Raw genomic sequence first — 144179 nt, forward strand, 5'->3', positions numbered from 1 at the left:
GGACTGTAGAAGTCATTAACTTTGGAAGGGACTTAAACTACTGGGAGGTCTGAATGTTCACCATTTCAGAAACTTAACTTTTCCACTTGCATTACAGAAGCGAGATTGCACAGTGTATCAGTGTCTATCTTCATCTGTCGTGTTGTGATAGATAAATTATCATGCTGAACTCTGTATTACTTCGAGCTGGCAAATATTTCGTGTATAGGATTCACAAAATGGACTTAGCTTTTTGTGCGTCTTTGATGACTATTTAGTTCGGAAATTCTGCTACCATTCTTTTTACGCACTTAATGCAGCTTCATTGAAATTTAATAAGGCTATTTTTCTGACTGCATTTTGATTGGCAATCGTAGGACCACTTTCCGTTTGTCTGAAATGGCTTACTTGAATAAATATTATTCAATATCATTCTCTAGTGTCGCCTACAACAATTTCAGACGCTACAATAGAACCCTTTTTATTAAGTATTCGTTTTTTGTTATTTTATTAATTCACTATTCTATCCAATGCATAGACCTTTTGACTGGAGGATCACAGTTGCATGTTATTACTAACAGCGAAAAAACTGCTGGGCATGAAAGCAGACGTGTACGTCTTGACCCCACGACTTCATCAAGCCTTTCTTTTTAAACAGAGTCATGCATAGTCCAGATACCTAAGCTTCAAGTAACCACAGATAAAATATCAGTTGGTCCATGTATTTATGCTGTAGTACGTCTCCCCATCGCATATCACACTTGCTCGATGAGATTTTTATGTCGGAGGAACGGGCAAGTCAGTCCATTCGCCGAATATCCTCTCGTTCGCGGAACTCCTCTACCGACGGTGTTTGCTGCGGACGCGAATTGTTATCCATAAAAATTAAGTCAGGGCCGATTGTAATTTTTGAAGAAACGCACTTGGGGAAGCAATACAGTGTCACAATGGCGTTGACCGATGAGTGATCAGTGTTCGAAGATTAGGGGTGTCAGGACGCCCATGCAAAATTATGTCTCCACACTAAGTAACACCTGGACTACTAAAACTATCCGTTTGACAATGCTGGACGCACCTTCATATGGAGACGTCTGAGAACACGTAATGCACCCGAGAACATTGTTGAACATTATCCTTTTGGTTGTGCTGGTGTTATTGCATGTTGTTGTTGTGGTCTTCAGTCCCGAGACTGGTTTGATGCAGCTCTCCATGCTACTCTATCCTGTGCAAGCTTCTTCATCTCCCAGTACCTACTGCAACCTACATCCTTCTGAATCTGCTTAGTGTACTGATCTCTTGGTCTCCCTCTACGATTTTTACCCTCCACGCTGCCCTCTAACGCTAAATTTGTGATCCCTTGATGCCTCAAAACATGTCCTACCAACTGATCCCTTCTTCTAGTCAAGTTGTGCCACAAACTTCTCTTCTCCCCAATCCTATTCAATACCTCCTCATTAGTTACGTGATCGACCCACCTTATCTTCAGCATTCTTCTGTAGCACCGCATTTCAAAAGCTTCTATTCTCTTCTTGTCCAAACTGGTTATCGTCCATGTTTCACTTCCACACATGGCTACACTCCATACAAATACTTTCACAAACGACTTCCTGACACTTAAATCTATACTCGATATTAACAAATTTCTCTTCTTCAGAAACGATTTCCTTGCCATTGCCAGTCTACATTTTATATCCTCTCTACTTCGACAGTCATCAGTTATTTTACTCCCTAAATAGTAAAACTCCTTTACTACTTTAAGCGTCTCATTTCTTAATCTAATCCCCTCAGCATCACCCGATTTAATTTGACTACATTCCATTATCCTCGTTTTGCTTTTGTTGATGTTCATCTTATATCTTCCTTTCAAGACACTGTCCATTCCGTTCAACTGCTCTTCCAAGTCCTTTGCTATCTCTGACAGAATTACAATGTCATCGGCGAACCTCAAAGTTTTTCTTCTTCTCCATAAATTTTAATACCTACTCCGAATTTTTCTTTTGTTTCCTTTACTGCTTGCTCAATATACAGATTGAATAACATCGGTGAGAGGCTACAACCCTGTCTCACTCCTTTCCCAACCACTGCTTCCCTTTCATGCCCCTCGACTCTTATAACTGCCATCTGGTTTCTGTACAAATTGTAAATAGCCTTTCGCTCCCTGTATTTTACCCCTGCCACCTTCAGAATTTGAAAGAGAGTATTCCAGTTAACGTTGTCAAAAGCTTTCTCTAAGTCTACAAATGCTAGAAACGTAGGTTTGCCTTTTCTTAATCTTTCTTCTAAGATAAGTCGTAAGGTTAGTATTGCCTCACGTGTTCCAACATTTCTACGGAATCCAAACTGATCTTCCCCGAGGTCCGCTTCTACCAGTTTTTCCATTCGTCTGTAAAGAATTCGCGTTAGTATTTTGCAGCTGTGACTTATTAAACTGATAGTTCGGTAATTTTCACATCTGTCAACACCTGCTTTCTTTGGGATCGGAATTATTATATTCTTCTTGAAGTTTGTGGGTATTTCGCCTGTCTCATACATTTTGCTCACCAGATGGTAGAGTTTTGTCATGACTGGCTCTCCCAAGGTAATCAGTAATTCTAATGGAATGTTGTCTACTCCCGGGGCCTTGTTTCGACTCAGGTCTTTCAGTGCTTTCAGTTATTGCATGGGGAGACATAATTTTCTTCGGTAATGCTGACCTCCAAATCTTTGAACACGCTACACTCAACGTTTAACGTCAGTGTTACACTGTATTCCTTTGTCATGTGCGTATTTTCAGGGGTGCATTCGGCCCTGTGGTTATTTTTATGGATGACAAAGCGCGACCGTATCGAATAGTGAATGTGGAGGAGCTTTTGGGGAGAGAGAATATTCGGCGAAGGGACTGACCCTGCCGTTCCCACGACTTAAATGCCATCGAGCACGTTTGGAATGTGTGGTGGAGACGTACATGCACCAACAACTATCGTGTAGTTTCAACCGTGCTGATCGAAGAATGGAGCACCGTACCACAAATACTCCTTACCAAACTTGTAGCCAGGTAAATGACGTTTCAGAGCATATTCAGTGCCATCCGTGGCTATCACACATCCTTTTAAGAACCATGACCCATCTTTCGTGATGTCCAGTTTCACTCTCCTTGTTATTGCTAGCGTAACAACTAATATATTGATAAATGGATGAGATAAAATATGTTGCTACGAAAGGAGCCCTGAAATACCTTTTAGGGAAGCTGTGCTGTGACTTTCTTTGGATCATTAATTTTCAACAAAACAAAATATATTATTTTCTTATTATTCTGGATCTGGCTCTCTATAAAGGGAACATTGTTTCGTTACTGTAGCTCGCTGTAAACTTCAACATTTATTTCTTACTTTACAGTTATTGAAAAGGTTTCCGAAAATTATTTAGCTATCAGTGCTGATGTTATAGTACGCAATGTTTGTTCAACATCAAAATTTTGAAGTTGATTTTTGTTAACATTAAAACACCAATAAGTACCACGACTAACACGAAAACAAGAGACTATTATCAGAGAAAAAATGTTCTTACTGTAATGTTTGCCAGACCAGAACTACGCACAGCAGGATTTCCTTTATGTCGTGAAGGTAAATTAACTTTTTGCACTGTTAATAACATAACATCATCCGCAGCCCGCGTCCACTTGTAAAACACATCATAAAATCTGCTGCTCTGTCCTGCAATCCGAAAGTTGAAAGAAATAATTTTAGTTTACTATTACCTGACCGCTTCTTTACGGTATGATTGATTTCATTTAATGCAGTTTGAATGCCCCTCAGCGGTTCATTTCTTCGTAGCGCAGCTCTGCACCACGCATAATATTTAAATAGCTGAAAATGTCTTAAAAGGATGGGATAAAATACCCGGCAAGCTTATTAGAAATCATATTGCAAGTTTTCACTAAGTAACTCTATTCAAAACATATTAAATTCTTACACACCTTTACAAATCAATGCCTAATGGCGTCCTTCTCTCAGTCTTGACAAAAGAATGCTACACAAGCATACGATATAGCGTCAAAGGCTCTTCCTACCCACGTAACTCCAAAACGACGACAGAGAAATTAATGCTCGGTCACTACTATTTATACTCTGTTTAATACATTTACATCTTTGTTTGATAATAAGTATCGTCTGAGGCGGTTCCAGTACTCGCCGACACAGATATCATCATTAAAAAATCGATACATAATTCTATACAAGTACAAACAGAAGACGAAAAGAGGCACAATGACAAGAGAGACATAAAGTGAGGTGGCAAACAAAGCAACAGCTTAATCTTCACTGAGGAAGCCCGCTAACAGATACGGAATAAATTGGTACAGAGATTCTGTCTAAAAATGAAAACTGTTTCTGCAGGCAATAATATTTATACATGCACGTAATGCTATAGTTATGAGAATTTTATTTTATTTAAAGTAACTAAGAGAGCATTTCAACATGAATTAACTTTGAAGTGTATTGCTACCCTCCACATCAAACACAGTGACTCAATAAAGTAAATACAATATTTGTATAATCCCTTAACATTGCTGAATAGAGGTATTATTTCAGTCTTGGTTTCAAACTGATATTCATTTATGCCTAATGTTGGATAGAAAAACTCCTGCCATAACTTCTCAGAGGAGAAAATGTGATTGAAGAAGCGTGCACTTCAACTTCCCATCAGATCTGTGTCCTAACCACTACTCAGATTTGTGCAGCTATTGTAAAAGAAGACACGCCAAGAGTGATTATGATGAGAAAAGTGATGATGATTATTATGATTACAGTGAGGAAAAAGAAGAATAAAATAATTACAATAAGGAAGATGACATTTATGACTGGAAAACAGTCTCCAACAACTCCCCCCCCCCCCCCCCAGCACGTATCATCTGGAATGATCTGGAAGAATTGGTAGGGTAATTAGTTTTGAGGCAGTCTTCGAAAGCGGCAGGCAATAATTCACTAGATAATGAAATAATTTCTGTTGAAGAGAAAGTTCGTGAAAAACCAATTATTGTTTGAAGTTGCAGAAAATAATGTGAAAGACTCAATGGTAAGCTGCATATGAGAACATTAAATCTTACTTAGAGAAATGAAGAATGTATTTTTTACACTGAACTGCTTCTGCATCATTATGACAAAGTGACTGATTGATACATTAAGGACACACTGTTGATATTATATATGATTAGCTCACAAAATACAGTTCATTGCCATTCCGATTTTAACAGGAATATGCAGCAGTAGAAGCTTGGTTGTGTAATGGAGATACCTCAAATATTAATTCAAATCGTAAGAATTTACTTTTTGCAATAGATCATACTCTGTTGCGGATGAAAACTAAATTAATTTTATTCCATTTCACGAGACAGCATTAAAATATCAAAGTTCACTGTGAAAATGTTTTGCAATAGGATTTCTGTTTATAGTTTTTCTTGTTTTCTTTTCATTCCCCCTGTGACATATTATAACGGTGCAGCAATTGTAGAAATAATTTGTGAAAACACATGAGAGATGAAATTTAATTACAAGGCAGTACAGCATTTGCCGAGGTCGAACGTTATGCAGTGTGTGTTTGTAACGCCATTTTACGCAAATATCTCTGACTTTCAAGTGAAGGTTTCGGAAATAATTCATATCTTTCAACTTGGTGCCATTTCATCGAAGTGACTACCTTATTTTAGTACTATGCCAATGAAATACGGAAGTATGTGTGCGTACACAGTATCAGAGGTAAACACACTGATGGGGAAAGATCACAATGCCAATAAATAATTAATGTACAGTAATGAAATTTCGGCAGCATGTTTGTCTAGGTAACATATTTAAGTGATTAACATTGCAGGATCACAGGTTCATATAGGTCCGAAATAAGTCATGACGAATGTGAAATTCTGATACAATAATATCAGGTGTAATTGCCAGAATGTTGAATGCAAGCTTGCAAGAGTGCACGCCACGCATTGTGTTGTAGAGGTGCCAGATGTCATTTTGAGGAACGGAGTTCTATGCCTGTTGCACATGATTGGTCAGTACAGGGATGGTGTGATGATGCTGGTGTGAATGGTGTGGGTGATTATGTGAGTATTTAGAAAACCACAGATACCCTAAATCTCAGTGGGTGTATGGGGACGCGACCAGTTGTTCTCCTGAAAAGAGTGTATTGTGTCAACTGCCGCATTCACTCAGTTCTCCCATACACTCGTTGTCTATTAAGCCAATTGCTGAGTATGGAACTGCTGCATTCACTCAGTTCCCCCAAACATTCGTTATTTGGTAAGCCCATTGCTGAGTAGGGATAAAGACATTTGGGTGCACTTAGGTCAGACTGTACATGGTGAGCAGAATTATCTCACCTATTTTCAATTTTGTTAGGCATCGTGCATTCTGAGGAACCAATGAAGTCGTTTTCTATCTATCCACAAGCTCACACAGTTATTCTCATGAGTAGCGTCAGGTGCCACGCGATATGTACCTTATTAAGTGCCCATGTCATAATTTAACCGTCTCCTTGAACTCAGAAAACAAGTCTTCTGATTATGGACATCGAAGTGTTCTTTGATGATGCCACTTTGTCTTTTCATCTTTAATATCACGAACGAGTGAAGAAACAAAGTTTCGTTACAGGTTCAGTAAACATTCTCCAGGAAATGACCAGATATCTTTTTAAACTGTGTTTCACCTCTGCCTGGTCAGACCCCACTCATTCTTTTCTTCAAATAATCAGCTAGTAAGAACCTTGCTTAAGTGGTACTTTGAAGCCGCTCTAGGCTGCTGACGACATTTTAAAATTAGTGGATAGGACTTGTCCTGCCTTGCCTCTGTTCGATATTTGTTTAAAACTCATTTACCATTTTATGTTTTTCATTTAAACTATTTGCACACATCGCCGTAATTTCTGAGCACATCTTCTTTGCAAAATGATCGTGCATGAACTCCGTGTACAATACATTTACGGAATTCTATTTTCTATATATTATATTCATGATAAACATTACGATATGAAATTTTTAAAGTGAATACAATACTCATAGAAAGTAAAAAAAATATGTTACTGATATATCACTGTTTGTTGTCTTTACAACCTGGTAGCAGTTCTTAATGTCTATGGGGCTATCTTCAACAATTCCTCTGCAGTATAGAAAGAAATGTTAAGGGGCTCCGGAAAGGCTCAAAATCATGAAAAGTTCAATTTTTACTTTTTTGCGTTTTCTGAATCTGCAGACTATTACCTTTTAATAGATATATAATTTATTCAATTCGTACCACGTTCCATGAATTCAACCAACAACACCCCTTTGGCATCCCAAAACACCGTTGCCATCAGTTTTCTGGCAGAAAAATCTTGCGAGGCTTTTCTTGGTTTGGTAGGCGAATTTGAATGTGCCCACATCTTTGATTGTTCTTTTGTCTCAGGGTTCACGTACTTAATCCAGGTTTCGTCACCGGTCACGATTCTGTTTAACAATGGTTCTCCTTCGTCCTCATAACGTGACAGAAAGTCTAATGCAGAGGCCATTCTTTGAGTTTTGTGGTGGTCGGTAAGAATTTTGGGCACCCATCATGCACAGAACTTACGGTAACCCAATCTTGCTGTCACTATCTCGTACAAGAGAGTCTTAGAAATCTGTGGAAAACCAGTAGACAACTCCGACATTGAGAAACGTCGATTTTCACGAACTATTGCATCAACTGTCTGAACGAGTTCGTCAGTCACCAATGATGGTCTACCACTCCTCTCTTCATCATGAACGTTTTCTCGTCCACTTTTAAATAAACGTACCCATTCACGGACAACTCCTTCACTCATAACTCTTTGTCCGTACACGGCACAAAGCTCATGATGAATAGCTGCTGCAGAATATCCTTTGGCTGTAAAAAACCTTATGACAGCACACACTTCACATTTGGCGGGGTTTTCTATTGCAGCACACATTTCAAACTGCCACAAAAACTAAACTAGCGCAGGTACGACGTTCACTCGACCACCGCTTGATGCCGACTGACCTGTTGAGTGCGTGAACGCACAGATGGCGTCGCTACTCCCCCCACAACCCGCACTGTGACCAATCGGAGGTTACTTTCTGAACCGCCCTCGTATGAATGTTTTATGGGCGAATCGGATGTGAATGAAATATTTGATATGTCGGTTCTCAAAGGAATTTTTTCAAACTGTGTAAGATGTATTCATTGTAGTGAAGTTGGTCTGGAACTCTCCATAATAAAGCACGTAGGACTTGCTAGTGAAGTACAACTGAAATGTGATACGTGTTCATACATGACCACCTTTTGGAACAGTGTTGCAGTAACTGCAACTGAAGAAAATGGTAGCAAAATCTACGAACACAACAACGAGCGATGCTTGCTTTAGACAAGGAACGCCTTCGGACTGCAGACAGGGCTGTAAAGAGTTTAGAAATACAAGCAAGAGTAAACAAGAGGAGGAACAAGAGGAAGCTGGAGGAGGAGTTTGCAGAGGATGAAGATAATCCATCCTATGGACCTGGAATGCACTAAAAAGTTAATCCAATTTTTGTCGCTCGATTCCCAAAACTTTTATTTTCTCATACTAATTACATGTTTTCTAAGGATCTTCCAAACATATTTGTTTCAAACTTTCAGTAAATGTTACACAGTACCTTCTGCATAATTTAACACAGTCTTTTTCCAAAAAACTGTATATTTTTGAATACATAAATAAAAAATTGCAAAAAAAGTTGTGAATTTTCATTAAATTGAAAAAAAATCATCTTTAATAACCGAACTAAAATTTTGTAAAATCCCTGTGTTAAGTTGTAGCCCATATTCCAATAAATAATCTGTAAAAAGTTCAACTTCCTACCTCAAATGCTTTGTGGGGAAAGATGTAATTTATAAGCGTTATTTTAACATTGCAAGTATAGGGCGTTCCGGAGCCCCTTAAGGAGAAATAACTTCAAACTACATTTGTAAGCTCTTCTGTTGTCTGTCAGGAATTTTATTTACTTGGGCAGATTACCAAAGACTTTTTCACTTCCTCCTGCCCTAAATTTTGATTCACTGGATGGAAAGAAACGATCATCCGCAAAATAAATGAACGTGAAGACTTCGTTTACTGATTAATTTGCTGGAAATACTTGGAACAAGAAGATATTTTACCAAAAATTAGTTTGGGGGGGTATCGTCAGACATACTGAAACTAACATAAGTCTAACAAGTATAGAAATTAGAATGTCTATCAGTCCGACAAAATTTACAGCAAAAAAGTCATCTACATGAGTAATAAAAGGAATCCGCTAAATGTCGGTTACACGATAAATCACGTAAATCTAAATACATAGCGATTACAATTACGAACAACTTCAGTTGTAACGATATCACAGATAATGTTTTGGGCAAAGCAAACCAACGACTGTGGCTCTTTGTCAGAACACTCAGAAAACGCAATAGGTCTACTGAACACACTGCTTAGACCGCATTTGTCCGACCTCTTCTGGAGTACTGCCGAGCAATGTGGGATCCATATCAGATAGGATCACCAGAAGACATCGAAAAAGTTCGAAGAAAGACAGCTCGTTTTGTAATATCGCGAAATAGTGGAGAGAGCTCCAAGGATATAATAGGCGAATTGGTGCAGAAGTCATTAAAACAAAGGCGTTTTTGGCTGTGGCAGGATCTGCTCATGAAATTTCAATCGTCAACTTTCTCCTTAGAGTATGAAATAATTTTGTAGGAGCCCACCTACAGAGGGAGGAATGATCACCAAAACAGAATAAGAATAGAGCTAGTAGAGAAATATTTAATTCTTTTTTTTTTTTCAATGAGCTGTTCGAGAGTGGAATGATAGAGAAATAGCTTGAAGGTGGTTTAATGAACCCTCTGCCAGGCACTTAAACTGTGAATTGCAAACTAATAATGTTGATGAAGATGCAGAGGTAGAACAATTTTAGTCATGTTCTCGTGCGATTTTGAACACTGTTCTACTTCTACATTGTTTTTTCCAGACTGTCTATTGTCTGTTACTGTTCCTATATTTTCATCTGCCTTCCAGAGTCTCGATTCCTTGTCTGTTTGTATCCCTGTATTTCCACATACTTCCTTCATTTTTTTACTCTTAAGCAGATAAATTTATAAATGACCTTTGTCTGTCAAATATTGTGTGAAGATTTTCTGCCGCTGGATATGAAATCTATACAGTTTGGACTTGTGTTACCGATAATGTGTGTGTGGGTATTCCAGTGACAATGGGCTCCATATCTATGTCACTGTTCTGGATTGTTAAGATAGTCCTTTCCACCCTGAACACCTTTTTTTTGAAAATGGTGAATAAAGTTGAATTCTCTGTATACTTGGGCATAGTAGACACTGGGAAAAATAATAAAAAAACTCTTCCATAAAAAATGTAGCGGGAAAACAACTAGCACCATCGTGAGGGTGAAGTTTTCTTTTACCAAAATTATTCTCTGACTTCCTGCTATTTGTTTGATATTATGAGCTACCTGAGGAACAGTTATGAATAAAAAATTATTCTTTCATTACTTTTATTTATTAGTTATTATAAAAATATTACATAGATTGCAAATCATATTCTGTGGCAAAATTAATAATAATTTTTATTTATTTATTTTGTAACACAAAGTCATGGTTCAGACTGCTTCACTTTTCGTGAAATAATTTGAAACAATCCTTTCCTTTTGCAAGACATAAGTACTGATTGCATTTTATGCACTTTGCCTTTGTTCTGGAACTGAAGCGCTCATACTGACATGTTCGTGGTGGCAAAATATCATCCACTGTCGGCCAGTGATCATACCCATCATATCGCCTGTCCAATCCTGGTTTCGGATGGGGTTTGTAAACTTTTGCCTTTGTGGAGGTGCTTAACGTATCCTCTAACGGTGTTTCAAACTCTTCAGCTCTCAATACTATAGTAGTTAAAGCTACGAGGCAGACTGTGACATCTTCTTCTTACTGTGTCGATCACTGGCTGAAATTTCTACAGTCTATTAGTTTTAGCCTCTTCAGATGGTTTTATACTACCAACAAAGTGCACATTATTCCTGAGCGCAAGGAACCGGTCTCTAGACATAGTGTCAGTAATAGCTGATAAAGAAATAGATTTCTTCCAGTACATGGGTAGCCTAGGATTCCTCACGCGCCCCATCATTAAATTTATCCCAAAAAAACACCTTCAGTTCATGAGCTGTAGTCCCTAGGGATTTCCCTGTCTTTGCAACACTATACATATTTGTATATTTCACTGCCTCTTCAGAAAACGTTTCACTGAAATATTAACAGAAATATTCAGCAGGAGTTCCAATTGGTGAAGGACTCTAGAGTTAAAAAGAACATATTTTAGTAAGAAAATGGGAATGATACACGAAATAGGTGACTCAGATCGCACCTCTTTGTCACTGACCTCAACAGCACTGTAATTAATGTTTGGTGGATGAAACGTCTGAACGAAATTTGATCTCCGAAAAGCAGTGGTCTGACACCTTCTGTGACACTGTGTGAACTCCTGCACTCTTCAGGAATTTCTTCGGCACTCAAATCATCATCAGACGAGTCGTCTGCCTGCTGAATATTTGAAGGAGAAGGAACAAACTCGTCGTTTTCATCTGACGAAATGCCACTCAAATCCGAATCCTCTAATACAGAACGGATTTGATTGTCTGATAAACCTGCGTACAATGACGGGAATGTGCATAAAAACTTTCCCATTCAAAACTGTATGAAAAGCAGTAATATAGGGAGGCCAATGACACAATCAACAACACCCACTCGAAGATAAAGTTACACAGTCAACACCTAAACCGCACAATCGTGCTAGTACAAATTTAACGCACAATTACTGTGCAAAGATATGAAGTTACTAATAATTATCAATATCACAACGTTGTACACACTATCACAAAAAACCGGATCCAGCAAAGCGCCGAAACAATTCAATTTAACTTAATTATGAGCTATTAATCAGGCACCGGCATAATGCTCACTTCTCGATCAACTTAAACATGTGCTGCAATCTGTTGGCGCCAAATGACAACATAAACATGAGAAACGCGTACCGCACAACCTGCACGATCGTTGCAGGTCGGTTGGTAGCAAGAAAGAGATTCAGTTTATCGTAAAAAAATAAAAACCGCACCCGCACGATCGTGTGGGTTCGGGTGGAAAGGGATACACCAAATATATCAAAACAATTTACACCAAAGGCCTCTGTCATTTATTTTATTTGTGTGTACATATTTTTTATTTAGCAATTACGCAAAGCATTCTGCATTCAAAGAAGATCAGAATTTGGAAAGAGAATTTAATCCTGAACCCTTCCCTCATAGAAAATACAGGTCTTATGCAAGTGGCTTTGGGTGACTGATGTCCTGTGAGTGTGAAACAGTCTGAAGAAAGACTAACCACTTTTTGTTTCATATACTAAAGTGAGTCTTTGGTTCATGCTATCCAATAACTGTTGGAATCTCGTCGTATAACAAATCTGTAATAGTTGATGTTTAATTCTTCTCACTAGGCACACAATGAACTGTAGGTGCTATGACATCCTCCAGGACACCTGGAGCAACTTTTGCCAATTGTGTAGACACGACGCCCTATGAAGTTCCCAGCTGGTCCGTAGTTGCAAACGTACAGCTGAGTTGTCCACCGACTTGTCTCATTGTAGACTGTGTAGCCACAGCCAATACGTTTTGTGTTGCCCCACACTACCTGTGAGTAGTGTCCCGTTCCTGCACTGAATCTGAAAGAAGATGATGATAATATTTATAATATTACACAAATTAATAAGTACGTTTTAGAGAAGATGAAGGGTGAATGAAGCAGAAATACTATGAAAGAATATGTAGGATGTCTACATAACAAGTTGAAAAAAGCAACTTGGCAAACGGAAGGGGGCAAGGTGTTTATAAAAAATACAATATCTTTTGAAGGTTATGTAGGTTGCTCTTTCATAAATCTTTTCATTTCTATAAAATATTTATAATCCCCCAATCAAATTTTTTATACTTATCTGGCAAATTGAATGCTAACAAATCATCTTGTTCTACAAATGTTGTAGATTTATCATTAGTACATCCCTGACATACAAAAATTATAAAATATTCTTCAGCTTTATTCAAATTATATAATTAGGCATATTATTTCTGATTAGAAAAGTTTTGAGACTGTATTTGATCTGTTAATCCACTTACACAAGAAAAACATGTAAAGGAGGGTGCTAACAAATTTCAGTTTTGTAATCAATGTGAAAGACACACATACACAACTATAACAGCGAAATTTTATTTTAGATAAATTAGCCTAATAAATATCATTAGCACAACTGAACAGTTCAACATAAATTTTTTTGCCTGATACTGTGATTTTTCTATGAACCTACTACGTTCTCATAGCTGGTGGAGAGGTGATTTTCTGATGTCCACCTCCCAGATGGCAGATAGGGAGATCCTCACTGGCTTGCCAGTGGGCATGAGTGAAATAAAAAAGCTCTGGTAGACCAAACTCACAATAACCTCTACAGTTAAGAATCAAAGTTGTAAATTGCCGCTTGCTCCATACAAGTTTGACTACCTTAGAACGTCAAACATAGAAGTAAATCTTGTAAGAAAAAATCCACCACTTCGCAATTGCTAAAGAAGACTGCACTTCACACATTGGGCAGTCACTTGAAAGGTAACTTAGGTGGGACAGAGCATCTGAAGACACCCAAGACTAGCAAAAGTTCTAAATTTAGACTCAAGACAGAACAGATAAACTACATAACGTTACACAGGATGAATTCCATTATACAATCAGGGAAACTCAAAATTTTGACAGATGAAATATATCGCAAAGGGTTCCTAAGAAGTGGACTTCAAAATCACAAGGAGAGAGAATTTAGAAGGAAATACTGGGAAAAAGAGTAATAATTTGGATGGAATTTGTGGTTAGACTAAAAATAACTAAATCTGTCACAGAATTTAAATTACAATCTCCAAAGCTATCAGCACTAACCACAAAAGCTGCAAATAAAATATAACACAACAAGAAATGTCCAGGCTCCAACTAACTATAAAAATAATAACAAATAACACAGAGAATATGTGAATGGACTTTGGGAGCTTTAAGCCCAGATGACAACAAACATATAAAAATCACACCAAAATTTTAATTGGTGATTTTAATTCCCAGTTCGAAAGGGGAAAGAAATATAGAGATGTAATAGGTAAATGGGCAGCACAAAGAAGAACAAATAGGAGTGGTACAAAACTAGTAGAAATCTGCAGAAACTATGACAGGATCTCAAAGTTAACATATTTCAAGAGAAGACCAAATAAGCTTAAAACTCTGAAACACCCAAGCTGGGAAAGACAGAATGGCAACTGGACCATGTCTGTAGGGATAAAAATTACCACAGAAAAATTTACAATGTGAAAGTTCTGAGGGGGACAGATACTGGCTCAAATCTTTATGTGATAAAATAAAAATTAATTCACCCATTGACAAATAAAAACTCCCACCCCATAAACTGGTAAATAACAAGGAATACAAAGAACAAACAAGTATTATAAAAATAACATATAATCTACAGGAAATGCTACCCCAGTCGAAACAAACAGCTGAACAAGTACCCCCAATAAATCAAAGGGAAAAAAAACATAACCAAGAAAATAATAAAAAGGATTAAACGAAAATATCAAAAAGATATATTACTAATGACAGAAACAAATTGGGAGAAAATGACTGAAGGAATTACTACAAAACATTTACCAGACACCAACAGGGATATGTCCTGCAACATTAATGTTAAAGGATAAAAATAATAAGATGGCACACAGCAATAGAAAAAATATATAAGTTTTAGCAGAAACATTTACAAAATTACTAAATTGCGAAGATCCCTCCAAAACTACTTCATATAAACACTTATTCCCCTATTAAACCACCAACAGAACATATAAATCCACCTACACTCCATGAAGTATACAAAATGTTGAAAGAGCACAACTACAAACCAAGCGGAAAAGTTCAAACATTTGTGGAACTTTGGAAACATGCAGCACAACCAGTGAAGATACCGTTGCATGAATGCATAGTGACAATCTGGAACAAAGAAGAACTACGAAAACACAGGAAAACAGCTGTAATCCATCCATTACACAGAAAAATACACAAATCTAGACAACTGCAGAGAAATTCCCTTTTGGGTATCCCATACGATGTATTGACAAGAATTCCATGCAGATCAACTTGAACTGGAACTAAGAGATTACCAAGCAAGTTTTAGACCCTGGAGAAGATTCTCCTGGGTCTAAATACTGCTTGGTACAATTAATTTGAAGTTGGTAATGGAATACCACAAAAGAAAAAAAAAGTTGTAACCTTTGCAGATTTCAAAAAAGCTTATGACTGTATCCATCCCAAATTGATAAAAATGATAAAATTAACAAACACTAAATCTGAAGTAAAGTTCAGATGGGAAATACCTGAGTCATTTGCAATTAAAACTAGGTTAAGTCATCGAGATGGTTTATAGCCATTACTTTACAACCGTGCTCATGAGTATGTGGTAAGAGAATGGTACAAGGACGATCCAAAAACATAAGAACTGGAACTAAAAAAGATCAAATGGACTTAAATTGCTTTGGCTTCACAGAAGACTTATTGTTACTAGCTAATAACATTCAAGAAGCCAGAGATCAAGTAACAAGACTACAAAATACTTCACAGACAGGAAAGGTTTCGAGGAGATAATGGGACCAGAGGGCTGGGGGAACCGAAATAGAGAAGGAAAATTGTTGCTGGAATTCTGCAAGAGGAATGGGCTGGCGATCGCAAATTCCTGGTACAAGAAGAGAAGTAGCCACAAAATAACTTGGTACAGTGGAGACTGGTCCCAAACTTCAGTAGTAGACTATGTACTAGTGGATAGGCAGATGATGAGCAGCCTCACAGATGTTAAGGTCATTCCATCTGAGGCCTTAGACAGTGACCATCGGCTGTTGGTAGCCACCCTGAGAGAGAGAAAAGATAGGAGGGCAACAGATATACAGGAGAAAAGGTTGAAGACATGGATGCTGAAAGAGGATGAACGGAGGACCCAGTACCAGACACTGATCAGGAAGATGCTGCCAAAGGAAGATCAGAGGACAGTGGAAGAATGGGGAGATTTTAAGAGGGCTCTAGTTGAGGCATCTGAGACTGTGTCCAGAAGAACTAGCACAAAGAGGAGAAGTAAGGAAACCCCATGGTGGAACAACATATGTAAAGAGGCAGTACTTCGAAAGAACAAAGCCTTCAGAGAATGGTTCCAGACCCGAACAGAGGAAGCTAGGGTAAAATATAAGGAACGCAAGAAAGCGGCACAGACCATAGTAAGGGCAGAGAAGAAGAAGTGGATGGAAAAATGGACAAGAATGTTAGAAGAGGACAGTGAAGGGAACAAAAAAGTACTTTACACCATGGTAAGAAATAAGAGGAACGACAGAAGCGAGTGCCTGAGGATCATGGATAATAATGGAAGAGTTGTGGAGGAAATGCATGAGCTCAAAAAGATTTGGAAGGAGTACTTTGAAGATCTGTTGAATGCCGCCAAGCGGGTAACTAACAGCGATGGAGAGCCAAAGGCAGCAGACGATTATAATAGTGGGGAAATTGATGATCTAACTTGGAATGAAGTGGAAGAAGCCATAAAGAGAATGAAAGGGGGCAAGGCACCAGGTTGGGACGAAGTAACAGTGGATATGATACGAGCAGCAGGAGAAGTAGGAACCCAGTGGCTATACAGAGTGCTGAGGGTGGTGTGGAAGGAGAACAGAATTCCTGAGGATTGGAAGAAAGGAATTATAGTCCCGATCTTCAAGAAAGGGGATAAAAGGAGATGTGAGAACTACAGAGGAATAACCCTGCTATGCCACTGTGGAAAAATCTATGAAAAGATCCTGGAGAAGAGAATAAGAAGCAGTATTGAAAGTAGACTGCAAGAGGAGCAGTATGGTTTCAGACCGGGAAGATCTACAACGGACCTCATATTTGCGGTAAGGCAACTGCAGGAAAGGCACTATGAGTACGGGAAGGACTTAATCATGGCCTTTTTAGATATTGAGAAGGCGTATGACAGTAACTGTAGGGACAAGCTCTGGGATGTGCTGAACGCAAAAGGGATAGATGAAGAGATAACACGAAAAGTCAGAAAAATGTATGAGGGAAGTGAGAGTTGTGTGAAAGTGGGGAGGGAACGTACTGCATGGTTCAAGCTGGAAAATGGGCTGCGACAGGGAAGTGCACTTTCGCCTTTATTGTTTATTATTGTTATGGATGAAATCCTACAGCAAGTATCAGATGCAATTGGAGATCATAAAATGAAAGCAGTGCTTTTTGCCGATGATCTGATGTTATGGGAAAATTGCGAGAAGGAGGTGCAAGAGCAGTTAGGTGTATGGGAGGCAACGGCAGCACAATATGGAATGCATTTCTCTGCAAAGAAAAGTGAAATAATTGTCACAACAAGGAAGAAGAATAGGCCAAATGTGGATATAACTTGTGGAGGGGAAAAACTACAAGTGGTAGAGAACTTCAAGTACCTGGGAAGCATGATTGAAAGCAAGAGGGAAACGCAATGGAAATAAATGAAAGGTGCAGAAAAGCAGGGCAGTTCTACAAATGCATTAGGGGGCTTATTTGGAGCAAGGAGGTGCCACAGAAATCCAAGGGAATTATATACCGAACCTACTTTGTCCCCATATTGGCATACGGAAGTGAGACATGGGTAATGCACAAAAGCAACAAAAGTAGAATACAGGCTAGTGAAATGAAGTTCCAGAGGAGCAGGTTGAGTCTAACAAGACGAGACAGATTGCGAAATGTGTATGTGAGGGAAAGACTAAAGGAGGAACCAGTACAGGACAGGATAGAAAAAGCAAGACTGCAGTGGTATGGACACATGAAGAGAATGGATGAGGGAAGAATTCCAAAGAGGATGTTTGATCTGCAACTGGAGGGGAAGAGGCCCAGAGGAAGACCAAGAGATAGGTGGGTGAAGGGAGTGAAGGAATGTGTGACGAGAAGAGGAGAGAGCTGGACGAAGGTGGAAGAGGGGGAATGGTGGAAAGACAGAACACGATGGAGAGGCTTGTGTTCCCGACAGACCCAGCCAGTGGCTGGAAACTGTCCAAGATGATGATGATGACAAAATACTTCACAAGAAATACGATTCCATATATCATTCGTAAAGACTGAGGTAATTGTAGCAGATCCATTAATAATCAACCACGTAACTGTAAATAATAAGAAAGTAAAAATAGTACAACAGTTTAACTACCTTGGACAAATTGTAATGTGCAACTTGGAAAAGAAACCTGCATGGAATGAAAGAACTAGTAAAATGATAAAAGCTCAAAAAGTAACATAATCCACATACAGTGAAAATGTCTGTCAACCAAAACTAAGTTAAAAAATTTACAAACGGCGGTTCAATTACAGATGAAGAATGAAAGAAGTGAAACTATTTTTAAAATCGCTCAGGAAAACATTTAAACTGATCATAACTACATAAGATAGGTTTTGTGAAGGCAGGTACAATATTAGGAAAAACAATATGCACGAAGCAGGGAATGAGATATCTCGATTATGAGATTTATTTAAGAATTAGGAGGGATACAAGCTTTAATTAAGCAAACAGTTCAGCATCTTACAAAATGTTGATTATACAGATATAGACGAAATGACATTTACATACTAACTAAGTAAATGGTAACATAGATGCAGGTTCAAAGTAACAGTGGAGAACACAAAACAGTGTGGAAATACCTTCAAGAGGATGTGAAACTGTGCATTAAGGATTTGGTAAAAAACGAATAAAAACAATATGAATATTACGGAAATAAAACAGAAATTTACGTTGGGTTGACGTTATAGTTCATCAGCATGTATTACAGTAACTAAGAGCAAAGATAATACAGTAAAACCATTCTAAGGTTTCTTTAAATTTTTGAATAGTTCACGAGACCTATCACTCCCACTTCGCTACTGAAAGGTAACGCCTCAGAACTTTTTATTCTGTTCTCAGCATCGGTTGATGTACTGCATGTCATGCATATTTCTTGGTCGGCTTGTATTGCATGTCATGCATTTTTCTTGATAGACTTCCAAGCTTCCCTAACGCAAATTGAAACCCTTTTTCGCTAGAGCGCTCCGAATTGTAGCGTGTAAAACGGCGGTATGTAATGTAACTATGTCGGTGCTTGAGACACAGCGTGTTGTTTCAAGTTTATAACTGTAGGAAACTGAATCGAAGAGTTCGTCCACGCATTGAGCACCCTCTTCTTCAAAATGACAATGCCAGACCGCACACGAGTGCTATGACATCTGCAAGAATCCAGTCTCTTGGGTTCACTGTCATCGGTCATCCTATATAACACTCGCAACTTGGCCTCATTAGATTTTCATACATTTCCAAGACGTAAAGAACAGGATTTGGCTTCGATAGTGATGTAGTAACGCAAGAAGGGTTAACGATGTAGCTCTGTCGACAAAGCTAAACATTCTACACTGACAGCATCAACCAACTCGTTGGAAGAGATTTGTTCGTCGCCGGAGTGACTATGTTGATAAACAAATTGGCAGAAGTGCAGAATAGAGGTGTAGGATGTTACTAAAGTTCTTTCTGTTTAAAAGGCCTTAAGAGTTTTCGCATAAAAAATTCGAAGGCGCTACTTTTCAGCACGCCCTTGTATATCACCAGTTTTGATTTGCAGCTGTGAGTGACGGTATTTTCATACTAAATTATTAAAAAGAGCTAAACGTTCTCCAGTGACCATTGGAACAATACGTGGTAGCAGCTACTACTGGATGCAGGGAAATAAACAAACTGGTCTCATAACAAGCCAACTGGAGAATATAATTGTAAGAGCATTAAAAAAGAAACACTGATAGATGAGACATACAATCAGACAAATGGATTCTGGATGAAGCAAGAAAACTCTCTATTGGCTTCCAAGAGATAAAAAGTCTTTTAGATGATGGTGAGAATATGATTACTGAAAAAATACAGCAGCAACATGAATGCATGTATTTTAAGATTTTAATGGAGTATAAGCTTAGAGCAGTGGTTCTCAACTTTTTTTTAGGCCATTATCCCTGAGTGCAATCAGACATTAACTAGTACCACTACCTTTCCACCTCCTTTCCCTCCCCCATATTATTACGAACTTAATCATCTAACTGTCGAATGAAGGACTTTCTTGGAACACTTTTATTTTTAAAACGATGAAAGATGAATGATATTTAGTTTTGTGTGTGCGGAGGGGGAGGGGGGGGGGTATGTTTGGAGGCTGTTAGTGTCAATGAAGGAGGAATTCATGGTGCATTGCAAGTGCTACCCACAGATTCTTCTGAGATAATGAAGCTAACTATCCACAGTGAAGGTAGACACTTGCTACAAAACATACTTCCCCTGCATTACTCCTCTCCATTGCAGCACTAGCTTGACCTACACACTGTAATCCTATTTAAAATCAAATAAAGTTCGGATGTGTGCAATATACTTATTGTTTGTGAATCACTTGATTGCTGTACTCCTTACTTCTGAACTGGCAAATGTTGGATGACTTCAGGATGTTAATGCTTTGTGTCTAACCAATCTAATAATAATAATACTGTGTACAGCCTTATGTAGTTACAGCTGTGTTGCGCTGTCAATAATTCGTTTAACTGTTTCAAAGCGAGTAACGGGCGACTTCTAGTACTATCTACAACTTGGAGAAGACATTTTCTTGAGGTATTTAGCATTTGTTACGTGTATGTCTCATTTTTATCATCAGCAATGTATGTGAAAAAGCACAAGTTATGTTCGTAATGGGTGGGCTTTGTGAGGAACCTGTAATCTCCACCCAATTAATGCTAATAACTGAGAAAAGTATTGACAACTTATATAATCAGTATATGATCTTTTGAAAATAATTTAGTTTTGTGACTGAAACAGAATTGAATTGTTTGGTTTTCAATCAACAGAAAATTTCATTTTACGCCTCAGGGAGTGATAACCCCCCAGGTTGGGAACCACTGGTGTAGAAGAACTGTCTGCCAAGTAGTCAATGTCACATGGATAATGATTGTTTGTCTCATAGATTTGATCTCTACTTAAGTGATCTTCGATGTCATGAGAAATCGTAGTGTTTCTGTCCTCTGCATTACATTCTGTCGGTTATCTGATGTATTCAATGTCCCACATAATCAAAGGTCTTAGTGATAAACTAAAATAACATAGCTACATAAGAGAAAACATTGCTTTCTTCAGAATCGATGACGCATTTTATAAACATAGTTTTACTTCCAAACAATATGCTGCGATGAATCAAGTAATTTTTTATAAGTCACTTAACTAAAGACGTAGTTCATTACTAGACAATATTTTAAGGAAGTTCTGTCAACAGACATTTTGCTAAGGATTTTTCTAATGTTATAATGTTAACCCAACGAGATGATAGAGTGAGTTCAAGTATTTGTTAAACTAGGCGTTACTTGAAATCAAAATACATAATTTCTAAGTGGCACTTAATTTGGATTACGTATTTCTCTTCCATTCATCTCTGAAATTTATGTTTCAGCAGTTCATTGAGCTCTGTCGGATCTGTAGATATAGATTAGTTTCATCAGGAAGGATGAGATACATTGTACTATTATATTTGTCTCCTCATTTGAAATGTTTATTAAATCATTGGTTATTTCATGTAAGTTTTGTATTATTTATTGACTTATTTTGTGAAAACTTACCTCTTGCTACTTCTGCTGGAAACACTGGAGTGTAGAAGTCTTGTCATCAGATCGTGCCCAGTTGTATCTGATGCACAGGCCAAGTACAGATGACTGGTTTTTTTAATGAGTATTATATGTGGTTTTCTACTCTTATATGTAGGTTAAAATAACTGAAATGTCTCACCATAACTGCATACACGTCATTCAATTTAATGTCATTCTTTGTTATTCAATCTCATATGTACACCTCTACACCTAATCTGGGGTCTGCATTTTATAGGAGTTGTTAATTTGGCAGTTAATTATGTTGCGTTACTTCGAAATAACCATTCATCTATGAATATCAGGTAGCTGTGTGAATATGCTGTTGTCGCCGTGTCTAACCGCTTTCCATAACATTGTGACTGCATTTTTAGGTCAGGTTAGGTTAGGTTAGAGTTATATGTATCTATAAGAACAAACGCAGATTATGATTAAAGTAGGTAGCAGCGTAAATAGATAACTTACTGATATTTGTTGACATTGTTTTTGCTGAAAGCTCTGACCTCATCATACCAAGCTTGAACCGCTGTCGACCACTCAGCTCCTCTTATTGGTCCTGTGGTGCTGGAGAGATAGATGTTTTGACCAACTTTAAACCTTTCTGAAACAAAACTTCAGAGTCAATAAATGCATGTTGAGAACGCTAACAGTGTGAAGATAGTGGTTACATCGAATTTAAGAGAACTAAGCGTGTGCTTCTAGTAATTAAAAATTTATACAGTTTCATTATTTCCAATTTGGATTACTTTTCTTATGAGCTTAGCAACGCTGTGTTCAAACAAAGGACACAATTTCATCTCTTGTACCACCACCACTTCTTTGTTATCCTATCCATTATTTTCCTAAATTGTCTTACTTCGGCTTTGGCGATTGGTCTATTATGTTGAAAGGGAGAGATCATGGATCAGTGGAATATTTTTATCTGATGGCGAGGCTTATAGTGAATGCTGTCCTCTTGCCACAAATCAGGGTCGTTTTGTTGAAATCAAAAATAATTAGTACTTGAGTGGAAGTCAAACTGCACAAATAATTGCGTTTATTGGTCAGTGAAACACACATGCACTCTCTACAAAGCCTAAAGTCCACTCATTACCAGTAATGTTCATTCATTGGTAGCTTCATTATTTGCTTTGCTGAAGTGATACGTCTTTCATAATTTTTTAACCATTGTCGCTTTTATAAGAATATCATTGTAAAAGTTTTTTTTAAGTTACCGCTACCAGTCACAAACTTTGTCAACTTGAAGACATTATGACTATTTTTCGACCGTGACTGTCTCAAGAAATATGTAAAGGTTTTTTTAAATAACCGCTACCAGTCACAAACTTTCTCAGCTTGAAGACATTTTGACTATTTTTCGACCGTGACTGTCTCAAGAAATATGTAAAGTTTTTTTTTTTAAATTACTACTACAAAGTTTGTGACTGGTAGCGGTAATTTAAAAAAAAAACCTTTACATATTTCTTGAGACAGTCACAGTCGAAAAACAGTCAAAATGGCTTCAAAGAATATCATTTCGCTATCACTCTGGACAGCATCAAGCTGATTGTTGCTGAAGTGATGTATAGTAATTTCCTGCCAAATATCAGCGTTATTATAAGCGGAGGACATCCTCGGATCACGGAAGAATGGGGAAGAAGATTGGCTGGGCGCTTTCCGAGGAAACGTCGAGCATTCACAGAAAACGAAACTGAAGCGCTGTCTTTGTAAATGTAAGTCCAGTTTGCTAACCACTGCTTCAGCCTCCTCGATCGGTAACTCACTTCGAGAACTCAGTGAAGCTCCATGAGCTGGAATCAAAACTTGCAGACATCGCCACCCAGAGTAAAAAAGTGGCTGGAGAATCTTTTACCAAGCCTTTATTACCTGCAGCAATGGTTCCTGAACGAATACGACAAACAGACTGGCAATAGGGAGTTCTCAGTGAGAGCTTGTGATAGACTGGGGAAGCAACGGATTCATTGTATTTTTATGAAGGCTCCGACTTCCCTCACCACGCGCGACCGGGTTGGCGTTTGTGGCTCTTCACTTAACGTTTCCAGCACTTCCGCTAACAGCTGGAACCAAAGGAAAGAGGTTCCTATACATTTTGTGCAGGTTTTGCTCCACAGCTTGAAAATAAATTGTATTATACAAAATGTGAAGCACCTTGAAGATGAGCCGGAAACTTAATTGGTTGAGAGGACATGTGATTGCAAAATCGAGCCATATTTTACAAAGAACTTGGTAGTATGAGTTCACTTATCAGTAGGACTCTGCGTGCAATCTGGCCTGGAAGCATGCACTGATTCGGTGGGGTAGATAGTCACAAAGCCGTTATGTTCTTCTCTGAGGCAAGCAAGCCTACAACTGATGAAACAGATCCTTGATGTTTCGGGTACTGACACTGGGCTGTAGTTGACCTCCGAGCTGGCCCCACACAGTATCTAGCAGGGACGTATTTGTCGTCCTTGCTAGCCATGGGAGTACCTCAACACCACTCAGACAGTTCAGAGAGGCATGTGCCATTAGTGGACGACCATTATGCTATTGAAAAATGGTGTCTCGATCCTGTAGCATCAGAACTAACATGTGACGAATCAGAGATCTGTGACGTACCTCTATGCCGCCAGAGTGCCCCCAACCACCACCAGACGTGACCTGAAGTTGTGCTCGTTGGCTCCCCACACCAAGACGCCAGGAGTAGCACTGGTGTCCCTTTAAAAAAACACTGGAGGAATGTAACATCTGCCCAGATCACAGGAGGACGTAGAAATATACATCGCTGAGAAACAACTGAGAGAGGAGAGAAGGAATCCCACTTCGGTTTCACACAGAGTACTCTCTAACACTGGACCCATATTTAATTTGCTTTTCTCGTGAATCTCTCGCCCAACAGAAAGTCTCAAGCGACTGGAAAAAAGTGGAAATGACTCCTGCATACAAAAGGTTAAAAGAACGGATCCGCACAATGTCAGGCCAAAATCTTTAAAACCGATTAGCTGAAGAATTCTTGAGTATATTTTAAGCTAGAATACAATAAATTTCGTGGGGCAGAAAAACCTTTGTCCAGAAATCAAGGCCGACCCGTGTGACCGAGCGGTTCTAGGCTCTTCAGTCTGGAACCGCGTGACCGCTACGGTCGGAGGTTCGAATCCTGCCTCGGGCTTGGATGTATGTGATGTCCTTAGGTTAGTTAGGTTTAAGTAGTTCTAAGTTCTAGGGGACTGATGACCTCAGATGTTAAGTCCCGTAGTGCTCAGAGCCATTTTGAACCAGAAATCAACACGTATATAGAAAGCGTCGCTCTTACGAAACTCAGCCTTTTCTCACAAGATATCATCGAGCGATGGATGAAGGGCAACAGGCAGATTCCCTATTTCTAGATTTCCGGAACGCGTTTGACACAGTACCCCACAGCAGACTATTACTGAAGGTCTGAGAATTCGAAATATGTTCGCAGATGTGTGAGTGGCTCGAAGAATCCTGGTGAAGAGTGCTCATCACAGCCAAGGGTATCATCAGGGGTGCCTCAGGGAAGTGAGACAGAAATATATACATATAGACGATCTGACAAACAGGGTGAGCAGCAAATTACGAGTGTTTGCTGATGCTGTTGTAGTATATGGAAAAGTATCGTCGACTGTAGCAGGATGCAGGGTGACTTAGACAGAATTTGTGTTTGATTTGGTGGGTGGCAGCACACTCGGAGTGCACAAAAATCTAAGTTAATGCAGATGAGGAGGGAAAACAATCCTGTAATGTTTTGAATAGTGTTGTGGTGTGCTGCTTGATATAGTCAAGTCGATTAAATAACTAGGTGTACCGCTGCACAGCGATACGAAGTGGAGTGAGGACGTAAGACTGGTAGGAGAGGGAAGGCGAATAGCCGGCTTCGGTATGTTGGGAGAGTTTCAGGAGAGTGTTGCTCAGCTATAAATTTAACATTAGTGCACTCTATTCTTGAGTACTGTTGGAGTGTTTGGCATCCCATCCAGGGCGGATTAAAGAAAGACATTGAAGCAAGTGGCAGTGGCAGAGTCGATCAACACGTGAGCATTATGGTGATACTCCGTGAACTCAAATGGAAATCTCTGGTCTTTTTTCGCGAAACACTGTTGAGAAAACTTAGATAATCAGCTTTTTCAACTGACTGCCGAACAATTCTGTTGCCACATTTCGTGTACCGACCGTGATGCAGAGTCATGGGTGGAGAAACATCTATGATAGATGGTGGAGCAGAGCTCGTATTGGTCAGAATAATCTGGAGTTCACCATTGTAAGTGTGGTTGCAGCGGTATGGCCGCTGGTTGCCACGTGATTGCCCGACATCCCATCTTGAAAACAACAGTTTCATAGACTTATAACAAGCTCTTTGTCAAAAATACAACTATCTTGAACTCACAGTGGGCGGCTTGAGTCGCACATTGGCCTACGTGAGTGCCGGAAGTACTGGTCTCAGCAAGCAGTTTCGCTGGCACAGTCGACTACGGGGAAAGCAGGCTACGGTGGCAGCATACTCCGTCAGCAAAGGAACTGCCAAGCCAGGGCCCTGGCCAAGGTGACCGCGGTTGTAGAGGTTCCTATAGTTACTTTAGTATTGACAGCTGTGACGGAAGTGGTAGGAAAAAGGCCGCACTGGACGCACGGTTGGGATTCAGCCAATCCCACAGCCCAGCGGTCATGTGCAGCCTGAGTTGCCAAATCTCAGTCCACAACACTTTCGCTTGTGCCTCAATTTAGTTGCAGTGAGTGAGCCTGTGTGGTTGCTACACGCTGTGTTTGTTTCGTTGCAGTTTAGGAGTTACCGTATTGTTTCTGTGACCGTTATTTGTTACGTCTTACTTAACATGTCGGAAGAAAGTACATCGAAAGTTATAAGTGGAATAGTTCGACGTCGTACTCGTGGACAGGGGATTGCTTTACGAGGACAGTGTAGAGAAATGGTTTGTTCGTTAAGAGCTTATTTTGAGAGTGAGAAACTTAATAGTGGCCCACTACTCTCTGTTATCAAGGTAGTGGACAGAACTGCAGCAGTCCCGAATATGAACAAAAGCACTGTCATACAAATTGGGAAGGAACTGTTTAAGACAGAAAAGAAAGTTGGAGAAGCATCCAAACTTGGTACACACAGGAAGACAGGTTCCATGGATAAGCGTGTTACAAATTTAGATTTATTTGCAGATGATGTAATTTGTCGACATGTTTACGATTATTATTGCATAAAGGAGCATTCCACAATCTCAAAGTTATTAGTGATACTTAAAGAATTAGGACTTTTTCAGGGCCGTTGAACATCGTTATTCACAGTTTTGAACAACGTAGGATTTCACTACAGACAATTTTGCGGCCATAAGCTATTGATGGAAAGGGAGGATATTGCTGCATGGCGATGCCGATTTTTAAGACAAAATATTTAGCAAAAATGTTAATGAAGTAGTTTGGCTCGATGAAATGTGGGTAAATTCTGGTCACGTAGATAATCAGGGGTGGACAGACAAGATGATTAAAGGAACAATGCAGATGCCATCTGCTAGGGGGGGGGGGGGGCACACTGATTCTGCTGCATACAGGCACCTCGCAAGGTTTCGTACCAAACTGTCTCCTTCTCTTTACATCGACGACGACAGGAGATTATCATGAACGTATGAACCACATTACATTCACAAAGTGGTTTGTAGAAGCTCTAATACCAAATCTAGATAAACCGTCAACAATTGTTTTAGACAATGCTCCATATCATTCAGTTGTTGTTGATAAAGCACCTACCATGGCAAAGCGAAAGGAGGAAATTGTTAATTAGCTTGAGCGTCGAAATGTAAATGTATCTGATAGCCTTAAGCATAAATTTCCACAAAGCGTAATTTCCAAAACATGAAATCGACGAAATGACAAAAAAATATGAGCATAAAATCGTCAGCCTGCCACCGTAGAATTGCCACTTCAACCCTATAGAGTTGATATGTGCTCAAACTAAAGGTTACCTTGCCAGAACAACCAAAATTTTACGCTCCCCTCAGTAGAAGCACGCACTAAAGAAGCTATTACTCACCATTACCTCTGAAGGCTGGAAGAAAGCCGTCAAACACACGCACAACATTATGGAAGGAGCCTGGCAGGATGAAGGAGCTTTGGAGACTTCAGTGGAAGATATGATTATCTCTTTAAATGACAATAGTGACACCGAAACTTCAAGTGTCTGTAATAGCGACGAGAGTGATGTCAGTGGAGTTTTACCATTATCCACATAGAGACGCAGCACAAACGGATTCAGCTACACATTTGGACTGCGCAGTTTGCACTTGTAAGTACTGGCATAACAAAATTAATTCACACTAAGTTTTGAAATTTTGAAATGGCCGCATTATGAAATATTAATTCCAAAGACAGTACATTTCTAGAATTCAGTCTGTGCATACTACAGTATACAAAATAATGTCTGCAATACATTGGCCGTTTTTGTATTGTTTTTGTTTCTCAGAATGGATGTTGCCCAATTTAAGATACTAAACACGCATTACTTTATTTTTTATTGTGTTGGAAATAAGATGCATATCAGAAATATATAAGGTCTTTACAAATATAGAGATCTATTGCCTATCGCTATCGTACGCGAGCAGACGATTGTGCGTCTTATTATTTACAGTCCTGTATCTAGCGTTAGAGGTCTTCGACACAGCTAAGGTTTGAAAGAGATGAAAATTTGATGTTTTCTTGACACTTCATTCGCATAATGTGTACACCTAACTTCAATAACAAAAAACTTTCACCCACGTTGAAAATTTGATAACGTCGTCGGAAAGTTGTTTCTTGAAAACTGTCGTTTTATTGCCTGCATAAACATTTTAAAAAACTAAAAATGTAACCATAACATATTGAAATTATTTCACAATGAATTACAGCCGGCTCCACATTTAAAGATCTAATAGTTAGCGTGTGTGAGTGAGTTGAATGAAACATGAGATTACGCGCGAGTTTCGTGGGAGACTTGGCAACTCTGTTCCTCGCTCACCTGTGCTACTTCCCAACTGCCAATCATACAGTAATTCTGAGTGCACTATAGGACCGACGAGCGCTCCGCTGCGCTGGCGAGCGTTTTAGAGCGCAGAGCGCCAAGGCGCGTGCGCAGGTGAGCTGTGGAGCTCCACATGAGCGGCAATATACAGAGTTCCAAAAGAACGAATAATTCCTGCTTTCATGTTAACGACAATGAATGGAAATAGAGCTCTTGCAATCGCTCTACTACGTCGATCCTGGAATGATTATTATTGGTGATGAATAGCCTTCTGCGACGAGTCATTTCGTACTTCACAAAAGGGTTTAAGATTGGCATTACCTGCAGGAAACGTCGAACAATCAACGCTCTATAACGATCATTGAAAGTGCAAGTAGTGGCCGTGTCAGCACTATAACGTGGTGATTAATTTTGTAGCACTTTTATAACTGTTTGCCGACTGGATGTCACTCTTAACTGAATGGATCGCATCCACATGATGACTGTAGTTACTTTTTGAGACTTAGTTGCCTCGACGGATTACAAAAAGTATCAACTGAAACTAGTGTAGTATGGTATTTTCTGTTGGGCATTCCTTCTCGTATCAACATACTGAATTGCTATGTCAGTCTCCACAAAAATTTACAAACGATCTCCACATAGCAACAGATGGATGATTATTGAAATCTCTTTAGCTAACTTTTTCATATTAACATTTAAAAGTGAGGTATTTTAAACCTTCTGGAGAAATGCTCACTTCTTGTGATTACACACTGAAATGAAGACATTACATATTTATTGTAAACAATCAATGTTGTGATGCATACCTATCGCAAAGAGCCGTAAATACTTCCACAAGGCAGCCATGTATTCGACATGTCAGTGGGGTCAACATTCCTCATTTTATATTTACCGAATCTCAAAACTTTCAGAAGGCTGTATTCCTCATTGACTGCCGCCCCTTTTAACGTGAGCAGATACTAAGAGGAACCGAGGAAAGCCTGATGAGAAACTCAAGCTCATCTCGTCGTGTCGCCTGATACATACGCCCTATAGCGTTTTGTTGCTGAAGCGATAAAATAGGCGCGGCCTAAGTTTTCTGTACGAGAAGATACATGATAGCTAGTAATTTAAAAAAATTATTAAAGGAGTTGTTTAGGTACATGTGTACCATCTGACGAACTGTGGGTATCTTAAAGAAATGTAGGTAAATTTGGAGAAAGGAAGATATTGAGAATCCTGTAACAGCAGCGACTGCAGGTGAAAAACGTATTATTTCTAGCCAATGGCATAAAACTGACTGATGGTGATGTCTGAGTCGATACAGAGAATGCAAAACACAGATTCGGAAAGGATGCAGACACATGAAGAACACTACGTGTCTGACGTCACTCATCACTGATCTGAGTAGTCTGTTATCACTCTTTCAGAGGAACCTGACTTCACCTTCACCTACTGATGGAACTCACCATCGATCCAGATGCAGAATAGTAGGCAGCTATAACTTGAGACACTTAAAACTGGTTAGGCTACAACTCCTGCTACACGGCCACAAACTCTTGTGAAGAGAGTAATAAATGCTACCTACTCACAACACAACGGACTAATCCTTCCATTTCACCGGAGGTAACATGACTCTTGGCTCAGGTGCGGGACGAACGTTAGCGAAATATACACACAAAGGCAACCAAGAGCACACTAAGAGTAACTGGCTGTAAATTAATTTTTAACCCAGAACAACTACTCTGAGTGCGTTTTAATTTCCTTGTTAAATTTCAATTGCTTATTAATAACAGAGTTGTTGATTTTATTACATGCAGTGCTCCATTGGCCACTTTACCTTAGTTTAATCTATTATCAACTTTCTAAAGTTGCTCGTTGGAAATTTGTATCCAGTGGTCTGAAAAATACAAATCGTTAAAATATCAATACTGGAAGTCTACCATATAAATTTTGCCGGTGTTGGCCCTATCAGTCTGTTCATCATACTCTAGTATTGGGTGAGGTTTTATTGCTGGTCGAATCCATACTTTTCTTAGTCTACGATTATGTAGTGCACAAAACGCCTAGCCGATTTTTATTTTCATTTATAAACTACGAGTTCAGCACACAGTGTACCCTTATCTTCTTAGCGCAACTGCCCACATCTAAGGAATGATTATAAAACGTACTCAGCAGACTGTCAATATAACTCATGATCACGAGAGATTAGTTGTGAAATTACCTGACATTATTCTTTCTGCTATTGGTTGTCATGACAACTTCTCTATTATAGTCGAGATTGATCTGACTCTTGTTTCAGAATTTCTCGCTCTATGTGTACGCTTTAAACTTTTTAAGAACTTTAGTAACACAATGCGAAAAGTTTTGCACGGGCAAAATAAAAGAGGAATATTCCCTATTACTCAAAGGAAATACTAAAACCGCACCACTTTTAAAACAGTACAAATGAAAACATGATTTGCGGTTATTTTCTGTATTATTGATAAGTAACTTAATTTAAAGAAAATATCAGTTCTAACAGCTAGTTCTAACGTTTTCTGGTACTTACCAACATCCCTGCAAGAGTCATGATCAAACGTGCACTGGTCAGCCCAACGCTGGGCAATCCTTGCCAATTCATCGTCCCACACCTGTAAAAAAAACACAGTTTTCCGCTTACAACCGTATTCACTTAGGTGAGCAAGTTCTGCAAGTGTAACAATCCAGTTGTTACAATTGGGAAGGGTTACCTAACTATATAGATAAGCTGTTCATAGACCATTGTTTTAAAATCACACTCTAGACGGTTGTGTGGGCGGTGTGTAAATCATGATACAAATGAGATCTCATTTCCGAAGTAGCACTGTTCGGTGTAACAACAAGCGATAATATAAGATAAACACATACAGATTTTACAAGTGTAACTTATTACTTTATTTCAAAATATTAATTCTATCAAGTAAAAATGAATCAGTTAATTAAGATAACTAAAGCTTTTTTTTATATTAGAAGCTATCTTTCCAATTAACTTGAAAAATGTTTGAGAGATATCATATTTATCAACACCAAGAGCTGCTGATGAATTTAACCTTTGGTTGCTGACGCTGCAGAATCATCATTATCAAACGACGTAAAATCATTTACATCATCGTGTACAGTACCATTCTTACTGTGGCGTCAACAAAACCAAAATTAAAGCCATCCTGCAACTTTTTATCTTGATTTCTGTATGTGTGTCCATTCCTTAACCTCGTGCGAGCATTCGCACGGGCCAAGCTAAAATAATAAAATTAGTTTTTTTTGTTTCATTTATGTTGATGCCACAGTAATAATGGTACCATGATGCTGATTGTGTGCTGGCTGATGAACAGTTCGAGTGAAACTGGTAGCGGCTAAAAGTTAGCTGCAACTGCAGCTGTTGGTCGTTCATTAACATAACTTCTTCAAAATACGCTGGTGTCCAAGATTAAAGCAACAAAAGGAAACTTTGTAAGGTTGCATTTATTTTGCCACAAAACAGTGTAAACAGGTGATAGTAAAGTAGAAAAATTCAAAGAATACGGAACCCAAACAACTGCAAGATGCACAACGGTAGTCAAAAATTTACTTCGTTTTTTCCACCTTAACGTATTTGCACACATGTTTCGACAGCTGATTAATGTGGTCTGTATGGGGTACGACCACCTCTGGCACCAATACGGGGCTGACAATGACGCGATATACTGTGAATGGTCGCATCAGTCTCATATTGAGGAACTGTTCACAGTGTCGGAGAATGGTTGGTGGATGCTGACGTGATACAAGCCGTCTCCCTAGTGCATACCAGACATTCTCTATGGGATTCAAATCGGGAGAGCGAGATTCCAAGAAAACATCAACTACTCGTGCTCTATGAGGTCGAGCATTATCGTCCACATCTACGATATATGGGCCCACAGCATCTCGCAAGAACCGCGAATGAGGTCCCTAGATCTCGTCACGATACCTGACAGCAATTAAACCATGCCGATTCACCCGTACAAATTCATGAAGACGGATTCAAGTGGTAAACATAATCCCTGCCAACAGCTTTAGGAATCCTCCTCGATCTCGGTCTCTTTCCATAATGTTTGGGCACCGAAATAGTGTTCCAAGTCCCTCCACATACGAATCCATCGAGAATCACTCCCCAGTCAACATTGACCCACTGCTCGACCGTTCAAGTGGCTTGTTGATGACTCCACTCTACATGTTCCCTTCTGTGAAGACGCATCAGAAGTAGACATACAGTATGTCTCCGACAGTAAAGGACACGCAGTCGAAACCTTCTGAAAATCGTTTGCGTCGGTACAACACGTCCAGTGGATGATCCTAGCTCACATGACAGATGCCGTGCAGTACTAAGGCGGTACTGTCGTACCCTTACAGCCAGGTAACTGTCTTCTCTTCCGAAGTCAAACGTGGTCGGCACAGACCTAGTCTACGGGCTACCGTTTCTGACTTTATAAACCGTCGCGACATCCGAGAAACAACAGAACGATTCACATTAAGCCGTCGGGTCTCATCAGTTTGCAACTGCCCTGCTTCCTTTCTTTCTACGGCCTGTAAGAGGTCCGAGCAGATGTAATTTCGATGTATTACTCATGCGCTGCCTGCGATATGCAAGGTATAAGAGAATCGCTGACCAGAGAGCAGTGTTGACTGAGTAGGAACTGTGTAGCTGTAGCAGTAAGTTGTTGCTAGTCTGGAGTCTGCTCTGGTCTGGTGTAGTGTGCCGTGTTAGCTGGGCCGGTTGCGGTGCAGCGATGCCGGAGCCTGAGTATTATTGTATAAGGTAAAAAGCAGCCTCGCGCATATCTAGTAATGTTATCTGAACTCCCGTGTAAATGTTTTAAAAATGTCCTAATAATAATCTTTGTCATATAAAGTAATTTTTGATAAGCATTCACTTCAATTTAAAGAATTTACTAATTTCTGCAATCCATGATCATCCCGATTCTTGCAAAAAAAAAATCTGTTGCTTCCTTTCATAAATGACCAATCTATCGGCCAGCATTGCATAGAGCTGTGCCGTAAAAATTTATTGTAAGAGCAGGTATATTCGGCGACTTTATTGAGATAAGAATTTTTCCGTTTTTTATTCAGAATGATCTTATAGGGCCATGACGCAGCACTGCTGTGGTCCAAAATTTACCAGGTTATTGAATTTAGTTTTTATTACGAGGTTTAGGAATTTTTCTGTTTCGAGCTTAGATTAAATGAGAAAAGGATTTTGTTGGTACATTAAATGGCAAACAACTTTTGTGTGGAAGTTAAATGTGAATGAATTTCTGTAAGGAGGTTATAAATTGGAACCAATTTTGTTCTGAGGTTACACTAAAATCAGAATCATATTCATATTATTATTTATTCAATTTTGTGGGGAGGTTACACTTGGCGACAACCGCCCAGGATCGTATTTCTTTGTGAATCTCTAATTTACTTAAATGTAGTTTGCATCTGGCGCAACGCATTTACTAATTTGTCACTTTTTCTTCCACAGATCATCGGCAATTATTGCTCTTTGTTGTAATTGTGTTTGTTCCATTTCGCTTTGTCTTTGTTTCATTTTGTGGTTAAATTTGATTTGTGAAAAATGCCGCGAAAAACTGTTAACAGTACATCGTGATGTGCAATGAGTGAAATAGTCGACTCGAATCATTTGACCGATAATACTTTCGACACTCAGTGTAATAATGATGATCCCCTAATCACAGATAATCAGTGCCTGCCGAACACTAGTATTGAGTCAAATCCTAATTATGGGCAAATAAATTCAATTATGTCCGCAGTAAATTTAACAATTGATGACGCAGCACGTTCCGATACAATGAACGCTGCCCAGTTTGACACACCCGGTTTGCAAAATTTGAATTGTGAACAGATAAATTTTTCTCACAAAGATGAACAATGTAGTCAAAATACGTCAGATTTATTTGGTTCCGAGGTAGTGACCCACAGTGCACATCCGATTGGCAAACCAATTCGAGAATCACAGAATGACCAAATGGTTACACAAAACATGACAATTGCAGGTATGCCATCAAACAGCACAGAGAATAGAGTAGGTAATTTTGGCATGGATCAAGTTGTAGCATTATTACTACAATTCAAGAAAGAACAAGGCGACAATCTCAAACAACTAAATGAAAAACTAGACAACAATTCCAAACAGTCGAATGATAAGCAAGATAACAATTTCAAACAACTTAATGAACAGAACAAACAACTTAGTGAACAGATTAGAGCCGTTGCCGCGTAATGCCATGATACTAAAGATCAATTACGTGAGGAAATTAAGGCTTGTGCTAGGAGCAGTAGTGAAGAAATCAGATCTGTGGCTCCAGAATTAAGGAATACGCAAGCAGCTACAACGAAATTACTTAGAGATGAAATTAGTGCAGTCGCTAAACAATGCTCTGAAAACGCAACACAGTTACGCGACGAGTTTAAATTAATGTCAGCAGAACTTTCACGCACACTGGATGCAAAAGTAGACGCGAAATTTGACCAACAGAACAGCCAAATTGACGAACGTTTTAATCACCACCTACAAAACAGTGAAACGCGTTACCGTAAATTTATACACGAGCAGAATAAAGTGAAGCAACAAGTCATGGAAACAATTACTGCACAGAGACAGGAAGATAAGCGTAAATTGTTTACGAAAGCACAAACATACGTAGACAACAATATTGCTACAGTATCAGACTAAATTAATGCTGTCAAACAGTTGAACACCGAATTACATGATGAAATCTCTGATCTTAAAACAAAAACAGACACACACACAGTAGACTTTCAGACAGTGACCCACAGACTTGAACAATTAGAACTAATACAGGATCCCGATGCCATCAAAGCAGACGTTAAGGAATTGAACAAAACCACACGTAAAATACAAAAACAAATTAATGCTTCTGATACTAAAAACGATGATCAGGTAAAAGCACTGACTGAAAAATATAATGAATTGGCCAGTCGTATTGACGTTATCGAAAGTAATAATGACACAAATCAGACGAAACGTCACCAGTTTCGTTAAATCAAACAACCGAATTCCAAAATTTACAGCAGACGATCAGTGAGATAGGTTGGTCTAATAATACATTACGTAGATGAAAAATATTTCAGCCTTTAACACATCATAGCACACGCCACTTTCCGAACATTTGTCAGACTCACACAGCCAGTATAATTTAGGTAATTTACAGAGAGTACATGAGTTAGATTCCGAACAGTCACAGACAAACAGATTATCATACAATCCTGAACCTGTTCAGACATACAGAGACGATAATTTTGATTACAAGCACTTTCTATCTGTGAGAAAATTTAAGGTATTTAATAATGACTGAACACAAATACACCCTTTGGACTGGATACGACAATTTACTTTTGAATTTTCACCGGCATTGCCTGTAACGCAGAAACTAAAATTTATTTGTAGCGCGTAATTGGCCTCAGGGGCTTCATTGCACTTCGATGAACATGTGCCGTAGCGTGCACAGGGCCCCAAGCTGTAGTAATGCTGTTTCATCTTTAGTTTTCTGCACTGCTGCCTTCTCTTCTACCATCCTTTATATCTGTCAGAACAGCTCTTCAACTATCGATCTATCTAGGATTAAGGATGAGTAAAGAAAACCTGATATGACAAATTTTACCGAAAGTGACAATTTTCATTAGACACTCCAGAACTACCAGCGTAATTTTAATGAGAGACAGAAGTGTAATCATCAGTATCGTCAAAATTATCGGCAACAGGAACCACATTTTGGTAACAATAGAGGCTTTTCCCTACAACAGCAACAAAACCAGCCGGTTAGCATACCTAACCAACAATGCAGTCTGCAAGGTCAACCAAGCTTTAATGTTTCGCCGCCTACACATATAGCGTCCGCTCCGCCAAATAGTAACGCACAACAACAAGGAAATCACTACATATAGAAAACACACCATTTCAACTCATATCGCAATGCACCGTATAGAAATGACTATCATGACAGACGGAAAAGCAATGAGCACAATTTTCAGCGTACGTTTAATAACAGTCGGTCTTGTCAGCAACAAAATCATCCGCAACAACAGATTATCATGAATGAACCAGACAGTAGATATCATCCCGAACGTAATACGTCAGGACGAAATAACAGAACAGTACAAATAGTCGAAATGCCACAGCATCCTCTCGCAGTACAGGTTGCATCTTCCAGCAACGTAAGCCGTACTTTTGACTCACAGAATCTTGTTCACGAAAATGTTATTAGTTTTGACGACATCCGATACACACTTTTGCATGAAACACAGAATCGCAACGTATGTAGACGACATTCTTATTGCAGAAGCTAACTGGTCTGAACACAATCTGATTCTTGAACAACTGTTACGAACTTTTCGTGCACAAGGACTCACAGTTAATCTCAGTAAATCGCACTTTGGCAAAACTTCTATAAAATTTCTTGGACATGTAATTTCAGCAGAAGCCAATGCGCCTGACCCGGAAAAACTTCAAGCTTTACGTGACATTACTGTTCCTACGACGAAGAAACAGCTACACAGCTTTTTGGCTTTAATTAACTTTTTTCGTAAATTTATTCATTACTCTGCCTTAGACACCCCTAGATTATGTCAATTGACAGGTAAAAACACTATTTGGTCCTGGGATAGCCAAGCAAATTCTGAATTTGTCAATCTAAAACAAGCTTTATTGAATGCACCACTTTTATCACATCCAGATGTTACTAGAAATTTTTCCATTGCCACCGACAGTTCTAACACCGCTTTAGGCGTACATATTTTTCAGGAAATTGAAGAAGAAGATTGTACAGTAATTAAAAACATCGCCTTTACGAGTCGCATTCTGTCACCTGCTGAACGCAATTATTCTGTCACAGAACTTGAAACATTATGTGTTGTATGGGCATTTACGAGATTTCGGCATTTTCTTCATGGAAGACATACGACCGTTTACACAGATCATAGAGCTATCCATTTTTTACTTTCCGCAAAATTTACACACGACTGATTAAGCAGATGGAAACTTTATTTACAGGAATTTAATTTTACAATTGTTCACATTCCCGGTACACAAAATATTGTAGCAGACGGACTATCCCGTTCTCTCAGCAACAATCAGGAAGACATCGCAACCAACTTCTGCCAAGCAAATTTTAGCGTCATGTATATTCAACAAGTTGCATTTGAAAATTTCATTTCGGCCTCATTACGAGACATAGCACAAGAGCAGAGTAAAGACAACGTATGGAAGGAAATTAAACACCTTTGGCAAGATAGGAATAATGTTACCATTAGAAACCATTACACTGTACGCAATAATATTCTGTTTCGCCGCTCTCACCCTGACAGCAACAATTGGTCGCTATGTATTCCTGACGAGGTCATTAACAAATTAATTTGGTATACTCATTTAAGTTACGCACATTACGGAGCCAGAAAATGTTTTCTTATACTGAGACAGAACTGTTATTTTGCCAACATGGAGAAACGTATTCGACGAGTTTTAGCGTCATGTAAAATCTGCCAGAAAGCTAAGTCAGATACGACTTCCCATATTTCTCTATTACATCCCATTGTACCTGTTAAATTGAGACACATGGCCGCTGTAGACATTTTTGGTCCGATTCCCAGAACTAATAGAGGTTTTTGCTACATCTTTGTCGCGGTTGAACTCACTTCAAAATTTGTTACCTTCACTCCTTTACGCAAAGATACTGCTAAATCTGTTTCGAATGCATTTGTAAAACATTTTTTATTCCATGTAGGGCATGTATTGAAAGTAATTTCCGACAATGGATCACAGTTTCGATCTGCTATATGGACACGTATGTTACGAGCTAGAAACATTTCTCTGATCTATATATCCAGGTACCATGCTTCTTCAAACCCTTGTGAACGACTAATGAAAGAAATTGGTAAACTGCCATAAAAAAATTCCATACCAAATGAATCTACTATGCTATCTCCGACTGTTATACTGAAAAATGTTGAACCACCTAACAAAATTAAAGAATTAGTACCCTTTCCTACATCTCGTCGACTACGACACCATGAAATAATCGACATTGCGCTGAACAACATCAAACGTTCCGCAGAGCGCCGGAGAAGACAGCAAAAACAGGTTTGTACACGCCGTGACTTTCACATTGGACAGAAGATACTAGTACGTACACACTATTTATCCAACAGAGGAAAGAATAGATGCAGTAAATTTGAGCTTCTATATGCAGGACCGTACAGAATTCGCAGCATTCCTCACTCCAATATAGTACACGTCGAAACTCTGAGAACCGGAAAAAGTAAAGGCAATCACCATGTCTCCAATATTAAACCCTTTATTGAATGAACATACTTTATGATTTATCACACTGTGATGCTATTTTCTGATTTTTATATGACCAATGATGTAATTATATTTATGTGACTACTTACTGAAGATTATCGTATTTTTTCTTGGCAAGTGCCCGGCAAGGTAAGGTTAGCAGGTCGCTTTTCTTGTCGCTACACATCAGACCGTGGACATTTTTCCAGATAAACTTACATATTTTTTGACCACTTATGCAATTATATTTATGTCACTACTTACTGATGATTATAATATTCTTCCTTGACATGTGCCCGGCAAGGTAAGGTTAGCAGGTCGCTTTTCTTGTCGTTACACATCAGACCGTGCACATTTTTTCAGATAAACTTACATATTTTATGACCAATTATGCAATTCTATCTAGTGACATATTAATTTTATCAATTTCTTTCTCCATTAAAGTCTTCAACTCTCGCCTCTATCAGCTACACAACATACGAGCTGAACACAAAGAAAGTCATTTCTTGTTGTTATATATCAGACCGTGCACATTTTCCATTTTTTCGTGTATGTATCATTGTTTTCCTGTTTTGTTTGTATGCACTACGAAATCTTTAAGATACAGCAAACACCAGTTGACTTTAACATTTTTCCTTATGATATATCAATATCTTGACTATTCCACACTCTTGGCTACTGCGTTATGAGACTGTGTGTACATCTTTGCACCTGAACACTGTCTATGTTTTTGACATAATATGTTTTTTGTCATGTTATGCTGTATTCTTAATCATATCACTAGAAACCAGTTTTTATTTAATAGGTATATGATTTAAATGCAAGATATTAATCCTTATTCATCATTTTCAGAAAGCAATAACGGGTAAAAGAAATAAATTAAACAAACCACTGTGGATTACTATGAAATGGGAATTTGACCTTCGGAATGAACGAAAGAAGGTGCAATACCTCGTCATGAAGAGTAAATGGATCAGAATTAACAAGCATTAACAAGACTATACTAAACACATCGTATGATAGCAGTCTTAACTAATTATTTTTCTTTCAGAATACGAGGCGATTGATGCAGGCTGTCAGACAGAACTAGACATCTTAGTTTTAGTGATGAAATATGCTAGAAATAAGAAACTCTATACTATGAATAGTTGTATGAAGTAAATGGAAATATGAATAATGAATAATGAAGTGCCTATTTTTTGCAGATGATAATAAATGGTGATGAATAGTTATATGAAGAATATGTTAATATGAATAATGAAGTTTTTCTTTGCAGGTGGTGATAGTGATGAATTTTATATGGGCCGCTTAACGCACCACTTTTAAGTTTTTCTTTGCAGATGAGAATAATGATGAAGTTTATATATTTACTATTAGTTAAGAGATGCTATGTAGTTATTTAAGTATTTGTTGCAGTTCGTTTTGACAGTATGTCTTATGTCGCATGGTATAATGACTGCATGTTTTGGAAAGGACAGCTAGAGTACATACATATTGAGTACACGTTTCATTACCTGTTAATTCGAAATTCACTACTTTTCAGATAATATGCGTTTCTTCTTTCAGCTCAATGATCCATTTTGTATTTTTTCCAGGAGAAGCTATTCATGAAAGTAATGTGCTATAAGCAATTAGTCATTAAACCTGTTCTAGTACTTGCATTTTTTCACCCATTTGTGTGTGTCATTCATGAATGTGATCACATATACTCTACTTGTTTCATAACCTTGCTACAGCTGACTCATGACGAATGACGTTACTAATCCTTATTTGCAGCAATAAGTCAAAAGCAAATATTTTTATGCTCCAGCAATTAATTATCGATCCCAACGCAATGCATTGCTAGCACAAAAAAAATGTATTACCAGTCCAAAATAATGCTACCAGTTTAAGAGAGTTCTGAGTAATACTGAATGATGATTTATAACCACAGACCTTGAGTAATAGTTACAGTGGTTACATTTTAAATATGTCCTATGTCACTTGAATGATGAGTTCTGAGTAATACTTAATGATGTTTTCTAACCACAGACCTTGAGTAATAGTTACAGTGTGTTACATTTTAAATATGTCCTATGTCACTTGAACAATGAGTTCTGAGTAATACTGAATGATGTTTTGTAACAATGTATAAATGCTATGCCAACAATTTCTGTAAATAATATTTTTGTTATACTCCATAAATGCTATGCCAATAATTAACTCTCATTTTGAATGATGACTTTTGAATAATAGTGAATAATGTTTTATAAAACTATATGAATACTTTGTAATTGGCCAATGAATGCCACTGTTTCTTATACTTTAAATTTGTCTTATGTCACTTACATGCTATTATATATGAATACCAGTAGCTTGATGCTACACTCATTAGCTCCTGTTTTGAATGATGACTCCTGATGGTTTGTAACTAGCCACTGAGTGCCAATGATTACTATAACTAGATGAATTATGTTAATGCTATGCCATTAATTAACTCTTGTTTTGAATGATGACTTCTGAACAACGCATAAAAATTTTTAGTTACTGGCCAATGAGTGCCAATGTTCACTGTAATCAGATGACTTATGAATAATATTCTATAATACTTCATACGTAGTACAGAAATGTTTAGTAACTAGGCTATGAGTGCCACCAATTACTCAAATCGTTTGATAGACTAGTGCAATTCTCAATGATGACTAGCATAAGACTTAATGTCCTTCACCTTCTGACCTAATTACCAGAAATTACTGCAATATCCGTTTGTCCTGTCCATCCTCATGATCATGGGGCACTATACTTGGTTTTTGCACTAATTCTACGTTGGTGAAAGAGTATGGATACTGCAAGAGTGTGGTGTTGACACATCATGCTGTCCACCACCTTGAACATTGGAGATGTTATTATGGTCCCCCTGTCTGGTGTACCTAATGTACTACCAAAATGATAACATTGAATATTAATACGACATTTCAGTGTCTTGGCTACATTGATTCATACTTCAGGGACGAGAACTTCAGATTGTCTCACTTGGTGTTGTGCTTCTGTAGAAAGATATGGACTTTCAGTGCAGCTACGTGCAACCTACTGTGCTACAACCATGATGCAATCCTTCCCTTTCCTATCCTAGTTCTTGTAAAATAGTAAAAATATATACAGTGCGTGTGCACTTTATGTCATTTGTTAATATGTTTTGTACTCATTGCGTATACTAGTTCTTGTAAAATGGTAAAAATAGATACAGTGCGTGTGCACTTTATGTCATTTGTTAATATGTATTGTAGTCATTGCGTATACTAGTTCTTGTAAAATGGTAGAAATATATACAGTGCGTGTGCACTTTATGTCATTTGTTAATATTTGTGTACTCATTGCGTATACATTTTGTCATTTCTTGATATGTTCTGTACTCAGTGCATGTGCACTCTATTTTATTTCATGTTCTGCACTTATATATATATGTACATACTCTGTGACTGTAAACTTAATTAATTAAGAAAAATTTGTTGCTCATTGCAAGTCCAATTGACTCACCATCGCTGGCAAATTTTTGCCCCCCCCCCCCCCCCAAGTGGAGGGTTATGTAAGAGGTCCGAGTAGATGTAATTTCGATGTATTGCTAATGCGCTGCCTGCGATATGCAAGGTATAAGAGAATCGCTAACCAGAGAGCAGTGTTGACTGAGTAGGAACTGTGTAGCTGTAGCAGTAAGTTGTTGCTAGTCTGGAGTCTGCTCTGGTCTGGTGTAGTGTGTCGTGTTGGCTGGGCCGGTCGCGGTGCAGCGATGCCGGAGCCTGAGTAGTATTGTACAAGGTAAAAAGCAGCTTCGTGCATATCTAGTAATGTTATCTGAACTCCCGTGTAAATGTTTTAAAAATGTCCTAATAATAATCTTTGTCATATAAAGTAATTTTTGATAAGCATTCATTTCAATTTAAAGAATTTACTAATTTCTCCAATCCATGATCATTCCGATTGTTGGAAAAAAAATCCGTTGCTTCCTTTCATAAATGACCAATCTATCGGCCAGCATTGCACAGAGCTGTGCCGTAAAAATTTATTGTAAGAGCAGGTATATTCGGCGACTTTATTGAGGTAAGAATATTTCCTTTTTTTATTCAGAATGATCTTACAGGGCCATGACGCAGCACTGCTGTGGTCCAAAATTTACCAGGTTATTGAATTTAGTTTTTATTACGAGGTTTAGGAATTTTTCTGTTTCGAGCTTACATTAAATGAGAAAAGGATTTTGTGGGTACATTAAATGGCAAACAACTTTTGTGTGAAAGTTAAATGTGAATGAATTTCTGTAAGGAGGTTATAAATGGGAACCAATTTTGTTCTGAGGTTATACTAAAATCAGAATATATTCATATTATTATTTATACAGTTTTGTGGGGAGGTTACAGGCCCTCCGTGGCAGAGAGTATGGTAGACATCTCCTCTTTGCCATACCGTACGGTCTATGATCGTGCACCCAGCCATTGTGGGTGTGGGGCTATCCGGCAAACACTACCTCGTTTCATAGGTGCCCTGACGTCATCGATGCAACGGTTGTCCGTTGACCGGAATGCCATTTTCTGAGCATGATTATATTGTGAATTAGACACAGGACGGGAAAATAGCGATTTGTTGCTTTAATTTTTGACACTAGCGTATTTACGAGCTGCAGGGTACCGCCTGCATAATATGTATTACGTGATTAAAATTAGCTGGCATTAATGTTGACTAGCAACAAGGAATATACTGATAATTCATCGTAAACGAATTGTACGGATTAATTTTCCATCATTAACTCAAATATTGTTAATGTATATCTTGATTCGTTGCACATCTCTGACGCTTATATTTCTTGATAGGTTCTATGCGTGAAAGAATGAGTGAAAGAACCAATCAGCGTACTTCCCTCTACTGCGTTTCCAGATTTAAAGAGGGATAGTACTCTCCCGTGGGTCTGGCAGTTGCTGCATTTTTCAACAGCCAACTAACGTGATTAGACTGCCCAGAACTGAAGTACTCCAGACCCGGATCAGCAGACGGTGGGTCATCTCCTGGTTATACACTACTGGCCATTAAATTTGCTACACCACGAAGATGATGTGCTACAGACTCGAAATTCAACCTACAGGAAGAAGATGCTGTGATATGCAAATGATAGCTTTTCAGAGCATTCACACAAGGCTGGCGCCGGTGGCGACACCTACAACGTGCTGACGTGAGGAAAGTTTCCAACCGATTTCTCATACACAAACAGCAGTTGTCTGGCGTTCCCTGCTGAAACGTTGTTGTGATGCCTCGTGCAAGGAGGAGAAATGCGTACCATCACGTTTCCGACTTTGATAAAGGTCGGATTTTAGCCTATCGCGATTGCGGTTTATCGTATGGCGATATTGCTGCTCGCGTTGGTCGAGATCCAATGACTGTTAGCTGAATATGGAATTGCTGGGTTCAGGAGGGTAATACGGAACGCCGTGCTGGATCCCAACGGCTTCGTATCACTAGCACTCGAGATGACAGGCATCTTATCCGCATGAATGTAACGGATCGTGCAGTCATGTCTCGATCCCTGAGTCAATAGATGGGGACCGTTGCAAGACAACAACCATCTGCGCGAACAGTTCGACGACATTTGCAGCAATATGGACTATCAGCTCGGAGACCATGGCTGCGGCTACCCTTGACGCTGCATCACAGACAGGAGTGCCTGCGATGGTGAACTCAACGACGAACCTGGGTGCACGAATGGCAACACGTCATTTTTTCGCATGAATCCATGTTTTGTTTACAGAATGATGATGGTCGCATCCGTGTTTGGCGACATCGTGGTGAACGCACATTGGAAGCGTGTATCCGTCATCGCCATACTGACGTATCACCCGGCGTGATGGTATGGGTGCTACTGGCTACACGTCTCGTTCATCTCTTGTTCGCATTGGCGGCACTTTGAACAGTGGACGTTACATTTCAGATGTGTTACGACCCGTGGGTCTACCCTTCATTCCATCCCTGCGAAACCCTACATTTCAGCAGGATAAGGCACGACCGCATGTACCACGTCCTGTACGGACCTTTCTGGATACAGAAACAGTTCCACTGGTGTCCTGGCCAGCACATTCTCCAGATCTCTGACCAATTGAAAACGACTGGTCAATGGTGGCTGAGCAACTGGTTCGTCACAATACGACAGTCACTACTACTGATTAATTGTAATATCGTGTTGAAGCTGCATGAGCAGCTGTACCTGTACACGCTACCCAAGCTCTCTCTGACTCAATGCCCAGGCGTATCAAGGCCGTTATTACGGCCAGAGGTGGTTGTTCTGGGTACTGATTTCTCAGTATCTATGCACCCAAACTGTGTGAAAATGTAATCACATGTCAGTTATTTTGTTTGTTTTGGTCATCAGTCTACTGACTGGTTTGATGCGGCCCGCCACGAATTCCTTTCCTGTGCTAACCTCTTCATCTCAGAGTAGCACTTGCAACCTACGTCCTCAGTTATTTGCTTGACGTATTCCAATCTCTTTCTTCCTCTACAGTTTTTGCCCTCTACAGCTCCCTCTAGTACCATGGAAGTCATTCCCTCATGTCTTAGCCGATGTCCTATCATCCTGTCCCTTCTCCTTATCAGTGTTTTCCACATATTCCTTTCCTCTCCGATTCTGCGTAGAACCTCCTCATTCCTTACCTTATCAGTCTACCTAATTTTCAACATTCGTCTATAGCACCACATCTCAAACGCTTCGATTCTCTTCTGTTCCGGTTTTCCCACAGTCCATGTTTCACTACCATACAATGCTGTACTCCAGACGTACATCCTCAGAAATTTCTTCCTCAAATTAAGGCCGGTATTTGATATTAGTAGATTTCTCTTGGCCAGAAATGCCTTTTTTGCCATAGCGAGTCTGCTTTTGATGTCCTCCTTGCTCCGTCCGTCATTGGTTATTTTACTGCCTAGGTAGTGGAATTCCTTAACTTCATTGACTTCGTGACCATCAATCCTGATGTTAAGTTTCTCGCTGTTCTCATTTCTACTACTTCTCATTACCTTCGTCTTCCTCCGATTTACTCTCAAACCATACTGTGTACTCATTAGACTGTTCATTCCGTTCAGCAGATCCTTTAATTCTTCTTCACTTTCAATAGCAATGTCATCAGCGAAACGTATTATTGATATCCTTTCACCTTGTATTTTAATTCCACTCCTGAACCTTTCTTTTATTTCCATCATTGCTTCCTCGATGTACAGATTGAAGAGTAGGGGTGAAAGGCTACAGCCTTGTCTTACACCCTTCTTAATACGAGCACTTCGTTCTTGATCGTCCACTCTTATTATTCCCTCTTGGTTGTTGTACATATTGTATATGACCCGTCTCTCCCTATAGCTTACCCCTACTTTTTTCAGAATCTCGAACAGCTTGCACCATTTTATATTGTCGAACGCTTTTTCCAGGTCGACAAATCCTATGAAAGTGTCTTGATTTTTCTTTAGCCTTGCTTCCATTATTAGCCGTAACGTCAGAATTGCCTCTCTCGTCCCTTTACTTTTCCTAAAGCCAAACTGATCGTCACCTAGCGCATTATCAATTTTCTTTTCCATTCTTCTGTATATTATTCTTGTAAGCAGCTTCGATGCATGAGCTGTTAAGCTGATTGTGCGATAATTCTCGCACTTGTCAGCTCTTGCCGTCTTCGGAATTGTGTGGATGATGCTTTTCCGAAAGTCAGATGGTATATCGCCAGACTCATATATTCTACACACCAACGTGAATAGTCGTTTTGTTGCCACTTCCCCCAATGATTTTAGAAGTTCTGATGGAATGTTATCGATCCCTTCTGCCTTATGTGACCGTAAGTCCTCCAAAGCTCTTTTAAATTCCGATTCTAATACTGGATCCCCTATCTCTTCTAAATCGACTCCTGTTTCTTCTTCTATCACATCAGACAAATCCTCACCCTCATAGAGGCTTTCAATGTATTCTTTCCACCTATCTGCTCTCCCCTCTGCATTTAACTGTAGAATTCCCGTTGCACTCGCCGTCGCTTTTAATGTCACCAAAGTTTGTTTTGACTTTCCTGTATGCTGAGTCTGTCCTTCCGACAACCATATCTTTTTCGATGTCTTCATATTTTTCCTGCAGCCATTTCGTCTTAGCTTCCCTGCACTTCCTATTTATTTCATTCCTCAGCGACTTGTATTTCTGTATTCCTGATTTTCCCGGAACATGTATGTACTTCCTCCTTTAATCAATCAACTGAAGTATTTCTTCTGTTACCCATGGTTTCTTCGCAGCTACCTTCTTTGTACCTATGTTTTCCTTCCCAACTTCTGTGATGGCCCTTTTTAGAGATGTCCATTTCTCTTCAACTGTACTGCCTACTGCGCTATTCCTTATTACTGTATCTATAGCGTTAGAGAACTTCAAACGTATCTCGTCATTCCTTAGTACTTCCGTATCCCACTTCTTTGCGTATTGATTCTTCCTGACTAATGTCTTGAACTTCAGCCTACTCTTCATCACTACTATATTGTGATCTGAGTCTATATCTGCTCCTGGGTACGCCTTACAATCCAGTATCTGATTTTGGAATCTCTGTCCGACCATGATGTAATCTAATTGAAATCTTCCCGTATCTCCCGGCCTTTTCCAAGTATATCTCCTCCTCTTGTGATTCTTGAACAGGGTGTTCGCTATTACTAGCTGAAACTTGTTATAGAACTCAATTAGTCTTTCTCCTCTTTCATTCCTTGTCCCAAGCCCATATTCTCCTGTAACCTTTTCTTCTACTCCTTCCCCTACAACTGCATTCCAGTCGCCCATGACTATTAGATTTTCGTCCCCCTTTACATACTGCATTACCCTTTCAATATCCTCATACACTTTCTCTATCTGTCCGTCTTCAGCTTGCGACATCGGCATGTATACCTGAACTATCGTTGTCGGTGTTGGTCTGCTGTCGATTCTGATTAGAACAACCCGGTCACTGATCTGTGCACAGTAACACACCCTCTGCCCTACCTTCCTACTCATAACGAATCCTACACCTGTTATACCATTTTCTGCTGCTGTTGATATTACCCGATACTCATCTGACCAGAAATCCTTGTCTTCCTTCCACTTCACTTCACTGACCCCTACTATATCTAGATTGAGCCTTTGTATTTCCCTTTTCAGATTTTCTTGTTTCCCTACCACGTTCAAGCTTCTGACATTCCACGCCCCGACTCGTAGAACGTTATCCTTTCGTTGATTATTCAATCTTTTTCTCATGGTAACCTCCCCCTTGGCAGTCCCCTCCCGGAGATCCGAATGGGGGACTATTCCGGAATCTTTTGCCAATGGAGAGATCATCATGACACTTCTTCAAATACAGGCCACATGTCCTGTGGATACACGTTAAGTGTCTTTAATGCAGTGGTTTCCATTGCCTTCTGCATCCTCATGTCGTTGATCATTGCTGATTCTTCCGCCTTTAGGGGCAATTTCTCACCCCTAGGACAAGAGAGTGTCCGGAACCTCTATCCGCTCCTCCGCCCTCTTTGACAAGGCCGTTGGCAGAATGAGGCTGACTTCTTATGCCGGAAGTCTTCCGCCGCCAATGCTAATTATTTATCAAAATTTAGGCAGTGGCGGGGATCGAACCCGAGACCGAAAACGTTTTGATTACGAATCAAAGACGATATCCCCAGACCACGGATATATATATAGTTACAATATAATATATTTGTCCAATACATACCCGTTTATCATCTGCATTTCTTCTTGGTGTAGCAATTTTAATGTCCAGTAGAGTAGTTGGCAGCTTTAGCCATTCCTATAACGGCGATTAGCGCCAGTTAGTGTTGTCACGCTACTACGGCCGTCACGAAAGTAGACACCTCAAGGTCACGCACGCTCCCTGCAGTCCGTCGGCGCTAAACGTTATGATTCGCCCTCTGATAGCCTTGTTGCCGCATATACACCGTTAAACTGAGACATAGATCAGGCCAGCTCAGTGTTCTGTGTTTACGTGTGATTTCAGTCTACCGTGGAACAGCGCACTGACGCGTGTCTAGTCGTGAGCAAAATGCACGAGCAAGGGCCCACGTGTATCGCTACTCGGATCAGTGTGCGTGAAGGGCGGGAAGACCTTCGGAAACAATCTAAAATTCTCTTATAGAATGTACTGAAGATTTTTTACAGGTCTGGCCAACAGTGAAGAAGGCAGGAATCATATGAAGTTTGCTCATGTTCATAAAATGACAACAAAACTTTGTGATATTACCAAATCGACTGTATTTCGTGTCGTGTAGCGACGCCGGTAGAATCTGTAGACGTGACAAGAAAAAAATATAAATGGAAACAGCTATTACGGAATTTGATGATTCTGACGAAAAGTTAGTATGTAAAACTATACTCCGATACTACGACAGGGGAGAGTATGCGACAGCTAGAAAAATATAAGGTTGAGAAATCACCATTCTTTGTCTTTCCCAATCACTTAGTTTTTGATTCAGAAAATATAATGATGGACAAAATATTTTAATGAAACAAGGAGACATTGCAGCAGGGGGAACGAAGTTTTGTGTAAAATGCACGTACTGCGTGCTTGAGATAACGGTCTGTCAGTATACTTCGATAAAACTTGAGTTTCACAAAACCAGATGCAAAAATATATTTTACTGGACTTCAACGGAGAGACTGGTGTGAAAGTACTTACAGTTACTTTTATATACCGTATATCGGCGACATTGGTGATAGGTGCAGTGACGAAGGGTCATTAAGAGCTGTAAATAAATTTTCGGGAAGTAGATTATATTCTCTGTCGTATTAAGGCGAGCCGTCGGAATTAAAATCCTGGCGGCGGCACGCAACTTATCGGGGGCTGTCGCACACGGAGTCTCTCGTAAAAGAAATGCTTTCATACGTGACACGGTACCATAATGATGTCTCAGATGTTACTAAAATTAATTTCATAGTTTTCTTAACAACTTTCTCGCTGGAAATTTCTACAAGGTGCAACAGAATGCGGATTCGTGATAGAGGTTCAAAATGGTTCAAATGGCTCTGAGCACTATGGAACTTAACATTTGAGGTGATCAGTCCCCTAGAACTTACAACTACTTTACCTAACTAACCTAAGGACATCAAACACATCCATGCCCGAGGCAGGATTTGAACATGCGACCGGAGCGATCGTGCGGTTCCAGACTGAAGCGCATAGAACCGCTCGGCCACACCGACCGGCGGCACTTAAAAGCTAATACTATATTGTTGTAATGACGCTCAGCAGAAGAGACGCCCTGCTCAACAGTTTAAGTTTGTGCGACGAGTACAAACCAGAGTGTTCATGTCGGCGGCCGGTGGCTGGGGTCCAGGCCGACCGCGGCGCTCCCTGCCGGCCGCCACCCTGTCGCGGAGTCTGTTGTGGGCTTCCACGACGGCCGTGGCGTCTGCTCCTGTGGTGCCGCTGTGTACCACTTTGTGGCAGGCGCTTCCATAACCCTGAAAATCGCCAGATGCACATCGTTTCATATTAAACTGGTATAATTTCACAATCGACTGTCGAAGTAAAGTCGATCGGTACATCTAGCAACAAATTGTGAATCTAATTTTTTTCTTGTATGTAAGACATATTTATCACAAGATCATAGCATTACTGATTATTTGCTGATTCCATAGAAGTAGTACAATCCTATCGAAACTGTATTTCACGACTCCTGCAAGAGATCCATATTTTGAGCTTTTAAGCCACTTCAGTTTGTAAGGTGTCCACATTTTCGGGCCTTAAAGGGTCATAACGACAATACCGAATAAAATCCCCAGCAAATAACGATATTATAGACAACAGGAAATAATTAGATCCATCTCATGTACGGAATAACAAACTATTTACCCTTTTAATGGCAGGGGCATGAATAATACACTACTGGCCATTAAAATTGCTACACCAAGAAGAAATGCAGATGATAAACGCGTAGTCATTGGACAAATATATTATACTAGAACTGACATGTGATTATATTTTCACGAAATTTGGGAGCATAGATCCTGAGAAATCAGTACCCAGAACAACCACCTCTGGCCGTAATAACGGCCCTGATACGCCTGAATGTTGAGGCAAACAGAGCTTGGATGGCGTGCACAGGTACAGCTGCCCATGCATCTTCAACACGATACCACAGTTCATCAAGAGTTGTGACTGGCGTATTGTGACGAGCCACCATTGACCATACGTTTTAAGTTGGTGAGAGATCTGGAGAATGTGCTGGCCAGGGCACCAGTTGAACATTATCTGTGTCCAGAAAGGTCCGTACAGGACCTGCAACATGCGGTCGTGCCTTATCCTGCTGAAATGTAGGGTTTCGCAGGGACTGAATGAAGGGTAGAGCCACGGGTCGTAACACATCTGAAATGTAACGTCCACTCTTCATAGTGCCGTCAATGTGAATAAGAGGTGACCGAGACGTGTAACCAATGGCACCCCATATCATCACGCTGGGCGATACGCCAGTATGGCGATGACGAATACACGCTTCCAATGTGCGTTCACCACGATGTCGCCAAACACGAATGCGACCATCATGATACTGTAAACAGAACCTGGATTCATCCGAAAAAATGACGTTTTGCGATTCTTGCACCCAAGTTCGTCGTTGAGTACACCATCGCAGGCGCTCCTGTCTGTGATGCAGCGTCAAAGGTAACCGCAGCCATTATTTCCGAGCTGATAGTCCACGCCGCTGCAGACGTCGTCGAACTGTACGTGAAGATGATTGTTGTCTTGTAAACGTCGTCATCTGTTGACTCAGGGATCGAGACGTGGCTGCACGATCCGTTAGAGCCATGCAGATATGATGCCTGTCATCTCGACTGCTAGTGATACGAGGCCGTTGGGACGCAGCACGGCGTTCCATATTACCCTCCTGAACCCACCCATTCCATATTCTGCTAACAGTCATTGGATCTCGACCAACGCGAGCAGGAATATCGCCATACGATAAACCGCAATCGCGATAGGCTAAAATCCGACCTTTATCAAAGTCGGAAACGTGATGGTACGCATTTCTCCTCCTTACACGAGGCATCACAACAACGTTTCACCAGGCAACGCCGGTCAACTGCTGTTTGTGTGTGAGAAATCGGTTGGAAACTTACCTTATGTCAGCACGTTGTAGGTGTCGCCACCGGCGCCAACCTTCTGTGAATGCTCTGAAAAGCTAATCATTTGCATTTCACAGCATCTTCTTCCTGTCGGTTAAATTTCGCATCTGTAGCACGTTATTTTCGTGGTGTAGCAATTTTAATGGCTAGTAGTGTATAACAAAGTGAACGCAGCTTGGACAGGGCAGGTGGCTAATGACATTGGAAAGACTCAATTAGCTTTAACAAAATGAAGCCCAGGTGCACTGCAGAAAGAAATAAGCGAAAATCAGTATAATACCTATCAGAATAAACACTGCCGATACGCAAGAAGTGGTCAGAGTACATTAACGAGTGGAGACCCGGGCAAGAAAAATAAGAATTTACCTTCAACGTGGGAGAAGTAGCCAGATGTGTGACCCAGTAGAATCAAGGTGGGTATGATAACGTCATATTAAAGCACTTTGAGAACTCAACCAAGCAACAGAGACAGAGAGAGCGGGCGCTCACGTCTAACGGCGGGCCACACACACCTGTGTGTGTGGTAAAAGCGCGATTCTGACTCTGGTTTACGTTTGCAAAGTGAGGGCGATACGCTTCACGTACCGTGGCGACAGACATAAGGCGATAGTTGAATATTTCTGCGGGAATCTTCTCTGGCTGAATTTTGGCCACGTCGCTTCAACCCAGAGCGAGTGTGCAATTGCCATTAATTTCGATTAGGGAAATTTGAACATTCCACGGAACGCATAGTGTTTGAGACTGATTACTTTCAGTCAAGGCCAGAGTAGGGAATTAGCGATTTCACATCCAGCACGGAGACAACGCCACCGCAGTTGCCGTTTGGTGATGTACGAAGTGCTTTTGGCGAAATGAAATGTTGAGTCCAATTTTGCGAGAGCTGCATACTCCAACATGCGTACGCTTTGAATAGAGAAATTCAAGAGCTAATTACTAACCTACCCGGCAATAAGTACATGAAACCAGATTACATAAAGTCATCTTACCCCAACCTAGTTCATTGTACATCTACAACGTAGGTGTAATTTTCACTGCTAAAGATTTACTTGTTTCAATTGATAACATTTTCACATATAGAGATATAGTTTGATAAATTACATATTCAATGTTTTAATATTAATTGATTTATTGAGAGAAGAAGTAATTAAACTTGCTTATTGATTATAACTTGATTCTTGAGAGCTTTGGTAAATTAAATATAATATGGAAAAGGGAGAGATTGTGTAATCATTTTAGGTTAAATCCCAAACTTGTAATTAATGTCAATTTATGTATTCTTGGAATGTAACAGTAGCATTTTTGAGTCTTTGAGATAGGGCCAGAATTAATAGCTATGTGGAATGTCTGTTTACCACCCTGGGCTTGAGAAGACAGTCAGAACGTTATACTTTGTGCCGCATTCAAAATTAACAAATCTAATGACACATTACAAGTTCATCATCTCATATTTTATTACCATTAAGAAATGCAATGCATTCTGTTCTGAAATCAGATTGGTTTTATGCAGGATTACAGTACACCATACTGTTCCTCACTCTTTCGGCTACAAAACCCTATTTTTTAACAGGATGGGCGTTGAGTGTGGTGGCCTTACATCACTTTAATGGGAGCGCGTGTGTGCCCACATGGTACCATCGTTCTGGTCGACGTCGGAGCCAACGTTTCGCTGCGTCAGTAGCCTCCTCGCCACCCAAGTACTGCTTCCCACGGAGCACGTCCTTGATTGGGCCAAACAGATGGAAGTCGGAAAGGTGTGAGATCTGGGCTGTAGGTTGGATGAAGAAGAACAGTCCAATGAAGTTTTGTGAGCTCCTCTCGGGTGCTCACACTTGTGTGAGGCCATGCGTTGTCACGGAGAAGGAGAAATTCGTTTCCATTTTTGTGCCGATGAACACACTGAAGACATATCTTCAGTTTCCTGACAGTAACACAATACACTTCCGAGGTGTTAGTTGCAGACTGAGGGACGACTTCCATCAGAATACCCCCTCCAGAATCCCAAAAGACCGTCGGAGGGTGCGTCTCTGAACTTTTTCTTCGGAGGAGAAGTAGTGTGGCGCAACTCCATGGATGGCTGTATGTTTCCGTCGCCTACGACGATGTTCAACAAAAAACTGTTACGATCAGCTTCGTAACGTGCGAGCAGTTCCGCACACATGTTCGTTCGGTCCTCTTTATAGTCTTCTGTTAGGCAACGGGGAAACCAGCGCGCATAAATTTTGAGTACCCCTACTGGTGGACGAATGTGGCAGAACTATCAACAGATTTGTCCACAGATATGTTGAGCAGCAACGTATTTGATTGTGATCTGTCAATCACCTCGAATGAGAGTGTCCTCACGTTCCAGCATTGTGGTTGGCCAGCACACGGGAGATAGAACAGATTTGCGCGACCTCGCGATGATTACACATGTCTCGTCCTACGACTCACCATGCTTTTATTCACTGACAGGTCTCGGGAGACATTCTGCATGCGCCTATAGATATTTGTGTTGCTCTGTTTTCCGCCAAAAGAAACTCAATGACAGCTCTCTGCTTGGAATGCATCTCCATTACAGACGCCATTTTGAAGGCTTTGAATAGCATCGTTAACTATGAGAACTTCAGGAAACAATAGCGGCTGAAGCGGTAATATTCTACGATGTTCCACGACAAATTCCACATTTTTTCAAACGAAACTAGCCAAGAAAAAATGTGTTGTATTAATTTTTGAACGTCCCTCGTACAACAACTAAGCATCATCGTAGAATTATAGGTTACCCCTGCGGACTTACTCATTTGGCTAATGTAGTTACAAAGGCAACTATTGTCCAGTGTTAAAATACAATTAAAAGACGCTTATAAAAAGCTACATTTATTCAGCAGATGGTGGAGTACAGAAGAATACATTTTACATATAAAATTGTAATCTTAACACATTAGCTAAATTAATATTACTAAACTATAAATCAATGATATGTACATCTACGTGACTGGTCAGCAATTCAGTCTTAACCGTTCGGCAGTGGGTTCTTAGAACTTCATTCAGACTATTTTCTCGACCGTTCCACTCTCGAATAGCATGTGGGAGAATGAACAACTAAATCTGTCCGTGCGACCTCTGACTTCTCTCACTTTATCACGATGGCTGTTTCTCCCTTGTGTACGGCGGAGTTAGCTCAATATTTTCGCATTCGGAGGAGAATGTTGAAACTTGAAATTTCCAGAAAAAGTCTCCCACAACGAAAACCGCCTTGTTTTATTAATACCGATTCCAAATCGTTTATTGTATCCGTGACGCTCTCTCCTCTATTTCGCGATAATACAAAAGGAGCTTCCCTTTTTTGAACTTGCTTTTGCCTTCCACGCAAGATTTTCTATGTGATGGATCCAGTTTAAGTTGTTCGTAATTACAATCCCTAGGTATTTAGATGAATGGACCAACTTTAAATCTGTGTGAATTTTCGTGTGATCGAAATTTAACGGAATCGTTTAAATATTAATTTTATGGTTCAGAGTCAATTGTCACGTTTCTCACCATGAAGATATCTCGTGTAAATCATTTTCTAATTCGTATAGATCTTTTGACGAATTCACTAGACTGCAAACGACAGATGCATCTGCAGAAAATGTAAGAGGGCTGCACAGATAGTCTCCTAGATCGTAAATTTTAAATTCTGCATAGTTTAGGAAATAATACAGATTCGCAAAATCTAAAGCCAGTTTTGGAATCAGCACAGAAATTCCTTTAAGATGAGACACTTTCTGTATTAATTTTGAGTCGTTTTAAATCTCGTACAACATTTGTTTATCTAATTTTGCTAAAACGGCAGACAGTGTTATGGAAAGCAATCATTGATTCAAGTACGGTTACTACCACGTTATTCTACATCCAAACATATTTCATATGCAATAGAAGACCTCTTTTAACATTAATAAAGATAAGTGAGTGCATCAGCTTAATTCTACGCTGAAGCTCCAAAGAAACTGGTGTAGGTATGCCTATTCAAATGCAGAGATATGTAAAAACGCAGAATTCGGCGCAGACGTTGGCAACTCCTACATAAGACAACAAGTGTCTTGCGTAGTTGTTAGGTAGGTTACTGCTGCTACAATGGCGGGTTATCAACATTTAAGTGAGTTTGACGTGTTGGTATAGCCGACGCACGAGCGATGGGACACAGCACCTCAGAGGTAGCGATGAAGTGCGGATTTTCCCGTACGACCACTTCGCGAGTGTACCGTGAATATCAGGAATCCAGTAAAACATCAAATCCTCGACATCGCTGAGGCCAGAAAAAGAGCCCGCAAAAACGGGATCAACGACGACTGAAGAGAATCGTTCAGCGTGACAGAAGTGCAACCCTTCCGCAAATTGCTGCAGATTTCAATGCTGGGTCATCAACAAGTGTCAGCGGGAGAACCATTTCAACGAAACATCATCGGTATGGGCTTTCGGAGTTGAAGGCCCTCTCGTGTACCCTTGATGACTGCAAAACATGAAGCTTTATGCGGCACTTGGGCCCGTCAACACCGACAGTGGACTGTTGATGACTGGAAACATGTTGCCTGGTTGGTCGAGTCTCGCTTCAAATTATATCGAGCGGATGGACGTGTACGGGTATGGAGACAGCCTCATGACTCCATGGACGCTGCATATCAGCAGGGGCTGTTCAAGTTGGTGGAGGCTCTGTAATGGTGTGGGGCGTGTGCAGCTCGAGTGTTATGGGACCCTGGACACGTCTAGATACGATTCTGATAGGTGACACGTACGTAGGCATCGTGTCTGATCACCTGCATCCATTCATGTTCATCCATCCCGATGGACTTTGGCAATTGCTGCACGACAATGCGACATCACACACGTCTGAATTGCTACAGAGTGGCTCCAGGAACACTCTGCTGAGTTTAAACAGTTCCGCTGGCCACCAAACTCATGAGAGCATATCTAGGATGCCTAGCATCAGGCTGTCCAGAAGAAATCTCCACCCCGCTGTACTCTTACGGTTTTATGGACAGCCCTGCAGGATTCATGGTTCAAATGGCTCTGAGAACTATGGGACTTAACATCTGTGGTCATCAGTCCCCTAGAACTTAGAACTACTTAAACCTAACTAACCTAAGGACATCACACACATCCATGCCCGAGGCAGGATTCGAACCTGCGGACGTAGCAGTCGCGCGGTTCCGGACTGAGCGCCTAGAACCGCTAGACCACCGCGGCCGGCAGGATTCATGGTGTCAGTTCCCTCTAGCACTACTTCATATGTTAGTTGAGTCCATGACATGTCGTGCTGAATCACTTCCGCGAGCTCGCGGGGGCCCTAAACGACAGGGCCCTTCATTGTATTATTAACTACATGTTGTACTTCGTCACTGTGACCTCTCATTCCTTAAATAGATGGGAAGAGATATGTCTTTGAATATATTTTAGAGAGGCACCAAACGGCAGTTCAAGGTGAAGTGATGTTGCAGTGTATGACAGCAGTACTTTTAATTTCTGTAAACGACATCTAAATGTAGGTTGGTAACAGTGCACAGACATACCCGATGTCAGTCGTGACTGTGAAAGTCTTGTGTGAGTTATTTAGGAAATAAGTATTGTGCTATGAAGGCATGTTTTTATTTATCAGTATTTACATGGCACATAGAAAAACCTGATAGCACCAGTCAACAATGGGAACATGGACTTGGAGTCGTCTGCAACATTAAGTTGATCACATGACACTGATGAAATTTGCAAGTCTGATTTTGCAGCATGAATGAATGTGAGTGCAGATAATTTTTATCGAATCCAATCATAGGAAACGTCACAATGTCTCCTATAACAATGGTTGTGGTAGTAATAGTAGTAGTAGTTTCAGCAGCAGTTTTATTCATCGATGGATCACCTTTACAAGGATGTTGGACGTGCCGTGGTATTACAGTTTAAGAACAAAAATAATATGAGTCATAAGAAGAAAAAGAATGACGCATCACAAAGAAATTATCCGAATGGGACGGAAATCGGTAGATGTGATGTATCAGAAAAGTTGGATGATTCAAGAGACAGTGCTTCACAAACTGAGCAAGTCAGTAAAGCGTTGCTTCTTGTGCAAACGGTTACTCGGCTTGGCATTGGTTGACAGAGTCGTTGAATGTCCTCTTGAGGGATATCGGCTAAACTCTATATAGTTAGTGCATTAGATCTTCAAAATCTCGAGACGGTTGGAGAGCCCTCCCCAGAATGCTCTAAACGTTGGGAGGAGATCTGGGGACCTTGCTGGTGAAGGCAGCTTTTGGCAATCAGTAGAAACTCACGACGTGTGTGCGTAGACATTATTTCGCTGAAATATAAGCCCAGGAATCGGCCTAGAATCTCATTGATTGTCTTCAGTGCTGAACTTCGCTTGGAACTGAGTCCCGACGATCAGCGGAGACCTGTCTGGAGACGCCCGGAGCAGCAGTGAGACACCAACCTGACTGTCGCCCGCCATACGGACCGACAACCAGGAGTGATGGTCTGGGGTGCCACCATTGGTTGCCAACCGCCTGTCCTTACGGTACAGAATTACGTCGAAATATTCTACGCCCCGTTTCGTTGGCCTTCATCGAAAGACATAATGTGCTTACATTTCAGCGAGAAAATGCCCGGCAACACACGGCGAAAGTCTTCGTGTTTGCCAAACCCTACCTTGGCCAGAAAGATCGCCCAATCTCTCCCCAATTGAAAACGTTCGGAGCATTACGACCAGGACCCTCAAACAGCTCGGGAGTTTGACGATCTAGCACGCCGCTTGGATAGAATTTGGCACGATATCCCTCAGAGAAACAATATGAGGATATCGGAAGGGTAATACTGTACGTAAAGAGAGATGAAAATGTCATAGTCATGGGGGACTGGAATGCAGTTGTAGGGGAAGGAGTGAAGAAATGGTTACAGGAAAATATGGACTTGGGACAAAGAATGAGAAAGGAGGAAGAATAATTGAGTTTTGTAATAAATTTCAACTAGTAATAGCGAATACTCTGTTCAAGAATCACAAGAGGAGGAGGTATACAAGGAAAAGGCCAGATGATACGGGAAGATTTCAATTAAATTACATCATGGTCAGACACACATTCCGAAACCAGATACTGGATTGTAAGGCTTACCCAGGTATCACAATGTAGTAGTGATGAAGAGTAAGCTGAAGTATAAGAGATGAGTCAAGAAGAATTAATATGCAAAGAAGTGGGATGCGGAAGTACTAAGGAATAACGAGATATGCCTCACGTTCTCTGAGCCTATAGATACAGCAATAAGGTATAGCTCAGTAGGCAGTACAGTTGAAGAGGAATGGACATCTCTAAAAGGGCAATCACGAAAGTTGGAAAGAAAAACATAGGTACAAAGAAGGTAACTGCGAAGAAAACATGGACAACAGAAGAAATATTTCAGTTGATCGATGAGATAAGGAAGTAAAAAAAATGTTTAGGAAAATTCAGGAACACGGAAAGACAAGTTACTGAGGAATGAAATAAACAGGAAGTTCAGGGAAGCTAAGGCGAAATGGTTGCATGAAAAATTAGAAGAAATCGGAAAATAAATGATTGTTGGAAGACCGATTCAGCGTTTAGGAAAGTCAAAATAACCTTTGGTGAGATTAAAAACAAAGGTGGTAACACTAATAATGCAACGGATATTCATGTGTTAAATGCAGAGGAGAGAGTGTTGGCGAAGAGAGAACACTGAAGGCCTCTATGAGGGAGAAGATTTTTGTAATGTGATAGATGAACCAGAAAGGAATCGATTTGGAAGAGATGGGGCATCCAGTATTAGAATCAGAATTTAAGAGAGCTTTGGAGGACTTAAGATCAAATAACCCAAAAGGGTTAGATAACATTCCTTCAGAATTCCTAAAATCATTGGGGGAATTGGCAACAAAACGACTATTCATGTTGGTGTATAGCAGAGCTTCACAACATACGTGCTCGCAGAGCAAGCTGTGAGCAGCAAGGCGCGAGCACGGAGCAGAGCGGAGAGTGGGGAAAGTCACGTGGGGCACACAACAGCTGCCGCCAGTCAATGTAAATCCGCGGCCACCTGCAGGGATATCACTCACGAATTATTACTGCGACAAATGAAACAAATAAAGGAGAATGTACACATGCCACATAATTTTATTAGCTTAGTGTATGCCTCTACATTCGCATTAATTTGTGAACTGTTACACAATAAAAGGCGTCACTGAAGTGTGGGATTCTCGGATATCTTGTACTTTTTGCCCTTTACAATTGCGTCTATGTTCGGAGTAATTGTTCTTGTGCATTTTAGGCGCAGCGTGCAGTTTAAATTTCGATCAGACAATGCGTTTCTCAGGCGCGTCTTGTTACATTTCATTGCAGAGAACAGTTTTTCACAAACATACGTGGAACCGAACATTGATATTATTGTAGCCGCCAGTTTGTGCAAACGAGGAAATCTATCCTGAGGGAAGTGTCTGTAGAATTCCAAAATGTTTTTCTTGCTCTGAAATTTGTCTCTGTATTCTCTGTCACACTGCAGGTCAATAATTTCTTGCTGCAGCTCAGAACGAATCTCTTATATATTCGCTGAAAATGGAGAGAACAGATCAAAGTCACTGTCTAGTGCTGTCAGATCTTGAAAGCGCTGATCAACTAAACTATGTGAATAACGTTCACAGTCTTTGTGAACATCTTGCATGGATGATAATTTAGGAAAATGAGCTAGGTTTCCTGTTTCCAGCTGACTCACCCAAAGTGTTAATTTCATTTTAAAAGCTCGTATTGGATCTATGAAATGAGTAATTAGCAGATCTTTACCTTGTAGTAAAATGTTCAAAGCATTCAGATGGCTATTTAAATCAGCTAAGAATGCGAGATCACATTCAAACGTGCGCGCCCATTTTCCCTCCCTCCCTACTCCGCGACCTTGCACCTGCTCGTGAGCACGTGCCTGAGCAGACGCGAGTACTCGCGCTCAAAACCAGCCAGTTGTTAAGCCCTGGTGTATAGCATGCATGAGTCGGGTGACATACCACCTGACAATCGGAAAAATATCATCCACACAATTCCGAAGACTGTAAGAGCTGACAAGTGCGAGAAATATCGCACTATCAGCTTAACAACTCATGCATCCAAGTTGCTGACAAGTACAATATACAGAAGAATGGAAAAGGAAACTAAGGATGTGTTAGATGACGATCAGTTTGGCTTTAGGAAAAGTAAAGGCACGAGACAGGCAATTCTGAAGTTGCGGTTGATAATGGAAGCAAAACTAAAGAAAAACAAAGAAACGTTCATACGATTTTTCGAAATTCTGAGAAAAATAGGGCTAAGCTACAGGGAGAGTCAAGTAATACACAATATGTACAAGAGTCAACACGGTATATTTAAGAGTGGACGACCAAGAACGACGTGTTCGCATTGAAAAGGGTGGAAGACAGGGATGTAGTCTGTTGCCTCTACTTTTCAATCTGTACATCGAAGAAGCAATGACTAGTTGAGATTTTCTTCCTTGAATAAACATTATTCATCATAAATCTCTGTTGTCTACATCAATTACAGACGTTGAACAGAATCATTTTTATTAAATTATTCATGTATCTAGTATTTTATATTTGTGTTTGTTAATTTGTTGTTCTAGCCAATGCATAGACTATTGGAACGGAGGATCACAGCAACAGATTATTATTTGCAGCGAGTTAGCTGCTGGACACGAAAAGAAACGTGTGCAGCTTAGCCTAATGACTATACCGAGATATTCTTTTTAAATAGAGCCATGCGCACCTAAGTACCTAAGGTACTAGTTAGCACAGGTAGAGACGCAAGTGCTTTGCTCGTAAGGGGTGTTATTCAGAAGAGCAACAACTCAGCAGTAACCATTAAGCACCGTCGCAACTGGGACGTCATCTGGGATACGAATTGAATCCCATTAGAATTACTTTACCATATTCTGTAATCCAGGTCCCAAATCTGCTGCATAATTGCAATTTGTGCGTAGCTCCGAGCGTAAGAGTTTGCATAATTTAATGCCTTTAGAACTACGACTGTAATTGTAAGACTTTACCATTTTCTGTGAAGCAGGTCCCCAAATCTATTGCCTAATAGGCAAGTTTTGTGGGGACTCCAAGCATGCGAGTCTGCAGCAATTGTGTGCTTGAGAATCGGTAGCAAATGTTTGGTGTGGAGAAGTTGGGCGGGGAACTTCAAGAAAAAAGAAGAACGCTGGCTGTAAGGAGTGCTGAGTTCGAGTCTGCAGCGGCCAGCGGCAGCGGAGATCCCGATGGCGGCAACGGCATTGGGGGCCACCGGTGGCGACTTCGTTCATCAGCAACGGCATCGGCAGCATCTGCACATTCGGCAGCAGCAGTGCAGCAGAAGGAGACTGCTTGACCATCTAGTTAAGTACTTGCGCTGCTGGCTTTAATATGTGTGAACCCACAGGATCATTATCAGATGGTTCAATGGCTCTAAGCACTATGGGACCTAACACCTGAGATCATCAGTCCCCTAGAACTTAGAACTACTTAAACCTAACTAACCTAAGGACATCACACACATCCATGCCCGAGGCAGGATTCGAGCCTACGACCGTAGGAGTCGCGCGGTTCCCGACTGAAGCGCCTAGAACCGCTCGGACACAGCGGCCGACGGATCATGATCAGAGTTGGAGCTTACAATCACTAAGCAATCACCCAGTCTGTGTAGTTCAGATAATGCTAATAGGCCAGTTAGCACTAAATCTAAACGTAGTAGTATTGACATTGTTCCAATAGCATGGTCAAAGAAAGTTCTGTCATATTTGAGCTATAATGTGGGGACAATCCATTTAGCATAGGGGCACTGAGTAAGAAAATAGAACAGGGAAAGTCTGATCTCAGTTCAAATATAGAAAGTGTACAAGTGGAGCTGGAAAAATAAAAATCAGATATTGAAGGGGTTTTTGACCAAAATTAGAAGTTGTAAGGGCAGACTTGGGCAAAATTCCTGAGGATCCAATGCGATACAAAAAGATTTCGGTAGAAAGTTGTGAAAGATTCAGGATGAGCCGGGTAGTGGTGTTAACTATTATATGCTGAGGCAAAATACGCTTGAGGCAGTGACAACTAAAGCGGTTAGAAGTTTAGCAGGTAGAGTAGTAGAATGTGAGAAAGAGGTGCTTAACAGTAAGTAGCATTTTGAATCTGTATTAATTAAAGAAGGTGTGCAGCATGAAAGGTAGTTAAAAGACGTGAGGACAGAAATCAATTTTTTATCAGCAAATCAGGCTACTTCTTTGATGGGTGTTACATGGTTTAATTTAGGAACAACCAAGTGTTCCGCAAATGACACAAAATGCCATCCAGTTGATTTTCTTGTTATAGGAATGTCGGAAGAGGCAGAAATTAACTTCTCTAAGACATCTGGAGGACAATGCACAATTACGGTCAAATTTAATTTCATTTACTGCCTATGAAGTGTATGAGATTTATTTCCTGAACGAATTCTGAAGTGAAGCGAAACACACGCGAGTTCAGAATGAGTTCCTAAATAGACTAAGTTTCAGGCACGGAACTGCGTAGATGCGGGACTTTTGTCTCTCAAACCAGTACGGCACGATTCTGGCTTTGTGACACGATAAGCTTGCGGGTAGAGGCCATAGTGTCGGGGAAGGTATCAAACGAACTGTTGCAGGTGGTACGCAATATTCATTGGTTGGTTGTTTTGGGGAAGGAGACCAGACAGCGTGGTCATCGGTCTCATCGGATTAGGGAAGGATGGGGAAGGAAGTCGGCCGTGCCCTTTCAGAGGAACCATCCCGGCATTTGCCTGGAAAGATTTAGGGAAATCACGGAAAACCTAAATCAGGATGGCCGGACGCGGGATTGAACCGTCGTCCTCCCGAATGCGAGTCCAGAGTCTAACCACTGCGCCACCTCGCTCGGTCGCAATATTCATTTAATTTACAGCTATCATAGTGCCTTATACTACTATCACAGGTCGTATGGAAGCCCTAGTGAACGCTCTACATATCATAGTACTGCCTCCACTGGGCTGACACCTCGGCGGAGTGCATATGTCGAGCAGTCGTGAATGACACAGTATCCGGACACAGCCATCCAGCTGGTGTAACAAGAAGCACGACTGATTCCACAAGGCGACACGTTTCTATTGATCCAGTGCCCAATCTCGATGACAGTGTCCTCACTGAAATCGTAACTGATTGTTCATTACGTCAGTATGGGTACATGTAGGAGCTGTCTGCCGTGGAGCATGCTTATGTCTCCAGGTCCTGCATCTACCTCTACATACATACTCCGCAACCTACCGTATAGTGCATGGAAGAAGATACACTGTACCCCTACTAGTCATACCTTTTTCTGTTCCATTCGCAAATAGAGCGAGGGACAAACGGTCTGTATGCCTCCATACGAGTCCTAATCTCTCTAGCCTGACCGTCATTGTCTTTAGGCGAAATGAACGTTGGTGGCAGTAGAATCTCTCTGTAGTCAGCCTCAAGTGCCGGTTCTGTAAATTTTCTCAGTTGCGCTCCTCGAAAAGAACTTCGTCTACCCTCCAGGTATTCCTATTTGAGTTCGCGAAACTTCTCCGTAATACCTGCGTGTTGTTCCAACCTATTGCGAACAGGTCTAGCGACCCGTCTCTAAAATTCTTCGATGTCTTCCTTTAATTTGACTTGGTTTGGATCCAAAACATTCGAGTAATATACAACAATGTCCTATCTGAGCTCTCCTTTACAGATGGACTCCACTTCCCTAAGATTCTTCCAATAAAGCAAAGTTGAACATTCGCCTTCCCTACTACATCCTCATTCTATTTCGTATTGCTTTACATCGTTACACATGGGTATATAATCAACGTGACTGTGTCAAGCAGCACTCTACTATGTAATCCGCCACGATAGTTGAGTGGCTGCCGGCACGGTAGCTCAGCGTGTTCGGTCAGAGGGTTAGCTGCCCTCTGTAATAAAAAAAAACTGAGGTAATGGATGAACGATGAACTTGAACAAGCGTCATGGGACGTCCGCCCCGAACAAATAGAACGAACAATAACGAACAAAATGAGATCAACAACAACAAAAAAGTGGTCAGCGTGACGGACTGCCAAGCCAAGGGGCCCGGGTTCGATTCCCAACTGGGTCGGAGATTTTCCCCGTACAGGGACTGGTTGTTGTGTTCTCCTAGTCATCATCATATCATCCCTATCAACAAGAAAATCGCCGAAGTGGCGTCAACTGAAAAGACTTCCACCAGGCGACCACCCTACCCGACGGGAGGCCCTAGCCACACGACATTTCATTTCACTAACAATGTATTCGCACATTATCGGTTTGTTCTTTCCTACTCAACCGCTTTAACTTAACATTTAGAGCTAGCTCCCTTTCATCACACCAACAGTCCGCTGCCGGTAGCTGAGTGGACTGCCGGCACGGTAGCTCAGCGTGTTCGGTCAGAGGGTTAGCTGCCCTCTGTAAAAAAAAAGCTGAGTTAATGGCTCAACGACGAACTGAAACGGGTGTCTTGCGACGTCCGCCCCGAGCAGATACAACGAACGAAAACAAACAAATTGAGATTAAAAAGAAGAGTGGTCAGCGCGACAGAATGTAAATCCTAAGGGCCCGGGTTCGATTCCTTGCTGGGTCGGAGATTTTATCCGCTCAGGGACTGGGTGTTTTGTTGTCCTAATCATCATCATTTCATCCCCATCGACGCGCAAGTCGCCGAAGTGGCGTTAAATCGAAAGACTTGCACCCGGCGAACAGTCTATCCAACGGGAGGCCCTAGTCACACGACATTTACAATTTTATTTATCACACCAACAGAAATTTTGTCTATGTCATATCGTATCTTCCTACAGTCACTCAACGACGACGCTTTCCCATACACTACAGCATCATCAGCAAACAGCCGCAGAGTGCTGCTTACCATGTCCGACAGAACAGAAAATAACAGCCGTCATATCACATTTCCCTTATCTCTGATGAACGCTCGCCGTAGAAGACAACAAAGTGGCTTCTCTTTCTCAAGAAGTCACCGAGCTACTCGTACACAAGGGAATGTATTCTGTGTGCCTGTATCTTCTTTAACAGTCGGCAATGCGGCACCATGTCAAAGGCTTTACGGAAATCTAGGAATATATAATCCGCCTGTTGCCCTTCAATCGTGGTTCACAGGATCTCATCTGAGAAAACGGAAAGATGAGTTCCACACTGGCAATGCTTTTTAAAACAGTGCTGATTTGTGGACAGAAGCTCATCCCTCTCAGGGAAATTTGTTATATCTGAACTGGCAATACGTTTAAGGATTCTGCAGCATCTGTCGCGTTGTCTGATGAGGCGCGTTTGTCCAACACCCTGTCTCTTACTCACGCCTTCATCGGCCTTCAACAACAGGTGGTAACAACAGTAGCACACCACATCTGACCAGCTCCGTCGAAGTGCTCGATCCCAAGCGCCAGGCTGTAACCAACTGCCCTTTGGCAGAGTAGCTCGTATCAATGGACCTACCCATTTGCGGCCCACGTCGCCGCTAGAATGGTTTCCCATTCGTCTCCGCTCCGGTTATTTACTTTTCTTAATCACCAGGCGGAGTTCAATCTCACATTGGTTAGTGGTCACCATATCTGACTAAAGAAATTTCCAACTTTCGCTGCACTGGGACACTAAAATAACTCACTGGCGACCTATGAAAATTTGTGCCTGAACGAAATTCTAACCCAGATTTCCCTCTTCATACGAGCGGTCCTCTTATTTGCTTAGGCTAAGTGAGCACGTCTCTCATGCTACCAAAACCTCCATATGCCGCACAGTACGAAGTAGTGTCCCCTGTTTATTATTCCTCCTCGCTCGCAGCCCTACTGTATTACCGCAAAAGGTGACATTATTGTGCATCTGCAATGAAAGATCGATATGCCACTGGGCGCGTATATTATAGGGGTATGGTGTCTGATCTTTACAACTACGGTCACAATAATTTGGCTGATCAGTGTACTGTGTAATAGATGTGGGTAAAATGCTACAAGCTTGACTTCATTACTGTGATTCGCTGTATCAATCAGTCTTTTGTATCATATGTAAATTAAAGGTGGAGAGGGGAGAAAGGAAAGGAAAGGGAAGGGGTTACTGATTTCAGCCGCATCAGGACATTACATAGATTAGTGGTGAGGAGTGAAAAATGTATGCCAAACCAGGTTTCGAACCCAGTATCTCATGTTTGCTAGACTGATGCGTTAATCACCTGGGGACACAGTGTTGATCGCAGCTGCGCGGACTATCTCGGGACGCCTCCAGCCGACCCACACTCCCATCGAGAGCAACCTATCCACAGCCCCTGTCCATTTCCTCCACGCTCACTACTCTGAGATTCCCGCAGCAGGTCGGACATACTTACGAATCCGCACTGAAGAAGGTGGATCCATTGACCATCTAGGCGAATCAATTATATGAGGCATATCTGAAAGAACGGACACCATGCATTCATATAGCCAGTTATATGTTGGTGGATGTGTCTTGTTCAATATTCGTAAATCTTTTATTATATAAAATACTCATAACGTACCATAATATTTCACCATTAAAAAAATCAACGTAACATTTTTCGAGGCACTCACCCCCCCCCCCCCCCCCCCCCCCGAGACCCTGCACCCGATCCTCGCCTCTCTTCCTCCCACGTCCCTCCCTCCCAGGCTCTCTTCCGCGCGCCCCCCACCCATCTCTCCCCCCCCTCTCTTCCCTTTCCTCCCTTCTTCCTCATCTCCTTGCACCTGGAAGATCCTCCGTTTTGATCATCATCAGTGTGCCACATCAGTGTGATGCTATTCTCCTGTGCGTCGAGAGGTGTGGTTTTAATTGTGTGCTGGCCTTGTACTTAGTGTTACTGTCAGTGATTGTTATGTGCTATGCCATCCGTCGATACTTTTATGCTCCGGTCATACTGTGCCTTGTGTTCTTTTAATTGTCCCAGTTTGTGGTTTGATGTGTGCACTACTTTTTTACGGTTCTTATCTCCATTTTACAGTCGTACCTTTTTGTCTATTGTCTTCCGTAATGTTCCCCCTTTTTTATATCTATGTACACCAGTTTTTCTCCTTTATGTTATTTTTAAATGTCTTCTATTGTATATTCTATGTCTTTCGGCTGAAGAGCAGCGCATATGCTGCTGCCAGCCCGCCCCGATGGGGCACTGAAATACAATGAAGAAAAAAAAATTCGAGGCACATTAACTCTAAATCTCCTCTTCCGTGAATCTATTTATTTTAACATAGATTCAACGTATGATATTGGCATTTCTAAATGCTGCTTTTCTCTGTTATCCGAATTTTCACATACAATTCATACCCTGTTTAAATAAAAGTATGAAGTATATATATGACACGCGGGGTAGTCGTGCGGTCTATGTCGCCTTGGCACGGTTCGCGCGGGTGCCCCCTTCGGAGGTTCGAGTCCTGCCTCGGCCATCGGTGTGTGTGTGTTGTCCCTAGTGTAAGTTAGTTTCAGTTAGATTAAGTTGTCCGTAAGCCTACGGACCGATTACCTCAGCAGTTTGGTCCCATAGGGACTTACCACAACTTAATTAAAAAAGTATATATACGTAAGTGCGAGGGGGCTGACCTGGTAGATACACAGCGTGTGATCGCTGCAGATGTCGCAGTAGCTACTGTCGCACTCCGTGCCTGGCAGCAAAGCAACAAGCAGAAAACTCGCTACAGCTGCTGCACGGATCCTGCAACACAAGATCGTTAACATAGGTTTTTACAGGAGAGCAATTCAAGTGCACTAGTCTCCTATCCTATTTTGCATTAAGTACAAGAACATTTAGATAACAATCCAGATAGCAGCAGCAGGAGGGCCTACTAAACGGGCGTCTGATAAGAAGGAACGTAAAAGAGATAGATGTGTCATCGAATTCCTCGGATAACAATGAATACAGCAGCAGGAGAGCCAACTAAAGGGGCGTCTGATGAGAAGGAACGTAAAAGAGATAGATGTGTCATCGAATTCCTCACTGTTGAACTAACTCCACCAATGGAAACGTGTGAGACAGGCTTCTGCGTTTCAGTAATGGTGAAAAGTACGTCACGAAAAGCCACAAATCGGTTGACTCTGCTGAACTGTCATCCTAAATAATGAACACCTCCTCGATCAACTCATCTGTGATGATAAGAAGGTTACGACAAACGAATTGTGTGCATAGCTAAATGTTGGTCTTACGCCAATGACAGGATGTTATACAAGCTACAGCAAAATGTGTTCGCAATGGGCCTTGCTGATACTTATGCGCGACAATAACTAAATAAATCATGGAATGGAAATTTGTCGGAACCTATTGGATCAATAAAAGGTTGAAGATGACAGTTTCCTGCACACCTTCGCCACTGGGAATGAGACGTCATCGCCGGCCGCTGTGGCCGTACGGTTCTAGGCGCTTCAGTCTGGAACCGCGTGACCGCTACGGTCGCAGGTTCGAATCCTGCCTGGGGCATGGATGTGTGTGATGTCCTTAGGTTAGTTAGGTTTAAGTATTTCTAAGTTCTAGGGGACTGATGACCTCAGATGTTAAGTCCAATAGTGCTCAGAGGCAATTTTGAGACGTCATTACACCACAAAGGCCGGATCCAAAAGAGACTCCATGGAATGGCGACATGGGAATTCTCCGACAAAGTAGAAGCTGAAACACATCTATCTTCAGCAGAAGTGCTGTGCACCATGTGGGACTAAGATGGGATACTGAACGTATACAGAGAAGGGCAGCGCAGATGATGGCATGTTTCTACGACCTGTAGGACGGTGTCACAGAGATATTGAAGAAACTTAACAGACACTTGGATATAGAAGAAAATTAACCCGAAAAATCGTTCATGCAGAGTTTCAAGAACAAGTTTTAAATGTAGAGTCTAGGAATAATGTACAAGCCACTACATATCGTTCCCGTGGGTATTGTGATGACAAGATTAGATTAATCACAGCGACCACAGAAGCGTTTCAACAGTCATTCTTCCCGTGCTCCCTAAGTGAATGAAACGGGAAAAGCACTGAAAGTGGTACAACAACAATTTATAAGTGATCGCCGCCACCCTCAGTGCATGGGAAACAGCTCGCTCTTTTCGTCCATGAGATCCAGAGCACCAGGAACAAGGTGCCCAGGCTGAAGTCGTGTTCGTTGACTCGAGGAAACGATTCGATACAGTTCCATGCTCTCAGTTAGTGATCGAAGTTGGAACTTGTGGAATATACGACCAGATTTGTGGCTGAATTCCTGACTTTCTTGCAGATAGGACTCAACACGCCGCTCTTAATGGAACGAAACTGACAGATGTAAAGGTAGTTTCAGGAGCACTCAACGAAAGCTACTGTTTACAATATATACGATGAGAAGTCAAAAAGTAAAGGGACTTTTGCAATTTCTCGCCGTGGGGCTTGGTAACACTGCTAGTATCCGGGGCCGAAGTACTGTTGTTGCAACAGTTCTATACAACTTGTCACTCTTTTTTCCGCGTTAGCCGTTGTATTGTAGCAGGCCGTGAAACGTGGTAGCTGCACTGTCTATCTGCACCAAGGAGGAAATGAGGGCTGTGATTCGCTTTTTGTTTGCGGAAGGTGTTAAATTTGTGGAAATCATTCGTCGAATGCAAGTGCAATATGATGAGTGCTGTCTGTCACGAATCAAAATCTACGAATGAATAGAGCGCTTCAAACAGATAAGAACTTGTCTATGTGACGAGGAACTATCGGGCAGGCCATCGACGTCAACAACTAAGGACAATTTGGAAGTCGTTGAGGATATGATGATGGAAACCAGACTAATCACAGTTTACAATATTGCCAATACTTTACAAATCAATCATGATTCAGCGTATTCCATCTTACAAGGGAGGCTAAATTTTCTGAAAGTATGTGTAAGGTGGCTACCGAAAGAACTGTCAGTGCAACATAAGGAGCAAAAGACGGACATATCTCGTAAACATTTGGCCCGTTATCATTGTGAGGGAGATGGATCCTTACAGTAAATCGATTCTGTGGACGAAATGTGGGTGCATCAACACGGAACAGAAAGTAAAGCTGCGAGCAGGTTTTGAAAACACCCATCATCACCAGAACTTTAGAAATTTAAATGTCAACTGTCAGCTGGTAAGATTATGCTAACACTAGTCTGGAATATGGAAGGTGTGGTAACCGTTCATTTCACCCCAAGAGCAAAACTGTAAACAGTGAGAGCTGTTGTGATGAGTTGCGGATTAAACTGAGACCTGCAACCAGATACAAATGGTGTCATCCAGCTGTGAGATAAACGAACTGACGAAACAATAAAGGAGTTCGGAATCGAACTGTCGGAACATCCACCATGCAGTCCAGACCAGGCTCCAAGCGATTTCCATATCTTCCATATGTTTCGACCATTGACGGAAGCGCTCAGGGGAAGGAGATTTGCAACCGATGCAGAAATCATTGATGCAGTTCAAAATTGGTTAAAGTTTCAACCAAAAAAATTTTTTCCGACGGAATCAAAAAAGTTGTGAAACGATGAAGAAAGTGCAGTGAAGTGCAGGGAGGCTAAGTAGAAAAATAATATATGTTTCAGTTTTCTATCATTAGAATAAATATTCTTTTTCTCAAAAGTCTCTCTACTTTTTGACTTCTGCTCCTACAAATGATCAAGTGGATTACGGTGGCAACTCCGCGAAGCTGTTCGCAGGTGATGTTGTTGTCCATTGCCACACCAGAAGACTGTAGCGAAATGCAGTAAAACCTACACACGGTCTACAACTGGTGTGCAGACTGACGGTTGACTATGACAATATTCCGAATAAATTGGCGAAGAGTTCAAATGTTGCAATCTGATTGAATTCCTAAGGGACCAAAGTGCTGAGGTCATCGGTCCCTAGACTCACACACTACTTAAACTAACTTATGCTAAGAACAACACACACCCCCATGGACTGGAACCTCCGTCGGGAGGGGCCGCGCAATCCGTGACATGGCGCCTCTAACCGCTCGGCTGCTCCGCGCGGCACTGCCGAAGAGATGCAACAACTGTTGAAGATGCCATTTGCGATCATTTACTGGAAACACTAATAAAGGTGAAATAACTAGGAGTAACTGTTCGGGGCGCAATGAAGTTGAATGACACGAAACTTCCTGGCAGATTAAAACTGTGTGCCCGACCGAGACTCGAACTCGGGGCCTTTGCCTTTCGCGGGCAAGTGCTCTACCATCTGAGCTACCGAAGCACGACTCACGCCCGGCCCTCACAACTTTACTTCTGCCAGTATCTCGTCTCCCACCTTCCAAACTTTACAGAAGCTCTCCTGCGAAACTTGCAGAACTAGCACTCCTGAAAGAAAGGATACTGCGGAGACATGGCTTAGCCACAGCCTGGGGGATGTTTCCAGAATGAGATTTTCACTCTGCAGGCTGTGGCTAAGCCATGTCTCCGCAGTATCCTTTCTTTCAGGAGTGCTAGTTCTGAAAGTTTCGCAGGAGAGCTTCTGTAAAGTTTGGAAGGTGGGAGACGAGATACTGGCAGAAGTAAAGTTGTGAGGGCCGGGCGTGAGTCGTGCTTCGGTAGCTCAGATGGTAGAGCACTTGCCCGCGAAAGGCAAAGGTCCCGAGTTCGAGTCTCGGTCGGGCACACAGTTTTAATCTGCCGGGAAGTTTCATATCAGCGCACGCTCCGCTGTAGAGTGAAAATCTCATTCTGGAAGTTGAATGACTATTCATAACTAACTGTAGGGAAAGCATATACCAGGCAGGGATTCTTTGGAACCATCTTAAGGGAATGCAATTCATCCACGAAATAGTAGGGTTTTAAAATACATATTCCACGGAGTCCTGAGTATTCCTTTCACTATGGGACCCTCATAATGTTCAACGGGAGATAGAGAAGATGCCACGAAGAGTGGCGCGTTTCGTCACTGGATCATTTGGTAAGGTCGAGAGCGTTACGAAAAATGGTTCAAATAGCTCTGAGCGCTATGGGGCATCTAAGGTCATCAGTTCCCTAGAACTTAGAACTACTTAAACCTAACTAATCTAAGGACATCACACACATCCATGCTCAAGGCAGGATTCGAACCTGCGACTGTAGCGGTCGCGCGGTTCTAGATTGAAGCGCCTAGAACCGCTCGGTCACAATGGCCGGCAGAGCGATACGAGGATGCTCAACAATTCCGTAGGTGGATGCAGCTAGAGAGACGGTAACTGTTAAAATTCAGAGCAGTTACAAGAATAGGCAACATGTTACTTCCTCTATGATAAGATCCACGAAATGAGCAAGACGAGAAGAGCAGAGATATTAGAGTCCATACAGAAGCTTACTAACCGTCAATTTTTTCATGCACACTCACTGGAACAGAGAAGAGGATAAAAGATAGTGATCTCCTTTGCCACAAACCGTAATGTGGTGGAGATGTAGGTGTAGGTATAGGGACAGGCTAACCAAGAAGAATTAATGGCAGCCAAAGTGTACATGGCACCACGAGGCGGAACCATTTCATGCTGCACACGTCTCTTGTTGACCGGGCATTTCAGCAGAACGTTTCCGGGAAATGGCGGTGACAAACATCTTTAAAGAACCAAAAGAGAAAGAATGAAGATTGATGTCTAACGTCGCGTCGAAGAGTAGGTTATCAGAGACGGGGGCATAGAAAGAGGTAAGCATGTGCTGAGCTAGCGAGTTAATTGCAATGGCTTCTTCATTCTTAAGATGTGCAACCAGTTTCATTTCTCGCATGAAAGGAATACAGCTTAATATTAAGCATAATGAACATAAAAGTCATGCTTCGTGAAAAACTCCGCTGTACAGAGAACATCGTTAACTGAAATTCCATGCCAATTTTCATTTTGTAAGAGATGGAAAATCATCTGAATAGATGCAGGAATTGGACACACATCCATAGGAGTACATCTTTGTACCAATAAAATTTCATAAACATTTGGAACAACCCAGACTTGCATCTTACAGTTTTTCGATTGTATGTCTAATGGTAAAATACCTGCAATGAGAGAATACAACTACTCAGGCATTCCGCTATCGTAGTAAAGCTGTACATTCGTCTGATTCTATTGAAATTGTTTTCCTCACAAATTTTCTGGCAAATACTAGGTCTACAAGTTTGCTTCCGCCGTTTTTTCTCGAAGTTTGGGGCTTTATTGTGAAAAACTTACAAAAAAATTATGATTCATATTATAGCCCATCGCTGCCCACTACACTCTCCCATCTTTCGGATAGCATACGAATCCCGTGGCGGAAGAACTGGACGTCTTTTTTGGGGATCCATGAATCGTTTAAATTTTGCACTTGTTCATATGATCGGAAGTGCTGGTCAGCCAGACTGTATGCCACTGATCGAAAAAGGTGGTAGTCAGAGAGAGCAACGTATGGAGAATACGACGGGAGGGATAGAACTTCTCATTTCAACGTTTCCATATATATTTTGACGGGTTTCGCGACATGGGTTCGAGCTCTGACCTGCTGCAAAATTACCTTTACGTGTCTATCGCTGTATTGTGGCAGTTTGTGTTTCAATGCTGGGCTCGAACGCATCAGTTGCTTTCGATAATGATGTCCTGTGACTGTCTTCGTCTGTTTCAGTAGCTACGAAAACGTTCTGTCTTCCACCGCCATGCCGGTCTTCGACATCAAAATCACCGTTCTTAAGGCGTTGAAAACATTCTGTGCACGTTCTTGCACTAATAGTTATCTCACCATTGGTCTTACGCAAGTATTTTAAGAGCTACAGGCGCAGATTTCTTCATGTTAAAGCAGAAAATTAAAACTTCTCGCAAATGGCGAGAAATGGGTACGTAAGTTGACGTACTTAATCGAGAATAACATTATGATGTAATCACAAATCGACTAATATTTTTATGACATTATGTTTACAGATGCCTAAGCTTATTGTATTACACCTATGACCAACCACCCGAACACCACTTGCCGCTACTGCCTAATACTTGTACACTTACACCTAAAAATATAACCCTATGCAGACGATTGGAGGGGGCATCTGAAGCAGGGGTAATTGAGAATACACCAGAAAATGGCACAGTTATCTGTCCAACGACTAGGCACTTCAGCGTATCTTGTGGAGAGTGTAAGCTCATCGTACAAAGCATTAGTCACATTCTTAAAGGGGGACCATCATGAAATTGACCGAAAACGTCAATTTTCGATTTAACTCATGGACAATAAGTTCCGTAAGATTCAGTAATGATACCATATCCAAAGTGCCTGAAAAATAATGAAGGGAAAAGAGTTCGAAGATGGAAAGGACACTGGTGGCCAGAACTGACTAACACAGAAGATTATAGACATTCTTCAAGTGTATTATGGCAAGGCTACAGACAGAACCTATCTTGTGTAAGCGACCTAAAAAGTGCAATGTAGACTACACATTTCTACGTGCTGTCAACATATGAATATTCCATCTGTGTCACATACGCTGGTGTAAATATCTACAGGCTAAGAGGGATAACAACACCTATATTCACAAGAAGACGCTTTCAAATTATATCCTGGATGTTGTCAAGCACACTATCAAGTTACTGGCCAATTTCTAACTTCTAAAAAAGCGTGTTCATGGCAAAACCCAGAATTTAAATTAGTCTCTAAATTCACTCCCATAGAGAAGATGCTCTGAAACCATATTTTCATCGGCTGCAGTTGTTAGAATGGCAACTTATGATGCAATTATTGTATTTAATCATGAGAACGTAGGGAGTATTAGATAGAATGGGCTTTAAGGTACAAATCTTAACTCAAGATATCTTGAGAGAAATAGATTTACAGTGCGTCTCTGCAGCTGAAAAATCAATTGAAGACCTGATAAAGAAAGGAAGGCAGAAAACAAGAAACCAGAAGAGGAGCCTTGAAGGGAAAGAGAACACTAAGAAAAAATCTGAGACCTTTAGAGGAGGTGATATAAGGAAAAACATTAGGTTGAACTTCGTATTGCATTTCCTGAAAAACACATTTCTTAAAGTTTTGTATCGTTTTTTCGGAATCTATGAAGGATAGAATTATGAAATTTTGCACATTTATTTCTATAAACCCCATAAGTGTTATCTGAGGATTTTCAAATTATAAGTGTGTGGTGTCACCGCCAGACACCACACTTGCTAGGTGGTAGCTTAAATCGGCCGCGGTCCATTTAGTACATGTCGGACCTGCGTGATCGCAGACCGAGCGCCACCACAAGGCAGGTCTCGAGATACGGACTAGCACTCGCCCCAGTTGTACGACGACTTTGCTAGCGACTACACTGCCGAAGCCTTTCTCTCATTTGCCGAGAGACAGTTAGAATAGCCTTCAGCTAAGTCCATGGCTACGACCTAGCAAGGCGCCATTAGCCTTACATAGTTTGATAGTTATTGTATGAAATGTCTCAACAAGAAGAACGATGTATACAACAAGGATAAATAAAAGTTAAGTATTCGTGCTTACATTTACTTGTGTCATGGCTTCGCCAGATGTACTGTCCGAATTTTATCGCTTGCAGAATCAGCAGACGCAGGCGTTATTGGATGCCCTTGGACAGCTCGTCCAGGGTCAACGTGCCATTCAAACCGATGCGGCAGCAGCCGCTTCATCGCTGCCGCCGCGACAACATGCAGTTGCACCGCAGTTCCGCAAGTTTGACCAAACCCACGAGACCTGGACGGAATGGTCACGCCAGTTTGGATTTCATCTCGCAGCCTACAGAATTCAAGGTAACGAGCGGCAGCCTCATTTATTGTCGTGTGTAGGGGTGCAAACGTACCGTGTGATAGTGAAATTGTTTCCCCGACGCGACGTAGCAACTCTGTCCTACGAGGAAATTTTGTCGGCATTGGACGCCTATTTCAAGGAAACAGTTAATGTAGTTGCAAAAAGGTATACGTTCTTTCGTACAAAACGTACGGCCGGTCAGACTAATAGGGAGTGGATTGAAACTTTGCAAGGACTTACTAGGGACTGTGCATTTGAATGTGACTGTGGCCTTCCTTATTCAGATACAATGGTACGTGATGCAATTGCACAGAACGTTTCTGATGTTCGTATACGGGAGCAAATTTTAAAACTAGTTAATCCCTCCCTTCAACAAGTGATAGACATATTGGATAAAACAAGACACACTTGACTTTGCTCAGGAATCTTTTGAAACTTCGCCAGCAGTGTGTAACATTAACCGGCCCGCCGGGCGCGCTGCACGGCCCGGTCTACTGCCCTCGCGCACGTCCACACAGCTGCCGCCATGCGCTAAACCAGGTGTGCCACGCCAGCCCGCAAATGCAGTGAAATCATGCCCGCGGTGTGCTACTAGACATTCGTGTGCACATTGCCCGTCACGCCAAGCTATTTGCTTTTTCTGCAATAAAAAAGGACATGTTCAAAGTGTTTGCCAGAAAAAGCTCAGATCAGACAATCATAATCATTCCAGGCCCTTTGCTTCGCGCCGGAATCGAACCAAGGACACTCAGGCTCGTGGACCTTCACCCATGGACATTCATGTAATTACTTCCACCCCGTCCAGTGCCACTTTCTCTAACAGTGACTGTGTTCGTCCCACAAAAAGTGTGCGTCGACGTCGCCGGAAATCACGTCAATTAGCAAGTGATGCTGTACCTGTATCAGTTCAAATTGCACGAGACAGTCGCTCTTGTCGTCAGCAGGACAATAAACTTTTTGTAGATTTGGACTTTAATGGCAAGGTCATACCATTCCAGCTCGATACCGGAGCTGCAGTTTCACTGCTCAATCACGACACGTGCAAACAACTGGGCAACCCACCGTTGCGTGCCGCAAATGTTAAGCTAACTACATATTCAGGACAGAAAATTCCCGTGATAGGACAGTGCACTCTTCTTGCATCATACAAGGGACAAACAAAACTTGTGTCATTTTACGTTCTTCGTTCTTGTACTGCAGTGAACTTGTTTGGTTTAGATTTATTTCAATTGTTTAACATGTCTATCGTAAATCAGGTCCTATCAGTGAATCAGACTGTGCCTTCAGACAGTGTTTCTCGTCTATGTGAAGAATTTGCAGACATTTTTGCACCGGGCCTTGGTTGCGCTAAGAATTCTGAAGCACATTTGGAACTGAAAGTAAAAGCGCAACAGAAATTTTTCAGAGCGCGCAATGTTCCTCACGCATTGCGTCATGAGGTCGCAAGAACATTACACGATTTAGACTCACAAGGTGTGAGTGAATGTGCGCAATGCCTCTTCCATTTCAGCTCCGCTTCATAGCTTACGCCGTAAGGGTGTTCCATTCGTCTGGACGACGGAATGCGAACGCGCCTTTCGCCAGTTGAAATCGGCGATGCTTTCTCATACTTGCCTTACGCCATTCGATCCCCAGAAACCCCTTTTGTTGATGGTAGATGCATCGGATTTCGGGATCGGTGCTGTGCTTGCGCACAAAGATGGGTCGCATGATCGCCCTATTGCCTTTGCGTCCAAATTGCTCTCGTCTGCACAAAGAAATTATTCACAGATAGAGAAAGAAGCTTTGGCTCTCGTGTTTGGTGTTACTAAGTTCCATGATTTCTTGTATGGTCGTCATTTTACCATCATCACAGACCACAAACCTTTGACGTCGCTATTTCATCCGAACAAGCCTGTACCTCCGCGTACAGCGCAGAAATTCATTCGCTGGTCTATTTTCCTCTCGCAGTACCGCTACGATATCTTGTATCGGTCCACTGCTAAGCACGGAAACGCCGATGCGTTGTCCCGTTTGCGTGTTGCTGAGGATAAGGCATTCGATTCTTCCGAACTTGCTTGCATGTTCATTGATTCGGAAACTGATGAAGTGGTCGAATCGTTTCCGATTGATTTTCGTCGTGTAGCTACAGCCACAGCTGCTGACCCTGTCCTTGCTACCGTTTTGCGTTTTGTTGCTACGCAATGGCCTTTGTCAAAGTCTCGGATAGAGGATCCGTTGGTTCGCTGATTTTTTGCTCACAAGGAGAGACCTTTTGTTCGACGTGGTGTTTTGTTGTTGCGTTCTGATAATGATCAGTCCAGAGTCGTGGTCCCATGTTCGTTACAGTCCTCTGTCTTACGGCTTCTTCACCAAGGACATTGGGGTATAGTGCGAACGAAACAACTTGCTCGTCAGCACTGTACTTGGTTCGGAATCGATGCTGCGATTACGAATATGTGTTCTTCTTGCTTGGCGTGTGCCGAACAACAATCCGCACTGCCGCGGAAAGTCTTTGCATGGCCAAAAGCCACTTCCCCTTGGCAACGCTTGCACATTGATTTTGCTGGTCCATTCTGGAATGCTCGATGGTTGGTTCTCGTAGATGCCTTCAGTAATTTTCCTTTTGTTGTCCGGATGTCTTCCACGATGTCGTCTGCCACCATCCAAGCGTTGTCAGCTATCTTTTGCATTGAAGGTCTTCCGCAGACTATTGTTTCCGACAATGGCCCACAATTCATGTCCGTAGAATTTCAGTCATTCTGCCAGGCCAATGGTATTCAACATCTGACATCCGTGCCGTTTTCGCCTCAGTCAAACGGTGCCGCTGAACGATTGGTCCGGACTTTCAAGTCACAGATGTTGAAGTTGAAAGAGTCGCATTCTCAGGAGGACGCGTTGTTGCTCTTTTTGTCATCGTATCGCTCTCAGCCCCGAGATGGTCGCTCGCCGGCTGAGTTGCTCCACAGTCGTCCTCATCGAACCTTGATGTCTTTGCTGCACCCGCCGCATCAGGTTCCTGTGCAGCGGCAGTCTTCTGCTTTTGCTCCAGGCGACGTTGTATTCTATCGCAACTATCGCGGTTCACGGCGTTGGCTCACAAGGCGCATTCTTCGCTGCCTCGGCCGCGCGATGTATTTGGTTTTGGGGGCCTCTGGTGAGGTGCGTTGGCATCTCAATCAGCTGCGCCTCTGTCGTCACACGATTACTTCTAAAAAAGGCGCGTACACCGCATGTTGACGTGCACCCTGGAGTAGGTTTTCAGGCGTTTCCTAGCTCCCCTCGGACCGAATGGCCGGGTGCGGGTGGCACAGCCTCGCCTGTTGTTAGGCTCCCCACCTCATCGCATACGTCAACATGGGGTCCTCCCCACGGCGGGCGGAAGCCTTATCACACGACCGTTCGCCGATTTGCGGGGGAGGAATGTGGTGTCACCGCCAGACACCACACTTGCTAGGTGGTAGCTTAAATCGGCCGCGGTCCATTTAGTACATGTCGGACCCGCGTGTCGCCACTGTGTGATCGCAGACCGAGCGCCACCACAAGGCAGGTCTCGAGATACGGACTAGCACTCGCCCCAGTTGTACGACGACTTTGCTAGCGACTACACTGCCGAAGCCTTTCTCTCATTTGCCGAGAGACAGTTAGAATAGCCTTCAGCTAAGTCCATGGCTACGACCTAGCAAGGCGCCATTAGCCTTACATAGTTTGATAGTTATCGTAAGAAAAGTCTCAACAAGAAGAACGATGTATACAACAAGGATAAATAAAAGTTAAGCATTCGAGGAGCTGCATACTTTTCTTATTAGCATTCAATGGTTATCCTGTTCCAGACTTCACGCCAGTCGGCGTGTGTGTACGCGTGCCTTTCTTTCGGCTACCCGTCACTGTGGACTGGCTGCCTTGTCAGTCCACTACAAAGTGTAAGCTGAGATATGGGGCAAAGTGCTTGGAATTTTGCATGAATTTTATATTGTACTTACAGAAGTATAATTGAAAAATTATTAAAATCCTCATATTCCATATACTCAAAAAATGTAATGGGTGAAGCTTACTATGTACAAAGAGCCTAAACAGAGAAAAATTTAGAGAAGTCTCTTGAATATGTTCTGAGAAGAGGGTTCATATATTATTTTTTGAAAATAAAATTTTTAAATTCCATAAAAAGTTAAAGGTATATAATCGGGGAATTTACAGTAAATGTGTTAATTTCATGTAAGGCATGGTACTAAATTGCATTGCCGTATCTTCAGAATGGCAGAAAGCAAGGGGAAACTACAACCGAAATTTTTCCTGAGGACATGTAGCTCTACTATATGGTTAAATCATGATGGCGTCTTCTTGGGTAAAATATTCCGGCGGTAAAACAGTCCCCAATCGGGTCTCCGGGCGGGGATTACTCAGGAGGATATCGTCGTCAGGAGAAACAAAACCGACATTCTACGGATCGGAGCGTGGAATGTTAGACGCTTAATTGGTCACGTGGATTAGAAAATTTAAAAAGGGAATGGATAGGCTGAAGTTAGATATAGTGACGATTAGTGAAGTTCAGTGGCTGGAAGAACAGAACTTCTGGCCAGGCGAGTACGCGGTTATAAATACAAAGTCAAATAGGGGTAATGCAGGGTGGGGGGCAGGGGGTTTAATATCTAATAAGAAAATAGAAATGCGTTTAAACTACTATAAACATCATAGTGAACGCATTATCGTAGCCATGATAGACATGAAGCCCACGCCTATCACAGTAGTACAAGTTTACATGCCAACTAGGTCCGCAGATGATGAAGAGATGTATGCTGAGGTAAAAGAAATTATTCAGGCAGTTAAAGGGGACGAAAATTTAACTATGATTGGGGACTGGAATTCGATAGTAGGAAACGGAAGAGAAGGAAAGCAGTAGGTGAATAAGGACCGGGAGAAAGGAATGAGAGAAGAAGCCGCCTGGTAGAGCTCTACACAGAGCATAATTTAATAATCGCTAACACTTGGTTTGTGGATCATAAAAGAGGGTTGTATACGTGGAAGAGACCTGCAGGCACCAGTCGGTTTCAGATTGATTATATGATGGTTAGACCGAGATTTAGGAAACAGATTTTAGATTGTAAGATATTCCCAGTAACAGATGAGGAACCTGACCACTGTTTATTGGTTATGAACTGTAGATTAAAACTGAAGGAATTGGAATAAGATAGGAACATAAGGAGATGGGACGTGGATAAGTTGAAAGAAGCAGAGGCTGTTAGGGGGGATTCAGAGGGAGCATCAGGCAACGGTTGACTAGAAAAGGGGAAAGTAATACAGTAAAAGACGAATGGGTACCTTTAAGAGATGAAATAGTGAAAGCAGCGAGGATCAAATAGGTAAATAGACAAGGCCTAGTAGGAATCCGTGGATAATGCGAAAGATATTGAACTTAAGTGACAAAAGGTGAAAATTTAAAAATGTAGCAAATGATGCAGGCGAAAGGGAATACAAACGCCTCAAAAATGAGTTGGACAAGAAGTGCAAAATTGCTAAGCAGGAATGTCTAGAGGACTACTGTAAGGATTTAGAAGCATATTTCACTAGTGGAAAGGTAGATACTGCCTACAGGAAGATTAAAGAGGCTTTTGGGGAAGAGAGGAGCAGTCGTGTGAATATCAAGAGCTCAGATGATAAACCAGTCCTAAGCAAAAAGAGGAAGCTGAAGGTGAAAGGAGTATAAAGAGGGTCTACACAAGGTAGATGAAAGCAATATCATAGAATGGGAAGTGGATGTAGATGAAGATGAGATAGGAGATATGATACTGCGAAAAGAATTTGACAAAGCGCTGAAAGATCTAAGTCGGAACAACGCCCTGAGGGTAGGCAACATTCCCTCAGAACTACTCATAGCCTTGGGAGAGCCAGCCAAGATACAACTCTTCCATCTGGTGTGTAAGATGTATGAGGCAGTGAAATATCCTCAAACTTAAAGAAGAATGTGGTAATTCCAAATCCAAAGAAAGAAGTCGCTGACAGGTGTGAAAATTACCGAACTGTCAGTTTAATAATTCATGGTTGCAAGGTGCTAATAGGATTTATTTAAAGAATGGAAAAACTGATAGAAGTAGACCTCAGGGAAGATCAGTTTGAATTACGGAGAAATGTAGGAATACGCGAGGCAATACTGACCATACAACTTTTCTTAGAAGATACGTTAAGGAAAGGCGAACCTAAATTTACAGAATTTGTAGACTTAGAATAAGCTTTTGACACTTTTGACTGGGAATACTCTCATTGAAATTCTGAAGCTATCAGGGGTATAATGCAGGAAGCGAAAAGCTATTCACAACTTGAACACAAACCAGACGTCAGTAGTAAGAATCGAGGGGCGTGAAAGGGAAGCAGTGGCTGAGAAGGGAGTGAGACAGGATTTTACCATATCCCCGGGGTTATTCAATCTGTGCATAAGCAGTAAACTAAGACAAAGAGAAATCTGGAGTAGGGATTAAAGTTCAGGAGAAGAAATAAAAACTTTGAGGTTCGCCGACGATGTTATAGTTCTGTCAGAGACAGCAAAGAAATGAAAGACCAGTTGAACGAAATGGACAGTGTTTTGAAAAAATGATAAAAAAAAGCAAAACCAGGATAATGGAATGTAGTCTAATTAAATCACGTGATGCTAATGGCATCACATTAGGAAGGGACATACTTAAAGCAGTACTTGAGTTTTGCTATTTGGGCAGCAAAATAGGCTACCTGATGATGGTCACACTGGCAATGGCAAGAAAAGTATTTCTGACGAAGAGGGATCTGTTAACATGGAATATAGATTTAAGTGTTAGGAAGTCTTTTCTGAAGGTATTTGCCTGGAGTGTAGCCATGCGTGGAAGTGAAACATGGATGATTAACAGTTTAGACAAAAAGAGAATCGAAACTTTCGGAATGTGGTACTCCAGAAGAATGTTGAAGACTGGATGGATCGATCACATAAATAATAAGGAAGTACTGAATGGAACTGGAGAAACAAGAGATTTGTGGCACAACTTAAACAAAAGAAGTGATCTGTTGACAGGACACATTCTGAGACATTAAGGGATCACCAATTTAGTATGTTAAAATGTGTGTGAAATCTTGTGGGACTTAGCTGCTAAGGTCATCAGTCCCTAAGCTTACACACTACTTAACCTAAATTATCCTAAGGACAAACACACGCACCCATGCCCGAGGGAGGACTCGAACCTCCGCCGGGATCAATTTAGTATTTGAGGAAAGTGTGGTGGGTAAAAGTAAGCAGATTCAGAAAAACGCAGATTGCAGTAGTCATTCGGAAATAAAGATGCTCGCTCAGGATAGTGTAGCTTGGGGAGCCGCATCAAACCATTCTTCGGGCTGAAGACCGCAACAGCAACAACAACACCTTCAGAACTGTGGATTCTGTGCATCCATCAAGTAGCATGTGTTTGTCATGAACGTCATGAGCGGTTTGGAGCGCTGTAGGTGATATAGAACTGGTACTGGGCGGTCATGTGAAAATCTACAACTGATGTACGTCATGACAATTAAGTGGTGTGTATGTGCCAGTCCGCTGTATGAAATCAGACCAGTAAGATGGGTCTATGTGAAGAGCTGACAATGGCTGAAGGGAGCTACTGTGTTCTGACGTGGCCATGCGCATGAAGTGCTCAATTTGTTGGTATCAGTGCGATCTGTCAACGAGTCTACACGCAATGATGTACCACTTGAAGCCACGTATGACGTAAGAGTGGTGACTGTAAAAAGAACGTAACCGACAGGGTCCGGAGACAAGTGTCACGCCTCGTCTGTGACAATCGGTTTCAAACCCGATAGAAACTGCTGCTGTCAATGAACACAGCTTCATGTCAACCAGTTTACGAGAAACACTGTGAAGAGAAATGCATGCATTTGACATTTGGCGTCGTATACCTTTCTGAAGATCATTGTTCACAGCGGCTCATACAGCTAATCATTTTCATTGAGCCAAAGGTATTTAAAGGTCGCTGATAACGAATTAGAAGATGGAATTGATGTATTGGAATGTATTATTCGATATTTTATATTTTTCAGTCGAAATTGCGGTCACATTCGTCGGTTGCGTCATTATCACTGTCAGACGGGTCGCTATCGAATTTTACTGTGGTTCGAAGGGCAGATCTTTTACATCATGTGGCATATGTTTATCTACTTCAATTGTAATTTTCTGGAAGCTCGAGATGAGTAGATCCGAAAATGCCAGAAGCCAATCCAATACGTCATGCTTCTTTTCTCAAGGGAATACACTACTGGCCACTAAAATTGCTACACCACGAAGATGACGCGCTACAGACGCGAAATTTAACCGACAGGAAGGAGATGCTGTGAAATGCAAATGATTAGCTTTTCAGAACATTCACACAAGGTTGGAGCCGGTGGCGACACCTACAACGTGCTGACATGAGAAAAGTTTTCAACCGATTTCTCATACACAAACAGCAGTTGACCGGCATTACCTGGTGAAACGTTGTTGTGATGCCTCGTGTAAGGAGGAGAAATGCGTACCATCACGTTTCTGACTTTGATAAAGGTCGGATTGTAGCCTATCGCGATTGCGGTTTATCGTATCGCGACATTGCTGCTCGCGTTGGTCGAGATCCAATGACTGTTAGCAGAATGTGGAATCGGCGGGTTCAGGAGGATAATACGGAACGCCCTACTGGATCCCAACGGCCTCGTATCACTAGCAGTCGAAATGACAGGCATCTTATCCGCATGTCTGTAACGAATGGTGCAGCCACGTCTCGATCCCTGACTCAGCAGATGGGGACGTTTGCAAGACAACAACCATCTGCACGAACAGTTCGACGAACGACGTTTGCATCAGCATGGACTATCAGCTCGGAGACCATGGCTGCGGTTACCCTTGACGCTGCATCATAGACAGGAGCGCCTGCGATGGTGTACTCAACGACGAAGCTGGGTGCACGAATGGCAAAACGTTATTTTTTCGAATGAATCCAGGTTCTGTTTACAGCATCATGATGGTCGCATCCGTGTTTGGTTACATCGCGGTTAACACACATCGGAAGCGTGTATTCGTCATCGCCATGCTGGTGTGTCACCCAGCGTGATGGTATGGGGTGCCATTGGTTACACGTCTCGGTCATCTATTGTTCGCATTGACGGCACTTTGAACAGTGGACGTTATATTTCAGATGTGTTACGACCTGTGGCTCTACCCTTCATTCGATCTCTGCGAAACCCAACATTTCAGTAGGATAATGCACGACCGAATGTTGCAGGTCCTATACGGGCCTTTCTGGATACAAAAAATGTTCGACTGCTGCCCTGGCCAGCACATTTTCCAGGTCTCTCACCAACTGAAAACGTCTGTTTAATGGTGGTCGAGCAGCTAGCTCGTCACAATACGCCAGTAACTACTCTTGATGAGCTGTAGTATCGTGTTGAAGCTGCATGGGCAGCTGTACCTGTACACGCCATCCAAGCACTGTTTGACTCAATGCCCAGGAGTATCAAGGCTGTTATTACGGCCAGAGGTGTTGTCCTGGGTACTGATTTCTCAGGATCTATGCACCCAAATTGCGTGAAAATGTAATCACATGTTAGTTCTGATATAATATATTTGTCCAATGAATACCCGTTTATCATCTAATTTTTTCTTGGTGTAGCAATTTTAATGGCCAGTAGTGTATTTGCGTATAAAATCTTTGTAACGCCAGTTATCCATATTCCGAGCCGTTTTATGATATATATGTAGGGTCCAAAATGGTCCAAGTGGCTCTGAGCACTATGGGACTTAACATCTGTGGTCATCAGTCCCCTGGAACTTAGAACTACTTAAACCTAACTAACCTAAGGACATCACACACATCCATGCCCGAGGCAGGATTCGAACCTGCGACCGTAGCAGTCGCGCGATTCCTGACTGAGTGCCTAGAACCGCTAGACCACCGCGGCCGGCTATATGTAGGGAAAACGTAATATTATCACACTGTTACAAGGCACAAAGTGTTAAAATGAACGATAACACGAACTCGGATGGAATTCACCACAAAAATGTAACAGATCCGTTCAACCACTGGTTACGGGCAACGTCAAATAGGGCGCATTTCCGTTAATTGTGTTTCTACCTCATCCACAATTTCCATGTAGTAAACCGCAGTTGTTTTCCATTAGCAGCAGTCGCCTGAAACGGACTGCGGACGTTCTCATACAATTTTGACTGCACAGCTGCCACTTGACTATAAGAACCTGCTGCACACACATCTTGCACAAAGTCAAATATTTGACTACATGTGTAGGTTTCCGAGTGAGAAGCAGATGCTGAAGAGTTATCATTTGAAATTTTCATCACAGAATAGTCCTCAGAACATTTTTTATTGGTTAATTTCCAGTTCAGTAACCAAGCAATTGTTTAATTTATTGTTAATTAATTTATTAATTACAGTGCGATATTACACAATAAAGTCCATGATATTCTGCATTATTGCAGAATACTGTGCATTACAGCACAGTTCTCTACCGTGTGGTACTGGTGCACATTAGAAAAACGACTGTCCACTAAAAAGCGCAAATTTAGGCACGCAAATACATTTTAAATCGTTAAATACATTATCAAGGTAGTAGGAGAGCCATTTACAACAGCGGACCCGCAAAAAGAACATTTTGTAGTCAACGATTTCGCATAATATCAGTAATAGTTTAAAGTCGATATGCGTGATTAGGCAGGTTAAAAATGTCATAAGTTCAAATGGCTCTGAGCACTATGGGACTTAACTTCGGAGGTCATCAGCCCCCTAGAACTTAGAACTACTTAAACCTAACTAACCTAAGGACATCACACATATCCATGCCCGAGGCAGGATTTGATCCAGCGACCGTAGCGGTCGCGCGGTTACAGACTGTAGCGCCTAGAACCGCCCGGCCACTCCGGCCGGCATGTCATAAGTATATCTTCTGGAGTGCTACGTATCTTATTCTATCCCACCACATGGGCAGGATCGCTATCATATTTTCGCCATGCCACGCAAACAGTATCTGAAAAATGTGTCGTCGTCCATTTCTGTGTTTACCGGGAACTGTCACGGCACTTATCATGTCGACTTGTGACTGGAATGCCACCGCAGTAGTGGAAAAGTGTACGCCATTAAGTCGGAATGCGCTCCTTTGCCTGTTTCTATTAGGTCCAGGTTTTGAAACGAGTTGGCGCCTGTGCTACTGTGTAGTGGCGCATTTAACCAGCGCTGTGTGAAGAGTGTAGTTCAGGCCAGAGGCGGTTCTGTGATGTTTTGGTGATGATTTCATACCATGACTTCGGTTTGCTCATTTAGGTTGCCATGAACATAAACCAAAATGGTTTACTTCAGCATTCTTGTGACCCTGTGCTTCCTTTTCTTGTAATCGCCGCGATGAATGTGCTGTGAATACTCCCGTCTTCCAGGACGAAGACAGCCCTTTACACTCGTCGAGGCGTACAGACAGGCGCTCTACAGGAGCTCGATTGGCCCGTTTAACAACACTATCTTAATCCCATAGCAGATGTCTGGAATTTTTTGAAACAATGGATGGAACATAGATATAACGTCCGCGTAATTTTGTAGCCCTGCGGGATCTCATCATCAATGGAGGGCTTCAGCAGGATACGTCACACATAAAGAAACCTGCAGACTCTTGTTCAATAGACACCAGTCTCGCAGTTACAGGCGGCGCAACACGGTAATTAGGTGATGCCTCTTGAGGACGTCTAACTTTTTGTCCAGTTTGCTGGCAAACAGCTTAGAACCATTAGTTCGGAACGATGTGTGCCGACGGCGAAAAGATGCCCACGCATCACAAAGTCCACCCGGCTTACTGTTCGGAAACTGATGTACTATGGACTCAGCGAATTGTACCGAGTCTAAAATGTCTGTAGGTTTGTAGTGCAAGAACTGACGGTTAGCTGATTTATGTTCACGTGAGGCACGGGAAGAATGGTTCAAATGGCTCTGAGCACTATGGGACTTAACATCTGAGGTCATCAGTCCCCTAGAACTTAGAACTCCTTAAAGCTAACTAAGGACATCACACACATCCATGCCCGAGGCAGGATTTGAACCTGCGACCGCAGCGGTCGCGCGGTTCTGGACTGAACCGCCTAGAACCGCTCGGCCACAGCGGTCGGCTACACAAAGAGGAACACGACCTATAAGATGATTACCTACCAGCACAGCTGTACATATTTCCGAAAAATCTCTGTTGATAAGAACTAAGGGCAACTGATCAGTAAGTAACACTCTGTGCACAACGAAATAAGTGGGGCGTTCAGTGTGCCCTGAAACACGTTTTTCTCTCGGCCATTTTCGATTAAGAAATAGTGGCATTTGCTGTGGGACGCCTTGGAACATTTTTGCCTCGGCCCATATGTTTCCCTGAAGATCCGATAGATAGCGGCACTATAAGTAGCTTTCAAAATGGCGTCTCTAATAGAGGAGTGCTCGAAGCAAACGCTGTCATTAAGTTTCTTTTGGTGGGAAACCAGAGCATCGGAGATATTCATAGGCACATGCAGCACGTCTACAGAGATCTGGCAGTGAGCAAAAGCACGGTGAGTCGTTCGGGAGACCTCTGTCATGATTGCAAAATGGTCGCGCAAATCTCTTCACCCGGCAGCAAAATGCTGAGACTACTGCAATACTGGAACTTGCAGACACTCTCATTGTAGGTGACAGACGGAATCAAACACCTCACTGCTCTACTGGGCATCTCTGTTGGTCGTGCTGATTCACTCGTCCACCATTTGGGGTACTCAAAGGTGTATGCCCGCTGGGTTCCTCTAGGACTAACAGAAGACCATAATGAGCAACGAAGGAGCACCTGTGCGAAATTACTTGCGCGTTAAGAGGCTGATCGTGACACGTTTTTTCGAATATCACCACAGGCTATGAAACATGTGTTCATCGAACTGGAAACAAAACGGCAATCCATGGAGCGGTGACATACCACATCGCCTCCGAAGAAAAAGTTCGAAGTCGCACCCTCAGTCTGTAAAGTCATCATGACGGTTTTCTGGGGCTCTGAAGGGGTTATTCTGTTTGATGTCCTCCCTCATGACGCAAATATCAACTCTGAATGTATAGTGACACCATCAGCAAACGGAAGAAACGACATCAGTAGATTTGTCGCACAGAAGAGCAAACGAACTTCTCCTTCCCACGACACACGCAACCGAGAGGAGCTCACAAAACTTTATCGGATTGTTCTTCCTCTAGCCACGATCTTGCACCTTCTGGCTTCCATCTGTTTGGTCTATTGAAGGCAGCTGTCGGCGGGAAGCAGTACGTGGGTGATAGTGGGGTTAGTGATGGAGCTAGACGTTGACGCCGACGTCTACCAGTAGAGTGGTACGATGCAGATATACAGGGCGAGTCAAAAGTCCTTGGACACCTTCATAAGTTGGAACATTAAACGGAAAATTGAAATGTGATGATGGGAACATAGGCTTGACGTGGGGCCGCAACTTTTGGAGTGAATGTCATTCATGGCCGCCATCTTGAAATCCGCCATTTTGGATTCAAGTCTTTTTTTAAAAAAATGGGAAGGTGGGGTGTATGACACATCAAATAACACTCGCTTGAGCTCTGGAATTTAGTGGTGTAATTTGTTTTTGTCTATCTTGTACAGTTTAGAAGTCAGAATGGTTGCAGTGACCACAGTTGTGCAGTGTATGGGATGGACTACACGTAGAACATGTGTTGTGGCAGTAGGTGTGCAGGTAATTTGCAACTTTGAACATTAATAACGTCTAAACTGTACAAGATAGACAAAAACAAAATACACCACTAAATTCCAGAGCTCAAGCGAGTGTTATTTGATGTGTCATACACCCCCCTTCCCATTAAAAAAGACTTGAATCCAAAAAAGGGCTACGATTGACATTCACTCTAAAAGTTGCGGCCCCACATCAAAACAGTGTTCCCATCATCACATTTCAATTTTCCCTTTAATCTTTCAACTTATGAAGGTGTCGAAGGACTTTCGACTCGCCCTGTACAGGCCGTCTCAGTGAGGTGGCGTAAAGCCGTCGTACCGAATGGCGACCATGTTTAAAAATAGGATTTTCTAACCAAAAGACTGAGGAATAATTTGCCGACTGGAGCCCTGAATAAAACTAACTTGCTTGCAGCAAAAAAATGTGTTGCTTTTCTTACTGAACGTCCCTTGTACATCTACATGTACATACATAATCCGCAAGCTGCTGTACGTTGCATTAACGGAGAACGTACAATTGTACATTGTTATCTTTCCCGAACGATTCGCAAATGGACCGACTGAAAAATTACTATCCCTGTGCTGTATGCGATCCCTAAACTCTCTTGTTGTATCCGTTACAGTCGTTAAGCGAAATCAACATCAGAGACAGTAGAACCGTTCAGTAGTCTGTCGCGAATGTTGGTTCTCTAAACTATCTCAGCAGAGTTCCTTGGAAAGACCGTCTTCTTCTTCCAAGTATTTCCGTAACCCATACTGGTCGAACCGACGGGTAAAAATCTAACGGAATGCCTCTAATCTGCCTGGATGTCTTCTTTTATTGCGAGCTGGTGATGGGTCGTCCAAGCATTCTGTGCATGGTCTCAATTACAGTGTGCTAGACTTTTCCTAATTTTACCACCAAAGTATATCTAGTCGAAGGGAGAATCAAATGAAAAAGGGACATGGAATGAATGTAAGTACTCTGTTCATTATTTCAAAAGTAATCGCCATAACCGCTGGTACATTTTCTCAACTGTGAGACAGGACTGTCATTGCCTTCATGGAAAAATGTTTGCGGCTACCTGCGGAAAGACGATTCTACCAGGCGTGCACCCCATCGTCCGCAGCAAATCGATAGCAACGAAGGCTTTGCTGCTGGGCTCTAAAAATATGGAAATCGCATGGGGAGAGATCGGGAATGTGTGAGACATGTCTAAGGGCTTCCCAGCGAAGCCTCTACAGCGTAGCTGAAACAAGCTTGGCAACGTGTGGGTGGGCGCACGTCTCACATCATTCTCGTTTTCATTTGGTTACCCTTACATTTAATCGATGTTTCTGAATCGTGGCCCACTCCCCTTCCCAACAATTCATCTTTCCATTTCATGTCATTTCGCAGCGTTACACCTACATATGCAACCAAGTGTTCTGAATCATGCATTGTACCATTTACGCTGTACTGCATCATTACAGTATTGTTTCTCATAGCCATTCGCATTAATTTACATTTGCTCACATTTAAAGCGAGCTGCCGTTGATCGTGCAAAACAGAAATTCTACCCAATCCATACTGAATCTACTTGTAGTCACTCAACGACATCACTTTCCCCATGCACAACAACTTCATCACCAAACAATCTCAGATTGCTACCCAAATTATCCAGCAGATTGGTAACGTTCATGCAAAACATGACAGATCCTACGGCGCTTCCCAGACTTACTCCTGACACTGCGTTTGTCTGTGATGAACACTCGCTGCCCAGGACAACGGACTAGACTTTCCAATTAGTCACATGTTTGAGAGCCCACTCCGAATATTCGACCTTTGTTAATAGTCTGCGGTGCGATATAGTATACCATGCTTCCTTCAAATCTACGAGAACAGGATCCGCCTACATGGTGAGCTCGATATCATGAGATAAGAGAGTCAGATATCATTTTTCACGAACGGAATTTACACCTAAACGCCAAAGAAACTGGTATAGGCATGCGTATCCAAATGTATAGATATGTAAACAGGTAGAACACGGCGCTGCGGTCGGTAACTCCTATATAAGACAACAAGCGTCTGGCGCAGTTTTCAGATCGGTCACTGCTGCTACAATGGCGAGTTATCAAGATTTAAGTGACTTTGAACGTGGTGTTATGATCGGTTCACGAGCGATGAGATCCAGCTTCTCCGAGTAGCCATGAAGTGGTGATTTTCCCGTACGACCATTTCACTATTGTACTGTGAATATCATGAATCCGGTAAAACATCAAATCTCCGACATCTCTGCGGCCAGAAAAAGATCCTGCAAGAAGGGGACCAAGGACGACTGAAGAGAATCGTTCAACGTGACGGAAGTGCAATCCTTCCGCAAATTGCAGCAGATTTCAATGCTGGGCTATCAATAAATGTCAGCGTGTGAACCATTCAACGAAACATCATCGATATGGGCTTTCTGAGCCGAAGCCCCCCTCGTGTAACTTTGACGACTGCACAACACAAAGCTTTACGCCTCGGCTGGGCAGGTCAACACCGACACTGGATTGCTGATGACTGGAAACATATTGCCTGGCCGGACGAGTCTCGTTTCAAATTGTATCGAGCTGATGGTATGGAGACAACCTGATGAATCGATGGACCCCGCATGCCAGCAAGGGGACTGTTCAAGCAGGCGGAGGCTCTGTAATGGTGTGGGGCGTGTGCAGTTGGAGTGATAAGGGACCACTGATATGTCCACATATCACTTGACAGGTGACACATACGTAAGCGTCCTGTCTGATCAGCTTCATTCATTCACGTCCATTGTGCATTCTTACGGACTTCGGCAGTTCCAGAAGGACAATGCGACGACCCACGTGTCCAGAATTGCAACAGAGTGGCTCGCAGAACACCGTTCTGAGTTTAAACACTTCCGCTGGCCACCAAACTCTCCAGACGTGAACATTATTGAGCATACCTGCGATGCATTGCAACGTGCTGTTCAGAAGAGATCTCCACCACTTCGTATTCTTACAGATTTATGGACAGCCCTGCAGGATTCACGCTATCAGTTCCTTCGAGCACTACTTCAGACATTAGTCGAGTCCATGCCACGTCGTGTTGCGGCATTTCTGCGCGCTCGCAGGGGCCCTACACGATATTAGGCAGGTGTACCAGTTTCTTTGGCTCTTCAGTGTACTAAAATCACGCTTATCTCCTTATCGCAAGTGCTAATACGCTTAACATATGCCGGCCGAAGTGGCCGTGCGGTTAAAGGCGCTGCAGTCTGGAACCGCAAGACCGCTAAGGTCGCAGGTTCGAATCCTGCCTCGGGCATGGATGTTTGTGATGTCCTTAGGTTAGTTAGGTTTAACTAGTTCTAAGTTCTAGGGGACTAATGACCTCAGCAGTTGAGTCCCATAGTGCTCAGAGCCATTTGAACCATTTTTTTGCTTAACATATACACTTTATTGGCCCTGTTTACTGGACATATTTCTTGTTTTGTTCCATACTGCCACTTCTCAAAATATGCAAAACGAACAGCTTGCCGTTGAAGAGGTTTGACTCACAGTATCGAAGATGATGCAATGCTTATAGCTCTTAAAGTATGTAATCGTATTTTCGAGTCAGTGTTTACTAGACTTTTTGCTTCGAATGAACGTTGCTGTCATTCCCCTGAATATTGACCATGCCTCCTGCGACACACTGAAGATGTAAACGGGATAATCCTTCACATTGAGAAGAAGTTAATCTACGGGCCTAAATGTTAGCGTACGCATTTCGTTTTTTTCCATTTTTTGCTGTGGAAACCAGCCAGCGAGATAACTTACAACCAATCATAAGGTACTTATAATCAGATTCGTACTCAATCAACATTAATAAACTGCCGCTTCTTTGGAATACATGAATTTTGATTTGTTAATTATATGAGTGAGAATGAGAACTTAATTATGGATTTTCTACTGATTGCAGATTAATAAATGGTGTTGATGGACATAGTCTTATAATGCACATGATCCTTGTCATCGGCATTACCCGTATTAGTTTTGTGTGGCAGACAATTAAAGGCACATTAAGGACAATAGGCATACTTTTTTACCATTTTGCCTGGTGTGCTTTGCTTGGGGATCTAAATACACAGAATTATCTACAGTTTTTAAGGGATATGGTGCAGCAGTTACTGGGACTCATTCCTCTAGTTATAAGGCAATCCACGCGGTACCACAACAAGAAGGATGTCCCGCCACTCCTCGCAGACAACAGACCGTCTAAAAAGAATATTCGCAAATCGTTTGACCGGTCCTTTGGGAAACACGGAATGGCGTACGCGCACACCAGACCCAGCACTTCTGGAAAGTTATCTGTGAAGAAAATTAAAACGAAAGGTCTACAAGGAAACACTGACGACTCCCGTTGATACAAAATGCCGTATAATATAGTCCTTTGCTAGATGAAATTAATCGTCTGCTGTTGCGTCTCTGGAATAGTTTTGCATCATTGCTCTAGGTTAGCAAATGGTGCAAATGGCTCTGAGCACTATGGAACTTAACACCTGAGGGCATCAGTCCCCTAGAACTTAGAACTACTTAAACATAACTAACCTAAGGACATCACAAACATCCATGGCCGAGGCAGGATTCGAAACGGTAACCGTAGCGGTTGTGCGGTTCCAGACTGAAGCGCCTAGAACCGCTCGGTCAGAAAGGCCGGCGCTCTAGGTTAGAATTTTGATAATTTGATATGACAGTCATAACAGTAATAAGCACACAAACCGCACCTGAGTTACTACGTCCCTTATCCTGGCGTAGGGATAGAGAAAACCGATAGGTTAAAACCGACACCGGTGTATTAGTTCTGATTAAATGAAATTCATCGGCATTTGTTTGGTCTCGGTTATAAAACTGTTCTTAATTTTTTATTAATAATCGTGTGAAAAAACTAAGATATCACTTTACTATGGTACCATTGCTAAAATGTTTGGTTCTCAAATGAAACTTTTAAAAAACTTGATGTGTGTAAGACTTGCCCCCACTTGATGTATATGGTAGTTTCTCGCTGTCCTATTTTGGCATCAGTTGGATTGCGCACTGGTTCCATTCGTAGACTGGAACTATTTTACGAAGTGCAGTATTTTAGTACAATGCTCCATTTGTTTTGAAAGATTAACAACGGGTGGAGGCAAAAAAAAAACTTTCAATATCACATAAAAAGAAAACATCCACAACGTTTCTGTGAAGGAAAGGTGAATTTTGTTAATATATGAATAACTCGGGCTGAGTTTCTTTGTTGCTTCAGAGTTAAAATTGATACCAGCCAAAAGTAACGATGCAGGGAAATCTACATCTTGTAACCTCGTTACCGCTGCGCTCGTCTCCTCCACTTCCGCAATCATTGCTGGAGACAGTGAGACCGCTTTCTGCCGCACACTTCGTTCTCGGTCGACTACTCTTATTATTCGCTCTGGCTGTTGTACATATTGTAAATAGCACGTCTCTCCCTACAGCTTACCCCTACTTTTTTCAGAATTTCGAATATCTTGCACCATTTTACATTGTCGAACGCTTTTTCCAGGTCGAGAAATCCTATGAACGTGTCTTGATTTTTCTTTAGTCTTGCTTCCATGATAAACCGCAACGTCAGAATTGCCTCTCTCGTGCCTTTACTTTTACTAAAGCCAAACTGATCATCACCTAGCGCATCCTCAATTTTCTTTGCCATTCTTCTGTATATTATTCTTGTAAGCAACTTGGATGTATGAGCTGTTAAGCTGATTGTGCGATAATTATCGAATTTGTCAGCTCATGCCGTCCTCGGAATTGTGTTGATGATGCTTTCCCGAAAGTCAGATGATATCTCGCCAGACTCATACATCCCACACACCAACGTGAATAGTCGTTTTGTTGCCACTTCCCCCAATGATTTTAGAAATTCTGATGGAATGTTATATATCTCTTCTGCCTTATTTGACCTTAAGTCCTTCAAAACTCTTTTAAATTCTAATTATAATACTGGATTCCCTATCTCTTCTAAATTGACTCCTGTTTCTTCTTCTATGACGTCAAACAAATCTTCCCCCTCATAGACGCTTTCAATGTATTCTTTCCACCTATCCGCTCTCTCCCCTGCATTTAACAGTGCAATTCCCGTTGCACTCTTAATGTTACCACACTCGCTTTTAATTTTGACTTTCCTATATGTTGAGTTTGTCCTTCCGACAATCATTTCTTTTTCGATGTCTTTACATTTTTCCTGCAGCCATTTCGTCTTAGTTTCCCACACTTCCTACTTATTTCATTCCTCAGCAGCTTGTATTTCTTTATTCCTGAGTTTCCCGGAACATTTTTGTACTTCCTCCTTTCACCAATCAACTGAAGTATTTCTTCTGTTACCCATGGATTCTTCGCAGTTATCTTCTTTGTACCTATGTTTTCCTTCCTAACTTCTGTGATGGCCTCTTTTAGAGATGTTCATTTCTCTTGAACTGTACTACCTGCTGAGCTATTCCTTATTGATGTACCTATAGCCTTACAGAACCCAAGCGTGTCTCGTCATTCCTTAGTACTTCCGTATCCCACTTCTTTGAGTATTGATTCTCCCTGACTAATGTCCTAAACTTCAGCCTACTCTTCATCACTACTATATTGTGATCTGACTCTATATCTGCTCCTGGTTACGCCTTACAACTCAGTATCTGATTTCGGAATCTCTGTCTGACCATGATGTAATCTATCTGAAATCTTCTCGTATAACCCGGCCTTCTCCAAGTATACCTCCTCCTCCTGTGATTCTTGAACAGGGTATTCGCTACATCTAGCTGAAACTTGTTACAGAACTCAATTAGTCTTTCTCCTCTCGCATTCCTTGTCCCAATCCCATATTCTCCTGTAACCTTTTCTTCTACTCCTTCCCCTAAAACTGTATTCCAGTCCCCCATGACTATTAGATTTTCATCCCCTTTTACATACTGTATTACTCTATAAATATCCTAATATATTTTCTCTGTCTCTTCATCTTCAGCTTGCGACGTCGGCATGTTTACCTGAACTATCGTTGTCGGTGGTGGTTTGCTTTTGATTCTGATAAGAACGACCCTGTCACTGAACTGTTCACAGAAACACGCTCTCTGCCCTACCCTCCTATTCATAACGAATCCTACTCCTGTCATATCATTTTCTGCTGCTGTTGATATAACCGTATACTCATCTGACCAAAATCCTTGTCTTCTTTCCACTTCACTTCACTGACTCCTATTATATCTAGATTGAGCCTTTGCATTTTTCTTTTCAGATTTTCTAGTTTCCCTACCATGTTCAAGCTTCTGACATTCCACCCCCCCCCCCTTAACGGTGTCTTTCCGTTGATTATTCAATCTTTTTCTCATGGTAACTTCCCCCTTGGCAGTCCCCACCCGGAGATACGAATGGGAGACTATTCCGGAATCTTTTGCCAATCATGACAGTTCTTCAATTACAGGCCACGTGTCCTGTGTATACACGTTACGGTCTGGAAAGCAGTGTTTTCCATTGCCTTCTGCATTCTCATGCCGTGGATCTTTATTGATTCTCCCGCCTTTAGGGGCAGTTTCCCACCCCTAGGACAAGAGAGTGCCCTGAATCTCTGTCCGCTCCTCCGCCCTCTTTGACAAGGCCGTTGGCAGAGTGAGGGTGACTTCTTATTCCGGAAGTCTTCGGCCGCCAGTGCTGATTATTAATCAAAATTTAAGCAGCAGCGAGATTCGATCCTGGGACCGAAGACGTTTTGATTATGAATCAAAGACGCTACCCCTTTTTTTCATATTATTCGTTATAGTTCGTTGGAATTGTTCGTGGCGGACTTCCACCGACGTCCGTTGAATTTCATTATTGATCCACTCACTCAGTTTTTTGACCGAACACTCTGAGCTACCGTGCCGAAAGTTTAGAATTCTCAACGATTACCACTAGACCACGGTCTCATCCCCCCCCTTTCACCATGGATGTTATAGGACCATTATTTCTTACATATATTTAAATGGCTTAATAGATAACGTCGGAAGTTCCATGAGGTTCTTCGCGGATGATGCTGCCGTTTACAGAGAAGTCGCAATGCTAGAAAATTGGAGAGAAATTCAGGAAAACTTGCAGAGAGTCAGCGCTTCAAGCAGGGAGTGGCAAATCGACCCTCAACGTAAACAAATGTAACGTATTGCTAATACGTAGACAGAAAGAACTTTTCTGTATGATTACACGTTTACAGAACAATGGCTCTGAGCACTATGGGACTTAATTTCTGAGGTCATCAGTCCCCTAGAACTTAGAACTACTTAAACCTAAATAACCTAAGGACATCACAAACATCCACGCCCGAGGCAGGATTCGAACCTGCGACCGTAGCGGTAGCGCGGTTTCAGACTGTAGCGCCTAGAACCGCTCGGCCACCCCGGCCGGCCAGAACAACTACTGCAAGCATGCACAGTAATATGCGTACAGAGCGATATGAAGTGGAAGGACCATATAAAATTAATCTCGGATAAAGCACACTGCAGATTGAGATTCATTGAAAGAATTGTCAGGAAATGTAGTCCATCAACCAATGAAGTAGCTTATAAAACATTCTTTCGACCCATACTTGAATATTTCTCGTCTTCCTGGGACCCGTATCAGGTAGGAGTGATATAGGAAATAGAGGAGATCCAAAGAAGTTCGTGTAGTTAGTGCGAAGCGCCACGAACGTTCTCAGCCAACTCGAGTTCCAGATGCCGTAGGAGAGGCGTTCTGCTTCATGGTGTTCCGAGAGCGTACTTTTCTAGAAGAGTCACCCAGTATATTGATTTCTCCTGCGTATATGTCGCGAAAAGACCATCAAGACCAATTCTGTGAGATTTGAGCTAACAAGGTGGCTTACCAGCAATCGTTCTTGGACGAACCATACACGAGTGGAACAAGACAACGACGAAGTGACACAGGTACACAAAGTACCCTCCGCCACACAACGTAAGGTGGCTTTCGGGGTATAGATGTGGACGAAAATGTAGTTGAAACGATTCTTGAAAATCCAGCAGTATCAGATGTTGAACAGAGCGAGCCAGTGCCTATTTTCAGCTGATCAGTATTTCATAATTGCCAAGTCTGATTTTGCCCATTGTTTGTAAACAAAATAGTTCACCACAACGCCACAATAATTTACGGCTTACGTAGGCACCACTCAGAGAGCTGTAATCAATTTTGGAAATATTTGCTATGAACCTGATGGAGTGAATTGCCTTAATGTAGGCTTAGTCTTTGCTGAACATTCCTTTGGGGGATCCCACGCGCACAGTGAAGCTGCCTCGAAGTGACATGAACATATTGTCTGCCAAAATGTTAGTTGCAGTTCATTCATAAGTTGTTTTCTTTTTGACTGACATACTTTATCCTTGATATTCCGGTACCTTGAATTTCTTGACATTTCAATGTCTGCCAAAATGTTAGTTGCAGTTCATTCATAATTTGTTTTCTTTTTGACTGACATACTTTATCCTTGATATTCCGGTACCTTGAATTTCTTGACATTTCCAGTATCTCGAATTTTTTATTATCGTTCCATAGACAGACAGAGAATGAGTGGCAGAAACACGATGCCTTCCAACATACAACCGCACAGCTGCTCTAAGAGTCTGACGCCACTGGCCATAGACGAAAACGCCGGCCGGTGTGGCCGTGCGGTTCTAGGCGCTTCAGTCTGGAACCGCGTGACCGCTACGGTCGCAGGTTCGAATCCTGCCTCGGGCATGGATATGTGTGATGTCCTTAGGTTAGTTAGGTTTAAGTAGTTCTAAGTTCTAGGGGACTGATGACCATAGATGTTAAGTCCCATAGTGCTCAGAGCCATTTGAACCATTTTTGTTAAGTCCCATAGTGCTCAGAGCCATAGACGAAAACAGTATTCACTTTTTCGACTGACGTATGCATTGCAAAACTCTCCATACTTCAACGAGGAAGCTGTGTGGTCGGTAAAACAGCAGATCACAGACTGATGGGTTTCAAGCACACAAGTAGCACACAGTCACGATATCATTGCACTTGGCATCGCGTGGCTGTTATCAGGAACACGCAGTTACAGTAAACAAGTACAGCAGTGACAGTGCTTTCAGGTCAGTTACGCATACACTGCCGAGTGGTCAGCGTGTTGTAAAATGTAATCAGTAGTGCAGTGTTATCCACAAACATGAATACCCCTTGTAAGAGGTCCGAGCAGATGTAATTTCGATGCATTGCTCATGCGCTGCATGCGATATGCAAGGTGTAAGAGAATCGCTGACCAGAGAGCAGTGTTGACTGAGTAGGAACTGTGTAGCTGTAGCAGTAAGTTGTTGCTAGTCTGCGCTTGTCTGGAGTCTGCTCTGGTCTGGTCTGGTGTATCGTGTTGGCTGGGCCGGTCGCGGTGCAGCGATGCCGGAGCCTGAGTATTATTGTATAAGGTAAAAAGCACCCTCGCGCATATCTAGTAATGTTATCTGAACTCCTATGCAAATGTTTTAAAAAGTCCTAATAATAAACTTCGTCATATAAAGCAATTTTTTTTACAAGCATTCATTTCAATTTAAAGAATTTACTAATTTCTCCAATCCATGATCATTCCGATTGTTGCAAAAGAAAAATCAGTTGCTTCCTTTCATAAATGACAAATCTATCGGCCAGCATTGCACAGAGCTGTGCCGGAAAAATTTATTGTAAGAGCAGATATTTGGCGACTTTATTGAGGTAAGAATTTTTGCTTTTTTATTCAGAATGATCTTACAGGGCCATGACGCAGCACTGCTGTCGTCCAAAATTTACCTGGTTACTGAATTTATTTTTTATTACGAGGTTTCGGAATTTTCTTGTTTCGAGCTTACATTAAATGAGAAAAGAATTTTATGGGTACATTAAATGGGAAACAAATTTTGTGTGGAGGTTAAATGTGAATGAATTTTTGTAGGGAGGTTGCAAATGAGGAAGAATTTTGTTTTGAGGTTACACTAAAATTAGAATCATTATCCATGATATTTATTTATTTTATTATTTTTTTGTGGGGACAACCGGCCAGGATCGTATTTCTTTGTGAATCTCTGAGAAGTAGTCATATATCTGCTCTTATTTACTTAAATGTAGTTTGCATCTGGCGCAACGCATTTACTAATTTGTCACTCTTTCTTTCACAGATCATCGGCAATTTATTGCTCTTTGTTGTAATTGTATTTGTTCCATTTTTGCTTTGACTTTGTTTCATTTTGTGCTTAATTTTGATTTGTGAAAAATGCCGCGAAAAACTGTTAACAGTACATCACGATATACAATAAGTGAAATAGCCGACTCGAATAATTTGACCGATGATACTTGCGACACTCAGTGTAATAGTGATAATCGTCTAATTACAGATAATCAGTGCCTACCGATCACTAGTAATGATTTTGATCCTAATGATGAACAAACAAATTCAATTATGTCCACAGTAAATGTAACAATTGATGACGCGGCACGTTCCGATACAATGAACGCTACGCAGTTTGACACACCCGGTTTGCAAAACTTGAATAGTGAACAAATACATTTTTCTCACGAAGATGAACAATGTAGTCAAAATACGTCAGATTTATTTGATTGCGAGGTAGTGACTAACAGTGCACATCCAATTGGCGAACCTTTTCAAGAATCAGAAAATGACCGAATGGTTACACAAAACGTGACAATTGCAGGTATGCCATTAAACAGCACAGAGAATAGAGTAGGTAATATTGGCATGTACCAAGTTACGGCATTATTGCTACAACTTCGTTAATCAAACAAACAACTTAGTGAAAATCTCAAACAACAACTTAATGAAAATAATGAAAATCTCAAACAACAACTTAATGAAAAACTAGACAATAATTCCAAACAGTCGAATGAAAAACAAGACAACAATTACAAACAACTTAATGAACAAAACAAACAACTTAGTGAACAGATTACAGCCGCTGCCGCGCAATGATACTAAAGAACAATTACGTGAGGAAATTCAGGGTTGTGCTAGGAGCAGTAGTGAAGAAATTATATCTGTGGCGCAAGAATTAAGTAATACACATGCAGCCACAACTAAATTACTTAGAGACGAAATTAGTGCAGTCGCTAAACAATGTTCTGTGAACGCAACACAGTTACGCGACGAGTTTAAATTAATGTCGGCAGAACTTTCATGCACACTGGATGCGAAAGTAGACACGAAATTTGACCAACAGAACAGCCAAATTGACGAACGTTTTAATCACCACTTACAAAACAGTGAAACGCATTACCGTAAATTTATACAGGAACAGAATAAAGTAAAGCAACAAGTCATGGAAACAATTACTGCACAAAGACAGGAGGATAAGCGTAAATTGTTTACGAAAGCAAAAACATACGTAGACAACAATATTGCTACAGTATCAGACGAAATTAATACTATCAAACAGTTGAACACCGAATTACATGATGAAATCTCTGATCTTAAAACAAAAACAGACACATCCACAGTAGACTTTCAGACAGTGACCGACAGACTTGAACAATTAGAACTAATACAGGATCCCGATGCCATCAAAGCAGACGTTAAGAAATTAAACAAAACCACACGTAAAATACAAGAACAAATTAATGCTTGCGATACTAAAAACGATGATCAGGTAAAAGTACTGACTGAAAAATATGATGAATTGGCCAGTCGTATTGATGTTATCGAAAGTAATAATGACACCAAATCAGACGATACGTCACCAGTTTCGTTTAATCAAACACCCGAATTCCAAAATTTACAGCAGACAATTAGTGAGATAGGTTCGTCCAATAATACATTACGTAGAAAATTGTCAACTTTACAGCAAGAAGTGACAGAGATGAAAAATGTTTCAGCCTCTAACACGGCACAGCATACGCCACATTCCGAACATTTCTCACACTCACACAGCATGTATAATGTAGGTAATTTACAGAGAGTACGTGAGTTAGATTCCGAACAGATTATCATACAATCCTGAACCTGTTCAGACATACAGAGACGATAATTTTGATTACAAGCACTTTATCGTATCGTATCGTCAAAATTATCAGCAACAGGAACCACATTTTGGTAACAATAGAGGTTTTTCCCAACAACAGCAACAAAACCAACCGGTTAGCATACCTAATCAACAATGCAGTCTGCAAGGTCAACCAAGCTTTAATGTTTCGCCGCCTACACGTATAGTGTCGGCCACACCAAATAGTAACGCACAGCAACAAGGAAATCAGTACGTACAGAAACCACACCATTTCAACTCATATCGCAATGCACCGTATAGAAATGACTATCATGACAGAGGTAAAAGTAATGAGCACAATTTTCAGCGTACGTTTAATAACAGTCGATCTTACCAGCAACAAAATCATCCGCAACAACAGATTATCATGAATGAACCAGACAGTAGATATCATCCCGAACGTAATACGTCAGGACGAAATAACAGAACAGTACAAATAGTTGAATTGCCACAGCATCCTCGCGAAAATACCAGCACGTCAGAAAGAATTTAACTAGATACAGTACAGGTTGCATCTTCCAGCAACGCAAGCAATACTTTTGACACATAGAACCTTGTTCACGAAAATTTTATTACTTTTGACGACATCCGAGACTCTTTTGCAGGAAAAACCAGTTATTCAAAAAACCTTTTCCCACCCTGTCATTGAAGTAAAGATTGGATCATCCAAATTTTCAGCAGTAATCGATTTTGGATCACCTATGTCAGTCATAAATGAAGAAACCTTCAACAAATGTAACAAAGAGAATATTTATCCTACGTTACCATTAGGCAAAACCAAAGTAAAAGGAGCAGTAGATGTAAAATTACAGACACATTTATCGTTTTGTATTGCAGGTCATACGTTTCACTCAAATTTTTGGATTGTTCCCTTATTGACAACAGACGTTATTTTAGGCACGAATTTTCTGGTACAACACGACGCAATTATTGATTTTCGAAATTCGTATTTAATGTTAAAGGATGAAAATGTACAACTGGCATTAGAATTTCAGCATTCTTTATCTGCAGAAGAACAAACAATTAATCGGACAGAGGTCATTTCTGCATCAAGCAACACGGACTGTCATTCCACATTGTTCACAGATACGTACGTACACAACTATAATACTCCAGACGAAGCCGACTATGACGTTATGCAGATGGTTTCTGATAAAGTTAAACAGAGCAGTGCAAATACAGACGACGAACGTACTCAGCTACACAAAATTCTTTTGCAGCAAGCTCCAGTTTTTGACAACGTCCCTGGTACTATGTACGGTTTTATGTATGAATTTCAAGTTAAACAGCACGACACGTTTAAAGCCAAACTTTATACCATTCCGCATATTCACAGAGAACAAGTTAAGAAAGAATTACAAGCTATGCTTGACCAAGGAATTATTGAACCGGCAGTTAGTCCGTACATAAACCCACTCCATATTGTTAAGAAAAAGGATGGTTCACTTCGTCTCGTACTTGATTCGCGTCACATCAATGACATTATTATTAATGAAACAGATCGCCCACAGACACTAGAAGAACTTCTACAGAAATTTCATGGTACTGCTATTTATTCCACATTAGACTTGAAATCGGGATTTTGGCAAATTCAGCTCCATCCGGACTGCAGAAAGTACAAGGCTTTTCTCTGTTTTGGTGACTGTTATCAGTTTTGTAAATTACCGTTCGGTTTAACTATTTCTTCAGCAGCATTTACTCGCGAATTGAATACTATACTTCCGACAGAATTAAAAGACAGAATCACAACGTATGTAGACGACATTCTTATTGCAGAAGCTAACTGGTCTGAACACAATCTGATTCTTGAACAACTGTTACGAACTTTTCGTGCACAAGGACTCACAGTTAATCTCAGTAAGTCGCACTTTGGCAAAACTTCTATAAAATTTCTTGGACATGTAATTTCAGCAGAAGGCATTGCGCCTGACCCGGAAAAACTTCAAGCTTTACGTGACATTACTATTCCTACGACGAAGAAACAACTACGCAGCTTTTTGGGTTTAATTAACGTTTTTCGTAAATTTATTGATTACTCTGCTTTAGACACCCCTAGATTATGTCAATTGACAGGTAAAAACACTATTTGGTCCTGGGATGGTCAAGCACATTCCGAATTTGTCAATCTGAAACAAGCTTTGTTGAATGCACCACTTTTATCACATCCAGATCTTACTAGAAATTTTTCCATTGCCACCGACAGTTCTAATACCGCTTTAGGCCTACACATTTTTCAGGAAATTGAAGAAGATGGTTGTACAGTAATTAAAAACTTCGCCTTTGCGAGTCGCATTCTGTCACCTACTGAACGCAATTATTCTGTCACAGAACTTGAAACATTATGTGTTGTATGGGCATTTACGAGATTTCGGGATTTTCTTTATGGAAGACACACGACTGTTTACACAGATCATAGAGCTATACAGTTTTTACTTTCCGCAAAATTTACACACGACAGGTTAAGAAGATGGAAACTTTATTTACAGGAATTTAATTTTACAATTGTTCACATTCCCGGTACACAAAATATTGTAGCAGACGCACTATCCCGTCCTCTCAGCAACAATCAGCAAGACATCGCTACCAACTTCTGCAAAGCAAATTTCAGCGTCATGTATATTCAACAAGTTGCATTTGAAAATTTCATTTCGTCGTCATTATGAGACATAGCACAAGAGCAGAGTAAAGACAACGTGTCGAAAGAAATTAAACACCTTTGGGAAGATAGGAATAATGTTACCATTAGAAACCATTACACTGTACGCAATAATATTCTGTTTCGCCGCTCTCACCCTGACAGCAACAATTGGTCGCCATTTATTCCTGACGAGGTTATTAACAAATTAATTTGGTATACTCATTTAAGTTACGCACATTATGGAGCCAGAAAATGTTTTCTTATACTGAGACAGAACTGTTATTTTGCCAATATGGAGAAACGTATTCGACGAGTTTTAGCGTCATGTAAAATCTGCCAGAAAGCTAAGTCAGATACGACTTCACATATTCCTCCATTACATCCCATTATACCTGTTAAATTGAGACACATGGCCGCTCTAGAGATTTTTGGTCCGATTCCCAGAGCTAATAGAGGTTTTTGCTACATCTTTGTCGCTGTTGAACTCACTTCGAAATTTGTTACCTTCACTCCGTTACGCAAAGCTACTGCTAAATCGATTTCAAATGCATTTGTAAAACATTTTTTATTTTATGTAGGGCATGTATCGAAAGTAATTTCCGACAATGGATCACAGTTTCGATCTGCTATATGGACACGTATGTTACGAGCTAGAAACATTTCTCCGCTCTATATATCCAGGTACCACGCTTCTTCGAACCCTTGTGAACGACTAATAAAGAAATTGGTAAACTATGTAGAATATACTGCCATAAAAAACATATTGATTGGGAGACACACATACTGTCATTCCAGGATGTAATTAACTCGATACCAAATGAATCTACTATGCTATCTCCGACTGTTATAATGAAAAATGTTGAACCACCTAACAAAATTAAAGAATTAGTATCCTTTCCTACATCTCGTCGACTACGACACCATGAAATAATCGACATTGCGCTGAACAACATCAAACGTGCCGCAGAGCGCCGGAGAAGACAGCAAAAACAGGTTTGTACACGCCGTGACTTTCACATTGGACAGAAGATATTAGTACGTACACACTATTTATCCAACTGAGGAAAGAATAGATGCTGTAAATTTGAGCTTCTATACGCAGGTCCATATCGAATTCGAAGCATTCCTCACCCCAATGTAGTACACGTCGAAACTCTGAGAACCAGAAAAAGTAAAGGCAATCACCATGTCTCCAATATTAAACCCTTTATTGAATGAACATACTTTATGATTTATCATACTATAATGCCATTTTCTGATTTTTATATGACCAATGATGCACTTATATTTATGAGACTACTTACTGATGATTATCGTATTTTTTCTTGGCAAGTGCCCGGCAAGGTAAGGTTAGCAGGTCGCTTTTCTTGTCGTTACACATCAGACCATGCACATTTTTCCAGATAAACTTACATATTTTATGACCACTTAAGCAATTATATTTATGTGACTACTTACTGATGATTATCATATTTTTTTTCTTGGCAAGTGCCTGGCAAGGTAAGGTTAGCAGGTCGCGTTTCTTGTCATTATATATCAGACCGTGCACATTTTCCATTTTTCGTGTATGTATGATTGTTTTCCTGTTTTGTTTGTATGCACTACGAAATCTTTAAGATGTAACAAACACCACTCGACTTTGACATTTTGCCTTATGATATCTCAACATCGTGACTATTTTACATTTTTTTTTGCTACTACATTATGATACTCTGTGTACATTTTTGCACCTGAACGCTGTCTATGTTTTTGACATAATACGTTTTCTGTCATGCTATGCTGTATGCTTGGTTGTATTACTAGAAACCAGTTTTTATTTAATGGGTATATGATTTAAATGCAAGATATTAATCCTTATCCATCATTTTCAGAGAGTAATAACGTGTAAAAGAAATAAATGAAACAAACCACAATGGATTACTATGAAATGGGAATTTCACCTTCGGAATGAACGAAAGAAGATGCAATACCTTGTCATGAAGAGTAAATGGATCAGAATTAACAAACATTAACAAGAATATACTATACACATCGTATGATAGCAGTTTTAACTAATTATTTTTCTTTCAGAATACGAGGCGGTTGATGCAGGCTGTCAGACAGAACTACACATCTTAGTTTTAGTGATGAAATATGCTAGAAATAAGAAACTCTATGCTATGGATAGTTGTATGAAGTAAATGGTAATATGAATAATGAAAAATGAAGTGTCTTTTTGCAGATGATAATGAATGATGATGAATAGTGATGAAGAATATGCTAATATGAATAATGAGGTTTTTCTTTGCAGGTGATGATAGTGATGAATTTTATATGGCCACTTAACACACCACTTTTAAGTTTTTCTTTGCAGATGAGAATAATGATGAAGTTTATATATTTACTGTTAGTTAAGAGATGCTATGTAGTTATTTAAGTATTTGTTGCAGATCGTTTTGACAGTATGTCTTATGTCGCATGGTATAATGACTGAATGTTTTGGAAAGGACAGCTAGAGTACATACATATTGAGTACACGTTTCATTACCTGTTAATTCGAAATTCACTACTTTTCAGCATAATATGCGTTTCTTCTTTCAGCTTAATAATCCATTTTGTATTTTTTCCAGGAGAAACTATTCATGAAATTAATGTGCTATAAGCAGTTAATTATTAAACCTGTTCTAGTACTTGCATTTTTTACCCATTTGTGTGTGTAATTCATGAATGTGATCACATATACTCTCCTTGTTTCATAACCTTGCTACAGCTGACTCATGACGAATGACATTAATAATCCTTATTTGCAGCAATAAGTCAACAGCAAATATTTCATCCCCCAGCAATTAATTATCGATCCCAACGCAATGCATTGCTAGCACAGAAAAATGTATTACCAGTCCCAAAAAATGCTACCAGTTTAAGAGAGTTCTGAGTACTACTGAATGATGTTTTCTAACCACAGACCTTGAGTAATATTTACAGTGTGTTACATTTTAAATATGTCCAATGTCACTTGAATGATGAGTTCTGAGTAATACTGAATGATGTTTTGTAACAATGTATAAAAGCTATGCCAATAATTTCTGTAAATAATATTTTTGTTATACTCTATAAATGCTATGCCAATAATTAACTCTCATTTTGAATGATGACTTCTGAATAATACTGAATAATGTTTTATAAAACTATATGAATACTTTGTAACTGGCCAATGAAGGCCACTGTTTCTTATATTTTAAATTTGTCTTATGTGGCTTGCAAAACACTCGTTCGACCTATACTTGAGTATTGCTCATCAGTGTGGGATCTGTACCAGATCGGGTTGACGGAGGAGATAGAGAAGATCCAAAGAAGAGCGGCGCGTTTCGTCACAGGGTTATTTGGTAACCGTGATAGCGTTACGGAAATGTTTAACAAACTCAAGTGGCAGACTCTGCAAGAGAGGCGCTCTGCATCGCGGTGTAGCTTGCTCGTCAGGTTTCGAGAGGGTGCGTTTCTGGATGAGGTATCGAATATATTGCTACCCCCTACTTATACCTCCCGAGGAGATCACGAATGTAAAATTAGAGAGATTAGAGCGCGCACGGAGGCTTTCAGACAGTCGTTCTTCCCGCGAATCATACGTGACTGGCACAGGAAAGGGAGGTAATGGCAGTGGCACGTAAAGTACCCTCCGCCAGACACCGTTGGGTGGCTTGCGGAGTATAAATGTTGATGTAGATGTAGATGTCACTTACATGCTTTATATATGAATACCAGTAGCTTGATGCTACACTCATTAGCTCCTGTTTTGAATTATGACTTCTGATGGTTTGTAACTGGCCAATGAGTGCCAATGATTACTATAACTAGATGAATTATGTTAATGCTATGCCATTAATTAACTCTTGTTTTGAATGATGACTTCTGAACAATGCATAAAAATGTTTAGTAACTGGCCAATGAGTGTCAATGTTCACTGTAATCAGATGACTTATGAATAATATTCTGTAATACTTCATACATAGTACAGAAATGTTTAGTAACTAGGCAATGAGTGCCACCAATTACTCAAATCGGTTGATGGACTAGTGTAATTCTCAATTATGACTAGCATAAGACTTAATGTCCTTGACCTTCTGACCTAATTACCAGAAATTACTGCAATATCCGTTTGTCCTGTCCATCCTCATGATCATGGAGCACTATACTTGGTTTTTGCACTAATTCTACGTTGGTGAAAGAGTATGGATTCTGCAAGAGTGTGGTGTTGACACATCATGCCGTCCACCACCTTGAACAATGGAGATGTTATTGTGGTTCCACTGTTTGGTGTACCAAAATGATAACATTGAATATTAATACGACATTTCAGTGTCTTGGCTACACTGATTAATACTTCAGGGACGAGAACTTCAGATTGTCTCACTTGGTGTTGTGCTACTGTAGAAAGATATGGACTTTCAGTGCAGCTACGTGCAACCTACTGTGCTACAACCATGATTAAATCCTTCCCTTTCCTAGTTCTTATAAAATGGTATATATATATATATATATATATATATATATATATATATATATATATTGCATGTGCACTTTATGTCATTTATTAATATGTTTTGTACTCATTGCGTATACTAGTTCTTGTAAAATGGTAGAAATATATACAGTGCGTGTGCACTTTATGTCATTTGTTAGTATGTTTTGTACTCATTGCGTACACATTTTGTAATTTCTTGATGTGTTCTGTACTCAGTGCATGTGCACTCTGTTTTATTTTATGTTCTGCATTTATATATATGTATATACTTTGCGACTGTAAACGTACTTAATTAAGAAAAATTTGTTGCTCATGGCAAGTCCAATTGACTCACCATCGCTGCCAAATTTTGGCCCCCCCCAGTGGAGGGTTATGTAAGAGGTCCGAGCAGATGTAATTTCGATGTATTGCTCATGCGCTGCCTGCGATATGCAAGGTATAAGAGAATCGCTGACCAGAGAGCAGTGTTGACTGAGTAGGAACTGTGTAGCTGTAGCAGTAAGTTGTTGATAGTCTGCGCTTGTCTGGAGTCTGCTCTGGTCTAGTATAGTGTATCGTGTTGGTGTCGCGGTGCAGCGATGCCAGAGCCTGAGTATTATTGTATAAGGTAAAAAGCACCCTCGCGCATATCTAGTAATGTTATCTGAACTCCCATGCAAATGTTTTAAAAACGTCCTAATAATAATCTTTGTCATATAAAGCAATTTTTTTACAAGCATTCATTTCAATTTAAAGAATTTACGAATTTCTCCAATCCATGATCATTCCGATTGTTGCAAAAGAAAAATCAGTTGCTTCCTTTCATAAATGACAAATCTATCGGCCAGCATTGCACAGAACTGTGCCGGAAAAATTTATTGTAAGAGCAGATATTTGGCGACTTTATTGAGGTAAGAATTTTTGCTTTTTTATTCAGAATGATCTTACAGGGCCATGACGCAGCACTGCTGTCGTCCAAAATTTACCAGGTTACTGAATTTATTTTTTATTACGAGGTTTAGGAATTTTCTTGTTTCGAGCTTACATTAAATGAGAAAAGAATTTTATGGGTACATTAAATGGGAAACAAATTTTGTGTGGAGGTTAAATGTGAAAGAATGAATTTTTTTGGGGAGGTTACACTAAAATTAGAATCACTATCCATAATATTTATTTTATTATTTTTTTGTGGGGAGGTTACACCCTGGCAGTGGCAAACTTACGAAAATGTCTCGAAAGTGGACACAGTCAGGCGGCAAAGAGCTTACATTCGAAGTTGTACAATTGTCCGCCTCTGTAGCTGCCCTTTCAGCGCGACCAATTGTTAACCGAAGAGGCCCGGGTTCGCTTCCCGGGCGCGTCGGAGATTTTCAGCGCTCGGTCACTGGGTTTTGCGTCGTGCTCATGATCGTATCGTCGTACTTGACATTGCGCTATTGATATGGCTATATGAACAGGTCTCTAAAGTCAATAAAAAAGTAGAAAATTAAAAAGTTTTACAATTTGTCAGGAAGAAGAATGATGCCTCTACAGAAAGAATCTTGTGAGCTGTAAAAATGGTAGGGAAGCCAGAAATAACAGTAAAATACAATTTGAACGATTAAGAAAACGGAAGAAAATAAGGAAAAGTTAAAACTTCTAGAAACCAAACGCGTTCTGGAAAAGTGTTTCTCTGGTTGATTTCGAGAGTGCACTCATTCCAAAATATTTTTGGAGACTTATGAGCAGGAGAAGGAGTTACAAAAGTTGAGAAACCTATTTATATTTAAAAAAAAAATACTTTCAGGGAGCAAAGGAAACATTTCGGAAGATTTGGACAAAGATGAGATTTCGTTCCAAAAAATGTAAAAAATAAGAGAATCATCAATCAGAACGTTTCGACATAGTTTCAAAGCATGCGGAAGGGATCCAAATGAACCACTGATATTCACGGGTGAAACCTGGGTAGCTACTCATGCCATGAAAAAGTGCTAGCAGCATGAAGAAGTTGCGGATGTAACGACTAATTGCAGTGAACGACAAAGAATTACACCCTAGGTGACAAAAGTCATGGGATACCTCCCAACATCGGGACGGATATCATTCTGCCCAGCGTACTGCACCAACTCGACGTCACAGGGACTCAACAAATAATTGGAAGTATCCTTCAAAAATACTCAGCCATGCTGACTCTACAGCCATCCATAACTGCGAAAGTGTTGCAGGTGTAAGATTTTGTGCACGAACTGATCTCTCGATAGTCTCATAAATGTTCGATGGATTTCATTTCGGACGACCTATGTGGCCAAATCTTTTACTCGAATTGTCCAGAATGTTCTTCACTTGCGAACAATTGTGGCCCAGTGACAGGTCGCATTGTCATCCATTAAAATTCCATCATTGTTAGGGAATATGAAGTTCATGAACATGAATGATTGCAAAGCGTCTCCAAGTAGTCAATAATCAGTTCAGTTGGATCAAAGGACCCAATCTGTACCATGTAAACAGAGCCCATACGATTAAGAAATCACCACCATATCACACAGTAGCTTGTTGACAACTTGTGTTCATGGCTTCGTGGCATCTGTGCCACACTCAAATCCTACCACCACCTCTTACCAACTAAACTCTAGAATCATCTGACCAGGCCGCTATGATCCAGTCGTCCAGTATCCAACCGATATGGTCACTGGCCCAGGAGAGGCGCTACAAGCGATGTCGGGCTTTTAGCAAAGACTCGCGACGGTCCGCTGCCATTGCCAGCTAACGCCAAATTTCGCCGCTTTGTCCTAACGGATACGTTCATGGTACGTCCCAGATTGATTTCTGCGGTTATTTCACGCAGTGTTGCTTGCCTGCTAGCACTGACAACTCTACGCAAACGCCGCTGTTCTCGATCGTTAATTGAAGTCCATCGGCCACTGTGAAATTTGGTATTCTCGACACACTCTTGACACTGTGGATCTAGAAATATTGCATTCCCTAATTATTCCGAAATGAAATGTCCCATGCGCTTAGCTCCAATTGCCATTCCGCATTCAACTCTGTTAATCCCCGTCGTGCAGTCATGACCACGTCGGAAACCTTTTCACATGACACACCTGAGTTCAAACCACAGCTCCGACAGTATATGCCCGTTTATGCCATGTGTACGCGATACTAATGCCATCTTTAAGCGTGCATATGGCTATCCCATGTCTTTTGCCACCTGAGTGTAAACTTATTCACACTGGATGAGCAATGCGATTAATAGAGGGTGCAGAGTTAATTTATGATTCGTAATCTCTCGTGGTCTCGCGGGTTCGATTCCCGGCGGGGTCAGGGGTTTTCTCTGCCTCAAGATGACTAGGTGTTGTTGTGTCGTCTTCATCATCATCATTCAACTCCATTACGATCGGAGGAAGGCAATGGCAAACCACCTCCACTAGGACCTTGCCTAGTACGGCGGTGCGGGTCTACCGCATCGTTCCCCTACGCTCTGGCACGGAGTATGAGACTGCATCATCATCAATCTAAATCCCAAATTATCATGGTTATATGAATGGGTATAACTGTGTCAAATGGTTACAAGGGAAGCTGATTTCTAATATAAGAGCTGGTAGTATTGTTATTCTTCATAACGTACCGTATCACATTGTTTAGGCAAGTAAAGCCCTAACTACTGCAACGCTCCGAATGGCTCATTCTGATCAAAATTAATTCTCAATCGAGCTTAACAAGAAAAGATCTTTTACAAATTTTCTGTTACAGTAAGCCAAATCCTATTTTTAAAGGAAATATTTCAAAGCTTAAGGGACTTACTTTCCCGAGCTGCCCATCATATCAATGTTATTTGAACCCTGCAGAACTAATCTAGAATACAGTGCAACAGAAAGTTGTAGGTAAAACTTTATTTCATTAACTACACTAAGACAAATAACCAAAGATAACTTTATCTAAGATCCTAATATGATCGGTCAAAAGCGTATGAACGTGTTACAGGATATGAAAATGAATATTGTCGCTGAGTTGTGTTAATCGAAGAAGCGACAGAGAGTATAATACTCAATGCTGTTCTGGAAAGTGTAGATGAAAACGCAGCACATGACAACGACACTGATATTGAAAGTGACGTGGTAGATGAAACTGGAACGGATTCCAACGAAACAGAAACGGCAGATGAAGAATTTGCTGTCCACCCCTTGTGTGAGGGACCATCCACTTCATAACTCTAATCAACAAAGTTATCGAGTATTCATTGCATAGCTGTCGCTGTAGCGTCCTTCCTTGCCTCCATGACACTGATTACTAGCTGACTCGTGACAAGCCGATCGAAGCACCCTCAGTTCCAGAGGCAGAAACATCATAGTCGAATAATAAACACACGAACAATATCTGTGAGCTACGCGTTTACTTACATTTGGGAAAGTAGGGAAGACGTTCGTGGGACACCTTCTCATAACAACAAGACAGCGATTTGTGGTGCAGTTATCATGTTACTATTTGATCAGGTTCTACACGTAAACAGTGAACCGCCGATTCTTTAAATAACCGAACTCCCGTGTGTAAAACATCTTCAAACTCATGACTACTTTAAAAATAAGTTAGTGTGTAAACTATTTGACGTTAAACATATAAGCGAGGAGAAGTTCAGGAAACGATTGAAATTATTTTTAAACTTTGTTGGTAGTCGTTAAGTGCACACGTTATCAAACACTAAATGAGTGTAGTCTGGATATTTTGCGTTCAGTTTTAAGAAAAAGGTACCTTCACGTATGTCAGTGTTTATGAAGTCGTATCTCCTGAACTAAGTCTGAAAGAAAGATATAATTTTGCAGATATATTCATGGTATACGTGGATACTTCTGTAAAATGTGCTGCGAATAGAGGTAGTAATCAAGAAATAACTTAAAAGCCATCCCAGTTTTACTATATGAAAAGCGAAAATGTGATAAGTGATACAGTTTTTCTCTGTTGTCATTTTGTGAGGAGAGTGAGTGATATAAAGTTTCACAAAGGTTTGAAATTATTTGTAAAGTTTATTGCAAGTCAGAAATGCTCTCTCTCAAGTACTGGATGATTATAGTCTGCATAATCTGCGCTCCGTAAGTTACGCTACCCCGGGACTTATACACCGTTTTTAACTGTAATACTTGTATTATTGTATTAAACCTTTAACATAAGATTATGCCTCTTAACGAGTAGATTCTAATAAAATTTTAAATTTTTAAATTTCCGCACTACTTACGTGAAATATTGAAAATCAGATTTTTGTTATCTTGGAAGCCGCAAGATAGGCAACCTGAAACGTGGATTCTACACCATGAACCATGAGCCATGGCCCATGAACCATGAACCATGGACGGTGAACCATGAACCATGAAGCATGAGCCGAGTTAGTAGCTAAGTAATATATACGTTCTCTTCGTAGCCTCTCCCCAATGTAACAGAAAAAAACAGTGCAGTTCTATTAAAAAGTAATTCTTATAATTCGACAGCTATAAACGTTAAAGCTTACCTGCTTACGTCGGAAAATTCGCCACATTGTCCAGATACTTTACCAAAACCGCACCGCAATATGTTTACGCGTTCTGGACACCAGCGAGCTCAAACGTTTCTTACAAGAAAAGTATTTACTTTCGAACGAACATATCTGTTTCAAATTTTGGTTACAGGACCATCAAGCACCTCTGAATGCGCTGCTGAGTGTCGTTTTTCCGCAAAATTCTGTAAACGTTCTCTAGATGACACTACAGTCGTCATTGCAGAAGCCAAATGGAATGCAGATATCTTAATTATAGACGCAAATGAGGACTGTCAATAAAATGCTCTAAACAATATGAATGACTACAAAACACATAGTGAAGAAATCCAAGCTGATCACGTCATAACTGCACATTCTACAATATCAATGCTGAACGTCACGCCAATAACACTTTTAAAGCTATCCTCAGGTTCAGCAATATCGAAGCCAGCGTTCTGCTACGTATAACTAGGCGTTGGTCTATATACTTCTACGTGTAATTGACTGTAAATGACAGAATGCATTTTCATGATGAATAATCTGTCGATCAATTTTGGCTGCATGTCCCTGGAACGTAGTTTAAGAAATTCTCTTATTCTATTGGTGTATATTTTATGTTGCCCGAAGAAACACAGGTCCAGAGACTGTCCATATTTTGTAGTTTTAGATAGAACGGTTTTTAAAACTACATCTTCTCCTGTGTAGGCGCTTTCAATAGTTCTAGTTCATCCGTATGTTCAGACCAGCAGTCACTAAGTACTAGTGAATTTGCCGGCAAATATGAACCCAAATGTGACAGGAAAAACATCTTCACATGTTCTTTCATCACATTTCTGCTCACACTTTCATCTATGAACACATTTGGAGGACACGATTTTTCTGTTTCCGTTGACACACGGGGACCAAATTTACCATTTGGAAGTTTGCCTGCGAATCGTCTGTCCATTGATACATACTCGTCGATCGTGTAGCTGTGTGTTGCACTGTTAACTAATTGCAACGTCGAGACTGTTTCTCTCCCCTTTCACGGAAAGTGCCCTTTCGGAAAAAGGCTCATACCTATACTGACTCTCATCACAATTCCATACAGGGCCCAACTGGATATTTTCTATCCTGTTACGTGCACTGACTTCAGCAGCAAGTTTCTGAGCTCCTTGAATCATCTTTTCTTACTCGTCCTTTTCTTCATACATGGAGCATAGTTATACGGCATGATGTAATCCTAACACCATTCGCAAACTGCTAATAAAGCCAAGTAACACCGTAGAGTTTGTACACCCGAGATTTCCGGCTACTTCTGATGCCCCAAGCTCTAAATTACAATAGTGAACGGAAGAACCACATTCTCACGCTTCATCAAACTTCGCCGTAACACCCTACCTGATGATAATGAACTGCAGCGTACGATTTCCTTTGAAAACTGTATGGCCTTCTCTTTTCTTTTCCAGCACGCTTTTAACTTTGCTTTTAGCCTTCACTTTAGGGTATCCTTACAGTATCTTGTCAGAAGTGTTGATAATCATCGTACATGTATGTGGTCTCTTGTGTGTTGTCATCAAACACCGTGATGACACTTTCGACTTTCAAATTCTTGTTAGGAGAAGGTTGGAATTCAGTTTCACTGCTTCCATCGCCTCTTCTCAAACTTTCCATATCACTAACACGTGCAGTGAGGTGTTCATCATTATCATCACTGGCATCACAATTACGTGTTAGCGTTAAACCAGTATCCGTTTCTAACTGGTGGTAACATTTCTGCACTATAACAGATACCAGAAAACATCCGGATGAATCATCTTCTACACCAGTACCATCATTACGAAGAACAGTTCGTAACTTCATCTCAGCCAATCGCAGGGTTGATTACCAATCGCCGTCCCATCTGACGCTTCACTACACAAATAACTTCACAAAATGCAACTTTACGTACACTCTGCGCCGTCTCTACTCCTCTCAGCTGGCATAGTGGCAGGAACGGTTTACTCAGCGTTCTCTAATGAACGGGTGCCGAAGTTTGTAGATAAATGAATATCACTGGTTCGATAAGGAACCTACGTATGATACCTCATGGGAGTGAGGCGTAAAGTTGTTTGTTCAAACTCAAACACTTTCCTTGTCAGCCAAGGCTGGATGCGGAACAATGAATTCAAGCAACTGATACTAAAGGGTTAAAAACAGCAAAACACAGAACTTGAAGTTGGCTGCAGTGCGCAGCATGGCATGACTACTATACCTCGCTCTCGATCATAATCCGTAAACTACGAGCTAAAATGGATTTGTTACCATACTGAATAAATGGAAAGAACTTGTATTTGGCCTAATGAAAGAAAAATATATTTGTAACGTTAGAAAAACCTTTGACGTATATTAGTACCATGTGCGAAGAATGTGTAATCAGTAGTTTACTGATTCATATTTGCGTATGTTTTGTGTTCTGTAGCGTAAATTAAGGTATCTACACTCCTTACAAGACTGTAATGCGCAGACAGACGAATAATCTAAAACATTTGGAAAACCCAAGTGGTGAGATGAAGACGCCGGCGGAGTGTGAACTAACCTGTTCAGTGTGGTCATCCTGATGAAAACTACCTGAAAATGTGCACGTGGTGTGCTGCACTTGTGACAGGGAGCTGCAGACCGTCGCCTTTTGTAGACACGGAAGAACTGCGCGCCTCGTGGAGTTTCTGCGATAAGCAGTAGTTTTCCTTTCCGGCTTTTCCCGTATCATATACGTACATTACTCACAGGCGTCAACAGTTTAGTACAACTTAAAACGTCAAGTGAGTTACGAAAGAGGCATTAAAACGCCGCGAACAGTCGGCCCGTGAGTACTGTTTCTCAGTCGAAACGAGTGATTTCACGAAGTACGTCACGAAGTGCCCCAGTTTACGACCTGCACCACTCACGCCGTTCCAGGAATGCCTGAAGGGCGCGTCCTAGAGGTCAACGCGTTTTAAAGATAATTCTGCTTTGTACTCTACGCCACGTATTCTGGTACCAATAAATTTTTAGCGAATATCATCACGGTTTCTTCAAGTATTTATCGTGGAGTTACTTATAATAAATGGCTGCAGTAACAATAACAATTGAATCCATTATTGTTGTGAGGACTGCGACTGGCAATCAAAATAAAACGCAAATTTACAGTTCTGCGTCAGTCTCGATATTTTTATTCGTGTAGCTGTGTAGCAAATTCAGCGATGGCACAATCACCGTAATAAATCGGCATTAAAGCTTTGCACTCACACATATAAATACATCAGATTATACAGTTTACATATTTGATCGTAGGCTTTGCGTGATGTTTTCATTTAACTTTCTCATCAGCAGTTTCCATTTTATTTGTAATAAATGATTGAGGAAAGAAATATTAAAACACAGCTGTCATTCAGATTTTTTGTTTACACATTTTTAAACGAGAAAGGACGTCTGTGGGGCTAAGCAATTAACGTCAGTATATTCCTCTTTCTTCGTAAAGTTTACGACATTTTACACGGAAAAATGTTACTGACATCCACTAAACAGCTCATTATCACGAAAGCAATATTTTTTCTTACAGAGATTATCCCCCTCGGCTTCACAATAGTAAATGAAGAGAAAGTTACTTATTCTTGCGATAATTCCTAGAACAGTAGCCATAAATGCAGTTTTCTTCACTGTTACTGTATCTCACTTTCGGACCCATATAGATTCATATTGACTCAAATAAAATAGCTATATTTTTTAATTCTTTGATTTTTATTTGTTTTTCGCTGTTGAGAGAAGTTCTGTCAAGAACGTCACAACTTCACATGTGGCCGGAACACCTGAGTCCACTGTTGCCGGCCGGCCGAAGTGGCCGAGCGGTTCTAGGCGCTACAGTCTGGAGCCGAGCGACCGCTACGGTCGCAGGTTCGAATCCTGCCTCGGGCATGGAAGTGAGTGATGTCCTTAGGTTAGTTAGGTTTAATTAGTTCTAAGTTCTAGGCGACTGATGACCTCAGAAGTTAAGTAGCATAGTGCTCAGAGCCATTTGAACCATTTTCCACTGTTGCCCTTGGGGAGAATTGGCGCAGCTTTGCGGCCTAATTTTTCATTTGCCATACCTCCATCGTCAGTTCTGAGACTGTCCGTAGCTCCCGTGAATAACTGCACGTGGTATGAAAGGAACGGAAACAGGATTTCAATACAGTATTATATTCCGTTCTACTCTTTAACGGAAGAGAAAAGCAAAACTCGTTATGATTCTCAGCTCTTCCGTTGTTCTGTTGTCAACTTGAGTAATACGTGTGTGAGGGTACACATGTTTTTAATAAAGCTCATGTAATAGAATTGTCTCTAACAGTAACTATGCATTTCGTCGGTTAAGCCATCACCATGAGGGCCAAAGCATGTCTCACATAATGACAAGCATTGGAAATTTCATGCAGTACCTTTCGAGGTGGCCTTGACGCAATGGTGCATCTTTCACAGATATTTAACTAACTTAATTAGCTACAGTTTTTATAGAGACGATGCAGCAGCGCCTTGAGAGATTACAAGATATTTACAATACAAGTAGAGGAATGTGCGTGCCGTACTATGAAGCAGAAAACTGAGCATGTAACGTCTTCACTGCACGACCACAAGCATATTTTATCCTTCTATTGTAGCCCAAACTGGTTGTTTTTAGCAGTACTGTGTGCCGCACAAGCTGCGAAAACTGTAGAAGGGCGCCTCAAGAAACATAAATGACGCAAATGACGGACATTATCAAGAAATCGCCGTTAGTATGTAAGGAACTTCAACTGAAAGTAGTGGCACGTGTTTTGCACCATTATTTCGCCTAATTGTTCGTGAAACTCACGTTATTTCATCCAATCTTCCGTGAAACTCTCGTTAGGTGGTGAGACTTGTGTTATTTCACTACAGTGAAGTGTCTAATGAGACATTTACGTACAGGTCATGTAGTTACAGAATTGGCTATAATTTTACAGTGCCAGATACAAAGAACGCTAATATTAAACGCCGATTATTTACACATCAAGCTGCAACGGATACAACAGAGATACAAAAAGCCAGGGATTCTAGAGTGAAGAGTCGTCAACTTTGTTGATTCCCCTTCGTTTGCAAACAGCGGAACATGAAATTCATGCTGGGGATGGTTCGATTGCCTGAGGATCACCTGCTTCAGCGTTCTAGTAGCCTATAAATAGAAGCCACGCCCCAAAACTTCTGCTACTGCCATTTGAATGCGCAGCGTTAAGGTTATCCACTGTCTCTGGAACTGACTGCGTGACACAGATCCATTCGCATATCTAGCAAGATCCTCAGATCTATCCACGGTAGAACATGTGTGGGACCGACACTGACATCAAGTTCGTCACATTACCAATGTCCAATATATCAAGGACCAGCTACGACACTCGTGGGCCAACATGTCTCAGGAGAGGCTACAACGGCATTATGATACTCTTCTCGACCGAATCAATGCATGCATCCAGGCCAGCGGGGGTGTGACGTCATATTGTTAAGTGTGATCATACTAAAAAGTCCTGTGTGAATCTGACTCGAATTTGTAGGTTGGTTGGTTTGTGGGGGTTGAAGGGACCAGACTACAAAGGCCATCGGTCCCTCGAATTTGTAATCAGTTTTTCTATCGCACAGAGCCCTTAGTTACGAGTCCTGCCAGATCACAGCTATTCAAGAAACAATTGGTGTCATGTTGCTTATTTTGTTATCCATCCACCCCACGGCACTTTATCAATGTGTGATCAAGTTTTAACGGTGACCTAAGAATAGCCGTTTAATGAGTTATAACAGGCGTGCAAAATATGACTTTCACACTGCCATGATCCTATACCTGGGTAACTGCGACAGGTCGATAGAAGAGAGACAGGAGTCAGCAAACATGGATCACTACACGACTCAATAATACCGCGTTAATGTTAAACACTACTAACAAAATGGTGAAAGATGGTTGTGCGTCTGACTTTCGATAGATATTAAGTTCCAGGTTCCGGCTTTGAAATGAATAAATGAAATATCATTCAGATGTTGATTAACACGCACGATACCAGCACATAGTCGTCGATCAAAAACTAACCTCGCGATATTAGCGAGAATGTGACCGAGAGTTGGTGACCTCGAATCGTTCTCGTGCATAGGCAATGAACATTTTTATCAGTCTCCCACTCTTCGGCGTATTCTCATTAAATATTTACATGTGTGTGCACACAAAGTCCAGCTGATAACTTCCGCCAACAGACCATGCACAGCGAGGACAGTTCACAAATGGATCGTTGAGCAACAAGAAGTGATAGCCAGTTTTGTGGACAAAATCTTCTTAGGCATGAGTCCAATTTTCACCTCGATGGCTGCCTCAGTAGTGTCTATTGTCCAGTTTGGGTCTCATAAAATCAGCCAATGAGTGATGAGAAAAAAAAAATCATACCGAACGAGTCAGTGACTGGTATGCATTGTGGACTGGAGGATCATTGGGCCATTTTCCTATGAAAACGAATGAGATTAATGCATTTACGGTAAACGGTGAAAGTTACCTGAATCTAAGTGTCCATTGTGCCTCAAATGGAAAATATTACTCGTGAAGACATATGATTTCTGTAGAACTGAGGCATGTGGTTTCAGTAGAACTGTAAAAGGCGAAAGTCAGCGGAATCTAGGCGGGTACTTTGTGGGTTACTTGGAAAATATTGCTCTTGAAGATATGTGGTTTCAGCAGGACAGTGCACTTTGCGTTCCACCCGTGAAACACTGACGATCTTGCATGAATATTTTTCCTGGTCGTGTCGCCTCTAGTTTTGGTGACCACGATTGGTCACCACAATATTGGGACAACATATGTGGATTTCTTTCTGTGCGCTTTTCTGAAGCAACACGTTCACACCAACAGGTCCAGAGCCATCCAAGCGCTAAAGGTCGAAATTAAAGGAAATATCACGACATTTACGCAAAACTATTAGGGAAATTTTCATGAGGAGAGTAAGCTGAAGCTGTGGAACCGTTACCCAGGTTCACTGTTCTATATATTATTTCCCAAACGTTTATATTATAAATCAATAAATATTACAATGCTTTGTTACATCCAACCACGTTTTATATCAGATTCAAATCATAAGCTCTTACTGTAACACCACTGTATGTGTAATGTGTCTCTTCAATGCTGCATATTAAATTACATGTCTTCATACCTGTCGTTAGACATTAATTTGAAGTGAATTACATCGACAAACACATCCATATATGAAAATATGAAGTTTTACTTAGCTGATTATCTTGATGTAGGCTTCGTTGTCTTCTTTGAAGGCATGATAACGTCCGCAGGTTTTCATCTAGTTCAGAGAAAATTAACTGCTGAAAAGAGTGTGAAAATCGCGCAATTCTCGAAATTGTAAATGAAGTAAACCATCTGAACTTTGAAACGTTTGTATTATGCAACATTTCACATATTATGACAGCATAATATGAACAAACAGAACAAGTAACACACTTTCGTTCTTCAGCCTCACAAAACGACTCGATTTCCATTCAAAACCACTTCCAGCCAAGTCCCTACATAAATGAAGAAGAACAGAGATACTACACTGAAAGTTTACATGTTTGTCAAACATAATAGCTGGTACATATTTAGCAAAGTTAATGGAAGTTGCAAAATTGTATGTTAAAACTTCAACACTATTTTAAACACATGGAATATTAATACGTGAAATACTCGATTTTTAGGAAAACAGCTTACATATGAATTTTAGTCTATGTAAACGAAGATATCGATGCCTATTGGTGTCATAAGAACCCTGATATAGAATAGGCTTGATTACATTACACTGTATAGCTAAAAGTGTGAACTAATACAAAATATATGAATATTTCAATACAAGCAACGATCGATATTCTTTGTAAACTCATTAGGTAAAGCAGCGATCGCAATGACCAGTAATAAAATATTATTCAGATCAGTCTTGATCGCATAAAACTATTTCCATTCTTAACGACGATATTGCAGTGCCTGTTTTAAGAAGCACGATGTAATGTTTTTTATGTGGGTTAGAGTCCCAGTCTGGCAAAAACTTTCATTGCCGTCATTCTCTTATACAGCTGGTGGTTTTTCGTATTCGAAACTGCGAACATATTTTATGTTTATTCATGAGTTTTGACTGGTTTGGAACAGATGTGGATCATCGTAGGACATACTCAGTAATTCAGAGTACAAGACAATAGAGGGAAACGTGTAATATAACAAACATCACGTTAAAAAACGGTTATACGATCTTGTACTACCCACTAATGCCCACTCCTGACTCGATGGTGATGTTACTGAGTTAAATAGCAGAAACTCTGCCCCTTGCCTGTCACCCTACGGCATATTAAGCTAACAGGATACAACGTATGCGATAGGTGTCATACAGCTTGAATGTAAAAGTTAATACTACGCTGGAAATTATCAGAAGTTACCTCTAAATATCAACTCATAATTTATGTAGTTAAAATTTTACATAATCCAACGTGAAAAAATATAATTTACTAGGAAATGGTATCAGTTAACTCGGTAGAGGACCTCCCCCCCCCCCCCCCCCCCATTTTCACTGAATAATTTTAGTCTTATACAAGCTATACTAAGCTACTTCCTGTATATTGCAGCCCCAGTGCAAAAAAACTTTTGCCAAACAACTATTTGTAGTTAAATTCATAACAGTGACTACACAGCATTCTGTACGTATTATTAAGATGTCTATATTACCGGTAACGCTGGAGAACGGTTACATAAGTTTCCTATAGTTTATAACACACGTTGAAGGAAGACTTGAAACCAACGCACATATGAAGATCATTTGATCGCTGTCGATAAAATTGTCCGTGTCCCGCAAACGGCAGTCCACCAACGTGTTAACCGATCCCATTGACTGATCAATTATACTTTTTCACGTTATATTATGTCAAATTTTAACTGTATAATTTCAAATTGTTATTTACATGTAACTTTCGATAATGCTCAGCATAGTATTTAGAAGTAGTATGTCGTTCTACGCGTATCTCATACGTTGTATCCTGTTGGCTATAGATAACGTCGGACAGCATTTCTCAACTTCTCAGTATTCACGAGCCATTTTTCAGTCATTATTTTCCTTGCGCCCCCTCTTTCCTCATACAACAGTAATATAACAGTATATACGAGTATATAATGTATTTTGAGTGTTTTTACGCTAAAGCTACGAGGTTATAAAACTCACAAATAATGAAGATAAGTAAATTTATTGCTGTAGCGTAACACCTATCCGATACACTGCAAAAACCGGAAGCGATAGCCCTCTTTTGTTCTCTGTCTTACAAGTAGCGGCGTGAAAATATTCCCGAATGCCTGCCAACTGCCGAAGAAGTAGTTTTCGTATAGCTGACTGCAAGTGGCGAAATAAAAACACAATTTAGTAAAATATCGCTCTTTCCATTTTTGGGCAATACGGACTGAGGAGTTTCCTGCACTGAAAACAAAAGCATAGCGTATATTATTACCATTTTCAACGTCCCACATTCGCGAAACTGGATTTTCTGCATTGGCTGCCTTGGAGATAAAGTACGAGTATAAATCTCGGATAAACACAGAAAAAGATCTCAGAATATCGATTTCCAAAAGTAAACCCACCATTCAAAATCTTGCTCTGCAAGCCAGGCTCAAGTGAGTAACTAACAATCACAAAATTTGTTTTTAATTTAGTACTGAAAACTTAATTAGTAAATGCATTGTGCCGCGCGGACTGTCCGCGCTGTTTAAGGCGTCATGTCACGAACTGCGCGGTCCCTCCTGCCAGAGATTCGAGTCCTTCCTCAGGTGTGGGTGTGTGTGCTGTTGTTAGCGTAAGTTAGTTTAAGTTAGTTAAAGTAGTGCGTAAGTCTAGGTACCGATGACCTCAGCAGTTTGGTCCCTTAGGAAGTCACAAACATTTGAACATTTAAATACATTGTACAGTACTGATACATACCTCTTTATAAGTGCATTATATCATTGTAAAAGTAAATTTTAGTTTTTTAAATGTCGGAACGTATTTGTTTTTCTTTTAGTGAATTTATCTATTTTTGGATTGAATATTGTTTCCATAAGCTCGTGCCCCCGATTTAGTGTTACCACAGGGGAGGGGGGCGGGGAGCACTGATGGAGAATCGCTGACGAGGGGTGACAAGCAAAAGGGCAGAGGGGGGGGGGGGGGCGATCTGCTATTTAAGTCCATTTAGTCAGCAGTCATCAGTTGGTGGTATCCACAATTCTTGCTTCGATCCATCGCCTCCACGCCTCATCACGGGGTATAACTTTGTATAATCTATTTTTAACTTCATGTTTATTACATTACATATTTCCCTCTACTCTGTTGTACTGTAGAATAGAGAGTATGGTCCGAAGATAATCCACATTGTGTCGAAACCGGTCTCCATTTAAAAATAAAATGGTTTTTGTGCGGCCAAGACTGTTCAAGTAACGATCGCCAGTGTGCTAGATTATTTTTGGGAGAAAAGACTTTGTAAAAGGTCTATGACTAAGGAATTTATTGCTAGCGCACTCGAGCAGATGTAATTTCGGTGGATTGCTCACGCGCTGCCTGCGATATGTAAGTTATAAGAGAATCTCAGACCAGAGAGCAGTGTTGGCTGCAGTAGGAACTGTGTAGTAGTAGGAGTAAGTAGTAGCTAGCAGTCTGGTGTATGGAGTCGGCTGGGCCGGTCGTGGGGAGCGATGGCGGTGCCTGAGCGATGTAGTATAAGGTAAAAGCAGCCTCGCGCACATGTACTACTGTTATATCATGTCCCATGTAAAAGTTTTTAAAAAAATCTCTTAATAATAATCTTTCTTATAAACTAACTTTTGACAGTCATTCATCTCAACTTAAAGAATTTACTAATTTCTCCAATCCATGGTCATCCCGATTACTGTGAAGAAAAATCAGTTGTTTCCTTTTATACATGACAAATCTATCGGCCAGCATTGCACTGGGCTGTGCCAGAAATTTTTTTTGTAGGAGCAGATATATATGCGTTATCCGGCGACCTTATTGGGGTAAGAATTTTCAATTTATTCAGTATAATCGTTCAGGGCCATGACGCAGCACTGCTGACGACCAAATTTACCAGTTAATTATTGAAAGGTTATATATGAATAACATTTTTTATTAGGAGGTTAGTCACATTGTATTATTGGTACGTTACGGAATTTATTTGTTGGGAGGTTACACTGAATGTGAATTATATAATTATAGTTTTTAGTGTTAGAAGGTTACACTGATTGTGAATGCTATACATAATTATTTTTTTTTACCTGTGGGAGGTTACAACTTGTTAGGCTCCCATGTGCCACACCAAGTAATGCATTTGCCAAAATGTGTTTCAGCCACAAAGGGTGATGGTTAGAGACTCAGTTAGGGCCGCGACTGTGGCTGACTGAATTAGGAAGCCGAGAGACGAGGGGACGAGTGCGCCGGCAGTCCCTCATCTGCACTTTGAAGCATGGACGGAGTCGAGCAGCCCCTAACTCCATTTTGTGCGCAGAGACGTCAGCAGGCGGCGGTCGGTGGCGATGTTTGCACGCGGTTCCCGGCGACCACGCAGTCTCCACCTCGGCCGGCTCTTGCCCACCGGAGCGAGAATACAAATTAACGCTCTGCTGCCCAGGAGTAACGCTGGACGCCCTGCGACAATGGCAGGCGGCGGACTACCCAGCCACAGGGGCTGGGCCTCTGTGCGGCCGAGCGGACGCTGGAGAGGTTTCATACAGCTGCCGTGGCAGCAGAGGCCATAGCACGGGACGAGGAGAATGGCCAGTGCCGTCTCGGAGACGTGTGTACAAACCTGCTGAACAGCACCGGTCCGTGTGCTGGCCGTGTAAAACGCTTGTCCTCCAAGGTGCTAGTTTAGTTTAGTTTAGTTAGCCGGCCGGAGTGCCCGTGCGGTTCTAGGCGCTACAGTCTGGAGCCGAGCGACTGCACCGGTCGCAGGTTCGAATGCTGCCTGGGGCATGGATGTGTGTGATGTCCTTAGGTTAGTTAGGTTTAATTAGTTCTAAGTTCTAGGCGACTGATGACCTCAGAAGTCGCATGGTGCTCAGAGCCATTTTAGTTTAGTTAACGTATGATAAGGCTATCCACAGCCATAAGGCCGGTTTCTAACACCGTGAAACGAGGATGCTGCGTCAGCTTGTTTCACTATTTAGCGTAAGTTTCTATATACGCTACTGGCCATTAAAATTGCTACAGTAAGAAGATGACGTGCTACAGACGCGAAATTTAACCGACAGGAAGAAGATGCTGTGATACGCAAATGATTACCTTTTCAGAGCATTCACACAACGTTGGCGCTGGTGGCGTTACCTACAACGTGCTGACATGAGGAAAGTCTCCAACCGATTTCTCATACACAAACAGGAGTTGACCGGCGTTGCCTGGTGAAACGTTGTTGTGATGCATCGTGTAAGGAGGAGAAACGCGTACCATCACATTTCCGACTTTGCTAAAGGTCGGATTGTAGCCTATCGCGATTGCGGTTTATCGTATCGTGACATTGCTGCTCGCGTTGGTCGAGATCCAATGACTGTTAACAGAATATGGAATCGGTGGGTTGAGGATGGTAATACGGAACACCGTGCTATCACTAGCAGTCGAGATGACACGCATCTTATCCACATGGCTGTAACGGATCGTGCAGCCACGTCTCGATCCATGAGTCAGCAGATGGGAACGTTTGCAAGACAACAACCATCTGCACGAACAGTTCGACGACGTTTGCAGCAGCATGGACTAGCAGCTTGTAGACCATGTCTGCGGTTACCCTTGACGCTGCATCATAGACAGGAGCGCCTGCGATGGTGTACTCAACGACGAACCTGGGTGCACGAATGGTAAAAGTCATTTTTTCGGATGAATCTAGGTTCTGTTTACTGCATCATGATGGTCGCATCTGTGTTTGGCGACATCGCGGTGAACGCACATTGGAAGCGTGTATTCGTCATCGCCATATTGGCGTATCACCCGGCGTGATGGTGTAGGGTGCCATTGGTTACACGTCTCGGTCACTTCTTGTTCGCATTGACGGCACTTTGAACAGTGGACGTTACATTTCAGATGTGTTACTACCCGTGGCATGACCGCACGTTGCAGGTCCTATACGGGCCTTTCTGGATACGGAAAATGTTCGACTGCTGCCCTGGCCAGCACATTCTCCAGATCTCTCACCAATTGAAAATGTCTGGTCAATGGTGGCCGAGCAACTGGCACGTCACTACTCTTGATGAAGTGAGGTATCGTGTTGAAGAGGTGGTTGTTCTGGGTACTGATTTCTCAGGATCTATGCACCCAAATTGCGTGAAAATGTAATCCCATGTCAGTTCTAGTATAATACACTCCTGGAAATTGAAATAAGAACACCGTGAATTCATTGTCCCAGGAAGGGGAAACTTTATTGACACATTCCTGGGGTCAGATACATCACATGATCACACTGACAGAACCACAGGCACATAGACACAGGCAACAGAGCATGCACAATGTCGGCACTAGTACAGTGTATATCCACCTTTCGCAGCAATGCAGGCTGCTATTCTCCCATGGAGACGATCGTAGAGATGCTGGATGTAGTCCTGTGGAACGGCTTGCCATGCCATTTCCACCTGGCGCCTCAGTTGGACCAGCGTTCGTGCTGGACGTGCAGACCGCGTGAGACGCCGCTTCATCCAGTCCCAAACATGCTCAATGGGGGACAGATCCGGAGATCTTGCTGGCCAGGGTAGTTGACTTACACCTTCTAGAGCACGTTGGGTGGCACGGGATACATGCGGACGTGCATTGTCCTGTTGGAACAGCAAGTTCCCTTGCCGGTCTAGGAATGGTAGAACGATGGGTTCGATGACGGTTTGGATGTACCGTGCACTATTCAGTGTCCCCTCGACGATCACCAGTGGTGTACGGCCAGTGTAGGAGATCGCTCCCCACACCATGATGCCGGGTGTTGGCCCTGTGTGCCTCGGTCGTATGCAGTCCTGATTGTGGCGCTCACCTGCACGGCGCCAAACACGCATACGACCATCATTGGCACCAAGGCAGAAGCGACTCTCATCGCTGAAGACGACACGTCTCCATTCGTCCCTCCATTCACGCCTGTCGCGACTCCACTGGAGGCGGGCTGCACGATGTTGGGGTGTGAGCGGAAGACGGCCTAACGGTGTGCGGGACCGTAGCCCAGCTTCATGGAGACGGTTGCGAATGGTCCTCGCCGATACCCCAGGAGCAACAGTGTCCCTAATTTGCTGGGAAGTGGCGATGCGGTCCCCTACGGCACTGCGTAGGATCCTACGGTCTTGGCGTGCATCCGTGCGTCACTGCGGTCCGGTCCCAGGTCGACGGGCACGTGCACCTTCCGCCGACCACTGGCGACAACATCGATGTACTGTGGAGACCTCACGCCCCACGTGTTGAGCAATTCGGCGGTACGTCCACCCGGCCTCCCGCATGCCCACTATACGCCCTCGCTCAAAGTCCGTCAACTGCACATAGGGTTCACGTCCACGCTGTCGCGGCATGCTACCAGTGTTAAAGACTGCGATGGAGCTCCGTATGCCACGGCAAACTGGCTGACACTGACGGCGGCGGTGTACACAAATGCTGCGCAGCTAGCGCCATTCGACGGCCAACACCGCGGTTCCTGGTGTGTCCGCTGTGCCGTGCGTGTGATCATTGCTTGTACAGCCCTCTCGCAGTGTCCGGAGCAAGTATGGTGGGTGTGACACACTGGTGTCAATGTGTTCTTTTTTCCATTTCCAGGAGTGTATATTTGTCCAATGAATACCCGTTTATCATCTGCATTTCTTCTTGGTGTAGCAATTTTAATGGCCAGTAGTGTACTATGAGTTCTAAATATGTTTTCATGTAGCTCTCAGGAATATGCCTCGCGCGACAATTCTTTGGCTGATATGCGGTAGGTTGACAGTAATGTCTCGTGGCGTTCTTTGAAGCGTGAAAGACCAAGCCTTGGCCAGCGGAATTTTGAATGGGCCGGTTTCTTGCCTTAACACTCGTGGGGAGTCATTGGTGCTGGCAGGACACAGATTTAGACGGAGCCGATGTTGTTTTGACCAGTGTGATAGCACAATGCCGTTGCGTGAAGAGAACGCATTCATATTCGTAGTGGGCCGCTGTGACCGAGCGGTTCTAGGCGCTTCAGTCCGGAACCGCGCTGCTGCTACGGGCGGAGGCTCGAATCCTGCCCCGGCCATGGATGTGTGTGATGTCCTTAGGTTAGTTAGGTGTAAGTAGTTCCAAGTCTAGGGGACTGATGACCTCCAATGTTAAGTCCCATAGTGCTTAGATCCATTTGGACCATTCCTATTCGTATTTACTGCATTTAACTTCATTCCAAATTCAATGTTTCTTACGAGCGTTGATAATATACATAGCTATTTTATGGCTTGCGTGAATCAGCATTAGGTATTTTGTGAACGGATTTGAGCTTTTCAACCACGTGGACGAGAAAATCCAAACAATCTCGCATAATCCATACTTGTATAATGCGCACATAACTTTTCTTAGACAGAAGCATGTAAGTAAAACGTTTTAAAGAATTTTGTTGAACATTGTTTTAAATTTTGGGGAATATGAATAGCACAATTGTATGGAACAGAACCCTTCATTCATAAATGGCTGGTACAGTCATTTTCTTGCGCTCTAAATTACTGTTCTATGATTAATGCACACTTTTACACCTTCCCATCTTCATTCCTAATGGATACGCACAGTATCTTGAAGCATTTCATATAATGATAATTTGCGAATCTTCTTTTGTAACAGACTGGGTTGTAAAACGTTACCAATGGTGAATCGAAATCAGATCTTCTCCACATGCCAATAACAATAGTGGATCAAAGAGGGAACGAGTCCAGTATGCATTGTTGCCAGGTCCCCCAATGGTTAAGACTCACGGTTTCATTGTTGGCAGATCTCTATCTACGGGCCAAAGTACTGCTTATCTCCAAGGTCAATCACCCCCTCGCCTCCTCACTTCCCCCTTCGCTCCTCTCCCCTCTCCACATCTCTGTTCCAATCTGTTCTCCCATCTGCCCTCGCAAATTTATGCCGGTTGTGTGTCATTTGTGCTTAAACATGATAGTGAGAGGACCATGAAATGTCAGCAGCAGAGATCAGCCACCATACAGAAAAAGAGAGGAAAACTTACATCTAGGTATTAACCGACTCCTCTCTAACCATTATGTATAAGTCTAATTTCACAGATACTTACAATTTTTCTTTCTTCAGCAGCACAACAGCCTCCTGATGCAGCACTAGCTGATACGTTGGAGCAGGACATAAATCTGTTCACTGCACTGTCACTTTCTGAGCCACAGCAGCATCCAGATGGGTTACCTGATATTTCTGAGCAGTACACAAAACTATTCACTGCACCACCACTTGTCGAACAGCAGCTAGGAAGTCCAATATGCTTCTGATCGCCACTGCATATAATCTGGCAGCCAGTGTGTCCAAATGTGTAAATATAAGTATAGAAGCAGACAGAGACTGGTTACTAATGGAGACTAAGGATGTTCAACATGGTGTTTAAGTGCGGTTTGCAGAGACTGTGTTGGGTGACTTACATTGTAAGATGGAGTACATCGATACTCAGACGACGACTATGACATCTCTCATATTCCTATTGACATTCATCACTTTGGCATCGAGACGTCCGTTATTGAACTGTACAGCCACAGAAAATTTAAAGTAATTTTTGGAGACTCCCCTGTTTCTTTACGTCTTTCGGGTGTAATGCACTTGCTTGATCTATAGAACGCATTGTGGATTACGGCAAACGAGCTGATCCACTGGTGACTAAGTCAAAGCTTTATTTAATGGTGTTGCAAGCTCTCTGTGTGACCATAGAGTGCATGTGAATGACTTAGAACAGTGTACAAATTCACATGCTTACACAGGCCCTCCTAAGTTAGCTACCGTCATTCAAATAAATACTAAATCCACACAAGTAAAATTTACAGACGTAATACCACGGTTTTCTGCCCATCCCAGGTGTTTTATGTGATACGATGTGAATTCGAAGCATAAAAAGAAACCATTATTTGGGAGGCACTATAGGTTAAATGCTGCAGAGAGAAAGAATACCATTACTTATAATTGTGGATGTGGGTATATGAATACAAATTATAGAATAGTTTTTTCCTACAAAATTGTTTTATTTTTCCCAACCCTATCCTGTAATTAATGTAATTTAAATGTTTATAAAGCTGTGCAGTCATTATTGCTCAGCGAGTGAGATGTTCGTTTGTTAAACAGTGGTTTACGAAGAAATTGAGGTATTACCGTTCTCCTTCCAGCTTCCTGAGCTACAGTCGCTGTGCATTTGTTTAAGAAAAAAACTATAAATATTGAAAACAATTTTATCTGTTCTTTTTTACAGCCCTCACACTGCAGTTTAATAGGTGAAGGGCCATCAATTTGACGTTACATATTCAAATCATAATAATTATAATAAGGTTCATACCGTACGTGCTGGACTTGGTTAGGATGGTGAAAATGAACAGGAAGTGTGGCATGCAGCGGTGCTAGGAAAAAACTAAAAGCCTGTTTCCAATCACCATTGAAGGTTTTATTTCTGCAAACGCTTAGTACCAACAGTAATATAACAATCAGTTTTTCACTATTTGGTTTGCGTATAGTGCTGCAACATGTGATTCGCCCTCAGAGTTTGCAGCAGTCTTGAATACGCAACTGCAAAGAATATCTCCATTGTGATGGAATACACTACTAATTTTCAAATATTTTTAACAGCTTTGGTACTGTGTCTGATCGCTGAAGGTCCATTATATTTAAAAATTATTCCAGTGTGTTGTACCAGTGTTGTTCTGTTAAAAAGGTCGATTTAATCCCACGTGAATGACCAAGAGGGACTGCGTAGTTCCGGCGCGTAGATGGTATGGTCGCTACGGGCTCAGTGTTTGTAAAACCTCTTTAGAGTCTTGGTAAGCTTACTGATTCACAGTACACGCAAGAGATGTGAATGTAATTCCTGTTTATGCTAATATAAAAAGATATTCAATCAATATTTACTAATTTCGAAGTTGAAAATCTATAACCTCAATGGATTTGTAGGCCAAATACACAAAATCACTTCTGGAAGTTTAGAGTTTTAGCACGGAACTAGTAACTAAATAATCTATTTCACCTTGGTCTGGTAGCTAAATTAGGGACAGTAGTATTGTTTAGACTTAAGCTTGAATAAGATTTCATCATAAGCATAACTTTATTAGTAATACTGTTAAAGGTCAACTACATCAGACATGGTTCGAATGTTTGATATTTACTTTTCATTATCGTAGCAGGGGAGTCACGAAGATGCACACTGTAGCAGGGCCTTGCACCAGGCAAAAGGGCGGGGGGGGGGGGGGCGTCTGCAATCGAGTGTCTTAGTTGTTGGCTTAATATAATGTTGTTCGCCCTGCTAAGTTGACCGCAGTATTAGTTCCTGGTAATCAAACGGCGAAGTCAAATTATTTGTGGAACCCAACAAAATCTTTTCAAAGAGCCGTGGTTAGTGGACATTGTTATGCAAAAGGCCTAAAAGGAAGTCTCGAAAGGGTACAGAACATTCCAGGAAATGAACCATGAATTGTTTCATGTTGATTTCTGTATTGAACATCAAATGTGAGATCAGTTAATCATTGAGTCTTCACATTTTACTGTTATCTTTCCATTACTTTCGAAGGACATTACGGCGTAACTGTAATGGGATCGAAATAGTGTTTTCTAATCGAGCGGCGGTGTCAGAAATAAATGAAGCGCCAGTTAAAGGCTGCGTGAGTGTTCGTTTTCCTCGTAGTCGCACATGTGCGAGATTAGGGCGTGGCTCAACAAAGGCACAGGCCGTCCATTGTGCCGGTATTGGCTATGTTGCGCGTGAGTTCACACGCTTCATAATGGCGAAGGGGAGAACCCGCGCAATACAAATTCGCGCTCGTTGCGACGTACCTGTGTGGCATCATTCGCGAAATTTATTGGTATTCTCAGCTTATAACTAAGTTGTTGGGTCTTAAAGAGGTAACATGACGTTCTCTAGGCAATTCCCGGGTGCACAGAACGAACACATATTTCTCGTAGTATTGTTTGTGGTACTGCTCTACACCTCTCAGTACGGGCGAAAATAAACTTACCTTGGTAGACTCATTAGTTGAGAAACAGGTTTCTATTATTCCAAAACATATATTACTGAGTGTGTTGATTTGCTGTCGATTCTGGTGAGAATTATCCTATCCCTGATCTATTTACAGTAACTCATTCTCTATCCTAGCTTCCTATTCACAACAAATCATACTCCCGTCACATCATTTTCTGTCGTTTTTGATATTATCCTGACCAATATTCTAACCAGAAATCCCTGTCTTCTTTCCATTTCACTTCATTGATCCACTATATCTGAATTGAGCCTTAGCACTTCCTTTTTCAGATTTTCTAGCTTCTGACATTCAACGTCCCGACGCGTAGAAGTCATCCTTTGGCCGGTTATTCGGCTTTCGTCTCGTGGTCACCTCCCTGTTGGCGGTCCCCTCCCGGAGATCCGAATGGAGGACTAGTGTCACTGGACGGATCATAATGACACTTTTCAATTCCAGGCCACATGTCCTGTGGATATGCATTACGTATCTTTTATGCAGTGGTTTCCATTGCCTTCTGCATTCTCATGCCGTTGATTATTGCTGATTCTTCGACCTTTAGGGGCAGTTTCCCATACCAAGGGCAAGCGAGTGCCCTGAACATCAGTCTGCTCCTCCGCCCTCATTGACAGGGCCGTTGGCTGGATGACGGAAGCCTTCTTACACCAGAAGTCTTCGGCTGCCATTGCTAATGAGTTTTATTTAAAATGTAAGCGATAGCAGTGTTCTAACCCGGGGCCGACGACGTTTTGCTTGCTTAACAAAGTCGCTACCCCTAGACCACGAGTCGTTTTGGTATTACCACTCTGTTACCCAAGGGGGTCTTGCGATACAGAAGACCGTCTTCAGTGATAAACCCTGGGTGAGATGCGTACTGCTGATATTCTACGTCTCTCTCTTGTGCTTCCTCTAGCTCCGCTATTGAAATATCATCTGTCTGAACAATTCTGACTTCGCGGCTTAATGTGGCTGTATTTTTATGAAGTCAGTATAGCTAGTGACATTCTGTATAATCTCACTCTGCTACCTTCAGTGCCCATCGAGGTAAGCGACTGCTGGGGACCTTTAAATTTAACAAGGCTGGCATGGTTAGTGACTAGAGGCGACATGCGCTCTTATAGGTAGCATTTAAAATAATTCACTCGACACGTAAGGGCTGAAAGCTCTTTCTCGGTAGTGCTCTAGTTAAGTTCAGCTGAATTCATCTGTCTCGAGGTGTAACCCATAAGTCTTCCCTCGCTATTCTATTCGTGAGAAAGAATTGCGCCCACAGCGTAATCAGTTGTACCCGTGGAAAAAATAAATCGTTTTTCAAAATCTGTGTAGATTAACATAGCTGAACTCGTTAAAACGTCCTTCATTTTTCTCATAGCTATGTCATATTCCTCTCTCCACTCAAATTCAACGCCCTTCTTTAACAACTTCGTCAACGACTTGGGTATCATAGCATAATCCTCCACAAAACTGCGATGATAATTAGCTAGTCCCAGAAATGATTGCAACTCGTTAACGTTTGTAGGTACTGGAAATTTGTCAACAATTTCTGTCATCCTAGGATCTGGTATAACTCAATCTGCCCTAATAATATTTCCAAGGCACTGGACGTGTGACGTAGCAAATAAAGATTTCTCTATCTCCAAACTTTGGAGTGCATTTTACAACCTACACAACTGCCTCGTTAATCTCTCTGCGTGTTCCGTAACAGTCGTCGAAAAAATAATTATGTCATCCAGACGCACGAGACACAGTGTAGGCTTCAAACCTCCCTATAGTAAATCAGTGAACCTCTGAAAAGTGGCAAATGCATTCCTAAAATTAAATGGCATACGGAGAAACTCATAATCCAGTAGGAACAACAAAAGCGGTTTTGGATCGGCATTTGGTAGTATCCAGAGCTCATATCAAGGATGGTAAAATACTTACAGTTCCCAAATAGGACCAGTGTTTTGTCAACTTGGGGTTTAGTGCGCTTTGTGAGAGCTGAATTATTGCAGCCAGCTGCTGCTGAATAGTTTCTTCGTCAGGAGATTGTAAATGATGTAGTAATCTATAAGGTTTCTGAACGATCGGTGGGAATTTTGTGATGTGCGAGGTCAGTTGCTAGAAAATACTGCCGTTCCTCGAAAAGCAACGTACATTCCTCCAGAACTGGGCACAAAAGATTCTGATCTGGCTTACGCAAATACTCCAACTTCTCTCGAAACTGATTCTTTAACAAAGAAATAATTTCGTGGATCTTTCTTACGGGCAAGTTCTTCCTCTTACTATGCGTAAATTATTCACATTGAACTTCTGTTTTTATAACCTCTTTTCCACCTACCAATATCGTTCCACGTGGAATGGTTCAAATGGTTCAGAGCACTATGGGACTTAACTTCTGAGGTCATCAGTCCCCTAGAACTTAGAACTACTTAAACCTAACTACCCTAAGGACATCACACACACCCATGCCCGAGGCAGGATTCGAACCTGCGACCTTAGCGGTCACGCGGTTCCAGACTGTAGCGCCTCCGCTCGGCCTCTCTGGCCGGCTTCCACGTGGAATCTCGGGGATCTCGTGGACCGAAATTGTAAACAAAAACTGGTAGCATGAACTTCATTCCTGAAACTTCTCGTTTACTTCCAGAATTCGAATCGAGAACAGTTGCCAACATGAGTAACGTGAAAGTAAATATCCTCAGAGTAGTGAAGCAACTTAAATCACTTAATAAAAGCAAATCTTCTGGTCCAGACTGTATACCAATTAGGCTCCTTCCGGAGTATGCTCCATACTCAACAATCATATACAACCGTTCGCTCGGCAAAAGATCCGTACCCAAAGACTGGAAAGTTGCACAGGTCACACCAATATTCAAGAAAGGTAGTAGGAGTAATCCACTAAATTACAGATCCATATCGTTAGCGTCGATATGCAGCAGGATTTTGGAACTTATATTGTGTTCAAACATTATGAATTACCTCGAAGAAAACTGTCTATTGACACACAGTCACCATGGGTTTAGAAAACACCGTTCCTGTGAAACACAACTAGCTCTTTATTCACATGAAGTGTTGAGTGGTATTGACAAGGGATTTCAGATCGATTTCCGGAAGGCTTTTGACACGGTACCACACAAGCGGCTCGTAGTGAAATTGCGTGCTTATGGAATATCGTCTCAGTTATGTGACTGGATTTGTGATTTCCTGTCAGTGAGATCTCAGTTCTTAGTAACTGACGGAAAGTCATCAAGTAAAACAGGAGTGATTTCTGGCGTTCTCCAAGGTAGTGTTATAGGCCCCTTGCTGTGTGGAATCCGTAACAGGTCGAGTTAACAGAGGAGATAGAGAAGATTCAAAGAAGAGCGGCGCGTTTCGTCACAGGGTTATTTGGTAAGCGTGATAGCGTTACGGAGATGTTTAGTAAACTCAAGTGGCAGACTCTGCAAGGTAGGCGCTCTCCATCGCGGTGTAGCTTGCTGTCCAGGTTTCGAGAGGGTGCGTTTCTGGATGAGGAATCGAAGATGTTGCTTCCCCCTACTTATACCTCCCGAGGAGATCACGAATGTAAAATTAGAGAGATTCGAGTGCGCACGGAGGCTTTCCGGCAGTCGTTCTTCCCGCGAACCATACGCGACTGGAACAGAAGAGGGAGGTACTGACAGTGGCACGTAAAGTGCCCTCCGCCACACGCCGTTTGGTGGCTTGCGGAGTATAAATGTAGATGTAGATTAGTAACTTCTTTTTGTCTGACAGACAGCGTAATAGGGGTCAAACTTTTTTTTATGAACAGCTCCCAATCTCCTAATGGGGACCAGTACGCTGTTGCTAATATCAATACTACATTATCTAGCTGAAATTCACATGCACAAACCTCAAAGTCCTGATCAACACAAAATTTGCTTACTTCTACAGTTTTGCAATTATACCCTTGTTTTATGAAAATGGCAACTCCTTTATCCATCCTAGATCTGCAAGTGTAAGATGGTAAATTACACCCACTTATACTAACACTATGCATGCCCACAGTTACATGGAGTTCCGACAGACAGAGTATATCAATCTCATTCTTATTTCTGAGGTCAGCTAAACACACTAATAGCTCATCTACTTTATTTTTTATTCCCCTGATATTCTGATGAAGTAAGTTGATACTGCCCTTAGCTTTACCCCTACTTACTGTACATGAAGTTTCTTTTATTCTCTTTATCGTGATTGTCATCTGTCTGGACTTTTGGCTTTAACATAAAAGAACCTGTCTGCATGGACCCATAACCATAGGGATCACCCCTTGCTTGAGTGGACCCCCTTACAGTTTCTGCTAACAGAGAAGCTAACTTATTTTTCCCCACCCTATTCAGGTGCAGGCCATGTGTAGTGTATCCCCACCTACCAATAGCATTTACTGGAACAACTCTTACGTGATTTTTTTGCCAGTGTCTGGGGCATCCTGTTCAGCTCAGTGTTAACATGCCTTACAGCAGTGTTTACCCAGAGCTGATCATGGCGCTGAAAGACCTCCTCAAACCCCACATTTGTGTGCTCAGTTTCTGCTCCTATTTTATCCAGGTCACTCCTAATACTGTATCTTGGAATCATAGCCAGGCAGTTTCCTGCTCCCCAACTATAATTACCTGATCTTCCTCCTGAAAGTCCCTGCGTAGCTGACCTAAGTTTTCTGTCACCTGGCTAAGGCCAGCACTTTGTTTCATAAAACTTGTGACCTGGTAACCTGCACCTAATTTCCCCTGAAGCTGCTGGCCCACACCCGTCCCATGATTGCTGCCTATAAGCAGAATTATTCTTTTCCTATTCTGGTTTGATCCTGACCTGTCTTTTTTGTTTAAGCTAATATTCTGCTTCAACCTACTGTCATCTACATCTGGATGAGGCTCTTCCTCCACTTCAGATAGCAAGCCAAACTGATTTACTAACTGAATTTCTGAAGTTTTCTCAAGTTTTTCCCCTCTTTGTCCTTTTCTTGCTACCTTTTCCCAGTTCCCAGTCTGTTTTTCCTCCCTTAACCTGCATAATTCCAAGTTCGTTTTTTCTAATTCAGCCTTAAGGGCACAAATTTTTGCCTCCTGTTCAGAGATTTTTCTTTCCTTTCTACCTAACCTACACTGCCATGGAAGAGCCTCATTTTCTACCCTCGTTTCCTCGCCGCTACATTCGTCCCAATGAAACCATAACTGACAGTATACACAAAACACCCCCTCTTTCAAATTTTTTACGGCAACCACCACATTTATCTCCCATGGTTTGATATATAAACTTAACACAAAAGCAGAGAATAAGTTGGCACAAGATCACAGTAGTTTCGTAACCTGTAGCCTTCTAATCCGTAAATAAACACTAATGTAAACGAACTGTTAAACTTACTTCCGAAGGTCTTAACTACCTAAACACTGTATGACCGACGCGAATTAATTTGACTTTGAAGCGATAACTCTAGTCAAAAACGAAAATCTACACTCGCGCGAAATTTACGTCTAAAAAACGTAAACAAAACTAGTGAATACCGGCCTTTTACGAAATACTTCCTTTCGATCTAAATACGGTCAGAAGAGCGAAACCTTCAATAGATAGCCTGGTGAAGAAGTATATACATTGGTCTAAAATGTAATATTAACTAAATTAGCTCTTATTTTAATATTAATCACTTACCTTAGCGAGAACTTCGTATATGCGCGTCTGCCTAGTTCCAGAGATATCTCAATAGATGACTCTAGATACTCTTTCCACCTTTCTGCTTTGCCGTCTTTGCTTAGGATTGGTTTTCCACCTGAGCTCTTGACATTCATACAGGTGGTTACCTTTTCTCCAAAGGTCTCTATAATATTCCTGTAGGCAGTATCTATCTTACCTCTACTGATATATGCTTCTACATCCTTACATTTGTTCTCTATCCATTTCTGTTTAGCGATTTTGCACTTCCTGTCGATCTCATCATTGAGAAGTTTGTATTCCATTTCGCCTGCTTCATTTCTTGCATTTTTATATTTTCTCCTTTCATCAATTAAATACAATATCTCTTCTGATACCCAACGATTTCTCCTAGACCTCGTCTTTTCACCTATTTTATCCTCTGCTGCCTTCACTATTTCATCTCTCAAAATTATCCGTTCATCTACTGTATTTCTTTCCTCTGTTCTTGCCGGTTGTTCCCTGATGCTCTCTCTGAAACTCTCTACAACTTCGTGTTCTTACAGGTTGTCCAGGTCCCATCTCCTTAAATTCCTACCTTCTTGCAGTTTCTTCAGTTTTAATAAAAAATGATAGTAATAATAGTTTACATTCAACACTTATGTTTTTTGTTTTATAGGATTCTTTGATGAAATTATTGAGATGTGGAAGGGGGTTGATACTGCTGCCAGTCACCTCGCGGGGAGTGAGATTGCTAGCATTGTACCAACCTCATTCTCGACCCCAGCTGTCAACGAATGAATATGTATGTGTTAATTCACATTTAAAAAAGTGTTTCTACAATAATAATTTACACCTGCGTACACTGATGATATACTGTTTACGTTTCCAGGGAATGTAGTTTCAGTCGTGTAAGCAGGCTGATACCTTTGTCACTCAGAATGAGCATGACACGTCATTTTCGACCCAACATTCGTAGAGAATGGCTCCAATTGCTGGTAAACAAATATTTAAACCTTATTTCACATAAAAAGTGCTAATAATAATTGAAGCTTGAATACTTATCAAATTTCTTGTTTCTAGGGAGTTTTGATGAGAGTATTGAGAGGGTGGAATGGGTTGAAGCTGCAGCTAACGACCTGGAACGTTATGACATTGTTCTGATGCCATTATCCACCCAAATTTCGTGGTAAATGTCTCCAATTGTCAATGAACAAAGAAACAATTCACACGAAGTGTTTCTACAATAACAACTTATGTTTATATACAACACTTACCAGATGCTCTTATGTTGCTAGAGAGTTTGGGTAACAATCTGGAAATGAATGACATGGATGCCGATGTCGAGCTGAGGTCCGTAATTAACAAACTACCTAAATTCCTGCCACTAGATGATGATTTGATCTTTAAATGGACTAGTATGAACAGTGATGAAGCTTTACATGAATGCCAAACATTATTTATGCTTGCATATATTCACCAGGAGCGTCGAAATAGTTGGAATGTGGCACCTCAGTCGACATCGTTGTGCCCTGTGCTGTTGCAGTCGCAGTGCCGTAATCCAGTATCATCTGTCACCTTAGCATTGATTGTCACTGTCTTGGACATCTTCACTCCAGCCATCGACCTCCACCCCTAACATGTGTATGACTGGTTCAGATATATCTTCCTACCACAGATGTGCAATGACGATCTGTGAGTTTTAGTAATTTGGTGTTGAACGTACAGCCTGCAAGCTTGATCTTTAAATGGACTAGTATGAACAGTGATGAAGCTTTACATGAATGCCAAACATTATTTATGCTTGCATATATTCACCAGGAGCGTCGAAATAGTTGGAATGTGGCACCTCAGTCGACATCGTTGTGCCCTGTGCTGTTGCAGTCGCAGTGCCGTAATCCAGTATCATCTGTCACCTTAGCATTGATTGTCACTGTCTTGGACATCTTCACTCCAGCCATCGACCTCCACCCCTAACATGTGTATGACTGGTTCAGATATATCTTCCTACCACAGATGTGCAATGACGATCTGTGAGTTTTAGTAATTTGGTGTTGAACGTACAGCCTGCAAGCTAGGAAGATATCTCACACAGCTGTGAAGCAAAATTCCTAACTATTATAAGGTTCATTAATGATAAGGTGGTTGATGACCATGTCTGGGATCGATAAACATCACAAAAAACTTAGATACAGTTCGGGCCAGAGATATCAATCAAAGCCAGAGATATCAATTACAATAAAATTCACAATGAAAATACCCAGTATTGAATGGGGGGGAGGGGGTCGGTAAAGAGCAATCAAAAAAAAGTACACAATTAAAATAATTCATATTTCTACAGTGGCTGATCAATCCTTTTCGTTAGATCTGAGATCTCTCATTTCTCCTTCAATTACGCCCGACAATCGTGAATATGTTTAACTAGAGGTCGTGGTTGAGTGTAAGAAATTTAGAAGAGATGGAGATAACTGACGTTCTAGTGCCAATTGAATATCATTTGCTGGCGTGGCGTGAGTGCGCGTGTTTACCTTGTAAGTAGGCTGTTGAGGTTTTTATGTTGGTAACGCCACGTAGTGCTCTGCATGAAAATCGCTGACTGCGCTGTGTGCAGTCTGTGGCTGGTTGGACTTATTGTTGGAATATTCGCTAGTGTAGCGTTGGGCAGTTGGAGGTGAGCCGCCAGCAGTGGTGGATGTGGGGAGAGAGATGTCAGAGTTTTGAGAGGTTACTATGAGCGGACGATCTGGACGTGTGCCCGTCAGAAAAAGGAAATTTGTAAAACTGGATGTCACGAACTGATATATGACTTTTGAACACTATTAAGGTAAATACATTGTTTGTTCTCTACCAAAATCTTTCATTTGCTAACTATATGCCTATCAGTTAGTGCCTTCAGTAGTTAGAAACTTTTATTTAGCTGGCAGTATTGGCGCTCACTGTATTGCAGTTGTTAGAGAAACGAAGATTTTTTGTGAGGTAAGTGATTCATGAAAGGGATAGGTTATTGTTAGTCAGAGCTATTCGTTGGTAGGGATTACTGAAGTCCTACTGCATTACGCTAAAATATTGTGTGTCAGTTTAGTGACGATCAGAATAAGTGAAGATAAAACTGAGTACGATGAGTTTTACTCAGCTGTTTCTGTTTCAAATAATGTAGAAGTTCACGAGCACTGTCATTCTTAATTTTCAAAGAGGACATTTCAACCTTGCGGCGGCGGCGGCGGCAGTGGCGGCTGTCGGAGCGAGCTGTGCACCTG

The 144179-nt window shown here is 41.4% G+C and overlaps 1 protein-coding gene across 1 annotated transcript; it reads right to left on the reverse strand.

Moving 5' to 3' along the window:
- Positions 1–12327: 12327 nt before the first annotated feature.
- Positions 12328–118775, reverse strand: LOC124796327 (venom allergen 3-like). The gene is made up of 6 exons (XM_047260457.1): positions 118696–118775; positions 68757–68868; positions 50361–50525; positions 31271–31352; positions 22212–22347; positions 12328–12711 (listed from the first exon to the last, which is right to left on the reverse strand). Exons 1-6 carry the CDS (start codon positions 118710–118712, stop codon positions 12483–12485), a joined length of 741 nt encoding a protein of 246 aa, XP_047116413.1. The 5' UTR covers positions 118713–118775; the 3' UTR covers positions 12328–12482.
- Between the last annotated feature and the right edge of the window lie 25404 nt (positions 118776–144179).

The sequence above is a fragment of the Schistocerca piceifrons genome, chromosome 4 (assembly GCF_021461385.2).
Source record: "Schistocerca piceifrons isolate TAMUIC-IGC-003096 chromosome 4, iqSchPice1.1, whole genome shotgun sequence".
NCBI lineage: Eukaryota > Metazoa > Arthropoda > Insecta > Orthoptera > Acrididae > Schistocerca > Schistocerca piceifrons.

What these genes read in the sequence shown, in the direction of transcription:
- LOC124796327 (XM_047260457.1), bottom strand. An exon ending in TGACTCTTGCAGGGATGTTG is followed by an intron (nt 22,348 to 31,270) that starts GTAAGTACCAGA and finishes GTTTTGTTTCAG; the next exon opens with AAAGGTTTAAAGTTGGTCAA. An exon ending in AACAATGTCAACAAATATCA is followed by an intron (nt 12,712 to 22,211) that starts GTAAGTTATCTA and finishes ATCTTCTTTCAG; the next exon opens with ATTCAGTGCAGGAACGGGAC.